Consider the following 112939-nt stretch of genomic DNA (forward strand, 5'->3'; position numbering starts at 1 on the left):
ATGACCTTCATGTATCAGCTCTAAAATGTGGTGCAGTCAGACACAGATTTAAGAGAGGCAACATTTTACCACGTCAAGGTTCACCATGAACAGGAGGAACTACTGCAGTTTCTATATATAGCCTAGTGTTGCAGTCTCAAGGCTTGACCAGTCAACAGTGTTCTTTACGGCAAACAACAAACCAGAACTAAACCAGACTCTGAGCCTTAGTTGGTGACAGCAACGACAGCCCAGGACCTGGGTCCTGGGCTGTCAGTCTCAACTGGACCAGGAGTCCTGATATTTTAATTCTGAATTGAGTGTGGGCTTTGAGTGTAGTTCAATCCAAGCACTTGTGTCTGCTTCACTACCCCGAGTTCCAGTCACATCCAGTAACCACATTGTCTCCAGCTACTGAAGCTCTTCAGCATGGGGAACAGAGGATTTCAAACATTATAGATGTGTGGCAAATCATGCTGCTCCCTTTTGCAGACAGAGCACATACTGCTTCACACTGCCGCATGCCCTCCTGATTTTCTCAAATAAAGCAAGTGCTACCAGGATGGAATGAGACTGCAATTTGTAGCTGCTCTCTCTCTCTCTCTGACATTTGGATCTAGTATGTCACATAACTTGTTTTTCTTGATATGGTGAAGGCTGAGCCACATTTGCTGCCAGGTCTTTTCACAGTAAGACACATTGTTGATAATTGGATCGTAAAAGTCAACCAATATAACTTCTCTTCACGAAGGAACATTTTGCCTTCAAAGTCAAAGTCAAAATTAAATCAGTAAGTGTTCAGTGAGTTACTGAGTTGTTTTTGTTTTTGCCACAAGACTGAATTTTTTTTTTCTTGTGCTTTGGAAAATCATAATGCTGCTCTGTTTGTCTATGTTTCCTGATGTAGTCCAGTGGTAGGCACTGATGGACTGGTTGAGAGACTTACTGGCACAGAGGACATCTTGCTGGCCTTTGATCGTGTGATTTCCTTGAACTTACTCAAACCGACCTGACTTCAGCAAAGCAAAGTACAAAGACAACTGCAAATGTCTAACTCAAATACTGCAGGGGGACAGCGATGACTGGGCCCACATCACTTGAACGGAGTCACAATTTCTTTCTAGCCAAAGAATATAAGTACATGATATGGTGACCAAAGCAAACTTTTTCATATAAGTATGGTTATGCAGCACCTGTGAGGATTACTCCAGGAAGAACTCTCAGCCAGTTAACTTGAGCCTTTAAATGCAAATAAAGGAACATATTAGATTTTCTGGTCTAAGGACAGGGCTCACAGCAATGCCCTTTTTACAAAAATCAGGATTACAGTATCTGTTACCATGACAACTAATGGCCCGAAACTAACTGCTATGGCATGCTGTGTGGGACCCTTAGAAAGTTGAACTGGATTTAGGCAGTGCTCCCTGCACCAGAAGTTCTTCATTTAATTTTACTATGGTCATAAGTCTTACCACACACAGACACACTCATATATATGCATGTACTGGATATGCCTATACTGCACACATATGGCAACTATTTTTTAATCTACCAAGTAGTATACTTAGATTTATTAAATTTGTATTATTGTACTGTACAAGTGAAATATCGATACTGACAAAGTAAATGTTTAAAGCTCCTCCTTAAATGTAGCCTACTGGAATACCACTACTTCTGATGTACATTATATAAAGTACTCATCCATGACAAGATTCATTTCTGTTAGCTTACCACAAAGTATACAGAAATACAAAGAAAGACAGATCCACAAATGGATTTTCTAGTTGACTTTACTCCATTGAATACATCAACAGAAATTTCTTAAGAAAGTAACATCCTTGGGTTGTGAAAAGAATATTCATTGCGAACATATTTCAAAAGTATGTACAAAAAACTTGCCAACTAATAACTTGAAAAATACAACCGTTGATATATACAGAGAAATGTTAAACTGAAAATTACAAAATTATCTATAGTACATGAGGTCATAGAAAATAGCAATAGATTAAAATGACCAGTTTGAAATCTATATTACATTTTTATCAACAAAACTGACTATATGTTGTTTGAAAATAAATGTCAAACATCAAAAATGATAATGTTTGATAAAAAATGTCCACCTTTATCGAAGACTTCTCATAAATATCTCATCCCATCATGCATTGTCTGTATTAATAACACAGAATGTTAAACAGCTTTGCACAATTTTGTCATGGATTTACAAACACAGTCAAGAAACTATCTGGCTAATTTACTGTATACAAATTTCAATATCAGAACTAAAAATATACACAATGTCAATAGAAACACAGGAGGAGATGCCCTGTCATTGTGACATGAGCCAAGAGCTTTGTTAATTCCTCACAAGAGCCAAAAATAGAAATTGGATCCAAATTGTAATAACAAGTGGAGGTACACAGTCAGGTGTAAGGCATGAAAGGAAATTTCAAGTTACTTTAGCTAGTTATTCAAAAAGGAAAATGGGATGCAACAACCATTACTGAGAGGACCCAGCATGAGTCTGTTGATGTTCCTCCAAAAGGTGAGGAAAAGCAAAGGCTTTGTCACATTCTGTGCATTCATATACAATCTGGCCAACATGACTTTCTTGGTGCTGTTTAAGATGAGACCATTGGCTGAATGACTTGTAGCACATATCACAGCGAAACTCCCCAGCTTCTTTTTCAGCATGCAATCTCATATGCAAAGACAGCTCTTGTGCTGTGTTCAATTCGGTATGGCACTGGGTACATTTGAATGTATTTTCAGCTGACTGAGCTGTGGTTTTTTGACGATGCCTTCGCTCGTGCTCTCTGAGGTAGCGCCTCCTAGCAAACACTTTTCCACAAAGCCCGCATTTGAATGGCTTCTCATGTCGATGCTCTTTATTTTGATGTTCCAAGAGACCACTTTTTGAGCTGAACTGCATTGAGCAGACAGGGCAATTGTATCCATCCTCTCCGGTAACATCAACCTCCTCCTCCTCTCGCGCTGCTTCATAATAACTTGGAGGGGGTGTCTTCACTGGTGGATTTGAGTTATCAGCCTCCATTGCTGCATGCTGTTGATGGGAACAGTGGTGCTGATGGAAAGCCCCTCTTCCCGAAAAGCTTTGACCACACTCGCAAACTATGCATTCAAATTCAGTAGCTGATGTCACATGACAGCGCTCATGTTCTTCAAGCTTACTTCCAGAGGGAAATGTCTTTTTACAAATTTTGCATTCAAAGGTACCATCGGGATGTGTGGGAAAATGATGAATCAGTTCAGTGGCACTGGTAAAACACTGGTGGCAAACTGGACATATGAAACGGCGTGACACAGCTCCATCTTTACCTTCAGTGTTTTTAGTTTCCGCTGCAGTGTCCACGTGGCTCTTCAGATGGCTGAGGTAGCGCTCAGAGGAGGAAAAACTTCTGTTGCATTGATCGCATGGATATTCGCAATTAGACCATGATAGATGATGAGTGGTCCTGTGCTTTTTCAGGTGAGATGCATGCAGAAAATGTTTATCGCAGTCTGAACATAAGTATGACCGCTCTTTTGCTGCATTGCAACCATGCTCTGAGAGCTCCTCTGGGTCTCTAAAACGCTCACCACAAACACCACAGCGATATTTAAGTTCTTTAGGGGATACCAATGAGCTTTCAGAAGGTGAGGCAGACTTCTTGTGTTCTTCCCTTGAAACTGAAGGTGCATCTGACTTGGAGTGGCTTTTCCGATGCTCAGCTCTACTACTTTTTGAGAGAAACATGCGATTGCAGATATCACATGGGAAGTTCTCTTCACGGTGGGTAGACATGTGTTCTGCCAACTGTGAGGGTCCCGTGAAACTTAAATCACACTTGGAACAACGGTATGGACGGCTCTTTCCATGAGTATGCTTGTGTTTCCGCAGAGCAAAGAGCGAGACAAAGCCTCTTCCACATGCCTGACATTGAAATTCAGACTTGTGCATTCGTTGGTGCTGCTGTAGCTGTGATGCCTGAAAAAAACATTTACCACATTCTGCACATTCATGCGGTTTTTCACCCAGGTGACATCTCTGATGATCCTCAAGACTTTCAGATGTTGGGAATGTCTTACCACACACATGGCATGGGAAATATGGCGCAGAGTCTGAGTCGCTGTCCTCACTGCCGTTATTCTGATCCTCATCACTTTCACCAGTTGTACTCACTTGACTGCTGGATTGTTCAGCGCTGCTCTTATCCTGTATAGTTCTCCCTCGATCTTTCTGCTCTTTTTGATGCCATTTTCTATAATGTCTTACCAGAGATTTTTTTACTGCATAAGCCTTGTTACAGAAACGACAACTATATACATCATCTAGATGCTCAATGCGGTAATGATTACATAAAGATGGTCTTGTCCAAAACCTGTGATCACACAGTTTGCAAACAAAAGGCCTGTTTGGGTCATGGCATGTTCTATGGATTTCAAGCTCAGACATGGTGTCAAGTACCTTGGGGCAGTTAGGGCAAGGGAATTTCTTATTAATTTCATGCATCCTCATGTGTTTTTCAAGAGCTCCTTGACTAGAAAACACCTGCCCACACTTAATACATGCATTGCGCTTTTTCGCTTGTTCCTCTCGTCCATGGTCTTCGAGGTGACTAATGAGCAACAGGCCATCTGTGAAGCTCTGGTCACATTCCGAACATTGGTATTGCACAACTTTCTTTTCTTTACTTGAGCTGCTTTGCACCTGATTTCCCACTGAATTTTGTGAGGATCCATCCATTGAGTCATCTTTGCAGGAAAAGCTGGTCTGCAAAACCCCAGTGCCAGTTGATTTGGAGGCATCATTGAACACTAGAACAGGGTCATTCAGGACCAAATCAATCTCCGCTTTCAAAGGGACTTCCAACTGTTGGCTTGAAGTTCTCTCAGAAATACGTCCAAATCTACATTTCCTGTTATGATTACGGAGAAGACTTTTATTCCAAAAGCCCCTCTGGCAAGTTTTACAGTTAAAGGGAAACCCCACTGCATGAACACGCAGATGACCAGTTAGTCCAGCTTTATTTGTAAAGGACATGTCACACTCTGAGCAGGAAAATTTCTTGGGGGCCTCACTTTCAAGAGATGTATCTAGTTTACAAGTCAAATTAGCACCATTACTAAGCTGTTTGTCACCACTCTCATCCAAAGGCTCTTTTTTGATGTTTGGTATATTTGACAGATGGTGTTGCAGGGGAGCAGTGGGCACTGGTGGAACCTTTGTTTCCAGCTGGTGGGCATTTAAAAAATGCTCTTGAAGCTGTGAAAATAGTAAGAAGCGGGAACTACAGTATGCACAAGAAAAGCCTTTTGGTGGGCTTTTAGAGGTTGGCTGTAGGCTTTGGGAAACTGTGGACTTTGATGATCTTGGTGTTGAAGTGCTTGATTTTTCAGTGCACTTTGAGGCATGACGCTGCATATAATCCTTTCTTATAAATCTCTGTCCACAATAATCACAGGCATATGGCCGCTCTCCTGTGTGCAGTCGGGTGTGCACGCCCAATTGCCAGCTGTTTCCAAAAGCCCGGGGGCAATAACTACATACATATTTGTGCTTTTTGTTAAAGTAAGGCTGAACTTGTAGTAGAATTCTTTTTCTCTTTCTTTTTTGCGAGTCTGTCACACTTTCAGTAGGAGGATTGGTTTCTGGTGGTAGAGAAGCATTTGTTCCATTGGAGCGCTTTCTGCACTTCCTCATCTTCTTATGCTTTTTCAGAGTTTTTTCATGAGAGAATGATGAGCCACAGTTTGTGCACTTGAATAATTTTGTAGTGTGGAACATAGTTACATGTCGGGAAAGTTTAGACTGAGTTGGAAAGCTCCTTGAACAGACTTCGCACTTGAATGTCTCCTGCTTTTCAGCAGGCTCCAGGCCAAACTTATTTTGCCAACCCCTGCCAACATCCTCTAAACTGATTTTAGGAATACGGATCTCTAGTCTTGTTTTTTTCCCTTTACAGCGAGCCTGATGTACTTTGAGATGATCATATCTTGAAAAGCAGTTGTCACAGGCTCTACAGCGATATGGCTTAACTTCATTATGTGTCAAAATGTGACGTCTCAGGCTTCTTGATTTCATGAAAGTCTTGGTGCAGAACTTGCACTTGTAATCAGCTTCACCTTCAGCTTGGGGCTTTTGTGCTGCCTCTTTGAGAGTAGCTGTCTTTGGCAACTGTGTTGAAGCATCACCTTTGACTTTTGATTGCCCCTCTTTGTTAACACCATCACAGAAAGCTTCATGCTGCAAACACATTGTCTGACTTCCATAACGGTTTCCACAGTGCATACATGCATAGGGTTGTACTCCAGTATGTGACACAATATGCCTCAAGAGTAATGATCTGTACCTGAACCTCTGTGTACAGTGAGAGCATTTAAAGGGAAGCATTTTGGTTGTATTAGACTTTGAGGGCATTACAGGGGCATGGCTTGTCGGTGAAGAGCTTTTACAGACATTGCCATTTGGAGATGATAAGCCAGAGCTGAGTTCTGTAGTCACCCCGCAATTACTCTGATGTTGTTTAAATTTTTGAATTCCAAAGTACTGCCCACATTTTGAGCACAGAAGCAGAGATTTTGTTTTGTGGCCTTGGAGATGATTTTTCAGCCGCATTTTCTTGAAAAACCTCCGTGGACAATAGGAACACCTATGTGGCCCTTGTGGCTTTGTGTCTAATTCTATCTTAGACTCCATCGTGACAACATCACTGGTTTGAGCAGGCAAACACTTCTCACTGTGAAGTTTAAGGTACAAGTCACGGTAAAACTGTTTTCCACAGTTAGTACAAGAAAAAGGTTTGTCTCCAGTATGCATGATCATGTGGCGCAACAAATACCGGCGATGACTGAAATCACGTTTGCAGAATGGACACTGGTATGTTGAGGACCCAGTTATATGTGTAAGACAATGTTTTCTTAGTATCTGGGCATCATTAAATACCTCTTTGCACAAGGAACACTGTAATTGCTTTGGATCACTGTGCTCTTTCACAGATTCCAAGGGCTGCTGTGGTTTTAGTGGTGGTCTCTCTTCAAGCTGTTTTGCCTTGTTTTCTCTACGTTTGTGTCCTTCTAGATGCCTAAGGAGATGTGCAGGATACTGGAACTGGAGATGACAATCTGGGCATTGAAGCATTCCTCTTTTAAGATGTGTGCTTCTGTGCTGGATCAGTTCTCCGATAGTTGGAAGAATCTTTCTGCAGACAGTACACTGTATCCTCTTCTGGTGAATGCTTTTGTGACCAATCAGATAGGCACGTTTCTTGAATCCTTTTCCACATTCAGGACAGCGGTATGGTCTTTCACCTTTGTGATTGCGCTCATGTTTCTGTAATGACTGTGGAGTGGAGAAACCACGTTCACAAAAACGACAGCTCAAAACAAAACTGTTATTTGCTTCAGTTAATTTTGAGGTATCTGTACCATCTCCGGTCTTTGTACTACTCTCTCCAGTCTTTGAAGTACTCTCTCCAGTCTTTGTACTACTTAAAGATGTAGGGTTAGACAAGGTAGAGAAAGCTGAATTCCTGTACTTGAACACTTTGCCAGTAAGTTTAAACAGCTCATGCTTCTTCATATGTCTGTACTTTCCAGAAGCATGACAGAAAACTGCTGGACAAAGACTGCATTTGTAGCGTCGTACAATGTTGGGGGCTGTCAAAGCTGGGGTTGCTTCTTTTTTCTGCTCCACTTCCTTAGACTCTTTTTTCTGTTCATTTTTCTTAGACTGTATTTTCTGCTCAATTTCCTTGTCCTGTCCTTTGTTTGTTTCTTTTTTCTGTTCAACCTTTTTCTTTGATTTTGCTCTCTCTTTTGTGAGCCGATTAAGACAGTCTCTGAGGCAAAATGCTTTAATATGTCTATATCGGTTAGATGGTAACGTGAAGGATACGTGGCACAAGGGACATCGATATTTACCAGAAATTTTTTCCTTGCCACCATATATTGAAATTTTGACGCAGTCACGTAAATGCCGAGCTCTGTTGTAGGAGTACTTGAAAAGCCGTGGACAAAGGGGACATTTATATTTTCCTGTTGTCTCATTTTGCAGTTTTTTGGTTTCCTCACTGTTGCATTTAGTGGTTGACTGACTTGACGAAACCACCAAAGTCTTTCCTTTGTGTATGTTGTAGAAGTGCTTTTTAGCCTTGGCTTCAGTTAAGTAGTATTTACCACAAAATCTGCACTGATGGGTTTTAGAGATGTCAACTAGCTTTATGTAACATTTGGGCAGATTTGGATAAGGTTTGTTGTGTACCAGGTCCTCTTGCGGTGGTGTTTCTGGTAGTGTTTCGGTTTCTTTGATATTGGGATCCGAATTTGAAACCGGAAGTTTTGCCTGCTTGCATCTACCAGGTATTCGCTGGTGTCTTTGTAGGCATCCTGGCTGTGCAAAATATGATCCACATGCATTACACTTAAAGGGTGTTTGGCCAGTGTGAGCCCTCATATGCTTGATATACTGAAGTACTTTTGAAAATATTAGTCCGCACTTCATGCACTTGTGTCCCCCGCGACGTTTTATTTTCATCAGTAGGCTGGAATCAGAAGAAAGCTGCGGGCTTTCTTTGCTTATGTAACATACATGTTTTTCTGCTTGTTCATTCCTTATCAGGTAGAGATTACAATTCTTGCAAAACTGGAAATTGTGCACAATATGGCAACGATGGTGGTGTTCAATAAGATGATCTACATTGTGGGTGGTGTATTGGCATTCTGCGCACTGATAAGAGCCACTCCTTCCATTTACTGACTCTGAGGTCTTCAGTATTACGACAGGCTGCAGACATTTTGTCATTTGTTGAGAGGATTTGAGCTGAGGTGCTTGTCCTTCTGAAAAGCCCAAGGTGTTACTGTCAGGTCTGGCCAAAGATGTGTCTTTACAGTGATTTGTGTCGATATTAGTTTCATCAGCATCACATGAAGAATCTTCTCTTGACAGAGGTTCACCATACAGCATGCCAAGCGCTGAAGGCTCCTCTGCAGATGTGTCTAACTCTTCAAATGACTCTCTTGTATTTTCAGCAACATCTCCAGTAACACTTCCTGGTTGTAGAGCCACTGGACTGGTCACTAGTGGGTGTGGCTGATCTGAAGAAGAGGTTGCATTTGTATTCTCTGCTGGATTTGTCCGTTCCTTTTCTTGGCATGGATTTATGTTTGGACTTGAGGGGTTTGACTGTGAAGAGGATTCTAAACCATCAGTAACATTTTGCTCTTTATTGCTACCACTCACAAGAGGGTCAGTACAAACTGGTTCTGTAGAAGATGTTGTGGTTTTCTTCTCTGATAGACTTGTCCTTTCCTCTTCTAGACAGGAATTCATGTCTGTGCTTGGCCTGATTGGCTGTAAGCAGGATTCTCCTTGACTAGAAAGATCTTGCTTGTCCTTGTCACTTGTAACAATGTGAAGGCTGTCAGTGACACCAGGATCATTACCATCTGGATCTGGAGAAGAAGTGGTGTTTGTCTTGTCCGCTGCACTTGTCCATTCTTTTTCTAGACAAGGATTCATGTCTGTGCTAGAGCTTTTTGTCTGTAAGCAGGATTCTGAATGACTTGCAACACTTTGCTCATTCTTGTCACTGGCATTGCTGATATGACCATCACTCGTCACAGCGGCACTCAGACATATCGCATCCTGAACTACACTTTCGTCAGACTGGTGCTCTGGTAGCTTCAAACATGAATCAACATCCTGACTGTTTCGTTTTGCGGTACTAGTGCATTTCCTTCTCCCATCTTTTTTTGGATTTGAAGATTGAGAGATATTTGACAGAAGTTCTTTGTCCTGACAGTCAGTTTCCTCATTTTCATTTTGTCCAACATTGGAGTTGGAATTTGGGGATTTCTCCTCATCATTTTCAAATGACACTGATTCTTTTCTTTCCCTTTGTAGGTCTTCACTTTTGTCCTGCAAGTCCTCTCTTGTATTTCTATCTTGGCCATCTGTGGAGTTAAGATTATCAAATCCCTCATTTTCTTGGTCAGATGATTCCTTCATTTCCTGTCTCAGAACTTTTTTATCTGAGTGACACTGCTCATTGTCCACTGTAGCCATGATAATCGGAGTAGTTGGAGCAGTCGGTTCCTTCCCATTACCATCTGGATACTTTTCTGTTCTTTCACCAGCTAAGTTTTTATGGCCACTTATTGAGATGCTTGAATTTTTTCCTGGATTGAGGTCTGTCTCTGCATCCTCCTTTCCTGTCATACCAGGACCACCTCCGTAATCGTTTTTATCAGCTACAGTGTCGCTCCCTGTAGTTGTCATCTTGTTAGAAGTAGTAGAGGACTGATTGTGCCCTGCGCAAGATTTCACATTTTTGTCTGAACTTTGCGTCTTATCTTGGGAACATTCAACCATGTTTTGTCCTGCTGACACATTTGATGTACCATGCAAAATTACATTAGTCTCTGATACATCAGTGCACTGATTCTCAGCTGCAAGCATCATATTTCCAGTGTCAGAGAAAAGCCATTCTGAGGAGCTATTTTTTGTACTATAATCAGTTTTAGGTTTTGGAACTGAATTACTTGCCATGAATTTACAAGAGGGCCTTGTTTCACTTACATCTGATTCAGAGCAGCTACTGACATCTGAGTAGTCTTCAAGAAATGATGTAGATAGCATTCCACAGTCTTGCTTAAGTTCTTGTAAATCATTTGCAAAAGATGAAGGAAAAGATCCTGATGATGATAATCCATCTGTGCCAAAATCTGGGATATCAGTATTTCCACATCTTGGCAAGTAATCTTTTCCTGTTTGTTCTCCATCAGCTTGCCATTCTGTGTCCTTGCAGTATCTTTGATAAAGACAGTCTGAACTGGGATTTTCAATATTAGGATTTGAGTAATAGTTCGTGTTGAAGTTTGAGTTTGTTGCAGGGGCTTCATGTGAAGCCACTGCGACAGGGAAGTCATGATTTCCTATGAAGTTCTCTATATGCTGAGAAAGACTTCCCTCTGACTCTGATGTCCTTCTCAAAGTGCTCGGATCTGATGATAGGGGTGGGAGGTTATGATAGTATGAATCCCATCCATGAGCCATTCTCTGCAAGGATCAGAAAAGCTAGGGCTTATTTGACCCAATCCTGAAAACACAAATAAGCATAGAATTACAAAAGAGAAACGTCAACCATTTTGCAACCCCCCCACCCCCCCCAAAAAATCACAACAATTGAAGAGAAAATTCTGACCTTTTCTTGGACACACAAGGACTGGGACTGTCCAGGATGATATGGGTTACATCTAAGTGGAAACCTGGAATATATATACTAATATCATTATTGTGAACATTTTACAAGCCACAAAAAATAATCTAAAAATGCTATCAAATACCAGTTCAATATGAGTTTGCCACCAGGTAAACTTACAAATTACCATTCAGTGTGGAGAGTGTGGAGTGAGATGTGGCCAGACACGAGTGAGTGTACACAAATTCCCTTTGAAAATTCCCCCATTACAGAGGTTTATGTTAGTAGTGGAAGAGATTGTTTGTCCCTATGAATCCAAGACAAAACTGGTTTCAGGCAAACAAAGGGCAAACGGTCCTGTTATTGGTGATTTGAAGAAGCTGATGGACAGGGGGTCCCCTCCCATAGCAAGCTGTGGGGGGTGGAGTGGGGGGCATTGCAAGCCAGGTGATGGCCTACAGCAGAGGGCACTTGGTGCAGGTTGCCTCATAGACACATAGTTAATCCATAGCTACGGGAACTAACTTCTGATGCATGAAATATATGGGAAAATGCCGGAGCTTGTGCAAAAGGTGGTCAAATACTGATGAGATATGGGTTTTCTCATCTCACTGCACAGCACTTGACAGCAGCTGAAAATTTTTTAGCATTGGGTTTGGACTATTGGTTGGGAAAAAAAGCAATCTAAGCAAATGTTTAAAGCAATAAACTGGCAATGAAAATAACTTAGTTGCAGATCTCCTGGACACTATTTTTTCAGGATTTCCTAGGATTAGTTGGACAGGTGTAGTGAAGATAGTGATTGGGTCAGATTTTGCAAAGGCATGTCACTTGGAGACATGTACTGACTGATTGTGTCCATGCACCAAACAGGCACTGGGCTTCTTAGAGTCTCTGGTGGGACCTTGGAGACCCAGGACTAATGGATAGACTTGGCAAACCCAAAGATGTCATGAGGTATAAGCAGGAACACTTGGCATTTTCAACATCCCTGGGGAGGGTAAGGACATTTAAGCAAAGTGAGTCATATTCAAAGCCTACAGTGTGGATATGGCTTATTAGAGGTGTGGCCAGAAGTACATCAGTGCCCATCACATCTTTAACCCAAGAAAAATTTGGTGGCGACATGCTGTGAGGGGAAACCATCAGGCTAAAGGGGATGGCCCTTAAGGCAAAGCTGGTCTGTGAAACATCTAAATCAGCAAACAGATATCAGGAGGCTAGAAGGACTGCACCTTTTGCTGTTATAGAAGCAAAAAGTTGGGTATGGGAGGAGTTTGGGGAAGCAATTGCAGAGGACATTTACAGACCTCAAAAAGATTCAGGCCCACTGTTTAGACAAGGTCATTTGGCAAGGTGCTGCTCTTATCAATCACACCTATGCAAGTGCACAATTGCGGCAGATTACTTTGAAACGTGAATGCTGCATTTCTGTTGCTTACCTTGTGTTCGGCATGACGAAAGAGTATAGTTGCCAGCAGCATAATTTTCCAGAGTGGCAAAGTCAAGTCTCTGAGTATAATTAAGTGCTTTGGCATCTTACAATGCCTTTAAATTTTGTATCTTTTTACCAAAGGTCTGATTTTGGTGTGAATGTCTGCTTATCTCTCTTGCCTGGAAGGGTTGCAATCAGTCAAGACTGTTCCATTACAACTGGGTGGATACCCTAGGGCAGACCCAAAACATGTTGGAAAGCTTATATATCCCATCAGGTCTGGGTAGGCAATGGGAACCCCAAGGTAGAGCTGGATGACATACAGTAGCTACGGATAGGGATGTCTGACCTCTCCTCCTTAGCATGTGACCTTGCTTTGGATAGGCCTTAGCCCTCTGTAAGGGACAGCATTGGAGGACTCTGGAGAGCTGTACTCATCTCCCTATTTCTCTGGCAGACTTAAGCAGTACACGTTTGGAAGACACCCACTTGATGTGGCATAGACACAGCTAAGTAGTCCAAGGAAACACAATGGGAAATTCCATGCCTTCTATTAACAGGGGTGATGATTATAAGTAGTTGAAAAAGTCTGAACCTATCACTTGGAGTCTTAAGAATAAATGCAACAGTTTTTTATTTTTATTATCTGGCTTTTCCCTTGGATACATATGATGTTCCATCCTCCACAGAACCACTTCACTGAACCTTTGCAAACAACTGAACAAAACTTTTCAGGAATACTTAAAGCAAAAGTAGTGACGATCATGTGGCAGATATTAGTTTCATGGAATGGAGTCCACCAGTAGGTAAATTTTGTAAAAATTACATTCTGTCATATTTGCTGTAATGGTCACTATATCCTGATAGTAATACATGACAGACAAGACAGACATGTTTCTCTGGCTCCTCTAGTGCTCCAATGGGCATTTGTGAGACTCCACCACCTTGTCTAGCGTGTGCACGAGCAATGATTGGGATGCATTAGAGACTATTCCTGTCTCTTATTGATTGTTGTTGTCCAGGTGTGATAGATTCATGCAAATTCCATCAGGTGCACTACAAGGAGCCAGGGGAACCGGATTTTTTCACAGATTATCAGTCTCATGGATGACTATCAGGATATAATGACAAATTCAGCAAATATGACAAAAAGTTGTTTTAAAAAAAAGTTACCTGCTGAACCTTTACATGTGTAATTTGTGTGTATAATCTGTGTAATTTTCTTTCAAAAAAACTTTTTTCAAACTCACAAACTAATTTTAAGAACCATTTGTACCTGGTGTTAAATGTCTGCTGCCCTCTAACTCCTCCTGAAAGACACCAATCCTGGCTGCCTGTAAAGGAGAAATAAATACAATAATTATAATAAATTATTTTGCATTTGTTTTTGCAAGATAAAAACTTTCATTATGGCAATTGCTCCAGACCAGACAGAAATCAAGGCTTGTGCCTTTGAAATGGGCTGTGTGAGACCAGGAGACAGGTCTGGATAAAACACATAACCAGTCTACTGCAGGAGATAGAAATGTTCTGGCTTGTTTGTATTTCTTTAAACCAAACACAATTGACATCGCTAAACCCAGGATGCAGCAACTATGCCCAAGTGCGAGAAAGTGACATAGGTAGCTTGTTTTGTCAGGAAGCAAGCACTGTCATTGATATGTCTCCACAAAAGAAAATGCATGCTGCTGCCAGGGTAAGGAGATGTAGCAAATCAAATCCAATTGGCTGTATCTGGAAACGGCTCAACATCAGGCATGAGAGCCCTAGGAGATGGAGTCAAGGCTTTTTGGAAGTGTGTTCAGAGGTCGTTTTATTCCACATAGATCTTTGCAAAAATTCACCAAAATAACAAAGCACAAGTGGAAGGGGAAGCATCCTAAATAAGCTGGCCAAGGTAGACTTATAGCCACAGTCTACATCTGGTTAGTCAGACTACCTTACAGGAATTGATCATTTCATTGTGATTTTCAGTGTAATTTGTATGAATAAAACACACTTAACTTCATTTGATTAGCATGCCTGCTATCACTGGTGGAAGTAGACAAGAAATTAGGAGTTTCTTGGCGCCGGTGGTGCCAAGAAACACTATCGCTTCAGTCCACAGGGGCCGACAAATTCAACACAAAATGAAAGGCCCTTTGTGATTGCTTTAATTTCATAAATAATGCATGAACTCGGTTGTTTAACAAAATGTGTTAATTTTGGACAAGCCACTAACAAATCATACATAGGTGATCTTTTGCTCTTTAAAGCTGAAGAAGTGAATTGTTGTCAACAGTCAGCAGTTCTTCATAAATTGACTTTTACTTCCAGCAGTACTGTCTCATCAAAGCATACAGTTTATGTGATCAAGCCAATACAGCTGTGGATTCTCTGAAAACATCAACTAAAACAAGAGGCAAATGGATGCGGCTACTGACAAAACAAATAATCCCTCAGGTGAATCAGGGTTACAGTAAACTAATCCTTTTTTCACTCTAAGGGTTCAACCAGGGTTGAATCAGCGTTGATATCACCCCTTTTTATACTGACTGTTTAAGACAGGAATATGGTGCTGTTATGCCTCCTCACCATTCTGTATAAAAGATACCATCGCAGAATTGGGGGTGGGGGGTGGGGGGGTGGCTGAGACAGTGTCTGTGTAAGAGAGACAGATGACAGGACAGGACCATAGGTGGGACAGGTTTGATGGCATGTAATTTGTGCAACTCACAACGCATGACTTAAAAAGCAGCTGGCAGCTAGCAGATGTTAGCAGCTAACAAAAAGAATAAAAACAGTGGCTAAAAATTTATATTTAAAAAAAAAAAAAGAGAGATCCAGGGGCCACTTACTCTGAGAGCAGAGGACAAGATCAGCCGCCGTATAACAAGAACAGTAAAATAATCGTAATTGCCATGCACTGCCACTCTTCTTGTTTATAAAGCCCTGCAAATGCATACATTATATGTCTCACTAGAGGCAGATGCTGTTACGTTACAGGAATCTTATCTAAAAATCACACACTTGGAGCAGCATGATGCGGCAGTATAAAGAAGGGAATCTGTAGCTTCTGTGTTGCACGATCTCTGTGTTAAAAGGGTCAGCCTGCCTTGATCGATTTGGCTTTGCCACACAGATGGTCAAAAGGATGGTCAGACAAGAGTTGATTTCAATGTGAATGGCACATCGTCATTGTCGCTAATTACTAGGGCGGGGCAAATTACGTCATTGGTTACAGTCGTGACACAATTGTCACAGGTTGCAGCAACCTGTAAACAAATAAAATTGACAAAAGAAGGGTTGAACATAGGTTAAATAATCCATGTCCTACCCTGGTCATTGGATTGAAACCGGTATCTTGGAAGGCCTTTCTCACAACAGGCATTTGGACATGGTAAATTGTAGTATAACAGACAGGGTATTGTGCGTGCTGTGTGTAGAATAGTTTAATGGCACACTTAAATGGAACAGAGCTATCTTCACATTAATCTAGCACATCTACCACCAGCAGCTCCTCCTTTTCTGACCCTTGCAATGGACAACCACGTCCACCTATTAACTGTAGATATCCTTAGAACACTGCCACCTGTCCAGCAGGGCCAAGTCTTGGTTTCCAGTCCAACATCACAGCATCAATGTTGCATTGTTTTGTATATATCCGGACAACCAATTTAAATATAAAATACAATGTTGTGTAAAAATGTACTTCAAATATTGATGGGCATAAAGCATTACATGATTTTGTGGTACAATCATCAATCACCTGCTCAATACTGACAAGAGACAGGCTGGGATGTCAGAGATGTCTCTTGCTTACTAAAGTCTGACATTGTGCTCACATGTGCATGGTATAAGATGTCTCAAAAAAGTGTACAGATGTAATGCCCAGTAATCCTCCAGATGTTTTGCTAAATCACTGCTTGCAAATTCAGCTGCTAAGTGCACAATGCTTCCCACATCTAAGACAAAGATGACGCATGACTGACAATGGATAGATAACAGGAAATGAGAGAGAGATAGGGAATGGTCCCTGGCTGGATTTGAACTGGCAACGTTGCATTTAAGGCTGCATTCACACCAAATATGGCCTTGCAGTGATTAGACGCAAGGCCATGCAGTGATGTGAGTGTCACTTTAATGGTACTTTGTGGGGGAGTGAAGGGTGGAGAGAAAGCCGTCTCCCAATCTCAGTAACTGAGCATTTGTCTTCTGTACGTTTTTTGTTGGCTTAGGAGATCTATAGACCTCATTTTTATTATCATTACCGTAGTTTCTTTTCTGCCACAAAAGAACAACATGCACACACATACAAAGCCAGTGCTCTGCCAAGTATGATAGTATATGAGCTGTCACTACATACTTAATTTCTTTTACTTACCAGAATATCTAAAGATAAAACGTAAAAAGACTGAGGATGTCTTCTCAGTCTGACTGACAGTAAAATGAAAATCTGAATCTATTTCAACTTTTTGCTGCAGGCAGAGCTGGTTTCAATGCAGCTCTGCATTTTCTACAGTGCCTGCGGCCCCATTGCAGCAGCCTAAACCCCAACCCCCAAAAAGTGCACCGGGCCTGGAAGCCAATTGTCGTAGTGGCCAAACAGTGTAATTACACTGTCACGTGATGCCCTGTGGCCCAAAAGTACTTTTTCTAAATGACTTGCATGGTAAAGGAGTATGTGTATATAAATCAGTGGATACACACCAAAACCCCCACTAACTGACTCATTTTCGCTATCAGGATTTGATCCATTCAGTATGGTAACATTTAGAAAGTTGAGAGGAGCTGCACGATTGGATCATTTTATCCGCAACTTAGTGTAGCGCTAATTTGGAAGTGCACAGCTAGGTCTTGTGTGTGTGTTCTATGGGCCATGCAGTGCGGAAGCAGTGCAAATCATCCGGGAAATTGTATACGCAGCAGTTGGACTTTTTTGGCTATATGTGTCACTGAGCAACTTTCATTGGAATGAATGCTGCATACCTCCAACACTGTATCCAGTTCTCTGAAAGTGTCTACGGCCTTGAGGCAACACCCACTTTCAAATGAAGTCAGAATTACTTTGTTGCTATAAAGCTGGACTTGCTGTGAATGCAGCAATTCTCAGCAACTGGACCACAAGAACTGCACTGTAACTCAAGATTGCCTGCTAGCTGCCAAAATGTAGGGCAAACTAGCTGGCTCAGTAAGAAAGCCAGACGCAAGTACGACACAAAGACAGTTTGATCAAACAAGATGTTCCATGCAGTCAAGTATTTTCAGACAACAACAGATACACTCCTCCAGCCTACTCCACCACAACAAATGCATTGAAACCTTTGGTGTTTTTTCCATGAAAAAAAAAACCCCCACAAAAAAACCCAGAACGTAGCAGACACCATCTGCAGCTTATCAAACTACTACTCCTCCTTAACCATCTCACAGTATTGCCCTATTGTACATAAAGCTCCTGGCATAGTCCTCGATCAGTCTGGTGCTGATAATATCATTCAGTGGAGGGTACACAAAATGCCTGGTGACAAACAGCAACTGCCCACAGCTTGCATTAGGACAAATGGCTGTTGTGCATTCCAGCAGAATGAAACCAAGGATGTGGAGAATTGTGCAATTTTACTTGTTTCCACTGAGCATGTTCAGGAAAATGACATTTTAGGAGCGATTTCTCTCTCGCGAGGCCCTGTCCTCAGCTTCAACAAAGTTTTCCATAACACAGATTCAGTAGTCAGTAGTAATGACGTTGAACAAGTCTGTTGCAAAGGAATCTGTGGCGCAACCTGCATAACTGACTGGACAACAATCTAAGGATGATGAGAAATATTCTGGAAAATGACAACAAATGCAAAACGAAACCATTGCTTTTTGTACAAAGGGTCCTTGGTTGGGTCCTTGGTACCAGTGCATCATCGAATTCGTCAAGATGTTGTGATGAGTTCCTTTAAAACTTAGCTGGGAGCTCAGAAGACATTTGAAAAGCCTCACATTTGCTAGCACCAGAGGACAAATGCACAAATCAGTCTAAGCACAATACTGTAAAACATGCCATCTTAACTTGCCTTGGCCACATTGTGCAATCGAAAGGACAGTTGAAAACAGAGGAGCTGATCGGGCTTCACCACACGACACAAGAGCTGACTGGGCAAGGTGAGTACTTGTTGCCATGGTGGCAGAGCTTTCTGCTTCCTGTTCAAAGTGGCACGAGCATCATACAATTTACGCATCTCTCTCCCACTTACTAAGTGACAGGGAACACTGCTAAAAGAGTGCAGTTGACATGCTCAACAACAGAAATATCATGTAACCAATAGAAAAATATATAAAGGACAGTGTTTCCCATACACTTATTTGTGGAGGTCCACCACAATATCAACATCAACTTTTTATTATGTAAAATCTCTCTCTCAAGTCCTTTACATTTTTACACAGAACTAAAGGACGGTGGCATCATGCTGCTTCAGTGTGTGATTTTAAATAGTGTGCCAGCATCACTGAGGAAAAAAGAGGCATGACAGGTGTAATGTTTGACACCTGCCTCTAGTGAGACATAAAACATGCATGTCGGCAGTGCTTTAGAAACAATAACTATAGAGTGGTGAAGTGATGAGTCCTAAAATGCTGAAGTCCATTAGCCTTTTAGCACTTCGGTTCCCTCATCTTCAAGTCTATGGGTTTTTTGAATGGGTTTTCGGTAAAATGCCTTAATTAAGGTCTGGTTAACACAGGCTAAAGATATTGAGAGGTTTTGTTCTGCAACAAAAAATACATAAGCTTGAACATGATTTTTGAAATTTTAAGGTTTTACTCGTCTAAAAAAAAGGTGGTTGCTAACAAATGCTTAAACGGGACCACAGTGTTTGTCGGGGATGTTAGACGTCATCACACTGGACATAGAAACTCAGTAAACCCCCTTATCTGTCTCGGCAGAGTCGCACTCAAACTTGTAGATGTATCTGTTTATAATGTTTTCGTGTTTTTACAGTAGTTGTAGAGGTGAAGTTTAAGTTGTGCGACCACGTTGTAGTTTGTGTATAGCCTAACAATAGCTTTTTGCTTATGGCGATTTCAATTACGCTTCAAAACACACAAAAGTGGTGTTCAACTCTGAAGATTATCACGCTGAACTAAACGTGTAAGTCTCATAAACTTGTGTTCATCACAGAGCTGAACATCCCATTCAAAAATCCCATATGATTTTTGACGAGGGAACCAGTGCGATGCTTACTTCCTGGTTGGCCCACAAAAATATGTCATCCCTTTACCACTTTATTGCATAACATGGCAACTAAAATAGCAATCACCTTACCTGTATATGGCTGCTGATCATGTCTTCTGCTTGGTGGGTAATGATCTCTAGAATCTCACAGTTTTAACAATTAGCAGACATGTTCATCTGGAGATAACTGCTGCAAGCTGAGTTTTAGATCTACCGCTTTAGGTTGCACACATCGTGTGCCAGCAAGACGTCACACCTGCACTGCCCACAATCCCGTTCTGCCAGCTGTCTCTTCAACATAGACCTTGATTCAACACTGTTACTACCTCTGTTGCTAGCTCAAATCAAGACAGCTCTGTCCCAGCATCCCAGGAGCGTATCTTTAATACACAGCAGCGTCATGGCGTAGTGGCGTAGTGGTGTGTCATAGTGGCGTAGTGTGTGGAGATTACCTCATTTGGGAGAGAGTGGGCCGAAACTCCACAGACTTTCAGCTCGGATTCAGCCAGTGCAAACCCCAGCCATTGCACAACTGCAGCTACCAACACAGAAAGAAACTAATCTTGAAACTCTGTATAGTGATCCATCTAATATTTTGAATTCCTAGGAAGAATGCTTTATTTGGATTTGACAATTTACATAATTTCTTATGTGAGCAACTACATTTATGTGGTGTACCACACGCAAGGGCAGAAAAACATCAATAACTAAGAGTGTCTTGCAGAAAATATGATCCCTCACCAATGCAATCTCTCGGGTAGATACAGAAGAGGACCGTGTCCTTCTCTATGCCGTTGCTCTTTGCTTTTGAACAGTTGCATGCAACTTTCACTCTGTGCAAGCTCTGGTCTCGACTGCTTGATTGAGGTCAGTTAGCACACACCATGTCATGGCCTTTTTTGATGTCAACTGCTAATTAAATCTACCACCATTGTTAGAGTCTTACTGCGTAAGCAAGATCTGCTTGGAGACCGGCTGCAGAGTATATACAAAAGGGGGTGGAAAAATCAAACTGATGCAAAGCCATTAATACAGCATGTGAACAATACCTTCATTTAGCATTTTGCACAATTGTCTGATGGAGTTAAATGATCCTAAAGACTATGGTACTGTAAAACATCCTCCAAACACCTAGATGTAAAATTATAATATCAACAGTCAAGATTTACCAGCCACCATCACCACTTGAAACAGTAGTAAAATTGAGTATAATCAACATGAGGGTACGGTTACAAAGCTACAGTGACATGAACACCATGTTTTGCTTTTCTCACACTGTAGTGAATTAGAAAACATTTCAACTGGCAGTGTAGCCATGTGATGGTGGTCCAGCTGTCTTGTTTCAGCAATGAGCAAAAATGCAAAATACAATTTCTTAGGTGGATACAATAAAAAATAAACAAATGCACAGCAAATGCAACCTAGCCTAACATCAGTCAAAGCCAGGCAAATCAGATCTCACACAGATCACCAACTAAATTATAACTATTGCCAAAAACTAAATAAGCATGTGCAAAGCCCACATATCATAATACATAATATAGTGTACATCACTTTTAATTAGGACTTATTTGTATGGCGTCTTATTTGATAGTGATGTGCTTGTTGTTTCCTACTTTTCATTGGTGTGTTTCATGAGATGGCTTTTTGAAAAATATTTGAGAAGGCTTTTATCAATTCATAACCAAATTGGCTTATGATTGGTAAATTTATCTACACTTGTACATACCAGTAAAATCTGAACATTATTCTGTGGGATTTAATATCTATTCACACTGGCCACTAAATATAATGCAATGCAACAGCTCAGCCATAAATTCGATATTAATTAAGATAATAATGTCCAGTTTTGATTAAAACTTTCAGAACCCATCTAATCTAACTATATGTTTATTACCAAGGTTTCAGAGTGCAGTGGCATTGAACTAGACTGCATTATACTGAGAGGTGTTTCTCATGTTTTTCTCAACTTGTTAGCAAACATGGGGTGGGGGGTAATATTAGAAAAACACTTCAATATAATGAAGTCCAGAACAACACCACAGCTAATGACAACTTCAGTAGTCAACATATTAACCCCCCTTTGAACACTTTTGTACAAAAATTGGCTGTCATAAGCTTTTGAAGCTGTACATTCGAGTGTTTAAGTGTACCTAATAAAATTGCCTTATAAAAGTGGGGTGTATATTGTTTAACGTTGAGTCTCATGCTGAAGGATCATGGGATATCATGTTAAAAGCTTTCTGCTCAAATTTTATGTGGCAGTGCAGTTTTTGAAACTTGTTTATGTCAAGATATGGACAGATGAAGCATTTACCTTGTTTCTCTCTGTGTTTGTGCTTTTGCACACTGATGAAAAACACTGACAAAACTGATTGCGGGTTTGCGGGAGGCTAGTGGATCAGACACGATCCAAAAGAGTGGTGAGGGACTTTTGCACTCTTCTCTAACATGTTGTTCCTCTCTACCTGCTCTCTATCATATTCTCAAATGATATCTGTCGCAATGTATATATATATATATATATGTGTGTGTGTGTGTGTGTGTGTGTGTGTGTGCTTCATGTAACAGCACTCTTAGCTAGGATTTTCCTTCAGGGACTATGGACTGTTAAATTTCTTTTATTATCACAGAAGTTGATGAAGCATTTTATGTAAAATCTATGGGGCAAGATTATAGCTCAGATCATATTTAATTCATCTGAGGGTGACAACTTTGTCTTGTTTGAGAGCTTGCTGTGCATATTATATCCCCTTTAAAACAAGTCAGCAGCACATCAACAGAGGTGCCCCAAGCCTAATGATTACTAGCAGGTGTAACGTTATCAGAAAAATTCTCTTACAAACTTATGTTTTGTTGTTCGTGATAATTTGCACAGAGATGAGCATGTTATGTCAACTCATGTTATAGTTTTCAATCGGACACTCCGCTGTATAACCACCTGGAAACTGTGTGTTGTTCTGGTCTTGATGTGTGTTATCAGCTGTACTTTAATCCAGCCTGAACTGAGAACAGCAGACAAAAAGGATACGGTAAAATGCAATCAGTTCAACAAAATCATCCTCAGCAGCGGTCAGGTTTGTGAATCGAGCCACGTGTTGGTTTCATTTTACACTGACGTGGTTGATATTTTGAGGGAAGCTAGCTAACTACCACAGTCACTAGCACAATGCTATGTAGCACTAATAAGATGAGCTAATGACTCGTCCGCAGTTAGTCTTTAGTGGGACCCCTTACCAGATCGGTGCTCCGTGTTTCTCCTATTTGCTTCACCACCGACTCCTTTGTGGCTTTTCGATTACATCGTCCGTGTTGAAATAACAGTCCATAGACATAACATGTCGGCTTTCTTTGCCAGTCCGCGGAGAAAACGATTGTCCTCCTTGCAGATGGCTTCCGTGTTTCCTGTGAAATGCCGTCAGGACATCCCTTTTCTTTCTGGACTGCGAGTCGATGGAGATCGTTGAATCTGAAACCAAGTGTTTTCCTTCACGATTTGAGTTAAGCGGCTTGTTGTGCCTCAGGCAGCGGCTAGAAATCCAAATCCGCCTCCATTTTCTTTATTTGCGCATTTCCAGACAATGTGCCCGAAATTGTACGCAAGTTACACAACGGCTTGATGACAACCAATAATAAGGTGCGGGGTCTTGGAGAGAGCCCGCCCCTACATGCTCTATGGCTGACTCAGCCGGAGCCTGATGGAGCGGCAGCACGACTCCTTCCGGGCGACCGCACCACGGTTCCCTCCTTGCTACAGCAGCTGCCCCTACGTGCTGTGGCAGACAGAAGGTACTACTTGCACTGACAGCAACTGAGCTGATCAGTGAAGTCCTCAGGAGGGTTACAGTGCTCCCCTCTGCAGTTTCAGTACCACTCTGTTGATTTTACATGAGTGTGCAGAGCCAGGTTACTGAGGGGGGCAATCATACTTGTGTGCTGGACTAGATGTGGTTGGTCTTTAAGGGGTTAATAGGTTCCATACCACCATTTTGTGTGCAAGACTTGATACGAAATGGCGCCACCTTTTCTTGCGCTGGTCTACAACAAACCCATTTTTTAAGGGAGGAGGGGGGGCTTCTAATGAAAAAAAAAATCATAGAGAAGAACAATTCTAAAACATATTCTGACATAGTGGGTGAACAGGATCCACAGTGGTCACAGAGTAGCACCAGTCATCTTGCTCATAGACTCACAGACTAATTGATCCTAGGTTATTGAATTTGTTCATGTGCACAACTACTATGTGCAAATAAATGTGGACACACCAATGTGTTAACCAGTCACTCAGAGAGGAAAAAAGGTTCCATTCACTGGTATAAAAGGACTGGTTTGAGCCTGTCTTGTGGGAGTCACAGGCATGACAAAAAAAACAAAACAAAACAGGAATATCTGACACACTCAGCCTGTATTCTTAATGTCAGGGTTGACTCTCGGTATTTGCGTATGACAACACAACTTTTTTCTTATGTAGTTACTCACTTAGTATAGCCAAAACCAAGCCCTGAAGTAAAGATCCATACTCTAATAGCTGTACACTTGCCTCCGACCTCTGGAAATAGTAGAAACATAGCACCTCCCCAATAAGCTCCAGCTTGCTGTCCAAGTCCCCCTCCCCCATTAAAAAAATCCAATGAACCCCCCTACAATGCAGTGTTGCTCTGTGCAACCTCAAATGATAATCTATTCAGAACAACAAAATAACTCCCCAACTGTAGCTGCACTTTCTACATGTCACCAGACATTGCCTACTTGAAAGTAGACTCTGCAAGGTCATGGGCAGTGGTATGCTTGAAACAAACTTGTTTGTAGGATGTGACGTTCGACCAAACGGAAAAAGCTGTTCCGAACAGCCACACTTTTAGACAAGACAATTGACTGCGCTATCACAAGCCCCTTTTCCACCGGACAAAAACCCCACCAATATCTGACCTTTGTCTTTAATGGAGAAGGTTACAACTGACATTCACTCACAAAACAGAGTATTTATTGGTTCCAGCTACGATCAGCTCTGATTGGCCCCAATTGACGGTAATGGAAATATGACACCCGGATGGACATGCCAAGTTTTGCCCCTTTCCCAGTGCGATGTGATGATGCGCCGCCACAAATTCTGTTTGTCTCTGTTCAAGCAGTGCTCAAACATCGTTCCAAATTTGTCGGTACTGAGTTCGGAAGAGGTTTAATAAGAAGTAACAATGGTAACATTTTGACAGACCTCCATGCTGCCTTCTAGCAGATATCCCCATATTTAAAAAAAAAAGAAAACATATATAGTCTACCCCTAAAGTTTGGTGAAAAAGGGCTAAAGGAGAGGGGATGTGATGCTATAATAGTTTAAATGGATACAGCATGCAGTTTCAGACCCTTCTGAAAGGCCTTCATACTGTGTACTTGTTTGTGCAAGCAAAAGGGGATTGAAATGTATGTGTAAAAATGAGTTTGGGAGAGAGGCTTGAATCTTGCCTTTTCCTCCTTATCACACCTGACTACTTTTATATATGAAGAGGTTGTGAAATACTGGGGGACATAGCCCTCACAACTCCAACATTGGAAAAGCTTGTGTGTGTATGTGTGTTGGGTGGGGGGTGGTGGTGGTGGTGGGGGGGGGGTTCCTTTGTGATCTGAGAACCTTGCCAGTGTCATGGTATGTTTGGCATAGTGGCCTCATACACAGTCAGTGGAAAAGAAGTGTCAAAACTTGTCAAAATGACTCTTTGCATCGGCAGTATTTAGTTTGCTGTGTCCAATAACACGAGAAAGGTATGATAGAGACATAGTGGCTCAGCCTGTGGGGACTTGACTTAGGAACTGGAGTGTGGCTGGTTGAAGTCATGCACGGCTTTGGAACTGCAGTGGTACCACTGAGCACAACATCAAACCTCCAGCTGCTTGGAGTGTCAACCTAGTGGCAGAGTGTTTGCCCTGACATCTCTCCACAAATGCATGTCTATAAGCCCTGTGTTCACACGTGTGTATTTTGGGCCTTTATATTTGATGAGTAACAATTGGAATTTCTCCATAGAGGGATTAATTAAGTAGCCCACTTTTAATTTTCTAATGGGCAGGGACTCAACAGGACAGCTGCCTCAGCCACAGTAAGTTTCAACCATAATTACCATCAACCGGCCTGACAGGACAAAGAAACTAGTGTGCGTGCTCAAAGGCCCTGTGAATATTTTTCGGTGTGCGTGCCCAGTAAGCAACTTTCGAAGAAATTGATGTGGCGTTGACTTGGTAATGGTATGACTTCCTTAATACAGCGATCGGTAAGAGCTTAAAGTCATCTTTTTGTATGGCACTTGGAGTATATTATATAATCATGACTCAAACTGAGGGCTTTTGTTGAATTTCCCCTTGATTATTCAGCACAGTGCTTTCTTCATAGTGGATATTAAGCCCAAGGAGTTTATTGACAATTGCTGAACAAAGTCAAAGTCCCGAGTGGCCCTCAAATGTCCCTTCAGTCATTCATGGCTGTTTCCTTGCCTTTTGCCTTGTAGTATTACCCCCAGCAATGTTAACTCCACATGGCAGGTTACCACAATCTAACAATGATCAAAAATAGGATGGACCTTTGGGTTGTACACACAAAAGACCCACTGGAGCAGAACTGCAAGCTGAATTACCTGCAGATCTCCTGCCAGTTTGGTGACCAAAAGGATCTAGGTTGCTCCAGAAAAAGGAGACTGTCCTTCATGATATGACCACATAAGTTGTTTGTTGAAGCAGCTTATTATAACCAGGCCCCCAGGAAGTGCACAGGGTTTTGAAGCGGATTTTTATTGTGGCCAAACACTGGAATCACATTAGTCACATGATCCAAAAAAGCTTTTTCCTATCGACTTACATGACAAAAGGGACATCTGTAAACAAGTGGATAAATTGCTTTGAGTGTCACAACCCCCGCGAAATGACTCAATTCACTATCAGGATTTTATCCATTCGGACCGGACCATTTGAAAGGCTAGTAGAGCTGCAGGATTTAATCATATTATCGCAATTCATGTTAGCAGAGGGCTAAATGGGAAGTATGGCTGGTGGAAGTCTCTAGTGGTTGTGCTAGGCCACACAGTGCGGAAGCAATACCACTCATCTGGGTAATTTTGCGGCAGTTGAACTTTATTGGCTTAACGTGCCATTGCGCAACTTTCATGGGAGTAAAGGGAACCCCAGATCTCTCTATACATCCATAACAACAATCCATATGTTCATAATTAGGTGGCACCCCCTTGTGGCTTTAGATACAATAACAAGAGCAAAAGAGGAAGTCCAGTGACATTAGAAAAACAGAAACAAAATCCATGTAAGGAGGAGATCAAGGTGGACTGATGGGTCAAACAAACACAGGACTTTGACCCAGGAGTCCTGTGTCTAACCAAAAGGCAATATATATTAAAAAAAAATAGTGTAGTCATGTTTTTCCTTCCATTAGATGTAGGGTAAGGCAAGGCAGGAAATATCTGTGTTTTGAGAATTATCAGATGTGCTACATAAAGTAGAACAAGCACCGCACTTCTCGCTTTGCAACAGCTAATTGCACTAATGTCTAAGTGGGTGGGGTCAGGTGTTAAAAGGGCACGACAGCCAAACAAAAGCATACTAGCCTGCCCTCTAGAGGCCTCTAAATGTTCCCTGGGATCTAACAGATGGTTAAGATGATAATGTGCAAACCGAAAGGCACTAGAGACAGTTGTAATGAATGTTTCAGTAAACCCATGTGGCCACACAGTACACATTGTCACAGGGAAAGAGGTTCTTATATGATCTATTGTTCTGTCTCAGTCCCTTTCCTAAAAATTGTATAATCTTTTTGTACTTTTGCAAATTTTATGTACAACGGGGTAGGTTTTGTAATATAAGCTTTTCTGCCAGGAAGAAAAAGAAGTGGTCCCAAATAGAAGTAATGTCTTTCTTGCTGAAATGATTTGATATTTCACTTCACCTGTAGTTGCAAGACTACTTGTGCTGAGCTGCATCAGTTAAGGTTGCAGAACTGATATAGGATTTCTTTCTCAAGGTCAGATCAAGGTTTGCAGAAGATCTGGATTTTTTTAAATGGCAGACCTGCATGGTTGCAGGGTAAGGACTTTATCCACTACTATGTTTTGGACTAAAATGTCTTTCTTGTTTGCTGCCCAAATAGTATGCCAGTACACACTCTGCCACATACCTCTAACAGTCTGAACTAAGCAGTAAGCTTTCCATTTCAGACTTACGGCCCAGAGGCACCAAACCAACATCAAAAAAGTAGTTTCGAAGAAGGCTGACTGTTGAATCACCTCACCTCACCTCACCTGTGCCTTGGCCAAAAAATTGCACTGAACACAACACAAAGACTGCAGACAATGGCCAACCAGCACATATGTTCTGTGCCTGTGTAATAGGAAATAACTCTCCAAAACAGAAAGCTGCAGTAGTCTGTATCTGTCATTGGAACAGGGATATCGGAGGACGGGATGGATTTAATACACTGGCTACCCAGTTGGCACATTAACAACACAACCTGATAGTGAAAGAACAAAGGATATTTGCTGTGCACTCTGAACAATCACGAACCATCTCTGATAAAGAGCTTAATGGCTTAAAAAAATATATTACCTAATGTGACAATTTTGTTTTGATCTTATGCTGTGCTGACTTCAGCTGTTTAACTTTCCACATTATCGTCACTTCTTGTGCACTTAGTTGAACATCCAATCAGAGTGATTTCAGTCACCCACGGGTTCAGCCATCCCCAGGGCTGATTCAACATAAAGAATCATAGGGAATCATGGGGTGTCTACAAGTGCCAATGATGTTAGACACAGTGGAAAACCTGGGGCAACAGCTGCTCATTGATGCCCCGACACTGACAAATGGCCAACCATCGGCTAGGTGTGTGGGGACCTTTAAGAAGGAGAAGACAAATTCTTTATTGTTACATGTACCTACACTCTGAAGCAAAATTTACCCTCTGTATTTAAACCCAGCCTCCATGGAGCAGAAAGCCACTGCGTGCAGCACTCAGGGACCAACTACAGATCTTCTGCCAGTGCCTTGGTCAGGAGCACTGACAGGAGTATTGACCGTACATGTTTTTAATGGTGGTAACTGTTTTTTTTTTTAAAAAAGTTGAAATATCAACAGCTTTGCCTATGAATCTGGAGTTATGTCATAGTTGCCTTACCAACAGTGTCACCTTGGCAGCAATTTTTCAAGAGACAGCATCCAACTGTCCCTCAGAGTGGCCACAACCCTAATTGTGCATGACTTTAAGTCTTATTAACATTTAAAAGGGTGAATTACACAAGAATTTAACCCACATATGCAGTTATCAGGAATGGGGGAATAAGCTAAAATTAAGCTTTTTGCACCAGGATATATATCAATATCTATATCTATATCTATATCTATATATATATATATATATCTATATATGTTCATTCTATAAGGTTGGACATTTTAACATTGGGCTCTATGGATTTTGTCATCTGGGGAACTGTAATTTTTGGCACTCCAGCATTGACTTCATTGTCCCCAGAGGTTGCAGCTTGGTTAAAGTGAGCATTTTCTTGTCTAATCTGTATTGCATCTGTAGGGTGTAGGGAGTAATAAAATGTTTTTCCTTTTATTGATTTTTTTGTTTTTTTGACTAGGACAATGCAGAGCTTTTTAGCTGTACCAGAATTCAATATAATTTGATAAGCTTATTTACATCTGTAGTTCCTAAGCAGGAAACAAAGAATAACATCTGTTAATAATAATACAGCATAATTTGATTTTTGTGTTCATGAAAGAGGTATTATAATAATGGCAAGTTTATCTAACAGTGCTATGGTTTGCAAGGTTGACTGTCCTACCATAACAAGTTCTTTTACTGCATCTAAAATGGACAGAACTGTTTAAAAAAAGGAATTATTTGAGTGTTTAACTTATTTAATAGAAAGAGAGACACAAAGGCCACGACTCTGACAAAATTCAGCTGCCATGGCTGTTATACTACAAGTGCAGTATAATGAAGATGGCAATAAACTCAAAACAATTGTTTCCAACCCAGAATGCTCCATTTAAAAATATGATTAACTTGAGTTTGAGAAAGGAAAGGGCACTCCAAGGAAGCTGTGCACTAGTGCGAACATATACAACTTCTGTACTCTTGTTCACTAGTATGAACATATGCATCTTATATACTCTCTTTTCCTGGTTCTTATGCATTTATCATCTTGAATGTCACTGAATAAACTATATGACAAGCTGACTATTTATATAGGGCATAATCATTTCAGTTTAACCAGTATAGGACCTTATAGACTGAGAATAGTAGTGTTCACTTTACCTTCAACTTCTAAAAGTTTTATTTTTTTTAAAGCAAGTAGCTCACACATTTGCCAATATTTTTGATCCACACAAACATGAGGATTTCTGTTCAGTTGCCATTAATTTGCTAAACTACAATTCAATAAAACCTAAATTACATGTAGAAGGAACAATAATATGGTCAGTGGGTATTTCTTACTTGCTGACTGTAGCAAGAGGGAGTCAAAGCAAAACTGGTAACGCCTAAATAATTTTCTCTGTACAACTTTAATGGCACAATAACAAAAAATCCACTCCATGACACTACTACCCCTTTCAAAGGATAAATATACCACATTTTAAAGACAATGTCAAAAATTGCATGAAAAATTCAGTAACATGATTGACAATAACAGCATTGGTGGCCACTAAAAATACAATGACAAGCAACATAATAATCCTAGCTAGAAAACAATAATGGTGAATTATAAAGTTAACTACACCTGGAGCCTGTGGGAGAATACATAACAATTTACAGATTTCAGACATGTTGTTTTTTAAAATTTAGATTTTTTTTTGGAAAAATCATTTGGTATCCTGTCCACCTAAGCCTTACTTTCTGGTTTCCACTGGTTTCTAAAATTCACCAAAAAGAGAGAATTTTTCTCCTCATGCCAAAGAAAGACAGCGTATAAAAGTAGTTCAGTAAATCAAACAGCATTTTAAAATAATGTTAGAAACAAACTTTACACCCATATGTACAATCTGCAAATTTTCGCATTCAAAAGTAAAAAAAAACACTCTCCTGAGAGCATAATTGTTGGCAATAACAATAACTAATGGGTCCAATGTGACATTTACCCGTTGTTTTCTGAGCCATGAGAAGTCTGGTGCTGAAGAAACGTGTCCAGGCAAGAGAATGTCTCAGTGCACTCAGTGCATTCATAAAGATCCTCTGAAGACTTGTCTTTATCATTTGCAGTGTGGTCCATATAGTCATCCTCTATGTCCTCCGCATTACCCTTCTCTGAGACAGGGTCCCCACAGGAACCAGCGTCTTGAGATGTTTGTCTATTATTTGCCTCTTCAGTGCTTGGGTGATTTCGAAGGTGAAGCTCAAGCGATGAGGAGTTCTTGAATTGAGCTGGACACTTTGGGCACTTAGTGGGTTCCTTTTTGTGATAGCGCAAGTGCCGTTGGTACACACATAACAGCCCAAATCTCTTTCCACATTCCTGACACTTGTAGTTAACTCGACCTGCTTTTCCCGGCGATTTTCCCTTTAGCTGCTGCTCTGGTGATGCCGCTTGTTCATTGTCAGAGGAGCTCTTTGTTTTCTCGTCAGGAGAACCTGGGCTTTTCTCGCCATTGAGAGAATTGGGGGCAGCCCCATTTTGTGGATTTGTGTGCAAGTGTTTTAAAGCTGGTTTCTTTTCCATTTCAGCTTTGTGGTACATAGCTATATGTCTTCTCAAATCACAACGCTGTGGAAAATGTCTTCCACAAAATGCACATGTGTGCATCGTACCCTTATGGTATCTCATGTGGCGAGATAAACTACTAGAATGATTAAAGACACGATGACAGTGCTTGCAAGGATGCAGCTTGCCATTTGGATTACTCCCTCTTCTACGTCTGGCTTTAGGTGGCATCCTACGCTTACATGTTTTTTCTGATTCTTGATTCAGCTTATCTATTTCCTCCTGAGTCTGATGTGTGAGATGGTGCTCCTTCAAAGCAGTTAGCTTTTGGAAACGATCCCCACATAAACCACATCTATATGGTCTGAAAGAAGATTCAGCATCAATTTCATTGCCAGTATCCCTAAAGATTTTTCTATCCCCATTCTTAACATCAACAGATGTACCATTACTGTAGCAGTTTTCAAGTGGGATGTCTTCTGTGTTTTTAGAGTTCACTTCAATTTCAATTTCAGTTGCTAACGTAGCATCAGGCTCTTTCCCTTTGCAATGATGCAGTGAGTGTGTCTGAAAATCTGACATCCAGAAAAAATTCAACTTGCACTTTCTACAAGGATATGTTTTTTCAATCTTTTTTTCTGGCTTATTCACAGGTTTTCCCAAAGCTGTAGCTTTGGTGGAGATGTGATTTTCTTTCTGATGAGCAGTGAGTGCATCCACTTTAAGGAATCGCTTACCACAGTGACTACAACAGTGAAACCTCTCACTGGCGTGGTCTTGGAGGTGATTCTTAAGTTCCTGTCTACCTTCAAAGATCTTACAGCACAAAGTGCACTTGTAACCTCGCTCTGTGTTTCGATATTGCTGGTGACGATGTAAACTCTGCAGTGTGTTAAATGATCTGCTACATATTTCACAACGGTAATGGCCCTGACGAGACTTGTCCAAGTTCAACTCTGCTGGCTTCGGCCTGAACACATCTCTATAAGGAGAAGGCTGTGGCCTTAGAGTTGGAGACACTGGTTTGACAGGTGTTGAGAAATGTGATGGCAGGACTCCAGGAGATACTGGTTTCACAGACGAATGTGACTCAAAGCCATTCACAACTGCCAGGGTACCATTTTCTTGTAGCACATATTCTCGGGGGACTTCAAATCCATTGGATGAGCCATCAAAGGAAAATGACTCCAAAGGTCCATGAATGGCCATGTGGGCCAACACGTTAGAGTACTGACTGAACCCATCACCACACTCAGTGCAAATGAAGGTACTTGATTCTCCTCCCAACTGCGTTGAAGCAACGGCATTCACTGACTTCTGCCTTTCCATGATGGTATTATTTTGCCGATGTACTGATGGCATCACTTTTCAATCTACAAGTATGAGTTAAACTCTATCCACAAACTTGTTTTCCATGAGAGAATCAATATGTCCACTTAGTCTGGTTCAAAAAGATCTCCTTGCAAGGTGTCCTTGGCCAAGGTCTTGCATGTTGTATCAGCACCTGGGGGGGATAAAAGAAAAAGAATTCAACCACTTAAGTCAAAATTTGTTTAACATAGGTTTAATCTGCCTCATTGAAGTTGGAGGGGGTTTTAGCTTGATTGTGTTCACTGTGGCTACCAGTTAAAGGTTTGACAGAGACAACCTGCTAATGGCACATTCTGCCATTTTTAGGTAAACAATACATTCAGTGTCTTCAGCAATGTATTTTATGTGAAAATTTACTAAATTTGCCAAAGTCTGTTGTCTGTTGAGTTGATGCATTAATGCAGTCACATAGAATGGAAAAATCAATGTTAGAGAGTTAGTTAGCTTGTGGTTTCAATGTTTTATCTTTGTAGCTGATAATCATCACGTTAAAGCTTCCAATCTTTAGTATCGCAGGAAAAATTCTTGGTTAAATTGTTTCCAAAACAGCCAGAAACATGAGCTAATGCTAAATTCTTTGACCCGTGTTGACTTTGTAACAACGTGCATGTTGGTGTTAACCACTTCTATGGTTTCCCACTGTAGTAGATATTTTGGTAAAACCCATTTTTAAAGTGATGACCAATGACTGTATATAAAGATCTATAATGTGTCTCCACTTCCTTCCACTGAACAAATATGACAAGTATTCCGGACGCAGGCGCTGCCATCTTATGCTGGTGACATAATTTAGAGCCGGAGTCTGTGCAGTAGCGATTGGGAAACTGAGTTTTATTGAATTCTGCCCATACACCTATGCAATCCTATAACAAGCAGCATCATTGATTGTAAGCACACTGACTGACATGAGCAGCTGTTACTCACGACATCACACTTTTTTATAGCATCGAATTTTAAAAAATGAAAACCAAACATATCAGCGATATAAAACTAACTAAAGAAGAGTTAGAGATTAAACATTACATAAACTTTTATATCTTTCTATTTGGCACATATCCCATTTGCAGACACGGAGGAGGCAGGGTTTATGAACTATCTTTATAGTTTATGGTTAAGACAAGCATTGCCTCCTACTGTGAGCAAGCATACTGTTTCCCTGCTTAATCCCACTACACCAGTGACTGTCCCTTTGATGATATTCAGTTGATGACTGCTTAGAACAAAAGGATTTTGCCCCATGCAGATTTCCATTTGTCTGAAAAGTTGCATAAATGTTCCACTCATCCATCAACTTAATTACAGGTCTTTGAGTTCTGTTGACCCAGTTCCTGTCCTTGTGGCATTGTATTGTAGTGCCTTGCCTGACCAATAGGGAGACAGCAATGCTGAATTGGCACTAGCACAGGTATTGACTTTATTAAGCAGATTAGGCACTGGTCATGACATGACTGACCCATGTCGCAGTTTCTTTGTCAATGTCAAAAAATGTGGTGATTCTGGTATCAGCTGCCTTCATTAAGTTATGGTAAGCCACCAGCTCAATTTTGTGCCACAGAATTCATTACCAAAATAATTCCAATAAATTCTATGCAGCATTTTTAAATCGGGAAAGAGAGAGCACCTCACTCCGAACTGATGTACCTTGAGTTGAGATATTGTATAAAGGAGAAATAAAGTTGGATGCATGAATTGTGCAATTACTTGCTCACCACTGTCCCAAAAGCATATCAATACTTTGATGATTATTACCATCATCAAAGTCAATCCATATCTATGGCCCAATTTACACCTGGTATTAACATGTGTTTTAGGTGATCCAATAACACGTGGACAATGCTAAATTCAAGTTTCAATGACTACCAGGATGCATTTTTCACCTGATCACTTACACCACTTGCCAAGGTGGTCTGGAACACATTTGACTACATGTCTTTTGCAGTGTAAATGCTAATGTATCCTGATGTGTCCCCAACAAGGACTACATCATCAATGCAGGACGTGGTGGTTTTTTTTTGACAGCACGCTATTTCTTTATAACTTGCCTACATTATGTCGAGTTGGTTGAAGTGTTGCATGAATCATCCATCAATTTGCCTTATGGAAGGAGATGTGTTGAATTCTGCTGACAGCGATATCTCCAGCTGTACTGACACCATCACTAACGTGACTCGCAAGCATACTACAGAACAGCTAGCAACAGGGTGGATGTAATAACTGTGCACAGGGCATTAATGAAATCATAACCCCTATGTGTCTTGGCTGTCCACTTGTGTTGGGATCACCAAAATGCATGTTAATACCTGTGAGACTGCCAAGACTCAATGAGACTGCCCAAAGGGAAGAGGCTTAACTGAGCACTTATGTACACTGCAGAGTCCAGGTTTTGATTGCTCTCTTGCACCTCTTCTCTGACAGCAAACAACCATTTAAGTGCACAGACACAGAGCTTACCGAGGCAGGGCAGCAGTGAATATGAACAGTGACAAAACATAATAGGAGAAATACTAATTTGAAAAGTACTTGGAGGTCTACCAATAGTCTCACAATTGCACATCAAAACAATCACCACAAAGAGTGGACATTACTTTTTAACTGTTGGTTCACAGATGCTAGCTGACGCAAATCTCAATCTCAGCTTCTGAACAGACTTTTCATTGTTTTGACACAGTCAACAGAGAAAATGTGAACAGCTTAACATTACCAGCACTTCATGAAGTTATGGAAAAAACCAAAACTTTCCAATAGGGCTGGGCAACTAATCAAAAATCAACTGAGACCGACATTCAGAACCTCTAACCGACGTAATCTTGCCCATGTCGGTTATTTCCGATATTAAAAAATTCTGTTAACCCTTTCCCCACTGGGGTTGCCAAATCTCACGAATCTGGCGTGAGTCTAATGCTTTTGGGCTCTCGCTCATGCTGCCAGGACACTGAAGAAAATCTCGCGCTGAGACCTTGCATCAGCATAAGTGTTAAGCAATCATGTAATGCAGTGAACGACTTTGACCCTAGAAAACAGCTGAGTGTTTGACAACAGTTTTGTATACGTTTCATTATCGCGGATCAAACAGCTGATGGTCCGACAGCAGCGCAGTGAGAGAATCAGACAAGTAGAGTGGAGCTTCTCTTCACAGCATCAAAGTGTCTGAATGAACAAAAAGCCAAATGTTCAGCAGTGGAAAGTGACTTCTTTAGATTTCTACAGACTACTTTGTTTTAGTTTCAAGTTTAGTCAGACTTTGGATGGAATTATTTAGAAATACCAGAGCGCATTGCTCTGTGTCTCATCTAGCTGCTTGTGCTGAGCTCTCATTATTACTATCAGGGGCAGATGTATTGATTTAGGGGCCTGGGGGCCACAGGCACATTGCCTTATTTTCAACTTTTCTCTAACTGGAAAGGCTGGCAGGCTGCTGGCAGGCTGTTGGCAGCTATAGAGGAGGCCTACTCAAAATGCCCCCCCCCCCCAACTTTTGAAGTGTTCTTACAGTCAAATATCAGTTGATATTAACCACAATCAAGAAATACAGACAATGTTGGGAAAAAGAGAGGGGCCACAGTGAGCTAGTTGAATAAGCAGCTGCAGGCCACACTTTGGGCTCTTACTGCATTGTACCTGAACAAAAACACCTCAAATATATCATAAAGTTAACTTACATCTTTAATTTTGCCTTGCATGGCTCACATGGATTAGAGAAGCTACCCTCAGACCGCACTACAAAAGACATAATTCTGTCCTCTAAAACTAAAAAAACAAGTCAAGCTAACAAAGGTGTTAGTGACGAATTGGACTGTAAAAGAGCATCCTGAGTGCTCCAAACCCACAAAAGGACATTAGTTGCGAGAGGTGCCTGAGAAAAGCCTTCTGCACTATCAGAATTCAACACGCCAATGTCTCATGCCCTCTTTAGACTTACTCAACTCAATTTAAAATGTACAACCAACACAATCCAACCTGGCTTCATAACCAAAAGCTGGTTTGAAGGCAAGGTTGGACACTAGGCTTGGACTGTATCACAGTATACCAAGTTATTTAGAAATTATGACAGTATGGTTCTCAGTACCATCGAAAATAGATCCTCTTCTTTCTATTAAACTCATAGAATGAGGTGCACAGCACAGCATACCCCACCAGAATTCAGTCTCTTGAGACTCATTCCCACTGCCCAAAAAACCCTGCTAACAGAGACACTGGGCATCATGACTGAGCTGGAAACATTGTGCATACCCACAGCTGTTGTAAAGGTTCACTCGTCACAGCTTTGTGATGTGAGAAAGAAAAAAAAGAAAAACTGCTGAGAAAACTGATATAGACTTGCACACAAGCTCAAGGCTGTAAAGAAGGCACTACAACAAATTAGGTATGTTACCAATTAATCTACTATCTACTATAAAATAAACAACATGAAGCCTCCTGTTGCATTCTAGCTGTCAGCAGAATGGTGTATTTCAAAGCATGTTTCAATAACTAGCATTCCCAACCAGAGCGTGCTATATAATTTTTATGACAAGATGGTCATCTTGAGGCCAGGAAAAAGAGTGAGGACGTGACGTTGGAAAATAAAGCAGGCAAGGCAAAGCATTGGTTGGGACCATTTTTAGCTAAAGAGGAAAATGCCATCAGCAAATACTGTAATGCTGTGTTCAAATACAACACAGCAATGACAACAATGCTTTACCACTTGAATAATATTCATTCATGTGCGCTGGCTGGATCCTCCACATTGTCTCAACAACAGCAACCCACCATTACGTCTGTGTTGGCACAGATGAACTGCAGCACACAGCAGGTGGAAAAAATAACCTAGTCAATCTGTAAGGTTGTGGAAAAAAACATGATGCTGGTAAGTATGGTGAGCAGACAAGGATTTCTGGAAATTATGCATCTGCTTGAACCAGCATACAATGTCCCATCCCAAGGCACAATCACCTCATACACTGAGAACACGTGCATGGAGGCTAGATCTGAGCTGCTAGTTAAACTAGCCAGGGCCACTAACGAGGTTACATTGACAAGAGATAGCTGGACTGCCCTAACAACTAGAAGTTATGTTACCATCACCTGCCACAACATCACAGAGGACTGGCAACTCACCAAAAGCTTGCGAGGCCAGCATAAGGCAGATGACCTTGCTGAAAAGTTAAAGGAGGCTGTGGAGGAGTGGAGGCTTGAGGGCAAAGTTTTGGAATGTGTGCACGACAATAGAGGAACAACACCTCAGCAAACGACCCCATAAGAGTGACCTGGTATTCAGTGGCTTTCTTCGTACACACTTCAGCTCACCATTAAGGATTGATTCAACATCTAAATCAAAAACATAATCTCCATGGCTGGCAAGCTCGCCAGCAAAGCCCTGCAAGAAAAGACACAACAAACTGCACTGCCACGCCACCGGCTCATCCAGTCCTAAAAGACGAGGTGGAATTCTGTTTGTGAAATGTTCAACCAGCTGGTGTAGCAGAGATGGGCTGTGGTAGCTGTCCTATTAGACGGACTGTCACTAAACTGGATAGGGCCAAGACTCTGTAGCTGAGAGAGGAATACTGGAGGCTCACTGAAGACCCAGCTCTGGTTTAAGCCACACTGAAGTCTGCAGCGACAGTGATGTCAGCAGATGGCAGCAATGGATATATCGTACGGAAAGAAGAAGACAGCACGCCAGTGGTGGAATTCAAGAATGAAGTCAGCTCCTACTTGATTGAGCAAATGATGGCAAGGCTCATGATTTTAATAGCACTGCTGTGATAAAAAAAAAAAGCCCCCGGGAAACCAAAGAAGCACATTAGCCTACAAGATTACACGCAGATCCAGCCCAACCATTTAATGCAGTTAAGCAGGAGATGCACCAATAGGGACGTCCCAATCTAACATCTTCGAGATCAAGGCCCAACCAGATATTGATAGATTAATATAAGCTATCCATCCCCAAATTATTTGGTCTCACCAGCGATCAACCACTGGACTGTGCTGTGAGCAAAAGAACTGCAAAGTGCACAAAAATGAGCACTGGCCAGCAGTTTCAATTAATGGCAACAGAATCAGTTCTTTTGCAGTATTTTATTAGATATTTTAGCAACAATCTGGAGGTAATGCACACTTTTATAGTACTGATGTTTTTTTAAACTAACTATTTAATGGAACAACAAAAGCCGTCTGATACCTGCCGAATCCTTCAACGACAAATCCAGCCTGATGCTTCTCTCCACAGTTGATACAAAACACAACAGGTCACTATACAACATATCTGCAGTTTCCCAAGAAATAGTGTTCACATAGGTTATATTTTCAGATATAACCAAATTGCTTAATTAATGTTAACATAGACTTATTGTAGCCATAGCATGTACTGCACAGCTAATGTTTAAAATACTGCAATCTTGATTCAGGCAAGTATGTAATCTCGTCTCTAAATGACAATGATTCTTGCAAAACAGCTTTTGAGCGGTGCATGTTTAGAAAGAGTGCTCATAATTTGTCCCCGCCATGGCACACATGAAATCACTTTAAATGTAGCTCAGACTTTTCATGAATTTATCACTTTGCTAACACTCAACCAATCAAATTAGCCACAAAGCTATCTGTGGGCTCAGGTTGGATCATTGCAAAGACCAATCTTTGGTCACAATTACATGGAAGGGGGATACAAACCTAGCCCCTAGCACTAACATCACTGTAGATGTAAGTTAGCTCTACCAGGGCTATTAAGGTTTTTACCTGCAATTATACAGTTTGGGTGCAATACCTATGTTCCATTAAAGGTAACAAAAATGTTGACAGCAGCTGGAGAGCTAACGCACAATTAGGGCTGGGTGATATGGAAAAAAGTCATCACTATATATTTTTTTGTCATATCAATCAATATCAATATATGTCTCGATATACATCAAATCACTATTTCTGTCAAGCTTAAAGGTTCCCTTTTACTCCTAAATGAGATATGAAGATATCATATGGTTAATTTTGGTTTAAATATTTATTTTCTGTCAGACATTGAACATGGCAAATACACTGTAGAACAGGCATCACCAACTGGCGGTCCAGTTACTAAAATGTCCTCCCAGCAAAGGTTGGAACCTCGTACCTAAAATTAGTATCACAATAAATTGAACATTTTACTTCCATTACGACTAACAATTATTTTGCTTTTTTGTAGTTTGTTTTTTGCCCTCATAGTTCACTGACTTCACTGTTTCATTTGACCATGGTGTGTTGGAGTTTAATAAACATATGATTTATTATTCATTAATCTTTCAAGCATAGCAAAAAATAAAAGCTGCATCTTAAACAAACTTCAGGTAAATTTAAGTACATTCCCAGTGAGACAAGGGATGAAAGTAAGGTAATGTGCCTGTCGCCCCAGGCCCCCAAAACATTACATCTGCTCCTGGTACCAATAATGAGAGCTCAGAGCGAGCGGCCGAATGAGACATGGAGCGATGCCTTTCTAAATAATTCCATCCAAAGTCGGATTAAACCTGAAACTAACACAAAGTAGTCTGTAAATGTCTAAAGAAGGTACTTTCCACCAAATTTTGCTGTTTCAGTCACTTTGGTGCTGGAGAAGATCTGCTCTGTTTGTCTGTCTCACTTCTCTGCTGTCAGACCATCAGCTGTTTGATCCGCGATAATGAAACGCTGTGGAAGCACATAGGACTCAGTTGTCAAACACTCAGCTGTATTCTAGAGTCAGAGTTATTCACTGCATTTGGTTTGCAGCAGCGCTATTCTTTTCATCATTGGCTGTTGGTGTAGTCTGTCAAAACCTGGCTGGAATGTGTTCTATCGACTACGTCTCATATTTCAATCGAGGAAAAGTTATTTCATGATATATATCATTATCGTTTTGTCACCAGCACTACGCACAGGACGTAACACACAAAAGAGAGAGAGCATCAATTCATTCTCTGCTCAGGACATTATTACTACACGATATACACACGTCGACAAAATTGTTGGGCCAAAATACCTGCTGAGAGGTGCAGAAGTCTCATTGACAGTTACAGGAATGGTTTGATTGCAGTGATTGCCTCAAAAGGTTGTGCAACAAAATATTAAGTTAAGGGTACCATCATTTTTGTCCAGGCCTGTTTCATGATTTCATTTTTTAAAATAATTCTGTTGAAGCATGGTTGAAAAGCAATGTCTGACTTTCATTGGTTAAATTTCATAGACTTTTTATTTATTATTACTTTTGCCAGATTCAAGTTATTTCTGTGACCATTGTGAGTTTTTCTTTCATTAACCAAAGGGTACCAACAATTTTGTCCATGTGTGTATTTACCAGAGCCCTTTAAGAGAGTGTCTATTCTAGCACACTAATATTTACATAGCAAACAGATGTTTTCTGCTGTATTTATGTAATGAATCTCACACAGCAACTTTAGTAAATGTCTTTTAAAGTATTCCACATGCTTGTTTTGTGTCTTTGTCTTTTAACAGACAAGACATTCAAGAAATATGTGGAAAGAAAAAAAACAAACACTAAGTTTCAATTCTTATAAAAAAATGTGATTCCCATGTTTTTTCAAGAATCACGCTAGACTATCAGACTATTCAATGAAAACAAGAGAAATTCCCTGCAGGAGCAAACAAAAAAAAGGGTTCTCTTAACTTACTATCAAAAGGTAGCACATTGTCTATAAACATTTATAAACACTGCAATTTCAATAGGAAAGCAAATATTAAGTTAGCATAATGATATAACGAGCATATGATGACCGTTTTCAAAAGACCACAGCTGTTTTGGGGATGGTATTATTATTACCAAAATCAAAATATTTACAGAACTGATGCCCAGACGTAAGACTGACTCACTTGTTGTGGAGCTACGTAATGTTGACCATGACCATTACGTACAGAGACCTCGTCTAGACTGAGTATATGAGCAGGATTTCACGATTATCATGAGCAGCCAGGGGGCGGCTGCACCCAACAGACATCTACTGTAGATACTACAGCTGCTTAATGTCCTGAAAGCTAATGTGAAACTGAGAATAACACACATTTGCTACAAACTATTTAAATGAGATAAAACTACAGACTGGCATATAATTTGATCCGCCCCAGAACTGTACTACCTAGATCAGCGTATAAACTGTTTCAACTAAACGTGAAGCTGTGGGCTAACGTTGGTATTGTGGCCAGACGATAGCTAACGTTAGCTGCTGCGAGCTAACGCCACTTAGCAAGGGAGAAAAGCAATACGATTTCAATATAACCAGGCACTTAGGAGTCAGACAGTTATCCCGATGTATGCACAACTTACCACGCAACCTGATACATCCAGGATAAAGTGAATTTCGTGTGAAGCAACCCACTGGTACTGCTCTTTGGCTGATGATTGTGTACCGCTGCAGCAGGCCGGGCCTTTCTGTCCCTCCTCAACATGGTAACGGCCATGACATCATGACGCACGCTGCATACGTATGTGACGTTTTTCCCGAAATACACTCTGCAGTTAAATGTCCCCATGCGTCACACATGTAACTTTATATTTAGCCTAATTTTAAGACGCAGAGGTTTACTAAACGCAGACTTATAACTGGATATTAATCTGCAGGATATATTGTAATACAATGCAATATAAGTTGCAAACAAGTCTTGTTTTCCACAAATGTATATTTATTATAGGGTGGCTTATATAAAATGCCATTATAACACTGATGACAGAGGATAGTAAAAAACATAGAATTCAGCGAAAAACATTTTTTTATATGAATTTACATTTGTGAAAGTAAGTTATTTTTTACTGTATGTCATGGACAGCCTTAAGTAGTATTAAAGGATATTGATTCATGAATAAAGATAAGTAATATCTAAATGCCACATTAAATGCAAAGCTATTACAATATGATACATGGGGGGGGGGGTTGACTGAAAATTTAAGATGTAAAACAGTTCCCTCTGCTGGTCAGTTAATATTACAAGAAAAAAGGCCCTCATCATAAGAGACTTAGAAAATAACCCTGAGGTATTATCAGATGTGTATGATTAACACAAATACCCCTCGCTCTGTATCTACAGAATCAATGCATGACACCAGAGAAATTGTGTAATGGTTGCAGGATGGGTTATGGGTGGAAAACGGACATATCCCACTACTTTATATATGAAAATTAATGATAGCAAGAAAAACTAAAGCAACAGTTGACATCATCACCATCACCGTCATTTATGATTAAAATGAAAATACAATCAAATGCATTAGATTAACGCTTTTATAGACAGGCACATGTTACATAAAAACATTCACAACCATAGGTTGTTCCTAAGTCTAATCTGAGAAATGAAAAATATGCAACTGTTACACTAAAACACATTCCTAATTTACTATTATGTTTGTGAAAATGGTTTGCTAAATGCATTAACAGTATTTGTACAGTATATTCATGTTATGGATAAACTCATACCACAAAATTAATAGGTGACTTTATCTTTGCCTTGACTCGTGAAAAGTACAAGTATTTATATATGAGAGCGAGACTCTCTGAAAACAATTGACACAATTAGGATCAAACAAGAAACTAAGTCAATGTGGCTGCTACTTTAGGAACAGCAACTACTAATAACAACTACCATAACTATTTAATAGGCTTCCCCTTGAAAATAAGAAAATACAAGTCTTTATAAAATAATTTGGTAGGTATGTAGCCATCAAGATTCCGTTGAATCTGTTTCTATGGTGTTATATGAATCAATGGCATCCAGGTGCACCGTGAGAAAATAAACATCTCAGGGTAATTTACCGTGTGAAAATGGCAGCTACACTCCCAAAATAGTGCAGATCAACCAAAAGATGGTTTCTGTGGGGACTGTCATGTGCCCAAGTTCTCTCATGTCTTAGTGATAGTGGAAGTTGTGCTGTGTTGGGTGTAAACAGGCAGCAACAAAATGATCAAAGTCTGTAGTCTACATGAAGGATGAAAAGTTATCATACAATGTAATTATAAAAATTAAAAAAATATTGCTGGGTTCTTTCAGGGAATGTCATTTTAATTGTCCTCAATAGTCTAGGGCTCAAGACTACAAATTAGCATTTGCTCTGTAGGACTAAATAAGACCACTTAGACAATCATGAAATTATCTGTTTAGATCAGTTCACGAAATGTTTCATTACTTAGAACATATGAACAGACAATGCATAGCAAAAAATGAATGGAAATAAAAGTTATTTTTACATCTTGTTACACTTGTGAAAATCAATTGTTTATTTCCTTCTTTATGTTATAGACAGCCTTAAACTTCAGTATTAGGAAATGACATCACATTGCTGGAGACTGGAGAGACAGAAACCTTTTGTTTGAAGGCAGTCGCCAACCCTTTCAGGATGGATTTGCAGATTTTACTCTTATAATCTTGGCCAACAATCAAATACAGCAGTGGGCTCAGACAGCTGTTGAAAATGGCAAAAGGGACTCCAATGGTAACGAAATTGATCAGTTTTTCACTGTGATAAGTAGGTATGTAACTGATCATTTAAATTAGAGTCAAGATGTGAAAGGGAGCCCAGATTATCACAGAATAACAGGAGACAATGACAGTGAAGGGGACAACAGTGAAGACTGTGATTGTCATGGCCTGCAGCTGATTCACAGATATTTCATTGTCATCAAAGAGGACTAAGTTGTTGGAGCAGGTAATGATGTGGTAATGAAAATGTGATGGCCCAGTGTTCTGGAGCATAAAGACTTGGGTGCTGAGGATCAGAGCCAGTACCCAAACACCAAGACTCACACAGGATGCCTTGAGTACACTTCGGTGGTTCTGGGCCCAGACGGGTTATACCACAGACACACATCTGTCCACACTGATCACCCTCAGAGTGTAGACACTGGCATAGTATCATAGTGCTATTCAGTTTGCATATGACTCAACTCAACACAACTTTATTTATAAAGTGCTGTACATGAATAGACAAATGAAATGCAGACATAAAACAATTTTAAAAAATGGATGAAATAAAATAGGTATAAACACTAAGAAAATTGTTTAAAATTATTAATTTTAATTAATTAAATTTTACTTAAAAACAATACCTAAAAACAAACCATAAAAAACTAAAACAGGAGCAGAGTCTCATGCGGGGTTGAAAGCCAAGGAATAAAAATAAAAATGAATCTTTCAAAAGGCCAGTGGATGCTGATAACATGAATATCATGCTCAGCGTCAGAAATGCGATGAGAAGGAAGTCCACGTAAGCAAGATTGAGAAACCAAACTGTGGCAACTGTTTCCTTCATTTCGCAACCCAGTCACCCAGATAACCACTTCACTACCAAGCACACCAAGAACACAGACTAAGCAGTAAACAGTGAGTGACATGGTGCGGAGAGACTTTCCCAGCTCATGGTGCTCATCCTTATAGTTAAAGAAGTTGGGGAAATCGTAATACCAAGAGTCATTTCCTCCATATAATTCTAATGCATGAATATTCTCCATTCTTGTCTTGAGACCTTGCAGAATGGCAAGAATAGAGAGAAATGTTTTTTTTTGTCATTAAAATAATAAACCCACACTTAAAACTATTTAGCCTATTTCAGTTCCCTTAAAAACAAACAAAAAAACCCAATAAAAGATTCTGCAGAGATGTAACCTGAACTGCATGAAATGTATTTTATGAAATGTCTTTTATGGGAAGTTTTGTCCCAAGTGGTATAATCTGATGGTCGCATTGTTAACTTAAGTCATGCATTAAGCCACTGTGCAAATTTAATTAGTTATTTGCATGTGTTTTTTCCAAGCACGTTTTGCACCCAATGTTAAATTATCTGTCGGAAAGCAGCCAAACTGCTCTTCTGAATAAAACTCTTTGTCAGGTAATCAAGGTAATGTGCCAACGTGAGATCATTTTATTGTTTTATGCTCTTGTTTGTTACTGATACTGAATTTATTTATAAGACCCTTCCATGTTCTCTAAATGCCACGTTATAGAGCCTCTGCTTTTTGGAAAAGAGAAATATGTGGGTTATTGTAATTAATACCTGAGCAAGAGTGCAGCTGTGACTTCAGTGTTGCATAATGGGGTTTTCCTCTAATGCTTGAGGTCAATGCTCCGTTTCCTGATTGAATCAACATCTGGACAGGCGACATCATTCATCCATCAGGCAAACAGAGGGTTGCCAAGCAGTCTTCTAAAATGGTGTACTCCTGCTTCATTACTGTCCACTAGAAAACAAGCAGAAGAGATCTGATGTAAACTGAGCATATATATTTTTTGACACCATATTATTAACATATGGTGGTGGTATCCGTGGTTGTTGGGTGTATAAGAGATGGAGAGGAGGGGGAGTACAGGTCCCTGGTGGACAACTTTGTGGAGTGGTCTGAACATAATCACCTGAGGCTGAATGTTAACAAGACCAGAGAGATGGTGATCGACTTCAGGAAGAAGAGGACGTCTTCACAGCCTTTACAGATCCGGGGGGAGACTGCGGAGGAGGTGGAGGCCTACAGATATCTGTGTGTAGTAATAAATAACAGACTGGACTGGAAATCTAACACTGACGCTGTGTACAAGAAGGGGATGAGCAGACTGTACTTCCTGAGGAAGCTACGATCCTTCAACGTGTGCAGCAAGATGTTGGAGATCTTCTACCAGTCTGTTGTCTCCAGTGCCATCTTCTTCGCTGCTGTTTGTTGGGGTAGCAGCATCAGAGCCAGTGACTCCAACAGACTTAATAAAATCATTAAGAAAGCTGGCTCTGTGGTGGGTTTCAGACTGGAGACCGTGGAGACGGTGGTGGGGAGGAGGACACTTAAAAAACTGCTCGCCATCATGAACAATGCTGAGCACCCCCTCCACCGCACACTGGACCGACAGCGGAGCACCTTCTCCAACAGACTGATTCAGCTTCGCTGTCGAAAGGACAGATACAGGAAATCTTTCCTGCCACAAGCCATTCATCTGTACAGTAACTCGCCTCTGTCTGCACTTTAAACTCCGGTCTTAGCTCCATGTCACTCTACACTGCTGACTTTACTTTTATTTATATTTATTCAGATACTGTTCCGCACTTTACACATGTATATATGTAGATATGTACAGTCTCTTAGTTTTTTAGGTTTTTTTTTAAAGCATATTCCTTTATATTCTATTAATAATGTGTGCTCTTTATTCTCTGTTCTTACTGTATGACGCTGCTACATCCCAATTTCTCAGTTTTGAGATCAATAATCTATAAAAATCTAAAAAATATAAAATATAAAAAATATCTATCTATCTATCTATATGATAATAAAGTCTAGGGTGCCTGTATGTTTCTTGTGACAACATTCTTTATAAGATTCTTCACCAAAAAAGCGTTTAAGAGTTATTTGTCTACAATACTTTTCATGTACCAACAATAAAATAAAGGATCTAAGGGTTTTTTTACTCTATGAATAAAAAAGTAAAAAAAAATCATTTCTACATTGCTACATCTCCAATGTGGGCTGAGCTCATGTTTGCTTTAGGATAGTGTGATTGCTCAATTTCCTGTTTGAAACAACTGAACATGTAGCATAATTTAATACTCCCTCTCTTCATACTACATCACATTTGAAGAAAGTCACAACAGCATTTACTATCAGAATAAAGCAGGTGCTAATAAAAGAAATGAGTTAGCCACACATTTCTTCAAGGCGAATGGAGAACCTAATTATTGACCTCTACTTCAAGATGTAAAACAGTTCTCTCTGCTGCTCAACTGATATTATGAAAAGGCAGTCATTTTATAAAGAGTACCGTTAAAAAATGTATATTCTGTGCTCTGCAACTTGCTAGAACAAATTATCTTAAAGGGTTTTTCAGATTTGCAAAATGCAAACAAACATCCCTTGCTCCTTATCCATTTGTCAGTGTATGATACTAAGAAATAATGTAAAATTATGCAGGGATTATACAGTATGGAGTATGGAAAACAAATATTCAAATCATATTTTAATGATGGAAAATGATTAGATAGTCAGGAGGAGGTTCAGAAGGAGAGGTGTATCATGGGCATCGGCCAGAATGCAAGCATGCACAGCCATGAAACTTTGTTTTCCACATAAAGGTTTATTTTCCAAAACTCAAGAATTGCAACATAAAGGGGGAGAAAACAAACATGGATTCTGACTCTGAAAGAAATGAATACAGAAATTAAAACTTGAGTCAAAATTCAACAGTGTGTACAAGGATTTTTTCCCCTATTAAACTAATAATTCCCAGGATAATCCAAAGAGAAAGAAACTCTGCTTACCAGCACTGCCAACCCATGTGTTGATCATGAAAGTGTTTTCAGGGTATAGATAGGGACTGAACAGGTGAATTCAATCAGGTTAATCATAGTGAAAGGAACCAATCAATGCTGAGGAAAGCAAGTATATCACCCTACTCCAACCGGAGGAAAGAAAGTGAGATAAAAAAAATGGGAGGAAGAGAAGTGTCAAAATGAAGGAAAAAGGGAATCTTTACTACACAAGAAAAACACAAACAACATTTATCATTTATGATTAAGATAAAAAAAACAATGAAATACATTTGGATAAAGCTTTCATACACAGGTTCATGTGTACATATCACAATAACCACAGTCAACTGCTACCATGGGATCATAATTAGCTTTTAGCAAGATCAGATGTATTATTACACAAAAATTAACCTTTTATTTACAGTTACGTGAGTGTGAAAAGTATTTGCTACACTTATAGCATTTGTTTATTCATGTCATACCATAGCATCACAAACATGACTTCTCAGTTTTGACATATTCAGGGCCAAACAAATACAAAAGACAAAACTCAGCCAAGTAAAGGTGACTGCTGCTGTAGGAGCATAATTAGATCATAACAGCTAAATATTTTTGCTTGAATTCACTTGGCCTTACCATACAGCTAAAAAAAAGCATGCAATAAAATGTTTATAAAAGCACCAAGGTATTAAGCACAACATGAGATATAAACATTTGAGGAAGATTAACAGTGTGAAAATTACCAAACAGATTATAAGATTGAATGACAAGACAAAACCTTAACCACAGACAAGCACAGATCAACCAAGAGATGGTATCTGCGGAGGAGTATCATGTTTCTCATCTGTCGATGGTAGAGGAAGTTGAGTTGAATGTTAGGGGCAAGTTAACTAACTGCAGGACAATGCTGTGCAAAATGAACTTGCTATCATTTGTGCTATGGTACAGAAATTATATTTCACATTGATCTTATATTCAGGAAATAATCTGTTTTAAAAGGTATTTTACAGTCTACTATAATGTGAAAGAAAAAAAGTAAATTCTCATATTCAGTTACATTTGTGAAAAGTTACTTGCATGACTGTTTATTCATGTCATAGACAGCCTCCTATCAGCTCTTAATACTTAAGTATTAAGAGCTGACAGAGCCATCTCTTCACTCTGTCTGGTTTCCACTGACTTTGTGTCAATGTGAGAGCCAGAATCCTCTTCCTTGAAGGCAGTCTCTAACACTTTTAGGATGGATTTGTAGACTTTATTCTTATAATCTTGGCCCATGAACACATACAGCACTGGGTTCAGGCAACTGTTGATATAAGCCAGGGAGCTTGTTATAGGGACACCAACAGTAACAACGTAGATCAATGTTTCACTGCGATAAGCAGGTATAAAATTGATCATCTCAATTAAATTCATGATGTGATAAGGAGCCCAGCACAGGAAAAAGGTGGTGATGACTGCAGTGATGATCTTAAAGGAGCGACTTGACTTGCTGGCCAGGGTGCGGTTTCTTCTGATTCGATGGATTATCACAGCATAACAGGAGACGATGACAGTGAAGGGGACAACAAAGCATAGGAGGAAACGAGTGATGGTTATGACCTGAAAACGAAGCTGTATCAGCTGATTTAAAGATTGTGTTTTATTGTCATTCGGAAAAGTTAAATTGTAAAAGCAGTAGATGTTCTCTTTATTGGCATTTAATCGCCCAGTGTCCCTGAAGATGAAGAATGGAGTGCTGAGAATCAGAGCCAGTATCCAAACACCCAGACACACAAAGGATGCCTTACGTGGACTCCGATGGTTCTGGGCCCAGACGGGCCAAACCACAGACACACATCTGTCCACACTGATCACCACCAGAATGTAGACACTGGCAAACATGTTCAGGAAGCTTATAGTGCTGTACAGTTTGCACATCAATTTGCCGAAAGGCCAGTGAAAACCCAGAGCCACGTAAATCACATTCAGGGGCAGAAATGCTGTGAAGAGGAAGTCAGCCACAGCGAGATTGAGGAACCAAACTGTGTTAACTGTTTTCTTCATCTTGAACTTGGTCACCCAGATAACCAGTCCATTCCCGAGCACACCAAGAACGCAGGTCAGGCAGTAGATAATGAGAGACATGATGTGGAGAGACTTTCTCAGCTCAGCATACTTGTCAGTAGACATAAAGCCTTTTTTGCCAGATAATTCTGTTGTATTGATGTGATAAGAAGGGGTAGCATTCATCTCCATCATTGCCCTGAAACCTACAATGGCAATATAAAACAACAGTATGAACCATTTCTTTTTCACCTACATAGATGTCAATAACATTTCCTAATAATGTAAAAACACAATGCACTTCTCTTGATGGCAAAAAATAATATTGCCATACAAAGAACCATTTTGACTATAGATGGCAATACAAAAAATAAATGATTTTTATCTTCTATTTGTTCTCTAACTACCAAATTCCAACTTTGTGTTTGTGAGCATAGCTTTAACAAACATCAGATATTTTGGCTTTTTTTGTTGTTGCATGAATTCAAATCCAAAGAAAATAACAACACTTACCTTTCTCAAAGTTTGTGAGTCAAAAGAAGAAGTGTGCAGCACAAGAATTCCTGCTCAAACTCTGAGGGGTTTACTCTAGAAATGTGATACATCAGGAGGCTGGCCCATATATAACACGCCTCTCATAAATTTAATGTTGAAAGCCTCACAGACATTTAAAGTTAACTTGTTACTTTTTACCATTATGATTAGGCTGTTCTACCGTTAATTCCTACATATTTACTTGAGGTCAGAGTAGAGTAGTGAGGTCATAGGCCAGAAAGAGTCCAGTGATTATCTTGATATTTCATTAAAATGTTATCGTTAACAGTAACGTTAACAGCTGTTCTTATCAACTTACCGCAAAAGCTGCTCTACAAGTTCTGATTTCTTGCAAAGACTTGGCTATCTTCTTGTAGTGTTAACTTATAGAGTCTAGAGTCTCTGTCCTTTGAGAAATGTGTGACATACATAAACAATTACATGCTTGAAATGTGGGTTGTTGAGGTGAATATAAGAAAATTAATTAAGCTAAAACTTCTACTTTCTATCAATAATCCTGCAGCACAATAATTTTCTCTATGTAGGTTGACCACACATATTACCTGAGGTATAAACTATGCTGTATAGGAGGATCAATCTAAAAAAGCAAAAGAGTTCTTCAGTAAGAATTTTATCAGAATTTATTTGGTTATTTTCACAGATTAAAATCAGGTTCAAAATAGATAAGATGATAGGCCAATTGTTTCTGGAAATTACATTTGGAAAGACAACAGGGAAAGACTGGAGTCGACCCACTGACTTTTTCAGAAACAGCACTGTTTTTACGATTTAGGTTGTTAAGGCAACATCAACTACACATTGTTGACGGTAAACGGAGAACCTCCTCTGACTTAAAATATACTTTAAGATGCAAAACAGTTGCCTCTTTTGGTCAATTAATATTAGACTTTAACCCTTTGAAACTTGAGTAAATTGGCTTGAAATCTTTCAAACACATGGGAAAAGAGTGACAAACAACAAAAAAGGAAAAAAGAAATGAGCCAGACATTAGTAAAAAAAAAAAGTACAAGAAAATTATCTGAAAATTAGTAAAAGAAAGAAATCAATCAAAAATATGTGATCCATTCCTCTCCTGTGTTGTCCAAGGGTTAGGGAATACTGGGAAACTAACTAATAAAAAAATTACAGCTGCTACCCAAGGATCATAATCAGCTCATATAGGTAAGCACAGCAGTAAAAACATGCAGCTTATTCACAATTCCATTGCATATTATTTGTTATGTACACTAACAGTATTTGTTTATTCATATATCATAACCTCATACAGCCGCATGGCTTCGACTGGTGACCGTAGACTTTTTGTAGGTATAAGAAACATTATCCTGGAAGACAGTCTCCAAAACATTCAGGATGGATTTATTTATGTTGTCTTTGAAATTCTGGCCCATGAACACATACAGAAGTGGGTTCAAGGAACTGTTGAGACAGGCCACACTCTTTGCTATAGGAGTCCCAATAGCGACAACATTGTGTAATGTTTCACTTGCATGATTAGCCATGTGATTTACCAACTCAATTACAGCCATGATGTGAAAAGGAGCAAAGCACAGGAAAAAAGTGGTGATAACTGCAGGGATGATCTTAAACGGCCGACTTGACCATCTGACCAGAGTGTGGTTTCTTCTGAATCTATGGATTATCACAACATAACAGGACAGAATAACAGTGAAGGGTACAACGAACCCCAGGAGGAGGACAGTGATGATCATGGCCTGATGACGAAGCTGTCGCAGCTGAATCACAGATGGTGTTTTATAGTCGTCAGAAAAAGCAAAATTGTATAAGCAGTGGATGATGTCGTCATTGTAATATGACGGCCCAATGTCCCTGAAGATGAAGTACGGAGTGCTAAGAATCAGAGCCAGTATCCAAACACCCAGACACACAAAGGATGCCTTACGGACACTTCGGTGGTTCTGGGCCCAGACGGGCCAAACCACAGACACACATCTGTCCACACTGATCACCACCAGAATGTAGACACTGGCAAACATGTTCAAGAAGCTTACAGTGCTGTGAAGTTTACACATAAATCTGCCAAAAGGCCAGTGGAAATCCATAGCTGTGTAGGTCACACTCAGGGGCAGAAATCCTATGAAGAGGATGTCAGCCACAGCGAGATTGAGGAACCAAACTGTACTAACTGTTTTCTTCATCTTGAACCTGGTCACCCAGATAACCACTCCATTGCCGAGCACACCAAGAACAAAGACCAGGCAGTAAATAATGAGAGACATGATGTGGAGAGACTTTCTCAGCTCAGCATACTCATCATAGTCATAGTCATTGCTGACTTCATAAGAAGAGCCATTTGCACCAGATACATCTGTGGTGTCGATGTTATAGAAGGGTGCAGCAGTAGTTTTATCCATTTCGTTTTGAGAGCTGGAATTACAATGTGAGAAAATATCACTCATTTGTTCTTTTCACACACACGCACACACGCACGCACGCACACACGCGCACACACACACACACACACACACACACACACACACACACACACACACACGCACACACACACACACACAACTTCCTCTCCTTCTTAAACAACAACTCTGCAAACATAGACTAAGGATATTATTATCAGTTTAATAGCTACTTAACATCCTATCAGGTCTACAGGAATCTACGTCCATCACAAAAAAAGGAAAAGCAAACAGTTCTCTTAAATACAGCAGTTTGCTTTTGTCTAAGTCTAGTTTAGTGTAATACAAAGGTAAGGTGTTTGTCAAAGTATGCTATCTGTATCACCTTCATCTGCGCTTATATTGTCTCATTTTCATTGATAAAATTCAAAGGATGACATACTGTAATTCTAAGGTTTACTGTACCTTTCTCAAAGTTCGTTAGTTGGATCAGGATGCGATGGCAGCAGTAGCAGTAAACCAGGTCAGACTCTGAGAGGATAAGGAAAGTGTGCTCCTGATAAGACTCTTTGGTGACGTCATCATCACATCATGACTGGACCACATGTAACGCACAGTAATAAAGAGACTATGAATGTACTCTTAAAAATTCCCATGATTAACTCTTGATGTGCTGTGAGTTTACTTTTATCAATTATTATCAATAAGTTTTTAGATGGAAAATGTTGGGCAACAACTACTTTGGACAGATGTAAAACCAGAATATTACACAATTTTGGTTTTGTAAGTCTCTCTGGCCCATCTTTGAGCCCATGAAGTATGTGGGCCTTTGGGGAATTTAACTTCTTAGCCCTCTTTAGTGTGATCTGTCAAGATGGTGGCATGGCAGAGCCTAAGCAGAGCCAAGTAAAATGAGGCCTAAAGCTCATATAACGTAGTGCAGGTGGAGAAAAAGGGCAGAGAAGCTCATGTGAGGGGAATAAGATGATGAGGCAGAAGAACAGGCGGGGAGCTGATTGACTGAGTAGCAGGGAAGGACTAATGATGCTGATGAAGGACAGGTGTGACCGAAAACAGGTGGGAAACCTGGCAAAGGCAGGAGGAGATAACCCACAAAATAAATCAGGAAACAGACTGACCATTATGAATACACGACACAGGGAAAATCCCAAAAGAAAAACCCAAAACCAGAGTCCAAAAGACAACAGAATATTAACAAAAACCTAGGATCACAATAGTATTGCTGTCTCAAACTCTCCACAATGGCCGAAATAAATTATAATCAGCCTTTTTTTTGATTTGCTGAATTCTCCACCTGAGACTATGAAGTTTTAACTTAATTTTTATCAGGCTAAAGTTGTTAAAATTTAAATATACCAAATTTATATCCATTTCAGATACCTCCATAACACTGCCAACCAAAAAATTATGTCTCTGCCTCCCAGCCCCGACTTCTGGATACAAATCAATAAAATCATCTTTTCAGTGACCACTAATACAAATGTGCAACTTACATTCGGTTGTTTTGTTTTGTTTTTATTTTCCTTTGCTAATTCAGCCTAAACTGCGGGTGGCATTCCTGCTCCTCGGTTGATGCAGCTCTGTCTTCTGTGATTTGGGCTCGCTCCCTCGTAAGCTGACTCTGGTGCCGGCCCGCTCCGGCAACCCTGCAACTCCCAACCCCCAATTCTACAATTGGGGGTTGGGAGTTGCAGACTTCAATTCTACAGAACTGTAGAATTGAAGTCCTCCACAACGCTATAGCCCTCAAATTTCCATAAATAATACTGAGGGTATTAGTTCCTCAATGGCTGCTTCAGTCCTGCCCCATATATTGACGATATACAAAGGAATACATGGAATCGATGTTTTGCTATGACTTGTTTGCCTTCTTAAAATGGCACACAATAGACTTTGTGAAAAGAGAGAGATCAAAAGACAGATCACAAAGTTACCAAACAACTTAAATGCTTAAACTATGAGTTGATGACTATGGATTGATGTGAATTATTCACATTATTGCAGAGTGTAACAGCCCTGTGTTACTTTTTGGGCTTGTTTGATTTTGCCCCACTTGCTATTAATTGTGGGTTGCCTGTCAGTCGGGCTGCTCCCTCTTTGCCACTGCACTTGAAAACTTGAAACATGACTGCGGCCTATGTAGATACATTGTAGGCAACAGTAAGAGATCTGGAATCAATATATGTGAGATATTATCATTATCAGTGTTAGAGTTAGGGGAATTTCACAAGTCTGGGTTATCTACAGTGCCTTCCTGTAAGCATCTTTAAAAACAACACTTCCTCTTAAGTTTAGAAACTCATATATCATGCAGCTGATATCTTAAACTGGAAAGCACAAAATTCCCCCCAGTCAGGACCGACAGTATTTTGTATCATTCAGACAAATTAAATGAACAGTGTGGCCTTTGCAACATGTCACACAATTCACCTATGCTTCTGAATCGCTGTTTTTTGTTAATTTTATAATAGCTTTTATGCAGAAAATTACATTGTGAGGTTTTTGTGAGTTATTTTCAGGGCCCCAAAAGCAAAATTAAAAGACAAGATCTACATTCACAGTTGGAGGAAATACAAATTGCTGGGGCTGATGTTGCTTGCATGTTTTTTTTTTCACATACAGGCAAGGAAATGGTTGTTAAGGGCCAACTGGAAAAAAACAAAAAAACAGCACTCCCGCTGTCAATCAAACCATATTTGTTATGCTACTTCTGTTGCACAAATATTACCATAAACTCATGTAATGCCTATTTTGAAATAACTGCTGGGTTCTTTTGTTCATGAAATAACATTTTACAGTCACCTTTAGCTTTATTATGGTACAGACTGAAGGCACTGCTGATATTCAAAGAGCAGTCAATGACAGAATTAGGTACATCCATTTGCTCCAATAAAAACAATCTACGACCATACTGTTCAGCAAAGGTTTAGCTCTCAAACAGCATCACAAGTTATTGTACAATATAATCACCGGTTCAGTCCATTGATAGTCCTTGTAAGTAGTATGTAATTGGACACATAAATTATCATTTGTATCAAAATGATTTGCTATGCACAGACACAGTATTTGTTTCCTCATGTAGACAGCCTTATACTTCAGTATTATGTATGAGCTGACATCTCTTTGCTCTGACTGGTGCCAGCTGACTTTGAGTCAGTGTGAGAGCCAGAGACCTCTTCCTGGAAGGCATTCTCAAATATTTTCATGATGGATTTGTAGAATTTATCTTTGAAATCTTGGCCCATGAGCACATACAGCACTATGTTCAAGCAACTGTTGATATAGGCCATGTCGGTGGTTATGGGGATCCCGATGGTGGTGACATAGAATAATGTTTCACTTTGATAAGACGGTATGAAACTCACTAACTTAATTAGAGCCATGATGTGAAAGGGAGCCCAGCACAGGAAAAATAAGATAATAACTGCAGCGATGATCTTAAAGGGGCGACTCGACTTGCTGGCCAGGGTGCGGCTTTTTCTGATTCGATGGATTATCACAGAATAACAGGAGACAATGACAGTGAAGGGGACAACAAAGCCCAGGAGGAAACGGGTGACGGTCTTGGCCTGATGATGAAACTGCCCCAGCTGAATCACAGATGGTTTTCCATTATCATCAGAAAAAGCAAGGTTGTTGGAGCTGTTGATGATTTTTTCACTGTTATATGACGGCCCAGTGTCCCCGATGATTAAGTACGGAGTGCTGAGAATCAGAGCCAGTATCCAAACACCCAGACTCACAAAGGACGCCTTACGTCGACTTCGGTGGTTGTGGGTCCAGACAGGCCACACCACAGACACACATCTATCCACACTGATCACCACCAGAATGTAGGCACTGGCAAACATGTTTAGGGAGATGAATGTGCTGCTCAGGTTGCACATAAATGGCCAGTTAAAACCCAGAGCCAGGTACGTCACATTCAGGGGCAGAAATGCTGTGAAGAGGAAGTCGGCCACAGCGAGATTGAGGAACCAAACTGTATTAACTGTTTTCTTCATCTTGAACCCGGTCACCCAGATAACCAGTCCATTCCCGAGCACACCAAAAACAAAAGCCAGGCAGTAAATAATGAGAGACATGGTGTTTAGAGACTTTCTCAGCTCGGCATACTTGTCGATATACATAAGGTTGTTTTTTCCAGATGTTGTGTTGTTGTGATAGGAAGGGGTAGCGTTCATCATCATTGTCCTGAAACCTGCAATGGCAACATGAAGAAATAATATGATTTTTTTTTTCTGTATGCTCTGATTTTTCTGGCAATGCATAGTTCAGTAATCACATTCCCTTATAAACCAACAAAGCTTTTGAAAAAAATGTTTCTAAACTCTTAGAGTATCGACATAAAGTTCAACATAATCAGGCATAGTTAAAGCATGGCACACACATGCAAACACTGATCTTTAAATTGTTTCTGTTTTAATATTATTAATATTATGATCATTAGCGTAGGCAGGCCAAATTAGAATACCTAAATAAGGGTTTGTCACAGGGGCCCTGTTCTTATCTCTACTGTGTCACTGCAAAATTGATATGAGGCTACACTGTAGCTGATATTATCTCTCATTTAATGCACTGCAGTGTATGCTTATTAATAATAAATAAATGAATGCTTAATTTTCTGTACATTTACTAATCTGTCAGTAATGAGAATTGTTTGAAATGAAATGAATAAAATTATTTGCAAAATGATCAGCAAGGTGGTTAAAGTAATTTGCACCTCTCGAAAGAAATAAAACTAAATTCATTATCTCCAGTTAAAAAAGACAAAATTTAAAATAATACATGAGACTGGCCAGGACATAGAATATAAATAACTTTCTTTTACTCTGCTTCATGAGAAATTGACATTTAAATACTATATATGAACCCTTGTTGATAAAGGTTTTTTCAAAAAGTTCTGAACCTGTGGAAAGTTAGAAATTGATAAGCCATGCACTTCAATTCACCAAATCAAACTGACTTCCTAACAGAGGAATGCAATTTGAACACTAAAAACTTCTTGAATTTGACAAACTGTTTTCTTTACTGATTATTGACCCACAACCTTGATGGATGAATCTTGTGTAAGAAATATCAAATTCTACAAATAACAAAGGTAACTTACCCTTATTAAAGCTCTTGAGGCTGTTTTGAATAAATTAGTGGCAGAAGTCATGAAATTGAGACATAAATAGAGGCTAACCTGTAGACAGTAATGTGACGCACCACCAACGTCAAGGTTAAGCCACAGGGGGCACACCCAAACATTCTTTCTATTTCCAGAGGTGTCTTATATCTCTTATGTACACCTGAAATTAAACTTTTTGTGCATTGCAATTAAAAAAAATCTAAACTTTAAACAAAAATGTCTACTCATTTTTAGCTTAAAAATTCACAAGCCTAATAACACATACATTTCCCACAGTCTGCTCTTACCTGTCAACATCCTGTTTTGCACTGTCATGCCATTGCACATGGCTATTGCTGAGAAAATTAAGAAATAAGTTTGAGCAAGCACAAAAAGTTTCCACAAACAATACTGATACAGCTTTAGTATCACCCAAACACATCAAAAACACCATAATGTCCCTGAATTCAGACTGTGTTCTATTTCCTTATGTGACCCCATGGATGAATAACATACAGACTGGATGTATAACAAACTACTGTAATTATTAACAAGCTACTGTTTAACTGGAGAAAGCAATTTTTAGAGAAAATGTGGTATAAATTCTTGTCTGCATTACTGGGCAACTGGGCAACAATAAAATTAACATCAAATATACAAACTTTACTTACTTTGATAAATGATATATATTAGGATTAAAACTATTTACTCATGTAATACACAGTATCAACGTTAAAGTGCCACGATGAACTGTAAAGGGAAGCGTGGAAATTAAATTTAGTAACGTACTGACTAAATATGTCCAAAAAAAATGCGAACAACCAATATCTGATTATAGGTGCACGATAGTGTTACCAAGCAAAATACAAACAAAGCACATAGGAAATAATAATATTTGTATCACCATGCTGTTGCATATAACAACAACAATATATCTTGAAATATGGATATTTAAAATCATCCTGTGTACAATCCTGTGTTTCTAATATTTAACTTTTTTTTTTATTTTATGACCCCATGAATAAAGAAAATACACACTAGATTTTAACAAACTAGTTTTCCAGCTACTAAAATGCCATTACTGAAATAAAAGATTACTCAAAAAATTGACTTTTTCCAAATATTATTGGAGCTGCTAAGTTACTGACGCCACTTTGAAATGTTGACCTTGAAGAAAACATTCCCACAATTCACTCACAGTTATAGCTGAAAGCTTTTCTTACTTGTAAGCATTAGAGTCTTGGCTCACAAATTTCTTTTTTTAAAATTCATATTAAACAAATTAAAGCTGACAATGAGTTAAAAAGCCTTTCCTAAACCATTAGAGTTATGTACTGACAGGATGCAAAGCATCTAAATGTTTCTATGTGTTTTTTTCCAAATATAAAAAAACCATGTATTTAAAAATAAGTAAAAATACAAACTGTTTCACTTGCAACATTAACAAAAGGAACTTAAACATTACCCAACTAAGTTCATAAGAGTAAAAAACAATGTAAAAGCTGATAATTACTGACTCCGGCTCTAAAAGCCTTTTCAAAAATATTTATATGTAATCATAAATGATTAATGATTTACACACTTGTTAAATACTTGACAGGACTGCATTTATTGCAAACAGTGCTATAAATCTGTCACTGTGAGTTTCTTCCCTGTGAAGTTTTTTGTTCTTGATCTAAGAGGAACGTGATGTGTAAAACAGCTCTCTCTACTGGCCAAGTGTAAAATAACTGCTTATTAGTATTTCAATAATGAAAATAATGGTAACAGCAAGAAATGTCCTCGTCATTTATCGACGCTATTGCGGCTTCCAGATACGGTTGAAATAGATTAATGTAGATAAATAAATAGATAGATAAATAAATAAATAGATACATTTATTGTCATTGTACTGGTACAGCGAAATTGAGGGTTCTCCCACAGAGCTACCGTTCACTACAGACGATTTAAAGTAACATAAGACAATAACAACATACATGTTAAAACAGGTATTCTCTTAAAAATAGAGACATGAGGGTATGATATGTACTGCTGAGGTGTAATATACACAACTGAAATATATACTGTGCTAGTATATACTGTGGAGGTAGTGCAATATGAAAAGTATATAAATTATTTGGTTGTGCTCACTGTTTTGTGCGATGATCCGGTGCTTCGGGTGTCAATTGATTTGCAGGATGTGAGGGGATTTGCTGGGTGAGATTAAACTGAGTTTGACTGTTGCGTCTAAACGAAATAAAAAAAAACAAAACAACAAAAAACAGAGAAACAAACATCCCAGCAACATTAACAGGATTTTCAGAAAACAAATTCAAATCGATGGGTCGCAAACAAATTTATTTAACCAAACATTTGCATTTTCTTGTCTTCTGTACTCGACTAATTCAGCACACCTGGGTCCTGAGATGCCAGGGCAGGTGATGCATTCAAGAGACTGAAAAAAAGTCGGAAATGATAAGGGCGTGCTATTGATGACTTTCAAAAGAATAAATCTTTTTTTTCATGTTATATTACAATGTGTGACATATACCAAAATCATGCAGTATCAACAGAAGCATCACACCTTGCTGTATCATCAGTTTGTTTAATGTATTGTATGAATACACCAAAAGCACAAAAAATATATGTACATTAACATTTGTGTGAAAATAATTTGCTATGTAGAGTTTCAGTATTTGTTTGTCACCCTTCAGTATTGACTGCGGACATCTCTTTGATCTGACTGGTGACCCCTAACTTTGCATCAGCATGAGAGCCAGAGACCCCTAAAAGACAGTCTTTAACACTTTCGGGATGGATTTGTGGACTTTATCCTTGGAATTTGGGGGCATGAACACATACAGCAGTGGATTCAAGCAACTGTTAAATAAAAGCCATGCAGGTGATTATTGTGACCCTGATAGTGGTGACGTAGATTAATATTTCACTTGCATGATTACCAACTGAATTAAAGCCATAATGTGATAAGAAGCCCAGCACACAAAAAAAACAGTGGTGATAACTGCAACAATGATCTTAAAGGGGCGACTTTACCGCCTGGCTAGAGAGTGGTTTCTTCTGATTCGATGGATCATCGCAGCATAACAGGATTTGTTTTGCTCCACCTTTGACATGCTTTGCTGTAATTGACACGTTTTGTTTCATTTGAGGACAGACTTTCTTTTAGACTCTTTTGGATAAGTCTGTATTCCTTTTTTGGGTTGCTTTGCAGAGTGGGCAGTTGTTGTCAATGCTGGAATATCAACCTTCTCTGCAGCATTCTGTGTCATCAAGTCAGGCTTTCAACAAAGACAAATGTACGCGCATCTGCATTTTGTAGAACAGCCAATAGGAACACCTTCTCTCTGAAATGACCTGTGATTGGCCAAGGTCTCCTGTCATGGCCTTGATTCTCTGAAGCCTAAAAACAGAGCCAAGAGGAGTTTTTTTCTTTGACCAGTTGAATCACATTATGTTCTAAGTTTGTTATGGGATATTTGCCCATTGACACGAAAACTAAATTGCATACCTCAGCTTTAGCTAACTGAATCCACTTACTTATTGTGGCTTTGACTAAAGAATTTCCAGAATGCCCTCACAGTCGAAGCTGAATACTTCTTTTACTTTAAGCAGCAGAGTACTGTCCCTCAAATGTCTTTATTTCAAGATCATATCAAACAAAGCTGATAATGACTCACAAAACACGTGACATACACTAATAGAATTATACTGTGACAGCACACAGAGTTATATAAATGTTTTCAAGTGTTTTTTCCAAACATAGAACAAGAATTGACTTAATTATGATTTCCTAACTGAGGTTTAAAGAATAACAGGACTTACTGTAAGAGGTGCTGATAATTACTGACTCTGATGCTAAAAAATGCAAAATATGTTTCCATAATCACAAATGACTGATGACTGACACACTTCCTGACAACCAACTGGAATACATTTAATATTGTTAACAGTGCTACAAATCTGTTTGCACTATTAAAGGCTTCAAATCAGTCAGTGTGCTGCAGGGTTTTTCCCCCTCTAAAGTTTTCAGGCCTCCATCTGAGAGGAACCTGATGTGTAAAAACAGCTCCCCCCACTGGCCAATTCTAAAATGACTACATATCATTTTTGTGCTGTGATAAAAATACAACCCTCATACGAGAAATACAGATCCTACTGTGTTTTGTAAAGTCATGTGCTGGTTATGAGATGAACATTACGAGCGAAAAATGATGGAAATAATGGAACAGTAAGAACCACAATGTCGTCATCATCATTTATTGACTCTGGCTTAAAAAAAACATTAAAATAAAAACAATCAATTTATCATTTACATGGTTTACATTAGAATAAAGCTTTTATAGAGGTTCATGTTATATTACAATATGTCACATATACTAATGTTATACAAGACATAGAATAAGTGTACCATTCATGCTATCCCAATTTTTATTTTTTTTAATTTATTTTAATTTTAATTTTAATTTATTTTTTATTTATTTTATTTTTTTAATTGATTAATTAATTAATCATATAATCAATTCTTAGGGCAAAAATGCCATGTTTTACCTTCTGAAATGTGAATATTTTCTGTTTTTTCTTTATTTTTTTACTAAAATTGAATATCTTTGGGGTTTGTTTTTGCAGTTGGTCAGACAAAACAACTATTTTGTTATAGCATATGTGCCAGACTGAGAGAAAATAGAAAGCAAAACTGGCCGATTAATCCACAATAAAATATGTATAAAAATGGGAAAAAAACATATCATTGACAAATTGAAATTCACAGATCATGGCACAATATGCATGTACTTATATAATAGATATACCCCCTGCCCCCCAAAAAACAATGATCAAAGAATGAAAACAAGCAAAGTATACAATGCAGCCGCTATTTTAAACATAGTAATCTCATAGTTTATTAGGCTTACATTAGCCATGTTCAAAGCATGCAGTAGACATGTAGCAGTAAAAAAAAGTAAATCTGTTTCTATGGTGTTGTCTCACGAAAGGTGGCAAAAACAAAAAGACATTACGGGGTGATTTTAGACGAAATGTGTTACACAAAACCTAATGTAACTAGGTAGCATGGCTGCCCACTTCACTTTCACTTTGTATGTAACCAAAGATGTTCTTTGTGGTCATGTGCCCAATTTTGTCACATATACACATATAGGATAAGTGGCTGCAGTGGTGTAATGGAAAGTATACACTTATATGGTGTATAGCCTACCACTTCTTTTTCTGGCTGTTCACTATACCCCTCTTTCAGCCAAAAAGCCACTGGAATATAAAGGAGAATATACCCACTTCCTCTTTGGTTACCTACCAATTTCTTTTTAAGATTTTTTTAACGGTACACCCACCTCATCAACTGTCACTACACTGCTGAGTGGCTGGGATGAGTTGGAGCAAGTTGGGAAACTTTCTATGAGCCTGTTTGCTCAGTGACAATATTTCACTGTATATTATTTATTATTACTCTTTAATACAGTAGTTTAGCGCCTGCTTTATTCTATGGCAAGAGAGGCATTAAATTCTTTTCAAACTAGCTTTTTATTATTTAGGTGATGTGCCACTCTTTTTAATTATCAATACACTCTACAGTCATTGACTATAAACCACTGGGACTTGTTCTGTTGCTTGCTTTATTTGCTGCCCCATGCAGATGGAGATTTATTGTAGTGATCAATATTTGTGACAGATGAAAGCATAAAGTTCCCCTTTCCAACGAAATCATACATTTTTGTTGCTTGTATTGTACAAATTAATTCATAAACCGATTTAGCACCTATTTTAAAATCATGACTGGTTTCCCTTGTCAAAAAAGATGGCACATCCACTGGGTGTAGTATGGTACTGACTGAAGGTACAGCACTTAAAAGTGCAGTCAACAACAGGACTGTGTGGTAGAGAGGCACCACTGCCACTTAAAATATAAATGTAGCCACTTGCTCTATGGGTCATTCATTATGGGTAAATTTGTCTGCACGCACAAATTTATGCACGCATGCTTTTCTTTTTCTGTTATCTTTCTTTTTTCCCCCTTGTGAAGTAGGTCATACATTTACATCATTTTAAAATGCTTTGTCCCACAAATGCATCACAAATTGAGTTATTGTATATTATTAGCCTACCATCTGCCTGCTCTACTAGTCTGTAAATACTGTCAGTGAAGTTGCCATTCATAAAACTAATATCAGTCAAATGGTAAAAGGTGAAATGTTTCAGTTTCAGATCCTTGAATAGAAAAAAAACAACAAACGCTACTTTATTTGTTATATACATTTACATTTGCTATGTACAGTTACAGTATGTGTTTCATGTGGTGGACGACCTTATACCTCAGCATCAGAAACAGACTTTTCTTTGCTTCGACTGGTGACCATTGAGTTTGTGTAGGTATAAGAGCGAGAAACTTCTTCCTGGAAGGCAGTCTCCAAAACATTCAGGATGGATTTGCGGACTTTATCCTTGAAATCTTGACCCATGAACACATACAGCAGTGGGTTCAGGCAACTGTTGAGAAAGGCCAGGCTGGTGGCGATGGGGACTCCGATAGTGGTGACATGGTCTAATGTTTCACTTGCATGATTAGCCATGTGGTTTACCAACTCAATTAGAGCCATGATGTGATAAGGAGCCCAGCACAGGAAAAAGGTGGTGATAACTGCAGCGATGATCTTAAAGGGGCGACTTGACTGACTGGCCAGGGTGCGGTTTCTTCTGAGACGGTGGATTATCACAGCATAACAGGAGACGATGACAGTGAAGGGGACAACAAAGCCCAGGAGGAAGCGGGTGATGGTCATGGCCTGATGACGAAACTGTCGCAGCTGATTTACAGATGGTGTTTCATAGTCGTCAGAAAAAGCAAAGTTGTTAAAGCAGTTGATGATGTCGTCATTATTATATGATGGCCCAGTGTCCCTGAAGATGAAGTACGGAGCGCTCAGAATCAGAGCCAGTATCCAAACACCCAGACTCACAAAGGACGCCTTCTGTACACTTCGGTGGTTCTGGGCCCAGACGGGCCAAACCACAGACACATATCTGTCCACACTGATCACCACCAGAATGTAGACACTGGCAAACATGTTCAGGAAGCTTATAGTGCTGTTCAGTTTGCACATGAATCTGCCGAATGGCCAGTGAAAATCCATAGCTGTGTAGGTCACACTCAGGGGCAGAAATGCTGTGAAGAGGAAGTCAGCCACAGCGAGGTTGAGGAACCAAACTGTGTTAACTGTTTTCTTCATCTTGAACCCGGTCACCCAGATAACCACTCCATTGCCGAGCACACCAAGAACAAAAGCTAGGCAGTAAACAATGAGAGACATGATGTTGAGAGACTGTCTCAGCTCTGCATGCTCGTCCTTATAGTCATATTCATCGTCGTCATCATACAGAGAGCCATTTCTTCCAGAGACTTCTGTTGTGTTGATGTGATAGAAAGGAGTAACTGTCATTACATCCATCATTGTCTTGAGATCTGCAATGAAAAAATAAAAAATAATATTTAGAGGTAAATATCGGTTCCTTTCCATGCATGAGATTAATGTCTTCCTCAATCATTTTCATAAAAAGCCAGTGCACTCTTGAAAATGCAAATTTGTATCCTCACTCATGTTCAGCAAAAAAGGCCCATAGAAGATGCTGTTCACATAAACATGACTTTAATTGTAGGACAACGGTCCCAAGTACTATCTGACCTTCATAATACATTCACAATTCATAATACAGCCCTGAGCCACAATTTGACACTGAGGCAAATCTTAATAACCTTTAAAAGAAAGTTTCATAACTTGATAACTCATAGACAACATCTACATGCAAACAGCGCATCAGTTTTCCCACTGAATGAAACTTCCATTTGGGCAAATAAGAAATGGGAACAGAAAACTAGAAACCACATTAAGTAAAAACCACTGTTGAATAAAAGCAAGCGTTCCCACGTCTTATAGATGCATTACAAAGACTATATACTGTATAGAAAGGTTTAATTAACAGTTTGACGGTATTTGCACTGTTGGTTGCAAACAAAGACCTTTGTCACTTCAAAAAGCAGCAACTCTGAGACGATGCGGTTTAAATTCCAGACGAAGAAGTTTGAGAGAACAATATATGCAATATAACTTTATCCTACATCACATGCTTTGACAGTATTCTTCTCTTGTTTTAGAGAGTTTCAGAAGAGTTACAGTACCTTCTCCAGAGCGCCAGTATGATGAGGATGCGTCCGCAACAAAAGCCACACCGGTCTGTCTACTCTGTGGAAATCTGTGGAGATCTGATCCCTGACTCTTAAATATGTGACGTCATCGCTCACATCGAGGCGGGACCTCAGGCTGCTCGCACCCCCTCATCTGAAGACACTTTCAGTCTGAGGTCTCTTGCACGCGGCCTACTGCAGTTGAGGTAAAACATTGCAGTTGAGGTAAAACATTTTTTTTTTTTTAGAAAAAAACAACAAAAATATGGCTTTACGCTTTGAAACCTTAGCAAATTGGCTTGATTTATTTCAGAAACGAAGTCAAAGAGCGATGGAAGAAGAAATGACCCAAAAAACTAGTAGGCTATAAATTAGGCTTTAAGAATATTACCCGGAAATTAGAAGACAAAAAGATGTAAAGAAACAAAGAAAGAAAAAAGAAAGAAATCAAAAGAAAAGAAGAGTAAACAAAAAAGAAAATGATATTATAATAATTTTGTTACATAATATTAAAACAAGTGATTATGACAATGATATTGTTTTCCCCTATCTATTTTCTTTTTCCCCTTAGCTTTTTAAAAATAATTTTTCAGATCTATTATTTTGTGGAACATTTCTTACTGTGTTGCTCATTGCCTTTCCCCCCAAGTTTCTGAAAGAAATTGCACCAGTTTGCTCAGGGTTCATAGGTTTAAATACTTTTGGCATCTGAAAGCAAAAGAAAAGTTTATATCGCTTTTGTTTAAAAGGGTTAATTACATAAATGCATACAATATAATAAACACACATTCAGCTACACCTATAGTGATACAATCTTCCATCTCAATAGTAGCTTTCATCTGCTAATATGAAGTCTGATGCAAAATCCTGCCGAGACATGCCCTCTTCAAAAGCCAAACGATAGAGCCTTTGTCCTTTGGGAAACTCCAAAAGTGAAAACACCAAGTAACCAAACAACTAAATACATAAATTGTGGGTTGTTGCGATGACTACTTGAGAAAGAGTGGAGTTGTGACTTCTCATGTACACCAGTGATCCTGCTGCGTAATGTGTTTTTCACTGTGTGGGTTGACCTCACGTTTGCTTGAGGTTAAGGGTGATTGCTCTGTGCTCCTGTCTTCACCCTGCAGCATGATAAGAAGGTCACAACAGCATCTGTCAATAATTTAGGGTTGGCATGCAGTTTTATAAAATCACAGGCTACTCCCTCTGTACCACTGTCCACCTGAAGCTGAACTCCTGAACTGTGGAGCCTCAAACTTGCAAACAAAACAGATCTGGAGTTCCTCTATAGGTAGCACATTATTGAAATTTGGGTTAATGTTAGGGCAATGGCATAAGTATAATTTTTTTCAACCCTTTAAAACCTGGATCAACATCAGGTTTCCTGAACTGAGCTCTGACACCTTTTACAAGGTAGAAAATTATGTTTTAAAAACACTGGGGAAAAATGTCAAGAAAACTATATTTTTAATGAACAGAATTGCATATTTAAAATTATTTTACTGAGTTATTTGAATTTTCAGTTTTTAATGGTAATTTTCTTATACTTTTCTAAAAACATGTTTCTTGCTAATTTTTGTGTCATTTCTTCATAACATGCTCCTTACTTCCCATTATTTTGAAAGAAATTAAGCCAATTTGCACGTGTCAATGGGTTAATGTGTGTTTTTTTGGTCAGCAACCTATTTTGCACTATTGAACTAATCTAGTGTGACATTTGGAAACACATTTGAAGTGCAAGTGTGATCATACTTATGACAAAAGTGAGCAAAAACACTACTGGCACTGACACTACTACTGCTCAAACAGTAACAGGTTGTATCATTTTTGCAGCTTAGTCATTTTCTGTAGTAAATTGAAAAAAAAAAACTGTTGCGTGAACTCATGCTGCATGAAGTTAAAAGAGGAACTTCTTGGAATTGGATGGGGTATTTTTGTTCACTGATCATTACACAGAATCATACATTCCTGAGACATCTGACATATACAGACAGAATATGCCAAAAGGTGCATAAGTGGAAGCATCGCGACAGAATGGCTAACAACCGCAGACCTGATTGCAACCTTAAAACAAAAGGGAATTCATGTACTCACCCTGAAGCAAATCTAGGCTGTAAATCTGAGCAATTTCATTTTTTAAAGCCTGCCTTCCACATTCCTGCTGCTTTTGTACTTCAGTTATATCCCTGTCAAGTATTCACAGTCCCAAAACTGAAATCTATCCCTTGTAAAAACATGGAGCTACAGATTAGTTGAATAATTTGAAGTTACAAACTTTATTTTGAACAAATAACAGGCCAAACCAGAAGATTTAAAGGAACCAGAAAACATCTTACAGTTTAAACAGGCTTTAGATGGAGGCATGGACTTAGGGGAATGTTACTTGGAGAGGCTGAAAATCATTCTCATGTCCCCAGAGGACAGCCCTACCTTTCAGTGGGGAAGCAATGTTTCATCTGAGATTGACTTCATGGTCATATTTCCTTCCACATGGTTTCTCTTTACTCTTGGTTTTCAGCCCCACTACCCACACATTTATACATCTGTGAGACACGGTCGTGAGCTAATTTTTTTCTTTTCGTTTTTTTCCTCCTCCTTTTTGTTAAAAGAAATTTAGGAATATTTTAGTGGAATATTGCCAAACATGATGAATGGACTGTTTCCTCAACCTGTGTGTCTTCACATTTCATGAACAAACACACTGACACTGAAAAATGAATTCCAGTGTGAATGATGCATTCTTGTTAAGTTCATGTGAATCAATTTGACATCCTAAATAAGCAAACTTTTGAAACAGCAATTTAACAGATATTGATCTGCCAATAGAAGCAAGCTTGTTGCTTTGGAAGTTGACTTTACAGAATCCATTCAACAAATATGCGCTACATCAAAACTCATTTATTGCTTGATATGAAAATATACAAAGGCTTTTCCAAAAATGAAGAGTTAATTTTCATCTCTATCACCCCCCCACCCCGAAAAAAACAAAGGCATTTCAGTTCAATTTTGGATTTTGCTGAAAATAAGCTGTAACAATCTAACATTCAATGGAAATCTGTAGACAATAAAACTTCAACATGTTCACACTTTGTTTAGCAAGACAATTTTCACAAATAAACAATTGCCAGAACTAAAAAGCTATTGTTAGGCGATAAACAACCTACACCACAATCACATGACGTCGGCTTTGCCACCACAACAAGGCTGTAATGACATGATCGATGTGATGACATTCTGTAGTCACAATTAGCCACTTGTTAGCAACCACTTAAAGACACGTTGAAGCTTCAGAATTTACAAGTGGGGTATTTACAGACGTGTTTTATATCATAGGGCAAAAGGTGAAACTCTCTTACGCTTGACTGACTGATAGACGAGGGAACTGGAATTTCTAAAATGTCAACTCACCCAACCAAACCCTGTCTCCTAGAAATGACATTTGTATGTAACTGAACTCTCTTCTTCGTTACATTGTTTTGGTAATGTAATCACCGCGATTATGTTGAGAATGGGTTCTGTCAGGTAAAGAAACAAAACATTCTTGTTCTGCGTAGGCTTTGGAGGGAGGGAGGTGGTTGGGGAAGATGGTGGGCTTACATGTTGGACCTCAAGGTTTGTGTCAATTCTTATGCGCAAACAATAAAAGCACTCTGGTTAATGTTAGCAAAAGATTGTGACTTTGGTTGAACGTTAAGAAAAAAGGCAATAATACAAAAATAATGCTGTACTGCTCACTACAAGTGTATGATGTATTGCAAGATTGCCTACAGATGTAGCTACTGTGATGCCACTCATTGGGTTGTGGACTGCTTTTTTGAGGCCGTGAGTTTGGCTTTTTGCCTGTTGCCATATCGTTTTTTGGGGGGTAGAAGTGACCATATTTGGAGAGGGTGCAGCTTTGAAGGAGTGAGGGATCCTGAGGGATAGACTGTGGTGATGCCTCGCAGAGAGCCAGCCTCAAGTGGCCATTCAAGGAACAGCAGTTTGTCGCATTTGGCTTTATTTCTCCCGGAAGTTGCTGCTACATTCAGTATCAACATTTTTATGACTTCCCAAATGCATTGATTGGCAACATTTCCTCATTATTTTCATAAAAAATCTAATTTGCGGAACATTATTTTTCCCTCAAAATGTATTTGCTCTTTCAAATTACTTGTGAATGATCAGGCTTACAGTGAAAAGTCCTAAAAGTAAGTAATAATCAATGTCTTTGATCTCAAAAACAGGTCTGGTGTTTGAGCAATTAGCCAACGAGGCAAACAAATCCAAAAAGGGCTAAACAAAGGCAGAGTCAAAGAAGAGTCCAAAACTTACAGGCATGAGAAAGCTAACATGAGGAACATAATGCTCGAACACTTGCTACAGGAGACAAAGATGAAGTGGTTCAGAAAGTGGGGAACTTTCAGCTTATATACATGATGTGAGGGTGAGATAATGAGACACAGATGTGGCAGTCAGACACAGGTGAAACACATGAGAGCAGGGGAGTTAATCAAACAGGAGGGAAGCTTGACAGGAAGTGGGGACCTAAAATGATATAAGACAGAGATTAAACATTTGAAACCTCAGCAAATTATTTCTGTCAAAAGTATGGGAAGAAGGCAGTAAGCAACTAAAATAAATTAATAAATAAATAAAAAGAAAAAAGAAAATTGCAAGAAATTTGTAAAATGTACAAGAAACTTACCTGAAAACTGGTATTAAAAAAGAACAGAAAAAGAAATCAAAAGAAAACAAACACACACACACACACACACAAAGAAATTACACTGAAAAGGTGTCTAAAAAATCATAACAATTTTATGACATAATTTTAAATATGCAATTATGATAAATATAGCAAGTAATTTTCTAAATCTACTAATTCCTTGCAATTTTCATAACATTTCTTATTCAGTTGCTTATTGCCTTTTTCCCCCCATGGTTTCGAAAGAAATCAAACTAATTTGCTTCAAAGTTTTATATACTTGTGAAGGGCATCTGAAAGCAGCACAAGAAATATGATGTTTCTCCAGGTTTAAAGGGGTTAACAAATAAAAACTAAATTAGGAAATGTTTAGAATATAAAGAAAAACATACAAACATGACCTGACACATGACATGTATAAACTTTATTTCTAGGTAAAAGTGCTGAACAGTCAGACTAAGGAGCATCCTTGTGATCTGCACTGCAGCGGTTGTTCTCACAGTGAAACAATGAAGCTCAATATCTTGAAGTGATCAGCTTCACACAGTGTGGGCTGCTAAAGCCTGCCCAACCCTAAAAAACTGAGTCCCCCACTAATGTACACACACACCACACAGGAACTATGTCCTGCCAATACTCCAGATGTGAGGGGGAGGAAGGAAGGAGAGAGAGAAAGAGAGAGAGAGAGAGTGAAAGAGTGGGAGACACTACATGTGGCTGTGTACACGCTCTCAGTCCCAGCATGAGTTCAGAGCAACACCCTTCTTTGTATGTGTAGGAGGACTCATGTCTCTGTTATCATTGGCTCTTTTTTTGGAGGGATACATAAACATTCAGCTTTTGAATATTCATCCCCACTGAGAGATATTTTGCATCAGTACCCCAAACAATCATTCTAACTACAGGAAACAGTTGAAAATGTGCTGACCCAGTTACTTTCTTCATAACTCGCTCTCAATCTGAAGTGAACTGTTCAGCTCCATTTGTAGCACTAAATGACATTACTGTATTAGCTAAAGTCTAGACGGTATGACTACTTTGTTTAATTTGGTCTTGAGGAATACATCCTCCACTTCTCATTTCTGTGCTTAAATGTGTTTTTTGAATTTTCTGCTGTATAGTCTCGCAGCAGAACTTAAAGGCAAAGCGTTTTGCTGGTGTCTGTAGGGGATATTAATAGCTATCCCAAGGCTATAGTTTGAGGGAAGCCTTCAGAGCCCAGGGCTTGCCAGAGTTCTTGATTTACCAACCAAACATGCAATTATATGTGTGCCGCACAAATACCAATTTGGGTGTGTAAAACAACTAGTGGAGGTTTAAAGGGAATTTGGTTTTAGTAGAGGGTGATATATGCAGTTGGAGTTTGGGGGTTTATTATTCACTGCAGCAGCTGGGAGGGTGGGGGAGCAACCTGAAAGGCACAGCTAAAATGCATGCATGTCTGCTTGTGTCCGTGTGTGGGACAATGTGGTACTAATGACATACTCCTGCTCCCAGCATCACTGTAATACACCCAGTATTTTTCGTCGCTGTGGAGTGCAAAACACTGTGAGCTCACAGCATTTCTAAAAACACAACTCTTTTTGTGTAACACTGGTATACCAACTGTTGTGTTGAAACTCCTAGGCTTCAGTATCGCTGTCACAAAGACACAAATAGTGGGAATCTGCTGCGTCTTAAAACCTCAAAGGTTTGTTGATCTTGTTGCGGTGCTGACTGGAAATCAAAACTGTGTCTCACGGGTGCGGAGAGGTCAGGAATTTTGTTTTTCAAGCCGAAACCAGTGCCAACGGCTTTTGCCCCTATGGCTGACTGACATTTTTTTTCCATGAAATACACCACACACAAGGAAAAAAAGCTGAACCTCAATAGCCTAAACCACTTCCTTAACTTCGTCCCTACTTTCAACCACAACGCCTGGTCCCCCTCTGCAGACCTAAGGGATATGAATAATCAGCCTGGGTTCTGTCTGACAGCAAACAAGCCTGGCAGTGCATAAGTCGTACAGTGCTTTGACACAGTGCTCTCTCTGTCTGTCTGAGGATATTTCGAGGTACAGTGGAATGGGATTAGGGCAACCGGAACTGGTTTACAGGGAGCACCAGATGGAGAAATCAATGGAACTTTTGATCCTTCTCATCTATTTAAACCAAGGGTTAGGGTGGCAAATGCTGAGGGAAAAAATAGCCGTGCCATTATTTAAAGTCAATGGCATTTTTAGATTGCTGCAAAGCATTTATCTCATTTCTTAATTCATCCAACTGATCACATCCTGAATGCTGTTTTGCACATGTGCAACTTAAACAGTCATCTGGGTGTCATATGTTAGACTATTAAAGCTGTTCAGAGCAATTAGCTCAGGGACTCTCTGCATTTGTTGCACATTTTAACGATTCTAGCAATTTACTTTTCTCTAATAAATGCCATTGAAATATCCTGTAACATTGTCTTTGTTGAAAACTTAAAGGAGAACTACACTCATTTACAAAATTCATTCATGTTATTCCTATGATCTAAGACAATGCATAAAATACAAGTAAACAACTTAACAAAATTAAAAAAGTAGAGTGCCAAAAGTACAATTTGTGATGTCATCAAGCATAAATCCAAACTGGGAAAAAACAAAGGTTACTTAAAGTCCAGAGAAGTAAGATGATAATTATAATAAAATAATTCATTGGAAACAGCAGCAGATGTGGATCAAAAACCTCAGTCTTCAGTCTGGAGGAGCAACGTCAACTAATGTCTACTAAACATGCCTCGAATTGAATGTACTGGACCAACTTCCCCTTGTTTTTAGTAATGATCCAGATTTTCAACAGCGTTTCACTAGAATTCTGAGTACAGTTGACCTATGTGTAGAAAATTGTAGATTAAGTCAGCAAAAGTTTATGTTAGCCTGACAGCGGTGCATCTATGTACAGAGTTAAAATATAAAAGACTACACATCCTGCCAAAAACAAGATGGCAGGTGTTTCAGTTGGTCCACTAGACTTTTGTACACTTTCATCAGCTCACCGCGTAACACCACTAACGTTGGTAACGTTTGCAGGACTGGAGGATGAGGTATCTTGTAACAACAAGCGTGTAGTAATCACGTGATTGTAAACAAGCTATAGAATAAAGCTCATATAGGGTATGAAAGAGAAAACGAAGATTCTTTGAGTCTACCATTTTTATCATTATGTAGGTCTTTCGAAATCTAAATACAAGAGTAAACAAACACAACAGAGAACACATGTAACCTGAGGCTGTTTTATCTTTGCAGATAATAAGTTGCTCAGCCGAACGCGCCAAGTCATTGCACTTGATTACAATCAAAGAAGCAATGATATGCAGGTTTTAAAAGAATGATACAGATTTGAGTGTGCCACACTGTAATGATGGGGGGAGGACTTGCCTGAGCTGGATGGGAATGCGTTATATTTTAGCCTTAAGTGTATAATCATAGGGTTTGGTTAAATGCACCCTCGTATTTAAATGTTTTCCTGTCTGGTGCTGATAAACACCTATGCTCATACATGAGTAACAGAGCCTGGTCTCTCAACCATTGACTCAGTCAACAATGATGTGCAGTTTTGGAAAACAGATGGAGTGCTGATTTCCTTTGAATATTTCATACCCAAGCCAGAGAGGTAGAGGAAGAAGATGCATTGGTTTCCCAAGTGACTGACGAGACTGAATTTCAAAACAGGATTGTAAAATGAAACCTTCAAACAAAGTTCTGCTTTATAGGGAATTCATTTTGCTTTTAACTCACTGAAATTGTCTAAATGGCTCCGAAACTTGTATAAAAACAAAATGCCAGTAAGAAATTTTTTAGTCATAGTAACTAAAATGAATGAAGATATTAATGCTTTCAGTGTCAACAAATGACACTTCACTGTGACATACTGGAAACGGAAAATGCTGACACTGTATAACATTTTCTGACTATTTTAGATTTTCTATGTGAGGGTGTGTCATGTAGAGGTTGAGCAATGTAAAAGGTGAAAATATTAACATTTCATGTATTGCAACACAGCTTTGCATTTTTCCAGCAGCTTGCTGATAAGTTGCCAGCCTATTTTGTATGAGTAAGCGGAACATTGAAATAGTAAAATATGACAAGTTAAGTTCTTCTCTTAGTATTTTTTGGCTCTCTGGATGTTGAAAAAAAATGGCACATTATAGGAGAGTTTCTCTCTGGCTCAGAGTGTCTTTAACCACATGAATTACACCCACATACCAAGTCTTACTCAACATCCACAAGAGCAAATATGACTTTGTAGTTCACTCAAAGGCAGCATGCATCTCATATCCTGCATGTAATTGTATAATGCAAAGAAAAACATTGCCATAGTGACATAGTTTCATCGAAAACATACTGATGCCACAGTGAGCTCAAACTTAGAGCTATGACCTCAAATCTAATGAAAACCACTCTGACTGAATGCATACTGTGAAAGGGGAATTCCACATGTTAGTGTTTGCAATTCAGATAGTTTTCTCATCCAAGCTTTTCTTCCCCCAGTTTGTTTTTCTGCCTTACTGTACATTAAACCCAGTGTTCTGGGGAAATGTAACACATGTTTAGTGTTTGAGGTGTACCTCTGACGATAGACGACCTTGAGAAAAGGAGATAAGAGGGCTAAAATACCTGATACTAAGAGGGCGAGGACACATTAATGTGCTGCCCTGACAGACAGACAGACAGACAGACAGTAGGCATGAAGCTGTTCTTTCTTCTGGCTCTCTTTGGAGCGGCAGGTATAGTATAGAAATGATGGATACTGTAAAAGTCTGTTTGTCTACGGAGAATTAAATATGATACATGATAATACACTGATAACATAACTTTCACTGTTTTTGTCACTTTTTTATTCTTATGTTTCAGCGGCAGTTGCCCTGAGGGAAGATAACAAGATTGTCGGAGGATATGAGTGCCCAAAACATTCTGTGCCTTACCAAGTGTCTCTCTTTACTGGATATAACTTCTGTGGCGGCACTCTTCTGTCTGATGAGTGGGTGCTCTCTGCTGCTCACTGCAAATCAAAGTAAGGAAGATTATCCAAACCAAAACTCTAACAGCTGATGGATTCATATTGTGTGTCTTAAGCAGAAAGAGCACAAAGTCCCCCTAATGGTGGATTTATTTCTTCCAGGTCAGATGTAGAAATTCGCCTGGGAGAGCACGACATCTGGGAACATGAGGGGACTGAGCAGCACATCATGTCCTCCAAGTTTATTCGCCACCCTAACTATAACTCCCGCACACAGGACAGTGACATCATGCTGATCAAACTGAGTCGCCCTGCCACTCTGAACAGCTATGTACGCCCTGCGAAGCTCCCTACAAAATGTGCCATTGACGGGACAATGTGCCACATCTCTGGATGGGGGAGTCTTCGTCCCAGCAATGAGGGATGTGAGTGACAGAGCAATTATTTGACTGTGTGAGAAAGCTACAAAAATGCATTTTTTGCCATTACTGTATATAAATGTATATATATTTTATATTTTTTGTTATCAATTTTTTTTTATTTTATTAACATTCATTGTGTGGCATGCAGCAATGGAAAAAGTCACTCTAGTAATGAGTGCCAGCCATGCACACAGTCAATGTTTAAAAGAAGAAAAAAAAGTAATAAGACAGATGTAAAACAAACAAACATCTACTTAAAGGGCCCCCCCAGCACTCACTGGACCCAGACCAACAACTTCCAAGAGGCTTTCAAGGTTCACTGAGACTGAGCTCCGCATCTCTATTGTTGACTCCTTAACCACATATACACAGGCTGTTGACAGCTCTGTATGATATGTAACAACATCAAAACCCACACCAAAAAAAGAGAGGGGGTAGAGTGGCTTCCAGTGTATTGCAAACTATTTTTTTCTGCTGTAAGCCAGGTTAATTTAGCCCTGTTTTTGATCAGTGTCAAGTGTAACTTCAACAGATGATTTAGAACAAAACTGTCCAACAAAGCCTGTTGCAATAATTTCCGAGAAGCTGGTCACTGGAGAACATTCACGAAAAACATGGCAATAAATACCAACATCTTCATATAAGACAAAGTGCAAACGGATCAACAATTATTTTCATCAAACAAGGCTTTTTGGGCATCAAATACACTGAATGTATAAAACTATAGTGTAGTTGTTGGCTTTACAGTTTTCTGAAGGCTAGCTAGGTCTGGCATCAGCCTTCCATAAAGCATTTACTTTCAGGGGTAAAACCACTCTTTTTCTGTCTTTTCCAGCAAGGTTCCCTGCTAAGTTGCAATGCCTGGACGCCCCACTTCTGAGCGACGACACGTGCTTTAATGCATATCCTTTCCAAATCACTGAAAACATGATCTGTGCTGGATTTTTGGAGGGAGGGAAGGACTCCTGTCAGGTAATATCATGGCTGCTGAGACACAAAACAACTGTTTCTGCCACTTGATGTAAAGAGTGAAGATAATTGTTCTTTTTATCTATTTCCAGGGTGACTCTGGGGGTCCCATGACATGTGATGGAGAACTTCAGGGAGTTGTGTCTTGGGGCCATGGCTGTGCTCTGAGGAAGAAGCCTGGGGTATACACGAAAGTTTGCAATTACATCTCCTGGATCAAGGACACCATGGCGTCTGGCTGAGCAGCTAAAATATCAGAGTATTCACATGTAAGCCGGCAGTAAAGTCAACAATATGATACGCTGTGTGTACAGTGTGGTTTTTACAGATCTATATGTGAGTTCTTAGAGTGACAATGACAGTGAGTATCTAAGAATACAACAGCCTGTGTGAAGAGACAGGAGCCTGCCTCCCACACGCATGCTTTCACACAGATAGACACAAATACATCAAAACGTATCTCATTACAAATGAGATACTTTCTTATCAAATGTATCAAAATAAAATACAAAATACTTGGATATGTATTTAATCAAATTCAAATATTTTGTAATTTGAAAATGCAAAATTCTGGACAAACTGACAATTTAGGCATTTTGTAGCTTCAATATTGGTCTGACCTTAAGCCCTCTGAAATTAAAAGAATTTAAAGATGAGCTCTGGTTTTTACTCACATCATAGATTTGATGTGGTCAGTCAGGATATCTGGGAGGTGGGAGGCTGTGAATTTAGCGGTGCATAGTGGTCAAAGTGACCGTTGACTGAGTAAACAGCCAACTGAAATACAGCTAGGAGAACTGAGCAGTAACGGTCCTATAACAGCAGAGTATGATACAGTTCAACATAGTAGAGGATAAAGAGAAACACCTCCCACCCTGAACCCCTACCTCAATACCAACAACTTAGAAAAAAATAAAGTTTTCCTCTTTGTATCCCCAAGCAGTCCCAGGAACATAAATGTTTGTTCACAATGAGTGTTTTACTGGACATGATGGGACATGTCATATGAGTCAATTGCAGACTGTGAGTAAGGTTATTTTTGCATAGTTTTTTTTTTACCTGGGGATAAAAATGTGTTTTTTTGAGAATAAAATGGCAGTAAAGAATGTATTTCAAATACACAAATACAGGCTCTTGGAGTATTTTGCAGCAAATTCAACCCTTTTTTCCAGCAAAATACAAATATTAAATTACTAAAAAGAACTTAGATATGTCACAGTTCATAGAAGAAACAACCAGCAGCATGACTCGGAAGGCAGAGGAGCAAAGCAAAGAGTCTTTACTAAAAAAAAGGATACAAAATGATCCAGGCAATCAACAAAGTAACAAGGGGTTGGGCTGAGGCAGAACCCAAAAATGCAGGCATGGTTGAAATCTAGACCAAAAATCACAAGGCAGATATGAAATGCTGGGAAGCAAAAAGACAACCTGCCAGAGAGCTAGAGAAAGTGGACTGGTCTATATACAGGGGAGCTGATGGGGTAAAGAGGAACAGGTGAGTGATGATCAGCAGGTGGAGTGAATCTACTGATGAGGGCAGGCAGTGGGAGTGACAGGGTCTGAAATGACTGCAGAGTCAGAAAACAATGTACAAACAAACAAAGTGAATCAATGAATGATAAATGAACAATTTCTAATTCTAAATCCTAAAAAAGCTATTTTAAATTAACCAATTTATGCCCCACTAGTAGGCTACCATAACAATAATTGCCCCAACTTTTGTCATGATTCTTCTGAAGTCTTGAAATCTGGTACAGAATTATTTTGGGCAGGTATCTCACAGCACAACTTTGACATTTCGATTCGATCACATGAAATCACACTTTTATTAATAGTCAAAGTCAGGACTTTTGAAAAACAATGAAAGACACTGAAATCGTATTTATTAAATAAGTTTATCTATCTATCTTTCTATCTATCCATCTATCTTTGTTTTTGTTGTTGTTTTGTTTGTTTGTTTGGTTTTTCTTTCTTTTCTTTTGAAGACATTTCTTGCCAAGCTGCTCATTATGTTTTCCCCATGTTTTCTTAGGTTTCAGGCAAGCATTTAAAAGTCTTCTGAATGCACAGAGAAACTGATGTCCATCCAGGTGTTAAAGGGTTAACTGAAATACTGTCCATCTCTTCTTCTACACCCAGACTATCCATTACAAACAGTGACAAACAGGTGCTTTGCTATGCAGGTGCCTGAAACAAGTGTGTCTGAAAAGCCACTTATGCTCAGCACCATAATTCGTAGTTTTGGTGAGCATGGCTGTAAATCTAAACAGCAACTATCTAAATAACTAAGAGTGTAATACACAGACCTAGCTGCCCCCCATGCTGTCATAGTATTTGACTCTATGAGCTCTGACTCAGAGTGACTTTAAAATGAATAGGCAGACATGTTTCTTACTCATGGATGCCTCAGAACACAGAGCAGTTGAGGAATAAACCTGACATTTACCGTCAGCCAACCGTAAATCACAAAGGGCAAAATAAAAAAAAATGCTGCTACACTACTCTCTGTGGGTTGAAATTGCAAAGCATGTTGCACACTCTGGCCACACTCCATAATCACTGATTATGGAGCACTGTCTGCTAAAATGTGGTGCTTCAACTGTTGACTATCCAGTAACTTTTTTTAGCTGTAGTTTGGCCTGAATGTTGGCGCAGTTTGTGTTTTGAGCTACAGGTCCTGAAATATATTGTGCTGAGCCGGATAGTTTCATCAGAATCGTCAGACGACTTTATTTTCCTCAATGTTTGTGTGGATAGGGAGAGAGTGATAGCCACCAGAGGTCGTGAAGAATGAAGTTTACGTCCTTACCCTGTCACTCTCCAAGAATATGACTCATGGTTTAAAACCATTTTTTTCATCCAGTGGTGTGACTGGCGGTCTCTGCAAATGAAGTTTAGCGAAGTTGACGAGGCTATCAAAAGAGACAGACTCAACACTGCTTACAAGAGAAAACATTTTGTTTTGACGATGGCCTGCATCCTTCCCTGTGTAGGCCGAAAATCATCAGGCACGCCGACTTCTAATAACAAAGGGTATGCAGCATATGTGATTATTTTATACGTATATAGGGAATGCATGACTCTGATGTGTGATATTTTTCTCATGTCTAATGTTTTATATATATATATATATATATATATATATATATATATATATATTTAGAGGACAGACTCGGCAGCGCAGCTCCTCCTGTATCACCGTCACTCTTGACACCACCATCATCTCCACCCCCTCCATCTCTGTTGGTCCATTCACCACAAGCATTACAGCAACAAGATGAAGATTCTTAAGACAAGGACTCACAAGACGAGGACCCACAAGAGGCATGCAAAAAGCGCTCCATATACAAGGTCGGAGATCTGCCTGACGGCGTATTGTCAGCTGTGTTTTTGGATGGGGTTAAATGTTCTGTTCTCCACCTGCTAAACATTGTTCTGAACCAATATTGGGAGGAGACCTGCTACGGCTGCCAGATTGATCACCACAGTCAGAAACATCATGATTGTGTGTGGTGCATGATGGATTCTATGCGAACAGGTTTGATCAGATCATGAAACAGCTCTGGACTTATCGTTTTATTCCATCCATCCAGCGCTATTTGAGCATAAAATGCATCAACGCATGCAATAAATAAACCAGTCCCTATGTCACAGACAAATCAATAATCTTATCAATCATTGTCAGTGTCTGACCTTTACGGTTTCGACCCAGGTGTGCCAAGAGGAGTGCTGCATGTTGCAATTTTATTAAAAAACAAACAAACAAACAAATGTAATCTTAGGCCTCTATCACATGTTCTGAATGTTGCAGTTGAAACTTTCAATCTAGTTCAGTTCAGTTTTTGAAAAACCCATTATCACCATTATCACAATTTGACTCAGAGGGCTTTACAGCATAACATTCATTTGTCCTTAGACCCTCACAGCGAATAAAGGAATAAATCCCCCCAAAAACCACCACGAATAGGAAAAAATGGTAGAAACCTCAGGAAGAGCAAATAAGGGAGAATCCCTTCTACCAGAATGGATAGACATATAGCAGATGTCATTAAAACAATTAAAATACAACAGATAACATAATGATATATATTGGAAAGAGATGGAGAGAGAGCCTTGGTGAGAGCGGGAGAGGGTAGAAGTTTCTTTGTATTTTTAGCCCTGACAAGAACGCTTTTGAAATGGTCTTTGGCCATTAGATTAAATGATTTCTTTTAAAACATCATTGCATCTTGTGTTAATCTGTTTGAAAGAAACATGCATCAGGTGCACATATGAGAACACTTGATCACAAAACGTTCAAGTGATTTAAGTGGATTTTGGTTGCTTGGGTGTGGCACAGAGCAGCAGGGTGAGTCACCAGGCATTCGCTTGACCACTGAATAAAGAGGCCCTAACGAGGAATCATAGCCTACGTGCAGAAAATAGCTCTTATTGCTATGAAGCTGGATGTTGCACTTTTCTTATTTTTGAAAACACATCCCAGGACAGGATGTTGATTCTGGCAGCACAAATCTCCATGTTTTGAATCCTACAGAATTCCACAAACCATGTTTGTGAGCTACTTAGAAGTTATGGCGGCTTGGTAAAAGAGTCCTTTTTCTGCTGTGGTGTCCTTCTCACACGTTCTCGATGTGCCCACAGACCAATCCGGTTTATCCCTCAATGACTGCAATTATTAGCCAGGGACACGTGAGAAGAAACCAGCAGTTTAGCCCTGAGTTTTTCATGAAGGAAAACAGCTGAAAAGCTGATTGATGGCATTATACATTAATAATAATGGTATGTGAAAAAATTAAGTAAAAGCTAGTTAACCCTTAGAATCCCGGATCACTTTTCTTCTGCTGCATTCAGATGACTTTCACAAGTATTAACTTTTGAACCCCGAGCAAATCAGTTTGATTTCTTTCAAAAATTTTCAAGCTTCTTCTGGGTCATGTCATCTTAAGTTGCTAATTCCCTTCTTCCCATGTTTTTGAAAGAAAGCAGGCCACTTTGCCTGGGTTTTAAAGTGTTAATGGAAAAAGATGGCAACTTATAGGAGATGATAAATTCAAATTGATAAAAAAAATGGCACAAAAGCAAACAGGATTGTACATTTATGAGAACATACAGATCTCATGCAAAAAGCCCACATGAAAGAACATATGTAGTTCACCGTCCCTAAACACTGTGACTGGCTCAGCCTCCACACATGACATCAGCTGCCTGGTGGCTACTATTTGGGTCTGACATGAAGCATGTTGACGGCTTGGGCCAGCTCCTGTGGCTAAGGGCGTGGACCCTCATGAGCGGTCAACAGATTTCCCTGCAAAGCAGCTCTCCGGGGATGTAATCATGGTTAAGTTAGGACAGTGGCAGCATCTCAGTGAACCAGAAGGGGCAGCTTTAGTCCTCTGAAGTCACAGATTAGTGGAATAAAACAGAGACAAGACTTCCTTTTACTCTGTGACACCAGCTTTGACTCCAATCACATGTAATGACTGAAAAGACCTACTTACCCCGCTACTTCACTCTGGTATTTTGAATTTCGCAGTGTCAGATAAGAGCCAGCAGAGGGCGCCATCCAACTTGTGTACAGGCGTGTTTGCAGCATCTGAGGTTACTTATCTCTCCTCTTTCAAGGTTAATGTGACTGAAATCCTGACATTCTGTTCGGTGCCTGCAGTTTCTGACAAAATATGATAACTTCATAATAACTTCAAGACTTTCAATTTCAATGGCAACGATGGAAGAAATATTCAGAGCTCAACAGAGTAAAATAGCTACTATATCACTGTGAAGTAAATGTCCTGCTTTCAAATCTTACACAAATGAAAATACAAAAATATCAGCATCAAAAAAACAAGTACTCAATATGCAGAGCGATCCATTAAAGAACAACATATACATCATGTTACTGGTGATAACTAGTAAAACATTCATGGATTCATCATTTTAATATTTCAGCTGGTGAAGGTGGCACTGATTTTAATGACTTTATAAAATACTGCTGGGCTGCTTGACCTATAATGATATGGCACAAGAAAGTAGGTCTGGTTTCAAAATTGGGAGGGCACATATGAAATGGGGGGGTTTGGAGATCTTGTGCCAGAATATTTTGAGCATCAAGCACTTAATTTCTTGTATTCCTGTATTTCTATGCAGAAATGTGTACCTTTTCTGCATCAGTTTATGGTGTCAATATCTTACATTTTATAAAATAAATTTATTGGGAGGGCAAATGCACAATGTTTTAAATCCAAGGCCCTCAATGTCCTTCAGGTAAAGGACTCCAAAATAAAAGAGAAGGAGCAGGGACCCCCTGGGACATATCTTAAACCGAGTTGTGTTCTAAACTTGGCCTACATAAATGTAAAGAGCAGTCTAAAGGGCACGAATAAACATACCTTTTTGCGATGCACACTAAGCTATTTAAACAGTAATGATTAGCATATTTATTTATTCTTACATTGTGGTTTCATATGATAAGGACTCATTGGTAAGACAGTAAACCAAGACTACATTTTGTGTTTATTATTATTATTATTATATTTTGGATTAATTCTAATTCTAATCAATTTAAAGTTACTTAAACTCTTAGATAACTGTAGTGGAGTAAGAAGTAAAAAGTGGCAAAATGGAAATTCTGGAGTTAAGTACACGGAAGAACTTAAGCATAAATTTGTACTTAGGTTAGGCGATAAAAAATAAAATGAAATAAAATGGTGTTATTAAAAAAGAGGTGCATCAAAATTGGGTAAAAAGTAGCTTTAAGGTGGCTGTAAAAAAGGAAATTGTGGTCAAGGTAAGCGCAAACCTCAGGTAACCCAAGAAGTTCTCAAGAGGGTCCAAACTGAAACATGAATCGATTTCTCCCTTACGAGTTTATATAAAGCTCCGACAGCAGCATCGCTAAAGTTTGGGAACCTCCTTTTTTTTAGGAAACAGTCTTGTCAGAGGTCACAGACTGAACATCTCTATGGTAAAGGGGAAAAACAAATCAGACGCGCACAGATGTTCTCCTCCAGTCAGGACCACCGCCTTGCTCCTGACGCAAGGCTGAGTCAGCGGGGGCGCGCGTAATTGATAATCCCCCAGACATAAAAAGCGCGCACATGGCTCCATCCCGTGTTCAAACCTAGAAGCCAACAAACTCAACGCCGAAGTAGTCACACAGGAGAAAACATCGAGTGGATGTCTCGCAAATTTGAAGCCAGGGGATCTTGACATCAGGTAGGATTAAAAAATAAAGGTATCATGTGTTTGGTCACATTTTCTTATTGGTGTTTTGCTGATAAATTATTTAAAAACTGATATATACAATATAATTCAATTGGAATGACTAGAAATAGGCTTTAATTAATTTTAATTTTAAATATAAACAAAATGATTGTTGTGGAATCATGGCAAGTTATTATTAAAACTGATATAAATTTGAAATAGAAATTAAATAAAAACAACAGATATCAGATTTCTGCTTGAGGTAAGATGCTTCTACACATTACATTTAACGCTATAAATATACATTTATTTATCTATTTGTAAGTTAATTATCTCTGATTAATACCAGTGTTATTATTTCTTGCTTTATATGGTAACTTTAAAGTTATTTACCTTTTTCATTTTGAGTATATGAATTGTAGCTTACCTAAAATACTTGAATCTGTACATGTAAGCATCTATAACATATTTATTTATATTCCTACATGTTTTGAATAATAATATAATAACAATATCATAGAATATATTCAAATATAAAACAGTTAAAAAAAACCCTGAACTGTTACATGCATTTCTCTACAATAGTAGCTGTCAGTGATAAACATCCTAAGATTAATAGTCTTTGCACAGAGGATTTTTAAGTAACAGCACATGCCTGGTAGCTGTATTGTTTTCCAACTTGTATAGCTTGTTAACATGTCTTACAACAGATATAAAACTACTAACTCCATAGTACACCCTTTTTTCCAAACCGCAGTGAGTGTCTGCACATTTTTAAAAGGACCAGTAGGAATCAACTCTTTATGCATATATAAAACATACCATGTATGTCAGGCATGTCTGAAGTCCGGCCCAGGGGCCTATTGTGGCCCTCGAACCAATTTTAAATGGCCCTCAGGTTGACTTTCAAAATAAAATATATGTGGGCTGCCACATAATATTGGTTAATCAAGTAATATCACTTTACATTTTTTGCCATCACTTCACAGTGGCAGAGCTATTATACAGTTTGTAGACATAAATCAAGTAGGAACTATGCAGGTAGAACTGATGTGTTTTCATAAAGAAACGGCAAACAAGAAAACGGAACCGTTACTTAACAGCCGATGCTTCCTGCTATAGGTAGCAGACATGTCCATAGCAAGCCGGCGTAAACTTGACAGTGAAAGCGAAGTAAAAGTTTTCACTGAATGATGAAATGGTTGCGTTTGTCTCATTTGTACAGGATTATTTTTTAAATGGCCCATTTAATGTGAGAAGCAGCTGCCCCTCAGGTTTTTTCTTTACATGATCTAATCTGGCTCCCATTCAAAAAAGCTCGGACACCCCTGATGTATGTATTGTCTTTGTGTCTCTTAGGTAAAGAAACAAAATGGAGCTGAAACCTTTATTGAAGAAGCTGGGCTCAACAGTCCGCGCCATCTTCACTTTCTCCTTTGCTCTGCTGGTCTTGGGCGTGATGGTGTGGGCCTATGTTGATGGTTTCCAGCTGGCGACATCCAAGTATGGAATCATCTCCTTTGGCTTTTATGGACTGCTCCTCTCACTCCACGTGTTGGTCCAGAGCTTTTTCGCTTTTATTGAGCATCGGCGAATGAAAGCGCGCACAAACCCCTGCACCTTCACCAAAACCATCGGCTTCACTATTTCAGCCTACCAGGAGGACCCTGTGTATCTGAGAGAGTGCCTCAACTCCATCAGGGCCCTCAAGTATCCTCCTGAGCTGCTGCGCATCATCATGGTGATAGATGGGAACTCAGATGATGACCGGTATATGATGGAAATGTTCAGGGAGGTGTTCGCAGACCAAGACCCTGGCTGTTATGTGTGGAAAAACAACTACCACACTTGGGACCCCACACAGGCACAGCAGGAGGTGAAAATGGCAATAGGACCAGGAGGGGATGCAGATTATGCCATAGGTGAGGATCCACAGCGAAAAGACGTTGAGCACCTGATCCAGAGCAAGAGGTGCGTGTGCATCATGCAAAAGTGGGGCGGCAAGCGGGAGGTGATGTACACAGCGTTTAAAGCACTCGGGCCATCAGTTGACTATATACAGGTATATATTTTTCTTTTAGAACTCAATTTCTCTATGATTTTTCTCCAGTTAAGATGAATTTATGAAGCACATTTTTTATGACGTGACTCTCTTCCTTCTTCTCCAGGTGTGTGACTCTGACACCAAGCTGGACTCTCTGGCCACCGTGGAGCTGTGTAAAGTGTTGGAGAGCAACCACAAGTACGGTGCAGTGGGAGGAGATGTGATGATCCTCAACCTGAAAGACTCTTACATCAGCTTCATGAGCAGTCTGAGGTACTGGATGGCTTTCAACATCGAAAGGTCCTGCCAGTCCTTCTTCAACTGTGTGTCCTGCATAAGTGGTCCTCTGGGTAAGAAAAAAATGATTTCCTGTGATGTGGGTCAAAGTGATGATTCTACATGTCAAGCAGTGGTAGTCATGGTTTTAATGCACTGTTGTGCCAATGTAACTAATATTTCCCTCTTGAATTGCTCGATGAAGGTCTCTACCGGAACGATCTCCTCCAACAGTTTCTGGAGTCCTGGTACAATCAGAAGTTTTTGGGAACTCACTGCACATTTGGTGACGACAGACATCTTACCAACCGAATGCTGAGCATGGGCTATGCTACAAAGTAAGTTGCTTATCAATAGACTGAATCACCATGTTTGTTTACAATAACTTGCAGGCAGAAAATCCCTGCGCCACGTACATAAAATGTACGCTGCCTGAATCAGTTAATTTTTAGCCACCTAAAAACCTGATGTCGTTATTGAGTTGGTGATCCACCACTGCCTTTATTGTTTATTGTTTAAGGTAAATCATTGAGAATCTTCCAAATTTAGCACACACTTAAACTGATATCGATTTTTTGTTGTTGTGTAAAACAGGTTTTGCTGTAGTACCTGTTCACACTGATTAGCATGCATGCCAGGATATTTGGTTCATCAAAGACACTAGGAAACCAACTAATTACATTTAAAAAAGCAGAGCAGAAACATCAAATAGATGATCACCATATTTAACTTGTTTATCTTTATCTAAATGTTACAGTTTTGACTAACAGTGACAAAAGAAATAAACAAATTTGCAGATTTCACACATCTCTGCAATTAAAAACATCAGTGCGTCAGGTGTTTATCTGTATGTAATTGTTGTCAGCAGTGCAACTTCATGGCGATTCCGTCTATATTGTGCACAGGAATGACTTGATTTGCAATAATCTTGATGTGTCACCTTTGAGGTGATGATCCAGGTTTCATAGATCATATTTTTGTGATTTCCTTTAGATACACAGCTCGCTCCAAATGTTACACGGAGACACCAGCTCAGTTCCTGCGCTGGCTCAACCAGCAGACTCGCTGGACAAAATCCTACTTCCGTGAGTGGCTCTACAACGCAATGTGGTGGCACAAGCACCACCTCTGGATGACCTATGAGTCCATTGTCTCAGGTATTTTTCCTTTCTTCGTCACCGCCACCATCATCCAGCTGTTCTGGACAGGCACTGTGTGGGACATCCTCTGGATCCTGTGCTGCATCCAGCTCATTGGGCTGGTGAAAGCAGCGTACGCCTGCATCCTGCGCAGAGACATAGTCATGGTGTTTATGTCCCTCTACTCGGTTCTGTACATGACCAGCCTGCTGCCAGCTAAGTACTTTGCTATAATCACCATGAACAAAAGCAGCTGGGGGACATCAGGCCGGCGTAAGATAGTAGGGAACTACATGCCCCTCCTGCCTCTGTCGGTATGGGCCACCATTTTATTAGGTGGGCTTGGTTATACAATCTACAAGGAAAGTCAACTGGATTGGTTTACTCCTGCCAAAATACTGGAGACAAAGTTTATTGTGTATGGCTGCGTGGCGTACATATTCTACTGGCTGTTTATGATGCTCCTCTACTGGGTGTGGTTCCGTAAACTATGTAGGAAACGCAGCCAAAAATACACTGTGAATGTGTAGGTCCGTAATGTCCAGTGAAGAACAAAAAGAAGGAAGATAATTTATTCAAATTCAACCATTTACTTTATTTTCTTCAGCGAGTTTCATTTATTTATTTGTCTCACATTTCAGTAACTGATGGACATTGTGAATATTGATGCAATGGATAACGATGATATTACCAAAGCATTTTTTTACTCATAACAAAAGTATCACAAATATATTTAAGGACAAATGTTTGATTCATATGGAGATGTTGTTGCACATTTACATTAAAGTGTACTGAGGACCTTTGGGTCCGTGCATTTCTCAGGTTTCTCTTTATCAGATTGAGATGGCCTTCCATCAGATATTTATACATGATATCTAAAGATCGGAGAACTGTTATTTACATTAAAAAATATATTGAAGGTTGTGGGTAATAGATGTTAGGTTATGTGTGTTAATATTCAGACGATGTGTCCACAGATGTGTATGTAGATTACTTTAACAAGCAACTCTAATTTTGCTTGTCAGTTTAGTGACCATTACTTCACCACTGTTGTCAGTGCACTGGATCCTGGATGGCACTTTTACTGTGTTGCAGACTTACTTGAAAACACAATAAAAAAACCCTGCAGATATGGTATTGTGCAGTGAGGAAAAAGTGCAAGCAGAGAAAAAAGCAGCCTCACCTCTATGACAAAAATGGACAATGATGCTGTGGCTGAGGATCAAAACATAGCGTCACTGACTGAAACCTGAAGCAATGTGGACTGATGTTTCTTTACTTATTGTGTTTTATGTTGTTGCTGTATAGATACTCTCTTGACAGTCTGGGTGTACTGTGTAAGATGCACTTTGTTTACTATGATATTACAGCGAAAAATAGACAAAAACTTTTTTATGTATGTATTCTAAGCAATACACCTGTTGTAATGGCTGGAAATTGTCTGAAAATGTGAAAATTTTGATGGTTTTGGGAACTTGTAGAGAAGTGAAAAATAAAATATTTTTCTAATGTGATTAACTCTTTTTTTCCTTTTTTTTTGTGGGGGTCAAAATGACATAATTTCCAAGGAATAACCGAAACATCAACTTTTACATAACACAGTATACAGGTGACACACAAGGCAACCTCAAATTAGGCATCACATACGACACACTTTCTTGAAGGTTAGCATTAGCATGGCTGCTAACTTCAAAAGGAAGTGGCAATGAATGTCAGAGTTGTACAATTAAACTTACAATCTTGACCTAATAGAAAAATGTGATACTGCCCGATGGTAGTGGCCAGGCAAAGTTATAAGGAGCTCCTACCATACATCACAGATTTGGGTAAAACACAAATCTGCAAAAAGAGAAAAAAACAGGTACTGAAAACGTTGCAGCAAATAAAGTGATACTGAAAGTTGTGCAGAGTTCTTTTTGCAGATTCCTGGGGTCAGTGTGTCCCTCTCCTACGCACCTATCTCATTTGATAGATGTGTCTTGTTTTCTTTGGTAAAACACATAAAAGGTGTCCATGTATATCTGTAGCATAAACACATTTTTCCTCAGATTAGCAGTGTTATGACTCTTTAAAACTTCAACATGACCATTACTACTATGTATGAGATGAAACTGGGTTGGCAAGAGTATATATCAACACAAGCATAGACATCTAAAATAGCAAAAGTGAAATTATAAAAGCATGTGAGAGTGAGAGTGAAAGCTCTCCCTGGTTTTTCCCATACAGTATCACAAAAAAAGGTGTTTAGTGGTAAACGTGGGCTGAATATGAACTGTAAATAATATACAATATATTAAACTGTGCATTTCAAGCAAAAAATGCTAGTGGGAAAATGTTAGTCTGCTGATGCCAGATTATCCCGTCAACTAGTAATTATCTGAGATGTTAATTTCACAACTATATCACAACTAACAGTAACCAATTAATCTTACATAGAATTCATGAAAAAACTGATTAAAAATAAAAAGACAAAAAATATGGATGTCTAATTTTTCCAAAACTAAAGGATTGGCTGATCAATTGTAAAGTGAGAAATTCTCTTACATTTTTAAAGGGACAGATCATGTAGAAAATATTGTCTCTCTACCCAACCAAACCAGCCAGCTGTATCATCACGCAGACAGAAGTGTGTATCTACTCATGGAAGAGAGGCTCGTCCTTGTTACAGCCCAAAATGTAAACATCAACTGCGTCCCCCTCAGCTGAGCTGTAGCATTAGCTAGCTCAGTGGAGCTAAGTGAGCTAGCAGTAGATGCACTGATACTTCTGCAGAGTGATTCGGTTGGTGAGTGTAGTTCAGTAGAAAGAAAATAGGTTTTCCATGAAACTGCTCACAACAAGGTCTGTGGATTTTCTTGAGTAACTGGGTCATGATTTCTTGAAATAGACATTGTCTTGAGTTTTCACTTTATTTTTATTTATTTATTTATTTTGGCGCTTTGAGCAATGAGTGCCATTTGATGACATTATATCAAAGAAAAAGGTAGGCACCTCAAGGGGCAAAATCTCCAACACTCACACCAAAAGTCTAGATTGATTAATAGCTCTACAGGTAAGAGTAAAAAATATACTTTATATCTTTGATTTGGGGCTGAACTTTCTGTTTTATCTATAAGCCATTTAAAAACCAAGTGGATTAGCTGAAAAAATGAGCTGTTTCAGCAAATCAAAAGTTTTTATTAAAGAATGTTTTTGCCAAAACAGGGATGACTTATTATTCATTTATTATATATCTATTACTTATGTAACATACATCCCTTGGACCATCTTTCCCATCCCCAATCTCTCTCTCTTTTTTTTGCCTTTTAAAAAAATATATTCTTAAGCAAGATTTGCTTGAGTATTTGTGTACAAGGTATATTCTGTTTGTAGAAATTACATTGTTTTGTGTTGTGAACTAACTTAAGTTACAGGTTAGAAAAGTTCAGTGTTTTGCATATGGGAGCATTTTCCTAATCCTTCTAAAAAAAAGTTTATATGTTACAGTAAAACTTATAGGGAGCATACTAGAAAAATATTCCACTTGGAATTAAGCCTCTTGGGTCTCTTATAATTTAAGGAGAGTAATTTTTATGTACATTTAGTTTAACATGCTCATGACGCGCAGGTGATTACATGGTGATACATCTACAAACAAGACAACCAATCTGTTAACAGTTATATGAGCTGGGCGGGACAGCAGCTTTTTAATCACCTTCAAGTGAATAATTTGATGTTGCAACCCAGTGGGTTGCCTATAGTGCTTTAAAGAGTGGTAAAAGTGTAATGAGAATAACTCCCTGTTTTGTAATACTGACAGACAATTGTGGAGCTGTCAGAGTTTTCATAATCTCACTGACACTCAAAAGTGGGATGCAGAGTTAAATAAACAGGTATTTATGTCAGCACAAAAATAAGCGGCATAAATAAATAAGGTGCTCCGCCTTGAGCAAACATGAAAGTGGCTCTTGACCACACAGATCAACACCCAAAGAGCATTTTTTTAAATGTCAAGGGCACTTTTGTTAGTCATCTTTATATGTTCAGGCTAAGGTCCAAATCTGCACATTCTGATGTTAGGTGTGGATAAAGAATAAATAAACAATGAGAGGAAATGTTTACCAATGCCACGACTTACATAATATTATACATAGACGCACAAAGACACCTATTTCCTGTCAACTATTTTGTTAGCAAGTGGTTATGCGATGCTGTGTTTATTTGACCAGAATCCATGTGAATGTCCTAAAAATAATAATTATAATTATGATGATAAAACATATTTATTAATCACCTTTCATTAACAAAATGCATCTCAAAGTGCTTTACAAAAGAAAAAGAAAAGAAAAGTGCCAGCATACAACCAATTAATACATGTACACACGCTAACACATCTGGTGTCACCCAGATGACACCAGATGTGTTCGTGAGTCTTTGCTGTCTTTCCAGCAGGTTATCAGCCCCTATACATGTGTTATTTAGCAACCTGAGACTCTTTTCCTGCAGCAGAAAAGTATCTTTTACGGCAGCATTCTCCGGTATTGAATCAGGCTTTGTAGAGCAGCCAAGGAACGCGTTCTCCCTGAATGACTTCTGACTGGCCAAAGTCGCCTGTCTGAATGCAGAGCCAAGCAGAGAAGCAGAAGTGTAGTTTTCTCTCAGACCACTCAAATTAGGCCAATATTATGCTCATAGGGTTTTATGGGATACTTGCCCAATGACACCAAAATAAACTGCATATCCCAGCTTTAAAAAAAACCCAGCTGTTATCTCATAGGACCCAATGACACATTTCAGTTCCACCGAAGAGACACTTGAATGAGGCCAATACCATGCTCATAGGTTATTATGGGATTTTTTGTACAATGACACTGAGATAAAACTGCCTATCCCAGCTTAAAAAAAACAGCTGTGACCCCATAGGACCCAATGATACATTTCAGTTCCACCAAAGAGACATGATCCCTCTTAACTTCTCGCATGGTTTCCTTTTAATAGCTGTTTTTGGGTCAAAGAAGCAAAATGATCAAATGTTTTACAAAAAAGCAAAGACAAACAAGAGACCAAACAAGTAATGCAAATGTCTCTAATGGCACTTTGTTTCTCCCTCCTTTCTTAGCCATATCATGACTATCTATTATCTTGCAGCCCTTTGGTTGGGAACAATGGAACAAAACTACCCAACTGTATAAAAAGTAATTAAACAGAGCTGTGCTATCCATGTTCTGTATGATGATTTCATTTATTTATGCATATATGTAATATATATGTGTGTGTGTGTGTGTGTGTGTGTGTGTGTGTGTGTGTGTGTGTGTATGTGAGTATACATGTATATACATATATTTTATACATTGTTAGATTTTAAATCTTTGCACTATTGCATGTTGAGCACTTGAACACTATTATTATTATTATTAAACTAACTACATACTGACAAGCTACAATGCTACATGTGAACTGATGTATCAGTATCAACACTCTAATAAAGTTATAAGTTCTGCTTCTGCAAACTGCAACTAAAAGTACCTCATAGTGCAAATTATAAAGGAAAAGAAAACTACATCAACCACTGGACTTCTACCACAAAAACTCAAAACAATTTTCAATGCCATTTGGCTCTCAGCTACAACAGCTGTGAACTATCTGAGCACCGACAGATCAGAAACTGAGAGAGACGATAACTATGTACAGACTCAGAGATCACAGCCTCGTCACAGAGACTGGCTGATACAGGCAGAGCTCGCTACCTAGAGAAGACAGGCTGTGTCAACTCTGTCCACAGAGAGAGCTGGACATAGAGCTTCATTTCCTGCAGAAATGTATGCATATAAATATGTATGTCTATATATGTTCTGCATATATATGCATCTGCATCATTCTATTTTCTTTACTATTTTGTTGCTACTAATCAGTGTTCCCTGAACAGATCTACCGGTTGAATCAGGGGTTTTGGATTATGGGTGAAACATACTAATGATGATTCAACTCCCTGCTCTCTCTTATATGTGATCTTGTGTACAGTTGTCTCATGGTGGGATCAGGGGAAGATTAGTTCCTGCCCTGGTAGCAACTAATGGGGATACCTTCAAACAAATAAACTAGTTTAAACACGTATTTTACTCTGGTTTACTAATATTGTTATTTATGTTATTTTATTAACTGTATTTTAATATAATTGTGCTTTGGCAAGGCATGTCAAATGTCCTGCTAATAAAGCCTACTGAATTGAATTAAATAGTAGCCAGATTCAATTTTATAACAATAGCCCTCTATGGCATCCTAATTTGTCCTTCTCCTGATAATGAGAATTTCTCTACTGCCGCTCAGCTGCGGTTGTGCAACACTAGACTTTGACTAGATGACCACAAGACTACTTGTGGGGAACATTTCCGATATAACCAGCAGACACTACCTGCCTGACTATCTGCCAGAGAGTTGGTGAGTCAAGACCTCTGACGGTGGTTAAAACTACTACTAAGAATATTTTCTCATATGAGTAAAAGTGTCTGGATCTCCTCAAGAGAAGCATTAACATTACTCATTAGATTTTGCAGTGATATCCCTTGTTTGGTTGCTAGTAGCAACATCTTTGCCATGAATATTTTGCCCAAACTATGTGGATTTCAGAGCTCTGGGGTGATTTACCAAAAAAAAAAAAACCAACCATGAAAAAAACAGTTTCTGTACAGTTACAGCGCCTTAATGAGTCAGGGAAAGGAGATTAAAAAAAACACACCATGAGCGAACTAAGAGTCTGACGAAGCCAAACATCACTTCCCCTCATGTCTGTTTTCAATTAGCCTGTCCTCCCACACCCTGTCTGGGCCTCCATCCCTGACATCAGGAAGGAGGAACCATTACAGCTGGCACACACGTTGGGGCTCACGTTCACAAATGGAAAGGAGAAGTATGGACCGTGTTGTGTCACCTTCTGCTCCAAACTCTTCTGGTCTCATTCCATCTGAGCAGCTCACTTTGTCGCAGTGGAAACCGCAATTTACAACTTTTACTGCAGTAGCTCCTCCAGAACACATGAGAACCACCAGGGTGGTTTTGATTAACACTTAATACGTCACAATTAACACAAGATGCAAACACTGGTAGATAAATCAGCATGACACTGGTTATTATACTGTGTATATCATTACAGATGATTACATGTTTTTGCTCCACACAACAACAAAATAAAACATCCTGCAAGTTTGTTGTCACTTTCTTGTTTGTGTGGCTTGTGGTTGCCTTTACTGATGCAGTACTTTCCAAGATTTATGGTCTACATTTTATTATTTTTCTCCTCTCTGTATTGCAAATAAATGAATAAATAAATAAAAGAAAAAAAGAATGGGGGTAGAGATGGAGCATTATACAGAATAAGAATAGAAAACTCCATCGGATCATTAAGTTATTTTTGGCACACAGTATTTGGACAAATTAAATTGAGGGTGTTCCCCCAGTCTGCAGAGGTAGCTTTCATCTGATGACCTCAGGGTCAGCTGCAGCCTGCACACTCATTCTGGTGGAGTTGCCATCATTTACTGGAACTTGCGCAAAAACACATAGCTTGAAGCTGCATACCAGTGGACAGGAATCAGAGCCCACAACTTTTCCCCAAACCTTTTGAAGTCACAGAGACGTAAATGTCACTTTGTTTTCCAGCTGAAAATGTAGCTCCCCCTTGGGATTGTCAGAGTAATTTTTTATGCTGGATTATCACAACAGCTTCATTTCCCAAAAATCTTGCTAGTACCGGAAATATTTTTTGAAATTTAAGTCTGTCGCCCTTTGGGGTAAATGTGTAATTTTCAAAATTTGTGAATTGCGCTGATGATAACATTATTACCTGAACCTCTGGCACCCTCTAATAAATAAAGCGATGGTATTTTAACATTTCCACATGTTTATATCTTTTATGTTTCCATTGTAGTTGTTGTCTAACTTTTTCTTATGTTGCTGTCATGGCTAGGTCTCTGCTGAAAAAGACTGTTGCTCTCAACGGGACCTATCTGGTTAAATCTGGGTTAAATAAAATAAAATTAAAAAAAAAAAAAAGAAACATTGCAAAAAATAGTACAATGGAGCCGCTATTTACCATCATATAGTTTCAATGCGTGACAGGAGCACCTGAAGCACAGAAACACCCCAGAGCAATCATAACGCAAATTTGCCAAAGGTCAGCTCAACTGACATAAACTTTGACATCATAACAGAATTTTACAAGAGAACACCTTATTTACAGTGTTAAAATGTGTTATGACAATGATTATGATAAATTAGAGCTAAACAATCAAATAAGAAGGTCATGATTGCTTCCCAGTATTGTGACAGTCGTACAGATCAAAGTAACAGGCGAAGAAAAGGAATGACACCTTTTACACACACACACACACACACACACACACACACACACACACACACACACACAGTTCTGACAGAAAGGAGAGATATATGGGTCTGTCAACAGTGAGATCTGCTGAAGGAGTTTTTTTGACGTAGAAACCTTATTAACTCTTTTTAACTCACAGGCACTCCCCTCTGTTAGCTATTACTTATTTTCATATTGACTAACCTAAGTTGGTGTCCAAAAGAGAAAAAACATGTAAAAAAACTCAAGATGTCACCCAGCGTAAATGGCCATGAGGGTTTGTAATCCAGACTAAACCACAAAAAAAAATTTCAGATTTCACATCCTCAGAGTTTACGTTTCTTGCTTTAAGGCTTGTGACAATGCTTCACTGGTTCCCTTGGCAACTGAGCAGCCCGCTGGAAAAAATACAAACGTTCTGCCCATTAAATGACAAGTTAAGCACTGAGTCATGTCTGACTATATTTAGATGCTCCACAAGTGCTTTATAAGACTTGCAGGTCCCACTCAGTCCTCACATTGTGTTTTCTCCACCAGAAAGACATCATTCATTTGAGGAGAAGTACATCAGGTTTCTCAAACTGTCAGCAGATCTGGCCATTTAGTTATTTTAAATAAAGGCTAACAATGTAAATATACATGCTCTTCATCTGATTAGCATTCAAGAAATACTGTTATACCTCTTTATTAAGTTAAAGAATATTTTAGATCAGACTACGAAGTCAGGAAAAAATGAGAAATTTAAAATAAAATGATTTTTAATGCTATGTTAAAATCATGTATAAAAAGTTTTGCTGTTGGTGTATTGTTTGAATATTTAGAAGATATTAACATTAAATTATTGGTTAATTTTTTAAAAATCAAATACGTTTGTTGAAAACACGACTGACAATGAAGATAATTTTAAACTAATGCTGCATTAAATACAAGTCAATTATAGAGGTCTGTAATCCCCAAAATGAAAAATGATAAGAAATATAAAAAAACAAATGCCCACCCATTAAAGGAGCAGTGTGTAGAATTTAGTGATATTTAGCAGTAAAGGATTGCAGATTGTAACTTTTCATGTGTGCCAAGTGTGAACAACTGCTTAGGATTCCTGCAGTGTTTTGTGTCTGGAAGGTTTTTACCATCAACCAAATTACCCGCAGAGGTCTTTTTCTCTCTAACACAAAAGGAACAGAAACCAGTAAAAACACTGACCAAAGCACTTTCACTCATAAATTCTGTCTTTTTTTTTTTTTTTTTACACAATTAATCTATTTTAGTAAAATACATTTTTCACAGCAGACATTTTACCATGTCACTGTAGGAAAAACACAGGAGTGTTTAATAATATTATGCAGTTAAAAGAGTGTAGGCAACATTGCCATGGCGTAGTGTATTCTGGGCATACTTTAAGACATGCGTCTTTAAAGAAGACAGAAATCTGGTGTGGTAGGTGATGGTATGCACCTAAAAGGTGGTATTACAATCTGACAAAAAACACAATGAAGAAGTCCAAGAGCAAGTGCAACATACCACACTGAGAGAAGCAGAAAAAGGATGCAAACGACCGCTGCTTTGAAATATTACAGGAATTAATGGCCTTGGTCTGTATGAACATGAGGAGTGGTTGGGCAATTTTAACAAGCTGACTAATGTAAATTTTCCAGATGTGTTTTCATACTTTGTTTGTGGAGTGAGCACTTACACTTTCAAGCACTTTAGAAATTAAAAATCTCTTGAAACACACCTTCAATTAACACATTGATGGGTGCAAGACCTGCAGATTTGCAGACTAAACGGCCAGAACATCCTCATTCGCACAAAGTTAAGTAAACTAATTGCCACTCACCACACACACTCATATCTCTGTGTCATCACTTTAAACACAAGAAAACATCTTGTCCTAGTTTTAGTCATGATGATTAAATAAGCCGTAAACATGGAGGGTATTTAGATTTTTTTTTAAAGAAACTCAGCAATGGTGGCGTAGTGGAGCTCACAACAACTGCGTAACAGTTAAAATTGTATCTGTTTACCTTACCTGTGTTGGGAAATGTTGCTGAAGGTGATGTTTGTTCATCTTACGGCTGCTACCAATGCAATGTGACACCTCCTTGTTATAATGGTGACCTGAGATTCATTGTTTTACTTCCAAGCTGGAAAGCCAAAAAAAAAAAAAAAAAGGTTGTGAGAATGGTTATGGCAGTAGATAATACAGCAAATGTTCACCATTCCAATGTGTCCAGAAGTCAAGTTAAGAATTAAGAAGTTAATACAAAATGATTTGAAAAGACAAATGGCATTTTTACTAACTGGAGAAAATTTGGGTTAAAAGTTAATGATATGTTTAAGTTTTGATACTTTGATTCTTTGTTTTACTAGAAAAATGGCACTGCAGACTTACAGTACAAAAAGATGGGCTGCAACATGAAGCATTCTGGGTTGGCGCTATAGCTTTCATGAGGTATGGGGCAGGAAGACCCAAACTCAGGAGACTGCAGGCAATCAGAATTCAAATAAATCACTTTTAATATAAGGACTGAGCATGAAAAAGCAAACCTGAACATTGCATAAAAAACAGGGATCCAACAAAGACTAAACTGAAAACTAGAACTTTAAAACAGACTAATCTGATAAGGGAATGAAGTGCAGGTGGGAAAATGGGCAGAGGAGCTCAGGTTAAGGGAAAGTTGAGGAGGCAGAAGAGCAGGCAGGGAGCTGATTGGCTGTGAAAAACTCTGGAGCTGAGAAGGACTGACGAGGCTGATGCACGACAGCTGTGCAGATGAGCAAACGAGAGAAAGGCAGCAAAGGAACACAGAAAGTACACAGAAAACACAATCCTCTACCCACTCAATATGACCAGAGTGAAAAAAACAACAGACTTGGCCCTTCTTATGTAAGCAACATTAATAATTCTATAGTCTTTTAACAAATACAACTCAGTCCTTCCCAAAAAGTCTGAAGGCATCAGGACGTAGATCAGGCTGTGGCTAGAGTTAATGTCCTTTGTATTTTTTTTTTCTTTTTTAGGACTTAAGTGATTTAAATATCCCCTGGGGGCCCTACATTCAGAGAAAAAAGCAAATGATGACACAATTTGTGCAGTCCGTGTTGATTTGCCCCAAACTGTAAGTTAGCCTGCAAAGGACACACCAACCATGTGTATGGCATGTGTGTGCCTGTGTGTGCGTGGCAACTCAGTCTCTGACTACACAAGGAACTCACCAGCAACTCTAGGTCTTTCTGTTTTCAGTTGTTGTGGTGTGATGCCTTCTAGAGCAGACTATGCCTGAGTTATCCGATATCTCCGTCTTGTACTAGGAACCACCACCCGCAGGTACAGTCTGTTGCCTTGCAGCTAACAGAACAAAACAGGAGGTTCTTAGTAACTGTGTAACTATTGAGGAGGTAAAACATTTTGTAGCAGAGTGTTCATCAATAACATGAATATTTTCTACAGTTTGTCTAATTTAAACACCGGGTTCTCTTTCCTCTTTGGGGATATATTGAATGAGGGTTATGTTATATTACTCAGAGTGAAACTACAACTAAAAAGTATCAACATGATGAGCAACGTAGATCATCATCAGTGGTGCAGCATCTGAAATGTAAAATATTGTGTATATACTACACTGCATCAATCTGTGCTGAATTATTTGATAATTTTGATCTGATAATAAGTGAGATTTGAACCACTTGATTTTATGCATTTCTCTGCATGTTATCTATGCAAGGCTGTAATTGTAGGGTGGAGAAAAAAACTGTACTTGTGATGGTCCAGTTGGATGTAATACTATCCAACAGTTTTGCAAGAAATATTAAACTTGTCATATTTAATAACTTTGTGTACAATCAATGTGTTTTGTAGCATTATTCATACTAAATCTTAGAAATCAGTGAAATAAACACCACTAACAGGCCTATGAGTCAAAGGTGTCATCAAAAGCATAAACAGATGTAATATTTCGTAAATGTGGTGTTCTTGAGATCAAGTATTGCTCTTGCAAAAGGACTCATAGAAGACTGATTTAAAAAGAAACATATGGTCATTTGAAAAAGCAGAAGTATCCTCAAGCTTCAACACACTATTTCCTATAATGCAACTCTACATTAGACCTTCCTTGCCTGCCAAACGCCTACTTCTTTCAAACTCCAAACACAGATGACATCATCTAGGTTATATTCTCAGACTGACAAAGTTTTTCTGGACTCAAAAAACTCTGACAACCAGCCCAGTAGCCTGAAGAAAATGTTGGCATTGTTGTACATTTCTACAAACTATCTATACATTATATTTGCATGTTTTCTACATATGATATCTAAAATGACATAATGTATGATTTGACTTTGTCATTGGGAGGTGGAGGGGATGGTGGATGATCTAACCGAGGAAAGACACCTTGGAAGCTGGAGACCACTGTTCAAGACCAACAATAAAACTAGCTGCAATTTATCGAGTCATTGCTGTGTTTCCAGGTGCTTTTTCAGGCACAAGACAACATTTCGATCCTACTTGGATCTTGGTCATGTCAAAATGTTGTGTAGCAGCTTGTTTTTTTCGGGTGGGGATAGTACGGTTCGAGGCAGTTTTATTTTTTCAGCACTGCTTTTCCAGCAGGGATTGTACCTCAAAAACTGGGTACTTATAGCCAAAGCATGATCTTTTTCTAACCAAAACCAAGTGGGTTTTGCGCCTGTACTTAGCCGCACGCTAGCCACAGCATTCAACATATCTGCTGTTACAGTCTATACAGTGTAATCACATGCAAATGTAACATAGTGGTGGTTTGCAGCAATACACAATGCCAATATGGTGGAATGCCCCTTTAAAAACTGAAACATAATTGTAAATGTATTTAAATATAGCCTGTATGTGTATGTATTTATCTGTGATCTTCAAAATTTACCATCAAATGAAATATATATCAATGCACCTACCTTTAACTGGCTTTTTTTGTTGTTTTTTGTTTTCACTTCCTCAGACTTCCTTTTTTCTTAGTTAGTTATATTGTTTGTTTGTATCTCTGCAAGATAATCTGGTCTGCCTCACCAGTGTAATTTAAGGACACAGAGAGGAGGTACATACCCCCTTGTGGCTGCAGCAAAACTGCAGTAGTCACGTCAATTGAAACAAGAAACATCTGTATGTGCCAGACAAAACTCACCATAATTCTAACATTTCATCCTCCACAGACCGCTGCCTGTCTGGTATGTCAGATTGTTGTTGATGAGGTTGGATTTTTTTTTTTTATCGTAAATTTTCCTTTTCCTCCTGGTATCATGAGAGGTATCGTAAAAAAAAATCGCCAAATGCAGGTCCTCTGCATAAAAGCAACAGTAAAAAAATGTGTTGGGAAACTGGCAACTAAAATTTTTCTGTCACTGATATGAATGATCATATATTTATTTATTTCTATTGATGGAAGGAAAAGTGAACTTAAGGACTCCAGACTATCGGCATTTGGACAGAGAGGGTTTTATGTATGAACATGCGAATACATGTGATTTTATGAGTGCACTTGCACTCTTGTGCCTGTGTACTTTTGTGTTTGTGTATGTAAGTGTGACAGAGAGACTGGAGTGTAAGTCGCATTGACCTGAAGCAACCAGGTGTAGCCTGCCGCTCCTTTTTTGAAAGAGAGGTGAAGTATACAATGACTAATAGAAGTAATTGATGATGAAAAAAGGTAATAAAGGTCCTATGTAAATATCAGTGATTTATGCCATTTTCCAGAGAGGTGCTTTCGGGTCACAATGATCGGAGTACACAGGGATAAAGACAGTCTGTTATATAATGCTTAATGACTTTCAGTTTGACTACCATTCACTTTTGACTGGTCCACAAAGGCTATGACATCAGTGGGCGAGGCTGTTGTTCAACTTTGAGTGCCTATCTTTAACAATTGGTATGCTGCTCTGGTATGACTGTCACATCTTCTGTAAAAACCTGTTTTGCAATAAAAGTACTTCCCCATCCTCACACATGATTCAGGTTTATTTTGGTGGATGTTTTAGCAACCAAACCAGGCAACAGCCCTGATATCACACAATGTAAATGTATCAGCAAAGTTAAATACATGTTTGAGCTAAATATATGATAGAAGGATGTCTTCTTCTTGTGCAAGCTGACATTAAATGTAGTGTGTGTGTTGGTGCCTCCTTGTGGTCACTTGAAAGGTTTGACTGTTTCAGCTGGCCGCATCCTTTCATGCAGGCTGTCAGAACACAGCCAATTGTGACTTTAGTACTCTTTCTTTACAAGTGTAGGTTTCATAACTATCAGCACAACTGTGTGGATGTCACTGAGTCCATCATCCAGCACTGTTGATGCAGGTCTTTCCAAAACCATTAAAAGACCAGATTTTTTGTATGCTGCAACTAGTCAGTTTGACCTCATCCTCCTATGTCATCACAGCCATGCTTTCTGTCCTGTTTACCCCACAAGACAGCCCTATAGCATCCAATATAACCCCATCATCATCATTCTATGTTATTTCCTCACCAGATCAGTTCTTTTGGACAGCCAAAAATGAGAAATGCCATACACTCCGTGTTGGTAGTGATGAACAAGATAATTCAAGATCATTTTTTAACCAAATATTATACAGATTTTTGGACTAATCATATTTTTCTTATTCAAGACCTAAAGGTAAGTAAGCAGTGCATATGTGGTCTGCAGAGGAAGGTTTATGGAGGAATATGATTATTAGAGTGAGTAAGTTGAACTACATTTTGCTAACATGTAAATGCAAGTATAAAGTATGTAGACAGCATTATAAGTAATAAATTAAAAGATTTGTATCAGAAATGTGGACTTTTACGCAGAAGAGCTTGACTCATTTTGAATTGAAAGATTAATAAATTAAATAAGACCAATTGTTTGCGGCAATTAAGAACTCACAAATTGAAATATTACTATTTAATGACTTTTAAAGCCGTATATAAATAAGATTGAATTTAAGACATTTTAACTCTTTTTAAGGACATACAGACACCATGATTTCATCTTGTGTTATGTTTTTAAATTTAAAACTACATTTGCTTTGTGGGGGATTTTATATTTGATGGCATTTAGACAGAATTGATATTTTTCAGTCTGTCGTGGTAGAACTAAACACACACTCCTACAGGTCTGGGCTAAGCTCAAATTGGCTTCACATCCTAGAAACGCACCTGCATACCTGTGTGGGGCTGAAGTGACTGGATTTGCTTTGTTTATTTATTCTATTTGATAAATATTTTTTATGTTTGATTATTACGTATCCGCAGGCCTCCTGTCATTTGCAAAAGTGGTCCCAAGCCAGAGCAGGCTGTTTATCCCTGACTGATATGTTGATTAAGATTGTTATATTGTGCTATTATCTTTTCTTATCAACTAAAGGCATTTTAATAAATCATATTTTGTTGTAGCTGAATAAAGTGGCGCTAACATACTGTTGGCAGTTTGTTTACAAATATTTCATCAATTCTTCAGATTTGTCATGTGTCAAATCTAAATATGAGAAGTTATTTTTGCCTAGGAGTATAAAAGGAGATTATAAAAGAACAATATTTCCATACCTAAGTACCTCAAAATTGTAATAACAGTAAGTACAGTAAGATAGTAAACCCAGTTAGTTACTTTGCATCCTACACTGTCAGACACAGACGAGAAAAAATTGAAAATGCACCACTGTTAAAAATGTGCATCCTGACCTCTAGTGGTGGAAGGAGTCTCTCTCACACACACACACACACTTTCTGTCAGCTGACGTAACGCTCTGTGGCAGACCAGAGGACTGATGGAATGCCTTTATGTGTATCTTCCCAACTCTCAGATTCCTAAATCTCCATCTGCTTGTTCAGCGTGACTTGTTTGCCCTGATTTTGATGACCAGTACAGAGCCCTGCGACAGATACAGAAAAAGAGGGACATATGATACTAGCTGATATGTGCCTATAAGCCAGCAGCATCTTAACTTCTCAGGAGAGGTGTGCATTTGTAAGTTTCTTTGCTATTTGTGTCTCTCACTGTACAGACAATAGATATGATTTACCCCAGGGAGAGGAACAGCAGCAGAAGCAAAGCAGTTAAACAGGCGGTGAGAAGCAGTGATGAGGGGAGGAGGGAGGAGTGGGGGGGCCCACCAGGCACAGGGAGTAACCGCCCTCCTGGGAGCAGAGACAGGTCGAATGTCTCCTGCAGCTCTGTGTGGCCTGCCACAGCCTGGGGGGTCACTGAGGGAGAGAGATGGAGAGGAGGAATACAGGGGAGAGTTTCAACTCATGTTGAGGACAAAAAGTAAAAGATATGGTGGAGGTAAAGGGACAGTGCAAAGTAAAAACACTGTTTAACACTGAGTAAAAAATTGTGATTTGTATTTCATTTTAGCACTATTACATGCAAGGTGTCTTTTTTTAAACACTTTATTAATTTGAAACATTTATTATTAGTGTGTTTGTGACCCCCCAGTCCAACAGCTGCACGATCATGCAAACTTTAATCATGAAGAGAAAATAAGCTCAATAGAGAAGGAAAGAAAAACAAAGTGTGTCCTTAACACAGCGAAGCCTTGTTATATTTACATGAATACTTATCAAGCTAATACAGGAAATATACATATGTAAACTGCTTACACAATTCTGTATGAATATGCATATCCATACACGTGTCTACATAAACACACATCCATCTATTCACATACATCTGCACAGATTCATTTCATTGATGGCCTCCATGATTTCATTTGGAACATTTAGCCCTTTTTGTTAAATAAACTGGTAGTATTTCCTCTGATTTTAGGATTTATTTTTTATTATTCTGTGATTTTAATTAGCTCTTTTCATTTGTTTATACTCAGGCATCTCCAGCTATTCTTAATATTCTTAGTAAATATTTATCTGTTTTCTCATTTATCTCATGAGCCATTGCATCTAACAATATAAATTAAACAAAATCTGCACCCATGGAAAACATTTTATTTCCCAACCCGATGTGATTTTAACATTTTACGTTATATATAAAATGTAGGTAGAACATTTGCAGAGATTTCTCTACATCCATTTAAGAACAAATGATGAAAACAAACTCTATTGGTATATTAATTTTTGTTACTAAAATACTGGTACAAATGCCCTCTCACTGATCAGTATAATTCAGCAATTTCCAATTCTTTCTCCTAAAGCGGCGTGTCTTGTTACCTGTGAGATAGTAGTACAGCCTGACAATGGAGTGTTGGCCTGAGTAGATCTCACACTGGTAGGTACCCTGATGCTGCAGGCCGGTTGAAATGATGGAATAGAGCCTGTCGAGCCCTGCAGTCACCTCTTTAAACTGATCCACCTGCTGGGTTTTCACCTGTACAAAAATAAATTATTACAAATGTAGGCAAGACTCATTTATTTTTTATTTTTCAGATTCCATATGCGTTTAACATTTTGGAAAATATGCATCACTAAAGCCATAGCCGACTGGCTTACCTTAGCATAAACTGAAAATGGGGGGAAACAGCTAGTGTGATTGTGGTAACACATCCACCTACCAGTGCCTAGCTCACTAATTAACATACTATATCACAGTTAACGGTTTCATGGGGAGTTCCTGGAAGATTTTTTGGCTGGGTGCAGTGACTTCCTGGAGTCTTTGCAGCCTTACAGTGACAACAAGATTGCTTAAAGTCAAAGCACCCCGTCAAGAAAGAAATAGTCCCACACAGACACACCACAACGTCCATATTAGACTGCAGTTTATGTGTGAATGCAACAAATAAAAACAAATGTGTTAGTGAGCTTTATGCCATGTTCACACTGCATAAAGAAGTGCCCCGATATGTCAGTTGTAATCAGACAGTTCATATCATACATAATATATTTTCTTTATATCATTCTTAACAGAATATCAGTGTTTTCTTGCCATAGCTGCTCATGGCTTGTGGAAAAAATAAATAAGGTGCTGAAACTATGGTTGCAGGTCGTGAGCCGACCACAGAGTGCAGGCCCTTTCTGCGTCCAGTGTGAACAGTCCAAGTAGTTAACACGAGCTCCGAAAAGAAAACAGCAGTGCATTTCCCGCTCCACGGACAATGGACGTGCTTAGTATTGCCTCCACATCCAGTGTGAACCGGGCATTAGAGGTGCTGGCGTCACCAAGCAATCCCTCAACTCAGTGTTGTATTTTGCTGTATTATGTAATAATACTGGATGGGATGTCTGCCACCCTTTATCATTTGGATACATACAAATGATATATCATAAAAGAGGTCAATAAGTTATTTTAGCACATTGGCTAGCTATTTTACAATACTTGAATAATTTAGCACTGTGGAATGATTGGCTTGTAAAGCTTTGCACAGAAAGTGGGTGTCAGTGAGCCAATAAACCTGCACCAATTATATTATTACTTTACGCCAAGCTAAGCTAACTGTCTCCTGGCATATTCAACAGACAAACATGAGAGTGGTATCAATCTTCTTATATAACTCTTGGCAAGAAAACCAATATGCATATTTCCCAAAATGTTGAACTAGTCATTTAAAGGTATTGCAGTTGACCCTGAAATGTTCAGCATGCGCAAAGAGCACCTCTTCTGCAAACCTCCAGATCACCTCGATGTCGTCTGGTAGGTGAAACGGCACTTCGCACCACATTCGGCTCCTGCTGTTCTCCATCGCTTTAATTTCTTTAACTGACACAAACATATAGCCACCCACACGCACACACACAGACACACACACACAGATAACATTCACAGGGGGGCAGCTCTTGCAGTCTGAGCCCTCCTTAATGATAATACTTAAGCCCAGTCTCTGAGGAGTGGAGTAAAAGTGATGATATGCTAAACAGTGGCTGTGCTGTACAGGGTTGATACGAATACCAACGTGTGTGGGAGTCAACTGTCACCTTGCATAAAGAAGCCAAGGACTTAAAGAGTACCTTGGGGGCTCTGTGCAAAAGATATAATGTGTGGAAATAAAACCTTGCCTCGGTCTCTTTCTCAAATCTCGACTTTCTGCTAAGAGCATTTCAAGGATCAAAAACGGAGCATTTCAAGGATCAAGAGTCGATGCTTATGAAGGTGAGAATATAGTTATGTAAGGATGTGTCAAGTCTGGATTAGTACACCTTTTTTCCCTTTTTGAAAATTGTGATGTAACAGTATCACTAATCCAATATGTCGGATTATTAATACTCACCTGGACAGTCGAGAGGGAACTCACAGGAGTCATACCGGCAGGTAACACAGTTGTACTCTGCACCTCCACTCTGAAAACCTGAAGGGTACATGAAATGAATACTGATATGATACGGTAGTTTGTTAAATGACAGGAATTATGATACCGAAGAGATAAAAAATGAGACACTAACCACATGGAGGGAAGCATCCAGATACTGTAAAAACAAAGATAGTTAATTGTATTTTGATCAGATTAGTTGATTCACTGGCAAAATCAAGTCTGTTCAAGCTGACAGTTTCCTTTATTCTCCACAGTATTTGAAAGGCTGTAATAAGCTAACTATCTTATTATGGAGAGAGTACAGAGATCAGAGGGAGCTGTAATGACCTAATATGGGCCTTACCATAGATGAAAAGATGAAGGAAAAGAAGGAAGAGACCATGTCTCACCTCTAGGCAGTTTGGAGGCAGCTGCAATGAAATTGTCTGCTGCTGTCTGCAACCTTTCCTCATACACTGTGTCTGACGGATGGAGAGCGGGAGGAGGAGGAGAAAGACAGAAATATTTGGCTCATCACATCCTGGTGAATTGTGTGCTTTAGGGCATCATTTTGAAATCTCTCATTTCTAACTCCCCTCTGTCAGTGACCTCGCTTAACAATTCTGATGCACTAAAGACTCATTTACTTGTGCAGTTGTGTGTCTTTTCAGCGCAGGTGTTCGTACCGTTATTCAGCTTTTTGTCAAACTCTTCCACGATGGGCAGGATCTCTGCATTCAGAAGTTCCTTAAGTAGCTTGTCATAGCCCTTATCTGCAAGAGGGACACATATCACATGAGTATAAACCAACTTGTATACGCCTACACTTACTGGTTTTTACTTGTTACTATATGTTTGTCTTGAAGAAAAAAAAATAGATATCAGAAGATCATTTTACGCACCCACTCTGCCAGCCTCAACTACTCTCTCATGGTTGTTGAATATGCGGTCCAGCTTCTGGAAGCAGGCGTCGACATTTCTAACATTGTGCTCTGTCAAAATGTGACCCCAACACAGGCGAAGACTGTCGTGCACATCAACGAAGCACTGATAGCAGCTTAGAGAGGTCCCAAACAGCAAGCTAACACACACGAGACACAAAGCAGATGTGCACATTTTGCAGCAAAAGCATCAAATTCAAACACAGCTTTCAGTTTTGAAATGTTTATATTTAAATTTCTAGACTCATAGTGATTTCAAATGTGGAAATTCCAAGGTTTTATATTCCAGGAAAAGCTTGAAAAATCAAAGCCTTGAATATGAATTTTCTGTGCATATTCCACATTAAATTAAAAGCAAGATTTTGAAAGTACTACCTAGTAGTATCTACTTGTGTTTCCTCAACATCCCCGGGTTTGAGGAGAGCGTCACAGACTCCCCTCTATACTTCCCTCCATTCTATTGTCTCTAGTCCCCATTTCCTGCTGCCTCAATGCACCAGTTTTACTGCAGAGCACAGAGATGGAGCGAGCCAAGGAGGGAGGCGGCGGCAGGGGGGAGAGGGGCAGATGAAGAGGGAGTTAAATGCTTATGTACGTATGGGATAAAGTGGAAAGCGTGTTGGCAAGAAAACCCAAGACAAATATACAAAGAGTAAAAGTCTAACTAGTGGTGTGCGGATGGTGAGACAGACAGTGAGAGCCAAATAGAAAGAAAAAAAAGGAACAAAAGGGACAACAAAATCAATATAATACTGAGCGTTGAGAAAGAGAAAGTACATATTTTTGCTGGTGGAGTTTAGAAAATTTCAAAAGTAGTGGTGAAAGAATGTTAGACTAAAAGAAAAGGTGGCGAGGAGGAACAAAGAGAGGAAGAATGCTTGAGTGCAAGAGGTAAGAGAGGACACATAAGTGACAGACAGAGGCAGAGGAGGAGGAAGAGGGAACGGGACTACAAATCAAGTCGACTGCCTCATCACATCCTGTATCCCCCACTCCTCTCCTATCCTCCACATCCCCCCTCCGCCACCCCCTCTCCTCCCTGGTCCCTCACTCCCGGTGCATCTCCATGGCAACCAGACAGGGTGCCTAATACATGAACTTAATATATTTCCAGTGGCAGGGTGAGCTGGGTACTAATGCATTCATCTGTCTCCACACAGACAAGCCAATCAATATTAGGCAAGAGTCTGCTCCAGGACTGCCAAAGTCAGATAGCTAGTCAGACGGTCAGACGTGGAAAATCCGAAATACGTGTCTCTGTGCGCGTTTGAGTAAATTTAATTGTGTCTGTTTGTATTGAGCATCTGTTGCAACAAGGCACTTTTATAAAATGTTCTCGCGAGCATTAATAAAGGCACAAAATCTGCTCATTTACATCAACACAATTTCTAGTTGTGAGAAAAAAAGAACATTTATACATTGGGAAGATGACACTTTTTCATTTAAAAAATGAAAAGGGAATAATTTCACAATATGTTTTCAATTACACTTTACTGATTTTAAGAGCTGGTGCTATTTGGCTATGACTAAAGATACCTGTACCTGTGCAAATAAAATCAACGGAGATTGCAAACTTAACACCTGTGGATTTTTTCAGTGGGTGTCAGACAGTTTTTTTTTTTTATTTTTTTTTTACAATTTTCAATAAATTCACACATTACAACCACTTTTTTGTTGTATTTTATTAACATTCAGGGGTGAAACTTTCCCAGTACAAAGCACATAGTACAAAACAAGCACATAATGTACAAAAACTCCACTCACTTTTGAAGGTGACATAAATGACGGGGTCACAACCCTCGGCTGTCTTCCTACTCGCCCCCACTGAGGGCTATAACACAAAGCCAGCCAATAGGGTTGGCCCCCTGAGAGTGTTGGTGCTGCAGGAGGATGGGTCCTCTTGATCATGACATGACAGGTAAACACAAAAACAGTCAACATACTGAAGAAACACACAGCAGGATACTAAGATACATGAAGAGCAAGAAGAAGACATGACATTGTATCATCTGAGAGTTTTCTTGTGTTTTAAGGGGCTAGAGCAAACGATGGGTATACCAAAAGAAACATTAAATGTTCATCATGTAAATTACATTTTACAAAATGCTCCTTTTTTGTAGGACGTTGAAACTGAATGCAGCCCTGTTCCCGAGGACCTCACCTGTGACCTGCTTTGACCTCACAGGTTAAGGGTCTCAGGGACAGAGGGGCATACTGAGAAATTAAAATACACAGGGGAGGTTTAAGCATGGAGCAATTTAAAGTACAACAAAGCGGCGCGGAGAAGAAATGTATTAAATGAAAGAACCGCAGAGTCGCTGCATCGAGACAAAGACATGACTTCATCTGACATTTGGATTCTGCGGCACCGGATGGTCTCCTGGCTCGCTGCAGATCACAAGCAAAACTGATCAGATCAATTAAAATGTAATCATGACATATTTGTCCTCATTTCATATGCACTCATATTTTGCCCTGCAATGCAGCAATGAGAGGCAAAGTGACATTTTTCACAGCAAGGCTCAAATAATCTCAGCAATGCAGCAGTGGTGGAGGAGACAATTAATTTAGGGGAAACAATTTTAAACTGTTGTTAAATATCACAGGCGTTTAGAATGATTTATTGAGCTAGCACGGACAGATGGCAGTATCTTATTGCTTTTCTAAGCTCAGTGAGCTGAGAGGGCTTTAAAAATCAACTTCATATGAATGTAAGGAACACCAGTAGCAGAATTAGAACAAACTTACATGCCGTTAGAGACTTTTATCTTAAGTTATTAATAATTTACTTACTTACAGTTTCCTCTATGTAAGACACATAAAGAGCAGAATATTTGCCTAAAATGTGTCATCATTAAAAGGAATATAATCTTTTGGTCTTGATAATTGCTGACGTTTAATCCTCAATAACACCATGTAAAGAAAAAAATAAATGAAGTTAGAGTCTAGACTAATTTACAGTGATGTATAGTACACATTTTGTAGTTATTATAAATACGTCATACTATCTTTCAGTAGTCCTACATTAAGAGCAAGGCAGGCTCTGTCTTCTGACTTACCAGTTCAGATTATACTAGTTTTCGGTGACAATAAAAAGGGTGTAAGAAAAGAAGCATAAGGAGTCATACCAGAGAGACATCCACCTGTAAATGAAGTAAAATAAGATGCACTTAAGACAACATCAACATCATGTTTTTCAGTTTCTATAAACCCAAACATATGAATGTAAAAGTTTCGGTATATTTTGGAGTTTAAGGAATGAAAATGAGTTGCGTAGAAATACTAGAAGCCGATGCCACCCACTGGCAGACAGACAGAACGACACATGCTGACTGGGGAATACTGAACGTGTTCATATGTTATGAAAAAGGAAAATTTGCACATTTTATGACTCCCAAAATGGCATGTTTTCATCGCATAAAACACCTCAATGTGAACGTGAACAAAAGGTGCAAGGTGCCTGCGTCATGTCCTGCATCACATCAGACTGCATTAATACACATTACGTATAGCGCAGGTTCATGAGCTACAGGCCTCAAAAGATTTTTGGAATACAGAGGTGTGATTTTCAGATCGTCTCAGTTAATGTTGCATGACACAGACGTGGCAGCCGGATCAGTCCAGAGGGAATAGCACACATTTGTCATAACTTCACCTAGAAAAGAATTATGGATTTGTCTGCGGTAGAGGTTGCTTTTTTTAGGTTTGTTTGAAAATAATTCATAGAATTCAAGTCGGTGTCAGTGAAACAAAACTGTAAATTAATCATGCCAAATCACACAACAGAAATAAATATTTCTGTGTTGAACAGATTCATTATAATTGCAGCAGGTGTAAAAGCATATTGTGCAACACTGCCAGTCATAATATTTAAATTCCGTGACAGCTGCAAATTTGACTAATTTACCTGCCTGATACGAAAAAGAGAAGGTGATTATAATGGCATGAAATTTAGACGCACTTACAAATAAGGTTTCAAACACAAGTGAGAATTAAAACAAGGTGCGAATCAAACAAACGCAGACATGACCTGCCGACAACATGCAACCTAGACACTAATTGAAAGGGTTTTCAGCGTGTTCAGACACAAGGAGAATGTCACATTCATACTGCAAAACGTATACAGTTAAAAGAGCACACATGCATGCACATACAGCAAAACATGACTGGTCATCTCAAAGGAAAGGATGTGAATTAGTGAAGAAAAAGTTTCAGATGAAAATGCATGTCTTTCTAAAAAATGAATTCTTAAACTATATTCATCTTGTGAGTGAAAACGTAAAAAAAATCACCTTACAATCAGCCTCTTCTTTTCTTTTCTTTCCCAGTCAGAGTGAGTCTGTGTTTCCTCTCTCTCTCCCTCTGATGGTCT

The 112939-nt window shown here is 39.1% G+C and overlaps 9 protein-coding genes and 1 pseudogene across 11 annotated transcripts; 2 read left to right on the plus strand and 8 right to left on the minus strand.

Moving 5' to 3' along the window:
• Window positions 1-1753: 1753 nt before the first annotated feature.
• Window positions 1754-23514, minus strand: znf1035 (zinc finger protein 1035). 2 transcript variants are annotated; one of them, XM_042490500.2, is made up of 5 exons: window positions 23045-23514; window positions 20260-20345; window positions 13889-13946; window positions 11181-11244; window positions 1754-11075 (listed from the first exon to the last, which is right to left on the minus strand). In XM_042490500.2, the coding sequence occupies exon 5, from the start codon at window positions 11030-11032 to the stop codon at window positions 2477-2479; it is 8556 nt and encodes a 2851-aa protein (XP_042346434.2). In that variant the 5' UTR covers window positions 11033-11075; window positions 11181-11244; window positions 13889-13946; window positions 20260-20345; window positions 23045-23514; the 3' UTR covers window positions 1754-2476. The 2 variants fall into 2 exon arrangements, with proteins under 2 accessions (XP_042346434.2, XP_042346435.2); XM_042490501.2 differs by lacking the exon at window positions 20260-20345.
• Window positions 23515-30351: 6837 nt separating this feature from the next.
• LOC121946092 (uncharacterized) lies at window positions 30352-42300 on the minus strand. The gene is made up of 2 exons (XM_042490521.2): window positions 42143-42300; window positions 30352-33007 (listed from the first exon to the last, which is right to left on the minus strand). Exon 2 carries the CDS (start codon window positions 32863-32865, stop codon window positions 30940-30942), a length of 1926 nt encoding a protein of 641 aa, XP_042346455.1. The 5' UTR covers window positions 32866-33007; window positions 42143-42300; the 3' UTR covers window positions 30352-30939.
• Window positions 42301-44352: 2052 nt separating this feature from the next.
• LOC121945393 (C3a anaphylatoxin chemotactic receptor-like) lies at window positions 44353-45115 on the minus strand (annotated as a pseudogene).
• A 3171-nt stretch (window positions 45116-48286) lies between these two features.
• LOC121946106 (chemerin-like receptor 1) lies at window positions 48287-50718 on the minus strand. Its single transcript, XM_042490542.2, has 2 exons — window positions 50645-50718; window positions 48287-50337 (listed from the first exon to the last, which is right to left on the minus strand). Exon 2 carries the CDS (start codon window positions 50324-50326, stop codon window positions 49211-49213), a length of 1116 nt encoding a protein of 371 aa, XP_042346476.2. The 5' UTR covers window positions 50327-50337; window positions 50645-50718; the 3' UTR covers window positions 48287-49210.
• On the minus strand, window positions 50706-54254 carry LOC121945394 (chemerin-like receptor 1). The gene is made up of 2 exons (XM_042489546.2): window positions 53521-54254; window positions 50706-53071 (listed from the first exon to the last, which is right to left on the minus strand). Exon 2 carries the CDS (start codon window positions 53056-53058, stop codon window positions 51946-51948), a length of 1113 nt encoding a protein of 370 aa, XP_042345480.1. The 5' UTR covers window positions 53059-53071; window positions 53521-54254; the 3' UTR covers window positions 50706-51945.
• A 1324-nt stretch (window positions 54255-55578) lies between these two features.
• Window positions 55579-60573, minus strand: LOC121946104 (chemerin-like receptor 1). 2 transcript variants are annotated; one of them, XM_042490540.2, is made up of 3 exons: window positions 60320-60573; window positions 58498-58545; window positions 55579-57277 (listed from the first exon to the last, which is right to left on the minus strand). In XM_042490540.2, exons 2-3 carry the CDS (start codon window positions 58535-58537, stop codon window positions 56178-56180), a joined length of 1140 nt encoding a protein of 379 aa, XP_042346474.1. In that variant the 5' UTR covers window positions 58538-58545; window positions 60320-60573; the 3' UTR covers window positions 55579-56177. The 2 variants fall into 2 exon arrangements, with proteins under 2 accessions (XP_042346474.1, XP_042346475.2); XM_042490541.2 differs by lacking the exons at window positions 58498-58545; window positions 60320-60573 and adding an exon at window positions 58187-58456 and having other exon boundaries at window positions 55581-57277.
• Window positions 60574-62430: 1857 nt separating this feature from the next.
• On the minus strand, window positions 62431-66527 carry LOC121946103 (chemerin-like receptor 1). The gene is made up of 2 exons (XM_042490539.2): window positions 66375-66527; window positions 62431-65660 (listed from the first exon to the last, which is right to left on the minus strand). The coding sequence occupies exon 2, from the start codon at window positions 65647-65649 to the stop codon at window positions 64507-64509; it is 1143 nt and encodes a 380-aa protein (XP_042346473.2). The 5' UTR covers window positions 65650-65660; window positions 66375-66527; the 3' UTR covers window positions 62431-64506.
• A 9211-nt stretch (window positions 66528-75738) lies between these two features.
• On the plus strand, window positions 75739-77743 carry LOC121946114 (trypsin-3-like). Its single transcript, XM_042490553.2, has 5 exons — window positions 75739-75819; window positions 75947-76106; window positions 76215-76477; window positions 77310-77446; window positions 77536-77743. Exons 1-5 carry the CDS (start codon window positions 75780-75782, stop codon window positions 77683-77685), a joined length of 750 nt encoding a protein of 249 aa, XP_042346487.2. The 5' UTR covers window positions 75739-75779; the 3' UTR covers window positions 77686-77743.
• A 6809-nt stretch (window positions 77744-84552) lies between these two features.
• Window positions 84553-89616, plus strand: has1 (hyaluronan synthase 1). The gene is made up of 5 exons (XM_042490522.2): window positions 84553-84655; window positions 86003-86705; window positions 86812-87037; window positions 87169-87301; window positions 87957-89616. Exons 2-5 carry the CDS (start codon window positions 86016-86018, stop codon window positions 88630-88632), a joined length of 1725 nt encoding a protein of 574 aa, XP_042346456.1. The 5' UTR covers window positions 84553-84655; window positions 86003-86015; the 3' UTR covers window positions 88633-89616.
• A 14533-nt stretch (window positions 89617-104149) lies between these two features.
• On the minus strand, window positions 104150-108742 carry spaca6 (sperm acrosome associated 6). The gene is made up of 9 exons (XM_088084121.1): window positions 108529-108742; window positions 108313-108399; window positions 108037-108108; window positions 107778-107801; window positions 107606-107683; window positions 106994-107097; window positions 105615-105771; window positions 104471-104651; window positions 104150-104320 (listed from the first exon to the last, which is right to left on the minus strand). The coding sequence occupies exons 1-9, from the start codon at window positions 108740-108742 to the stop codon at window positions 104248-104250; spliced, it is 990 nt and encodes a 329-aa protein (XP_087940247.1). The 3' UTR covers window positions 104150-104247.
• Between the last annotated feature and the right edge of the window lie 4197 nt (window positions 108743-112939).

Source organism: Plectropomus leopardus, chromosome 11, assembly GCF_026936395.1.
Source record: "Plectropomus leopardus strain MGB_pleo_1.0 chromosome 11, ASM2693639v1, whole genome shotgun sequence".
Taxonomy (NCBI): Eukaryota; Metazoa; Chordata; class Actinopteri; order Perciformes; family Serranidae; genus Plectropomus; species Plectropomus leopardus.

Excerpts from the sequence above, each read along its gene's own strand:
- LOC121946114 (XM_042490553.2), top strand. The coding sequence starts at position 75,780 with ATGAAGCTGTTCTTTCTTCTGGCTCTCTTTGGAGCGGCAG. Across the intron at positions 75,820-75,946 it reads GGCTCTCTTTGGAGCGGCAG|CGGCAGTTGCCCTGAGGGAA; the intron begins GTATAGTATAGA and ends CTTATGTTTCAG. Across the intron at positions 77,447-77,535 it reads GAGGGAAGGACTCCTGTCAG|GGTGACTCTGGGGGTCCCAT; the intron begins GTAATATCATGG and ends ATCTATTTCCAG.
- LOC121946104 (XM_042490540.2), bottom strand. The coding sequence starts at position 58,537 with ATGTGCAATGGCATGACAGTGCAAAACAGGATGTTGACAG. Across the intron at positions 57,278-58,497 it reads GCAAAACAGGATGTTGACAG|GTTTCAGGACAATGATGATG; the intron begins GTAAGAGCAGAC and ends TTGCCATTGCAG.
- LOC121946106 (XM_042490542.2), bottom strand. The coding sequence starts at position 50,326 with ATGATGGAGATGAATGCTACCCCTTCTTATCACATCAATACAACAGAA.
- znf1035 (XM_042490501.2), bottom strand. The coding sequence starts at position 11,032 with ATGGCTCATGGATGGGATTCATACTATCATAACCTCCCACCCCTATCA.
- LOC121946103 (XM_042490539.2), bottom strand. The coding sequence starts at position 65,649 with ATGATGGATGTAATGACAGTTACTCCTTTCTATCACATCAACACAACA.
- spaca6 (XM_088084121.1), bottom strand. The coding sequence starts at position 108,742 with ATGTGCACATCTGCTTTGTGTCTCGTGTGTGTTAGCTTGCTGTTTGGG. Across the intron at positions 108,400-108,528 it reads AGTTGAGGCTGGCAGAGTGG|ATAAGGGCTATGACAAGCTA; the intron begins GTGCGTAAAATG and ends TCCCTCTTGCAG. Across the intron at positions 108,109-108,312 it reads TGACAAAAAGCTGAATAACG|ACACAGTGTATGAGGAAAGG; the intron begins GTACGAACACCT and ends TCCATCCGTCAG.
- LOC121946092 (XM_042490521.2), bottom strand. The coding sequence starts at position 32,865 with ATGCCATCAGTACATCGGCAAAATAATACCATCATGGAAAGGCAGAAG.
- LOC121945394 (XM_042489546.2), bottom strand. The coding sequence starts at position 53,058 with ATGGATAAAACTACTGCTGCACCCTTCTATAACATCGACACCACAGAT.
- has1 (XM_042490522.2), top strand. The coding sequence starts at position 86,016 with ATGGAGCTGAAACCTTTATTGAAGAAGCTGGGCTCAACAGTCCGCGCC. Across the intron at positions 87,038-87,168 it reads CTGCATAAGTGGTCCTCTGG|GTCTCTACCGGAACGATCTC; the intron begins GTAAGAAAAAAA and ends TGCTCGATGAAG. Across the intron at positions 87,302-87,956 it reads AGCATGGGCTATGCTACAAA|ATACACAGCTCGCTCCAAAT; the intron begins GTAAGTTGCTTA and ends GATTTCCTTTAG.